This window comes from Hetaerina americana, unplaced genomic scaffold (assembly GCF_022747635.1).
Source record: "Hetaerina americana unplaced genomic scaffold, ioHetAmer1.1.p SCAF_10, whole genome shotgun sequence".
NCBI lineage: Eukaryota > Metazoa > Arthropoda > Insecta > Odonata > Calopterygidae > Hetaerina > Hetaerina americana.
In genome coordinates, this window is record NW_027286070.1 from 73,033,596 (window position 1) to 73,151,003 (window position 117,408).

General features: G+C 40.7%; 1 protein-coding gene across 1 annotated transcript; it reads right to left on the reverse strand.

Moving 5' to 3' along the window:
• Positions 1-339: 339 nt before the first annotated feature.
• On the reverse strand, positions 340-49,010 carry LOC139700241 (uncharacterized protein C6orf132 homolog). The gene is made up of 4 exons (XM_071598862.1): positions 48,534-49,010; positions 34,251-34,483; positions 19,794-20,329; positions 340-3,101 (listed from the first exon to the last, which is right to left on the reverse strand). Exons 2-4 carry the CDS (start codon positions 34,423-34,425, stop codon positions 2,535-2,537), a joined length of 1,278 nt encoding a protein of 425 aa, XP_071454963.1. The 5' UTR covers positions 34,426-34,483; positions 48,534-49,010; the 3' UTR covers positions 340-2,534.
• Positions 49,011-117,408: the final 68,398 nt, after the last annotated feature.

The following is a 117,408-nucleotide window of genomic DNA, read 5'->3' on the forward strand; positions in this document are numbered from 1 at the left end:
ATTTCTGTTTACAATTGATACCCATCTTTTGAAAAAAATAAAATTTCCATAAAAAATTTTACAAAAAACCTCCTGATGGAAAACATGTCACAATTATTCATAATCTCTGTTTTGGTACACATTCCAATGATTTTTTTCACTTTGCTAAGTTGTCAGAGATACTTCATCTTTTGGATAGAGGTACACATACATACGATTTCATATATAATGGCATGAGTTTTGAGTTTTTTCATTTGAAATTTTTGATCAATGAAAGCCTAAAAATAAAGAAACTTTGATGGAACTAACTCCCTGAGTCTCTCATGTACATTTTGGAATGGCTTAAATAAAACATGTTGGTGAAACATGACAATTCTTGAAGATTTATTTGGAAGCTCTTTTTACTCCACAACAAAGTATAGTTTTTTAACATCTCATTAAACAATGCTGTCGTGAAAAAAAACATTTATCAAGTCAAATAAAAGTCATTCACATTAAATGAGACTTGTAATCAAGAATGAACTACCATTATTAAAATATAAGGAAATTAAAAAATAAGTTTATGTATTGTGCATACAGGTATTTCAAACAGCTGATTAGTGCCATGAACATGAAAATAGATTATTTCATAAACTATAAATTTACATTTCAATTACTTTCATTTTTGCACTAAAGACATAGAGAAGTTATAATGCTCTTCTATAAATTTTCTGCACTTTGTTTTTCCAAGAAATAAGCACACTATACAAAGGTTTAACAATGCAAATGATGTTCATTTAACTTTTTCAACATAGGTACTCTAAAGAATTATTTCTAAAAATCTCAATACATACATCTCAAAAGCATGGATCAAAATTAGCCTTTGTATGCCTAAGTGCAAGAATTTACGTGAATTTGCAGGCAAAATCAGAGCCATTTCTTTTCTTTCCTAAAGCAATGAGCATTGAAAAAATTTCTGAATGCATGATGGTAGGAAACAACATGATGAAAGTTTTATCTGAATGAAAATATTTTCTAAAATTGGGAACTTACTGGATAATATCCATCCTTTTTACAAGGATTGATAAAATTCCCACAGATGTGGCTATGATTTACAAATCCAATATCTGTCTTCATGGAAAGTTCTTCTGTGCTCCTATTCACATTTCAATTCCCTTGGTCTCTCATTCATCCATGGAAGCATAAAGGCTTGAACAAATATGGAAATATATATTTGCACAAATCTTGATGCAGAGAACTTGAACTATTTTTGCTCAGGCAATGGTCAGTACACCATGTTTTTATTGTTTTAGGTTATAGGAAGCGGGATGTTCTCAGTTAAATGTCAAGGACTCCCTTGCAACCTCAGGAAGAACTACGAGGGCCAGACTCCAAAATATTCCTCGAGAATCCTGGCTCTTGATCATTAAAATGCCTCTGTTATTTGTGGTTATTTTCATATTTGTACCCCTCGTTAACATTTTCAAATCTTATTCTCGTGAAAAACTTCATGGGGAAACTTTGTCAACTGTCCCATGACCTGTCAACTAACATTCCCCAAAACCATACCAGATAAGAGAATCAATGATTTACAATGTTGAAGGGTCACAAAAGCTCTGGGAAGGTCTTTCAGTTGTGGCCATAATAATTCACAACAGTTTTGGGGACCATGGCATGGATTCACAGATGGAGTTCAACACATTTGAATGCCATGATGAAAATTAAATTCAATGAATTTACATTAATTAAATTGAATGAACTTATAAGTTGACTGCTAAATTTCAGCAGATCAGTAAGCATAGATGCACCCAACCTTTAATGCTTGCAATACTTTCTTTTAATAATGTGCTGATTTATTGCTGTGAGTTTTCCAACTACCTGAAGTCATTTCCAAACACGCATAGAAAGAGTTCATACAATGGCTGAGTGGAGACATTTTAACATCACAATAAAAATGAGTAATGAAAAATATCAAGTAGATATATCATCACAAGAGTAGTTCAAACTCCTGATGGTATGTGTCTATGTCATCAAACCTTTAACACTATTCTATTCTATCAGTAAATGAATCCGTTTTCATGTCATACATTTCAAAATGCTGTGATTGTCGTTTTTTTCCACTCCAAATGTATCAGCCCAAAAATGAGAAAACACACGACATACGAGATTTAAACGCTATCGTGCAAATATAAAAAAATCCACACAACAGAGCACAGACCGCTTTGACCCCATGTCCAATATCCAAACATCAAGCTCATTAGATGTGAAAAGATAGGGGTTGATGATGGCCCGGAATTCGTGGACCTGTGATCAAGTCTTATAAAACGTTTCCATTCCGCAGGGCGAATGTTTTCTCATTACAAATGGAATTCCAAGTTGTAGCCACTGTCAATGACACAACCATAGAAGCTCCACCGCGTCCTTACGGTTTTCTTTCCCTTCCTTCCGCGCAGAGCTCTTCATCACTCATGCCCCCTCCCACTCGTCTGTACCTTGCCCCAAATGATTACGAATCCACCGACCGTCCACTCCATCCCCCGACCCTCCCATAATTCTCTCTCCTTCCCAGCATTCCTTTACTTCTCGAAGTTGGGATTGTCGAAGCCGATATCGCTCGTCGCATTCCAAGCCGAGACGGGTGACAGATGCCTCTGGGCCGGGGGCGGGTGGCCGCAGGGCCTTCGGACTGGCCCCGGGAGCCCCTTGGCGTCCTCCCACCGCCCGTCCTTCCTCCGCCAGCCTTCGCCCGCGACCGGCCCGCCGCCCAACCTCCGGCCCACCATCGCCGGGTGGTGCACGGCGCAGCCGCCCGCGGGCATCCTCACGGTCCCCCGGCCCGCGGCACCCAGCGTCAGAGCGAACGCCCCCGTGTAGATCACCTTGGGTGGGGCGAGGGGGCGGCGCCTGGGGCGGAGCGGGGGCGGCGGTGGGGGTGGAGGCAGGGGCGGCTCCGTGGGGGGCGTCTTGGCGCCGGCACCCCCGCACCGACCGCGGCGGAAGCGAGCCGCGGCCCCAAAGGCGATCGCCACGAGGATGAGGACCGCAAGGGCGGCTCCAGAGGCCGAGAACACCCCACGCTCCAGCTGCTCGTGCTTCAGCGCCGCGGTGCTGCCCTCGGCGACCTCCTTAGGGGTCAGCAGGGACTGCGGAGCGGACCAATAAGAAGCGAGAATGATGGAGGGGAAGGGAAGAAATCGTGGCAACTTGGAACTCTGACAGTTCGTTGGAATATCTCGTTGGGGGCTGGCAAGATTAGATCAGCCTACTCTCATTGGGGGGGGGGGGGGGGGCAAGGTCTCATCAAAAGGTGAGGAGGCACAATGAATGGGTAGTCCAAATAAACAACTAGTAATTAACCTAAAGGTTGGTTTGATTGGTGAGCAGAGAGGTTACCCAATATCAAGCCATACGAATAAGGGCAGGGGAGCCAGTTCCTTTCGCTGTGCCACATCCGGTTTCTATCCGGTACCCGAAAAATTACGTGGCTCTCAGTGACATCAGCCGGAATCCAATATTTTACATATCGCAATTCAAATAAATACTAAGCAAGGCATTTTTTCAAAGAAACTGCGGGAGATGCCGCAACAGTAACTTTTAACGGAGTCATCCGCTAATGTGCATTTCAATGCAACAATTTCAGAGTGTAAAAATCATTCGCCTTGACTGGGATTCCCAGGAACCCAGATCCCTCAATATTGAGGGATCTGGGTTCGAATCCCAGTCAAGGCGAATGATTTTTACACTCTGAAATTGTTGCATTGATAGGCATTTTTTATTATCATTGCCTTTTTTCTCATTGGATGTTTAGGATGGCATCGGACCAATACTTTTTAGTATATTTTTTCTCCAAGGACACTTCTAGAAAAAATAGGAAAATATTTCAACTCTTTTCACTTTACTTCATGACATGCCAGAGTTTATGCTTAATAAAATCACGGAGATTAAAAGAAGCGTTAAACCACTTTGGATGAAGCCTACAACGACGAAGAAGATACCTTTTTCGCATTAGTTCGTTAATAAATTATTATTTCCTTCTCGTAATCCTGCTACCCCTTTATGATCGCATTCTTATTTATTTTAGTTCAAACTTGTGTTAAATTACAATGAAGAATGAAGGTTTCTTTTTACTGAACCCGTTCTTGCGAGGGAATGGCTTTTTTATAAACGCAAAACTCGAAATCGGCTAAACAGTGGGGACATTAGGAGGAGCACGTAAAAAGTCAGCTGAGAATGTTTTTGTCTTGATAACTCCTTAAAAACTGGGAAAGTAGAATGGATTTTAACTCTTACAATAGTGGATTTCCTGGCGATTCACTAGGATATCAACTAATCTTAATGGAGATACTGGAAAAAATGAACGACTAGATGTATTTTGAACCTGAAGTCTATAGCAATTGGCGATGCAATATAACGATGGTACCTGCGAATGCTTATTCATAGTGGCTTATTCACGTGCCGTAAGAAAATATTTTCTAAATTTTCCGGGAATTGAATGATCTATTGTTATTTCAGTTTGTGTATTTGCATTGAAAAGCCATTTCGGAATAATACCCCAATTAGAAAAGTACACTTAAGACAGAGCGAATAAAAAGTTTGTCCTTTTCCAGATTTTTCTGAAGAAAAGCTTTTAACTTCACTTGCCCCTTACGTCGAGTTGCAATCCTCGAACTATAAAATCAAAGTTCGCTTTTAATCATTCATTTGAACGGATGTCGTCATTTGAATGTATGTCGTCGTACGTGGCGGGTTTCAACGCGTCATCGATCACTATGGGAACTCTCTAACGATCGATTTTAGGCTTTGGTGTGGTTTTAATATTACGCAACACTTAATCAACTGTTTTATTTTATGATGAGATTTTAATGAGGTACTTTAAATTAAGAGCTTTGGCTTGGACACGCTTATTTAAGCCTTTCGTGCAGAACGACGACACCAGGTGTGAAGTTCATGTTTGGGAACGAGAGAAACACTTTAAAAAGTTGTTTAAACACCACCATAACAATTTTTGCGATGGATGAAAGTTATTATGGCATTAAAACGGACCCTTTAATATAAATTGTAAAATATAAAGTTTCATAGATTATAATCCTTAAAGGGAATAGCGCTATGTAGGAACGAAGCAGACAATGAGTGAATAGCAGATATAATTGGTATCTGATTTCAAATTCTACAAACATTTTGGAAATATTTTATTTCTTTAATTGCATAAACTGGGTTAATGTACTCAACATCATTGATAATTACTTTTAACAAAATTCAGCGAATTTTATTGAATGTGCACTCATCCAACCCGTCAATTATAATATTACAACAAACAATTCGTCGAATTCTGAAATAATAGATATATTATTGCTAATTACATATATATAGTATGGCTAATTATCAATTTTATTATATATTTATGGTCACTTACTCAAGATTTTCGTGTAGTTAACAGTTACATTACTAATGCTGATGAAATAAAACGGCTATGATTGTAGCGCATGGAGCTAGGTTTTGAGATGAATAGGACTAACTTCTGGTCGAATGCCTGGACTATGGTGAGAGGAGACCAATGGATTATGAGCATATTGAAGCCCATGAGATAGCGCTGCTCAAGTTTTCCGGGCAACGCTCAACGAAACTACCGAAAAGATAACGAAAAAGGAGTTTTAGGACTTGCACCACGTAAATGATAAAGGTTTTTTACGTCGTCGGATCCTATGGAAAAGTGTACGGTAAATGTCGTAAATCGAACCCTGAAAATTTTACACCACTTTGAGATTGTGATAAGCGTCTATCTATCGCAGACCCATGCCTCGCTTCCCGCGTTTTTCTATTTACGGCTAAATCCAACGCAGCGCCATCAAATTGCGGAAATTGTAGCCCTACATTGAAAGGGATGGATTCTTCATATTAAGCTCGAAATGAGTTTTTGACTTATCCGTGCATTTGAAAAAATTCAAACATATAGCAGCCAACCCGAAGGTCGGTTTGGTTTAACAGCTCATAAATTTTACGTAATGAGTCGCGTGAATTTACCGGACATGAACGGCAGCAAATGCGCAAAATAATGCGGCAAGGAGATTTCGAGTCAGCAAACTCAAATAAAACAATATTTTTTCTAAGGCTTAGACTAGTAAATTCCTGCCTTCATAAATATTTACACCTATTAGTCCTAATCGAAATTGGATTTTGCTAAAAAGGAACTTTTACCAGTAGAAATAACACCACTAGGAAAGGAATGCGCGATACCTTTTATCTGAAAGAAACACCTATACACCTCTGAATTTCTAATTTTTCTGCATACATTTCATAATTATAAGTGTATATATATATATATATATAAATTTGTAAATTGCAGTTTGATATAATGTAGGAAGCGATTTTCCGTTGGTGGATGAGGTTAATGACTGGACATAAATCTACATTTACACAAGCCAAAGTGACCAATGTTAAAAAGCAGTAGTCTTTTATGGGAGGCGACCGACAGCTGAGGTCATTTGCACCGTAAGGGATGGATGAGAAAGGATGAAGGGCGGAGAGAAACCCGGCGTCGGCATTAGCCTACTCTTTACGAAAGGCGCCAAGGGGTCCACAGCTTAACGTCCCCTCCGACGGACGGCGTACTAACTCAAAGCGGAGTGCTCCCCACAAAGCACCTCAAGTAGGAATATAGCGCTATATATCAAACCACTGAAAAATATCTGCCTTTACCGGGATTCGAACTCTTTCCCTCTGGGTGGGAAGCCGGTACGTTAGCACCACACCATCCCGATCCCACATGCTAACATTAAAACGATTTCATCGTAGATATATGTTTCACCATACCATCAGGGTGTTGAGGGGTTTGCGTCGAGACTGGAGTAGAAAAGTGAACGGCACCAGTGAAATGCAGTTTGCAAAATGATCGTGTCTAAGAAAGTATGGATATTTTAAGAGCAACTCATTTGCTAGATTGTCTTATATACTTTAAATCGTGGTCCAAATTTCTGATGCCAAACAAGATGATAGCTTATGTAGGAACACCTGTATAGTAGTGAATCGTTTCCAATGGGCCTTTTACACTTAAAGCCTTATTATTTATGCTATGATTATATGGAAGTGAAAATCCATCGGGAGCAAATGAAAATGAGTAACAGGCAATCTGAAGACAGAAGTGGGATTATGAGGAGAGACCGTCTGGAGCAGTGTTTCCCAAATGTTTCGATCCACCGGCCCTAGGATCCATAAACATTTGCTCAACGCCCCCTAATCGGCAGCTTTAAAATAATAATAAAAAATCATGAAACAAAATAACCAAATGAGGAACCCTGAAATAATCGAATTTAAAACAATGAATAGTAAAATGTCTATTTAGAATCCAATTAATAGAAAGTGTTCATATCACAAAAGACTTAATACACAGTGAAAGAAACTTCGGTGGGAATATACGTTTTACATAACAATAAATCATCAAAACAAATATTTGTAAAAAAGCTTTTTTTAGAAGTTTACGTCTCTTTTTTCACTTAAATTAAGTAATTATATAACATGAATATTTTCAATTTATGGAAATAGAATAATCAATTATGTTTTGTTAAAATTAGTTAGGCAATTAAGTGACGATTGATTTTAGTTTTTCATGGCCTAAAAGTCATTTAAGGAGATGCTATTGCCTGATTTAATTAAATACTTCCTTTAAATAAAATGTAATGGGATGGATGGCATTGATGACCTGATACCAGTTTTCCAGCGTCCGATCAAATGCTACGCAGCACGAGTCTTAAACCACCGCGTCCACAAACCTGAAGTCTGTTTCTCTGCTTGGAAATAAGCTGAATGACTGCCCTAAAACCACGATCCACCAAATATGAAGTCGGAAATGAATGGAGGAGTTTTTAACCACCACCCAATATGTAGGATAATGATCGGACACCTCCTTCTGTACCCAAAACTCTTGATAATTGATCAATAACTTTGGTTTCAATTGAACGCCATTTTGTGTTCAAATTAATACTTCCTCTAATACTCCAACTTCCTCAATATCGACAAAAAGATTTATCACCCGGTCTGGAATTTCAAACAAAAGAAGATTCTCAAATTGCTGCGTCATGTTTTTATGCAAGGTGGCTAAATGGTCACAAAATACTCTCAAATCATCATCAACTACACCAGCTTGCTCTTCTAGCATTAACAGGGAAGGGAATTGATAAAGCTCGCGGCGATCTATTTTGCCCTTGAATAAACTTGGAAATAAACACAGTCACGGCAGATTTTGCCTTTATAAGGTAAGTATCATTTCTCTGCAATTATAAATTCATTTCATTGGACTTTGTATGTAGTTTAGGCAAAAATTCAACCTCATTCCTAATCTCTTTAAGGTTGTCGCTGAGAAAAGCATCTTTCTCCTCAGAAAACTGCACGGCAGTGTCAAAAAGATTGTAGAAGCGCCTTATACAATTGCCTTTTGATAGCCAACGAACTTGTGTGTAGTATCAAACGTGTGTAGTAACATATATTTAAAATCTTCATCGTTCTCTTCATACAACACTCGAAATAGCATGAGGAGTATTGGCTTTAATTTTGTTAACTGCTGTCATTACAATGTTTATGCGTAATGTGAAGGCGATCACTCAGTATTTTAGCCACTAGATGTTGTCGGTGAATGACACAACGAGTAGCAAAAACATTTGATACATATTATCTCAAGTATGCAATACAACCATGGTAACGACCAGTCTAGAACGCTGCTCCGTCTATTGCAACAGCAAGTATGTTAGAAGGTGGATTTGTTTGTACCAGAAAAACTTCTCTACGATAGGAAATATTGATTCATCTTTAGTTCCAGTCTCTAATTGCCTTGCAAACAACAATTATTGTGGTAAATTTGCATCTTTAATAACGTGTACGTAAGCTAGAAGCACAGATTCATCACCTGGCATAGTTGACTCGTCCAACTGTAATGCAAATTCCAATGTCCTCAGGATGACGCACCATATATATTCCACATTTTCAGCCATTTCATCTATTCGTCGTTGAACTTAAATTTTGCCTAGGGGAACAATTTTTAGTTTATCATTTGGTGGCTTATGCCATGAACAGTACCCAGGACTTCACTCACTGCCAGTAGGATGAGTTCTTCGCCATTTGTAGGTGGCTGTCCAGATTTAGCAATTAATAGTGAAACATTTTATGAAGCACGGGAACCATCAATCATATGTTTCGAAACATTACACAACATACTTGAAAGTGTTGGACGTTTTTGCAATCTGTCACGAAGTGACTGAAAAAAATGTTGAAATCTTTTCTGTCTTGTCAGGATGGTTCTTCCTAAAATGGTCAATAAGTCTGGAAGGAAAAATTCCAAAGAAACTGCGGGAGATGCCGCAACAGTAACTTTTAACGGAGTCATCCGCTAATGTGCATTTTTAATGCAACAATTTCAGAGCGTAAAAATCATTCGCCTTGACTGGGACTCGAACCCAGATCCCTCAATATCCGGTCGAGTGCTTTAGCCACTTAAGCTACCGAGGCGTCCTCTTAAACTCTGAAATTTTGGGGCTTTTTAAAGGAACTAGATGTTATGACGAAATACCGTACATACAATGTCACATGCATTCGTAGTCGTGCGCGAGGCGCCACTGTCCACGAGGTTAAAAGCCAACTTTAAACACGTATGGTGTTTTCCCTTTGACAAATTCCAAAGAAACTGCGGGAGATGCCGCAACAGTAACTTTTAACGGAGTCATCCGCTAATGTGCATTTTTAATGCAACGATTTTTACGCTCTGAAATTGTTGCATTAAAAATGCACATTAGCGGATGACTCCGTTAAAAGTTACTGTTGCGGCATCTCCCGCAGTTTCTTTGGAATTTGTCAAAGGGAAAACACCATACGTGTTTAAAGTTGGCTTTTAACCTCGTGGACAGTGGCGCCTCGCGCACGACTACGAATGCATGTGACATTGTATGTACGGTATTTCGTCATAACATCTAGTTCCTTTAAAAAGCCCCAAAATTTCAGAGTTTAAGAGGACGCCTCGGTAGCTTAAGTGGCTAAAGCACTCGACCGGATATTGAGGGATCTGGGTTCGAGTCCCAGTCAAGGCGAATGATTTTTACGCTCTGAAATTGTTGCATTAAGTCTGGAAGGTTTTATCGCCTAATTTGAAAACACCCTTTCGCATAGTAGGCACACAGTCATGTCCCTGTCTATAGGTGACTCTTGTCCGTCCTTAAGATATTCCACATTATACTGTATTCCACATTTCCTACCAGTCTGTTTCTACAATAAAGTTTTAAATATTAAATTTTGTTAAACTAAAATTTAATACATACGAGTATTAATTAAATGGAATGCACGAATGATTTAATGTTAAGAGGTGGATGCAATCTTTAAGCGGTTGCTTTATAGAATAAAATTACTCATAATCATATGAAAAACATCAAAAAAATATTTGTGCTTGCGGCATAATTTCAAACAGATAAAATCAAAGCTGAATATATGTATTTATTTTGCATACTTGGTATAAAACAGGATTTATAGGCACGCCAATTTGCTCTTGATTGGCACTAGTTTCACTTCAGGTGAACTGTAAATATCAACGCAGTTTATTTATTTTATATAAATATTGTACATTTCATATACAAATGCAATACATTTATCACGTGAGCGCGAATTCGAGAGTGGGGCGTGTGGAATTTGTGAAGGGAGGTCTGCCCCCATTCACCTTTTCCATCTTTCATAGAGAGAAACCAAACACTCGGCTGCAAAGTAAGCTCCTCTCGAATTCGATTTATGATACTGGTCTAGTCAGTTGAAAGTGAAATAATATTTCTTTGGCTCCTATTCTGTCGTTATGAGTCGTAATAGTCCATTCAATTCCCTAAATTGTATTCATAAGAAAGGCAGTTCAAGGGACTGTTGCGGTGAAATTGTCTTTGGTTCAATTTTTGGATACTTTTATGTGCGTTGGTTCAACTTAAGTTTATTCCACAGCATGGCTACCTTTTCATTTAATGATATATTATTAAGTGGAATGTTTTGAAGAAGTATGCTTACTACTCAATTCGCTCGTGAAGGCGAAATATATCTTACATTTTCTTTTTATTCAAAGAATTATTGTGAATTTTACATATTGTATGAAAAAAGATGCAATGCAAAATGCTTCAATGAAATGCAAAATTGCAGCAACCCCGTGATTTAGATCAGTGAACCGCGAATTTATTTAATTGATATCTAGCCGCCAAAGGGAAAGTTCAATCGTATATACTATAGATAGAAAGTACGAGAGAAAAGGTCCTCATTTTGAACTATCTATTATATATTTTCATGAAATGACAATAACCATTTCAATATGAATAATATACTGGCCGTTTATTTTCGTATTATACTTCGCCATCATAAAATAATACAAAATATTTTACAATAGTACTATAGCAAGAATGATATCATGAGATGAGTGAAAAATAACTGACCAATACAGCCTTGATGATATCGTTGGAAGCGACTCTTTGGGAAAATGATGATCCAGGTAAATATTTAATGTAAAAACACCGAATCTAATTATCGGGTGAGCTGATTCCTCTCCGGATCCACAACAGATGTTTTATTCACCCTGAACCTTACTGCCGAAATACTCAGTGTCGTGAAGATGCTCCATCAATAGATCAAATGAGATTAAACCCCTTCAAAAATTTCCCTTGCGCGAGAAAGGCTTGGAAATATTTTTAAACAGTTCCTACATTAAAATGTAAGTAAACACATGGTTTAAATTACTTTCAGGTCGTGAAACAATATAAACTTTAAAAACTAAGATTTAAAACGGAGACAAAAGGAAGATGACCGAGCCTTCACAAATGTCGCATTGTGAGGACCCTCCGGCGCCCCCCTGCCGCCCCCTTCCTTCTTTTCGCCCCTTGTAGACTAGAGCATCGCCCCACGGGGGCAGGTAGCTCCCCCCTTGGGGACCACTGGTCTAGGGTAAGCACAGTTGTTTCCATTCGGAACCAGTATAATATAAGAAGCTCGGCGGACCTTAATGACTCAAGGTATTTATTTAACAAGGCCATCCTGAGGAAGAGGACATGGCCGCACTAAGAACAGATGAGGAGGCCACAAAAAAGGGAGCAGCAGCAAATGAACGATTTCGCGAGTGTGTGAGATTCTATGGAACGGAGGCATGTCCCTAGGAAAAGTAGAGGAGAGAAGAAAAGAGACTGCTAAACCAATCACTGGATATTGAAGTTGAAGTTCAAATAGAGTGATAGGAAGGAGGACGTGAACACGAGGGTAGAATTCCATTTGGGGCGCTCTGCGGAAAAGAAGAGCCAAATGGATTCATTGAGCTCTCCTTGACGCACGTTTCATATTTCTTTTTTTGGACATAATGGATGGGAAGAGGCCAGGGGGAAAACCGCGGGACATGAAGCAGAAGTTCTGATGCTTTTTATTTTGATTATCGGGGCTTAATAGAATCAATCAGGAGTGGTTAAAGGATTCAATCTTCGATTCAATTCAATCTCCTGATTCAACCACGAATGACGACGATAGCATTTACTATCTCAAGACTTCACTTAATTTCTCGATAAAGTCAACACTGGATGATCGGATGATGGTTACAAAATAATTGATATTTTTTTCGTATCATTTGTTTGTTACTTCATGACGAATTATTTCTTTTATTACAATGAATGAATCCCTTCAATAATTAAAACCATAATACACGGTTAAAAACCTCATCCTACAATTTATTATGTGCAATATAAACTTTAAAAATGTTTATATATAAATATATATATAAAGATTGTACGGAAAAACTCACACGAGCGGCACAATAATGGGCTGACACAATATAACTCAAATAGAATAGAATAGCAACATTTAAAAGGACACTCACACGGATAATTGTTCGAGCTTTCGGCCCTCTCAGAGGCCTTCTTCAAGAGAGACTCTATAATATATATATATATATATATATACTAATAGAGAGACTCTAATATATATATATATATATATATATATATATATATATATATATATATATATATATATATATGTATATATATATATATATATCAACCGTATACATATGCGTAAACTTCTTCTGGGGTTCCTTAAGAAAATATAACTATACGGTTCCACGCAACCCGATTCCGTTACTTTAAATTACCATTTCCAGAACGTGATATCTTTGATACTGGGGAGACAAAGGCGACGGATGGAATCCTATGACGCCTGAAGGGATCGTATTTAGAATTCTCTCGAGTGTAGTCATTAACGTTCGCGAAACTTTCACGCCGAGCAGCTCCGAATAACGGAGCCATTAGCAATAAATTCAACTCAAGCATAAAAACTCCTCATCTCCCAGCCTCGCCCTTCCCTTCCCACAACTCCGCAGGGCGGCCGCTAAGAGCCTCGCGTTTAGTCGCTTTAGTTCCCTTATAAATGCGACTCCACTCCTTATTGCTCCGGGTTTTAAAACTCATTACCGCGGTTTTTTAGGGCAGCTAGCGTGGAAATAAGCCAAAAGTTAAATAAATTAGTACTTATTGACGTAATTAAGTCACCTATGATCATATTAGGACGAAAGCCTAGTTATTATGAAGTTAGTCGATTGACAATGAGGTTCCTTGAACCCAGCCTATTTTCATAACATATCTGTATATTTCGGAAAACAGTGCGAAATTATTTCTACCTAACTCAACGCCGTAATTCAGTACGTACTTCCGAAATCCTACCATCTGATCTCAGGTTTGTGAAAAGTTAGACCGCTTTAGTATCACTGACAATTGTCAAATCGAAAGTTGCGAAGGTGGGATTTTAAAATGGAGACTGCTTCTGGTAATGCAATCGATAGCTCCTCCACAGTGATGTGGCAAACCCGCTAGGCTTGAGGAAGCATTCCTACATATTTCGGTGAAGGACGAAGTGCTTGAATGGCATTCAATTCAAACACCAGCAGCAAACCTCGAAAATCTACTTCCTCAAAAGTTTTAACTGGAGAGAGGATTGCAATACGCCCGCGGATAGTAAGTTAGAGCTAGATGTATTGGGAAAAATGCACCACGGGGTTTATAAAAGACTTTTCCGCCTGATGGGTGATCAAATAGCTTTGCACTATGAAACATTTATTGAAAAATCTACCTTGTAAAATCCGCCATAAGTTTTAACAACTGCAAGAATGCATATATTGCCCCAAATTATAAGAATGCCACATTAAATAGTATGGTAATGCACGAAAATTACATTACAGAACGGAACCACATTCACAATCGGAAATTTGTACACATACGCCATGCCTAGAATTGATAATAGAGAACGCAAAGCAATATTTAGTTATCTCTGCATTAAATCTAAATAATAAGTGCGTATAATGATGACGCGCGCACAAACGTATTTCAGAAGTTCACATCGAATTGCGGACATTTCTCGTCATTTTCTCTCATCGGGCGAATGATCTACCAAACTGAAGATTTTACAACTATTTTCCATGCTCAATATATTATTATTAAACAATAAAGTTGCCATTAATTATTTTTAATGAGTGTATACATGAATATCACGAGTGTAGACATCTCGTGACCACCAAAAAATAAGAGAGCATTGCATTCTTCAATGTTTTTGCGTTTCACATACAATTACGCGAGGAAATTCCAATAGTATTCTGTTCCCCTTGCCATTAATGACTAAACTGTAGGAATGGCACACACCTCAAGATTGAGGTACGAGACCCTTTCGCGTTTCTATGACAGCATTAAGACAAGTAGACTCCTGCAATGGACTTTATCTTAACCAATATGGGGATCTGGATGGTGCCTTCCCACCCAGAGGGCCCGGGTTCAAATCCCGGCGGTGTTGAATATTTTTCAGAGGTATCTCGATCCCTACTTGAGGTGCTTTGTGGAGGGTACTTTTGAGTGAGTACGCCGTCCGTCGGATGGGACGTTAAGCTGCTGACCCCTTGGCACCTTTCGTTATTAAGAGTAGGCTAATGCCGACGCCGGGTTTCTCTCCACCCTTCATCCTTTCCTGTCCATCCCTAATGTCACAAATTACCTTAGCTGTCGGCCGCCTCCCATTAAAAGCTACTACTGCCTAACCGATATCGTAAAATACGAATACATTAAATATATTCAGGAGACGGGACTTATTCGGCGGAAGCTTTATATTTTAGCAAATTCACGTTTCAACTTTTGAATCGAATCGCTGAAATGAATGAATGACACCTCTCCTTATCTTCAACAGAGATCGTCACAAAGAAACAGTTGGTGTAATGATTGGTTCCCAAAGTGTTAGAATGGCTTTACTGTTAGTATAATGTCTACTGTATTTTTCTAATTAAAATTTTTCAAATTTAAAATATGTACGATTGGTCTTATATCTATGATTGATACGCGCTGTTTTCAGATAAGCATCCAGATGCAGGTCGCAATTGTTTTACTGCGTCGTAGATCGAAGAATAGTGATCCTAATGGTAGATCGAATTTTTCTCCTGGGGAGACAACAGTGTTTTCAAAGCTTCCCTGTTATGGCCGCACCGACGTAATCGAAGCGCCTCTCAGTCCCTTCAGAAAGATCCCTCCGCCAAAATGCATTCGGAACGACGAAACCGTCTTCGCTCCAAGCGGCCTCACGCAAATAACCAGGTCTTCAGTCATCTGAATCATTAATGACGCTGCCAATTCTCCTCAGGCAATGCGATCGGCAAAACTAGGGTCAAGGGGGGATAATGACGAGAAATTTGATCGAAACTTTAGGAAGACATTTTTTTCTCGAGAAATAAATACTGGCTGATTTGAAGTTGAACTGCAACTTTGCCAGGCCATTCTCCGCGAACGGGTCCAAAAGTGCTGCCGCTTCTAACATTACGTTTTTGTAGAGTCCATGGCCGTAATGAAAGTTTTTCTAAGAGCTGGCGCTGCATTCGCAGTTGTGCGGGAGTGGGGAGGGAAAAGCTCTCTCTCTCCCTCACACACACACACGAAGGCACACATTTTGAGTGATTTTCCACGCGAGGGATTCGCGCTGCTGAATTCGGCCGTGACGGACGAGGCGATGGTAATGTAACGGCGTCACGCTTATGACCATTCTCAAAAGAAAGTTTGAAGGAGGAAGTTGCCACCTGGAAGATACCTTTTAGTTTAAACACGAAATACGCATTTGCATTGAATTTCTAATTATACGATTGACTTTTTGTCTTTCACCGAGTCATCGTTCAGTCCACAAATCCTCAAACTACCCTCAAAATACTAGATATTCTAAGCAACGTCTCCCATATCTTAGTTTTCTGCTGTTCAAATCCATGGGGAGACGATCGAAAGCCTCTCATCTTTGAGTTCATTTCTATTCGAATTGAAACAATTACATATTAAATGATTCGAACATTTCACGATAGTCGTAGAAAGGTTTCCGCGGTCTTTTTCCTCCAACGAACTGGCAGTGCTACTAGATTATATGCGCTTACCAGAATGCCCCCAATGCCTCAAATGTAAACAGCAAGGGGAATCGTACTCGGCTAGGCATGAGACTAGTGACAAGGGATGTTAGCGGCGGGAGTCGCACTCGCGCGTGGGGAACAAAACGCGTCGTCCGCTGCTACAATAAACCATCGCTGGATGGTTTGCAATGCGCGGGCGTGGAAAAGGGTGAAAGGGATTGTCCTGACTGCTGGCCGCGTGGGCTTCTGTGGCGCCACTCGCATCAGAGGCCCCCCGGGGACATGACCCGGGGTGTGTGATCCATTAATTGTACTTACGTGTCATTTGAGGCGTGAAGGGCAAACTCGGCAACTGAGATAACATTTGAACCTACTGCTACTGAAACATTTACATCCGAAACACAAAACTTCCGTGAATTAGGGACTCTCTAACACCTTCTCATGAGGGAAATGATGATGTAGGTATATCGGAGACGTTTTGCAAGAATTTCATTCCCGAAATGGGAGACAAATTTAATGAGTAATGAAGAGCAAACGTCTGGATGAATGAAAACTCAGAAAAAGGCAACAAGTAGATTCCATCAAAGGATTGCGGAAATTTTTTTTTTTTAACTTTTGACGCGAAATTAACTTCAAGAGAGTGCAAGAATTACTCTCTGAAAACACATTTCGCGCACAGATAAAAAAGAAACAGGAAAGGTAGCAGACCGCCGATGTCACGATGCTCCGAAAGTTAACCATGATCGTTTTCTTGTGACGAAATTTACGACAGTCACATTAAAAGGAGTCCTCAAGAGTTGATGATGCTCGGCACATTTACTTTGCCTATCCGGACCGTTTACTAGGAAACGACCGTCGATGTGCGCACACCGAGGCATTTCCAATTACCGGAAAGAGAAAGAGAGAGAGAGATGGTGGGATTGCTTCCGTGCTGCTCGAGATTGATCAGTGATCGGCCGAAGAAATCACCCTTCAGGTAAATGCATTCCGTCTCCTGCTATGGCGCTCAATTTACATCGCTATGATATCTGATTGTGAGAGAAACACTGATCGCGAGGTTCTGGTCTTGTAATTAGAAATTTCGCAAAGACGGCGGAGGCAATATTATAGAAGAAGAAGCCAGTGGAGCACACTATGGTTTCACAAAATTGCAGTGGCTCAAGACCAGCTGTAGTGGTAACGCATGATCCGCATTAAATCACCAAATTCCTAGCAAGGTACGATATTTTTACTGTAAATATGTTCTGGTTCATATTGAAATCGTAATTGATACGACGTTTTTAGTGGCATTCGTTTTTGAGGCGCTTATTAAGATATTCAATTGTCAAGTTTTGAAAAAGATAATTTTTTGCAAATTCAGGAGCAAAAAAAATTGGATTATTTATGAAAATTATGCGATATTATTATTATCCTCTAAATAGGATTTTCATCATAGCAGGGTGAATGATACTACACGTAGAAGGGCGAATGATATCAGGAATAAAAGACGACTGTGGAGAAAGTGAGCAATGAGCATTGCCTCATTTTGGGAATGAAATCGACGTCTTATTCTGTCCACGGTCTAAGCCGTGAATCGGAAGAGCACTGAGCAAACGAAGACATGAGCTACGAATGAAAAAGTGCGAATACTCAATAAGTCATCCGCGAAGGAAAGAATCCACGAATGGGAATGCCTCAAGGCGCCAAGGAATGAATGGCTATTATATTTATTTCGCAAGTACTGAAGCGACGCGGTTGACAATGCCAACGAAAATGCGGGATATCCCACGACAGCATCTTTAGCGCAGTGCTTGGTGATGGTTTAGCATTCCGATCCTTCTCCAGCGGGAAAAAAATCATTCCCTTCGACCGGGATCTCGGTCAAGGCGAATACTCTTTTTTCCTGCGAATTTCTCGTGATTACATTTGAGCATATGTTGAAAATGACTCGCAAACAAAAAATAGGAATCATCAAAATGATGGTTAAACCTAAACCTCACTCTATGGTTTAAGAGAAAGATGATTTCAATGCTCACATCGCCCTTAAGTTCACGGATTAAAAAAGTAATATCCCCGCAGAACTTCAGCCACCAAATTCATCCAATCTTGCCTCCGGTTATTTTTCTCTTTTTTAAGTATATAAAAAAAAGGCTGAGGGGAGAAACGTTTGGGGAGATTCCAAACCAGCCAACAGACTGCGGAATTGGAAATCGACGCCTTAAAGTTGAAGACCTCCTCGACGTTTCCAGAAGTGGCGCAAACTCGGGGACGCGTGGATTTCGTTATACGGCGAGGCGACTCTTTCAGTGAATGCTTTCAGGCTTACGTCATGAGTAAAAATGTAAGGGCGATCACAGTAAAAAAAATTCTTTTTTATTTATTTCGGAATATAATTTGGAGCATTTCCAGTCTCATTGTCTAACGACAAGGTTTATGTTTGTTTAAATTATTAATTTGGTTATCCAAAAAAATTGTGGGATATAAAAAATTATGCCACGAAAAATAAATTTTTAGTAATTTTCAAAGGACGTGTTCCTCCTCAGCATAAGTTAGCTGTGGCAAAATGTGTAGTATATGAACAGCGTATACTTTTTGGGTCCCCATTGGCTGTGAAACCTAAGTGCGAGGGTACCAGAGGAGAGATGGACTCCGAAGGAATTTGATTTACTTGTCGAAATAGATTATATTAAGCGCTAGATTTATTAAACCTTGTGATGATAAACTTAATAGCGCACCTTGATAGTTAGAGGAAATAAATTGGATTTACTTTTGAAGCAAAGTTTAGATTACGGATGAAATCTCTTCCATAAACTAAGAGGTGGTCTCTTTAGCGACAATGTTTGAAATGCATCACTAGTCTCATCGTACTGCGATAGGAGATATCATGAAGATTAAATTAGAGAAATCAAGCGTAGAAATGGACAAATTTTAGATGTCATTTCCCTCGCGCATAATAACCGCAAAAGACCGCTCTATTGAGGACAATCTTTTTAAAACTTTTAAGTAGCTTGGTATATTAGCACTATTTAACTTAATGGTTTTTTATCACTCCTGTTATTGGCAGTTCGTCTCCCTCGTGAACAATAAGTAGTTGGCACTGAGAAACCTCTGTGCATATCAATTAGTTAACCTTTTCCCATTATTTGAAATATTTTACATATTTATTGGCAAAAAACATTAAAGCAAAACTTATAGTTGACGTTTGCATGCCTTTTGTGGAATCAAACTTTGCCGCACACCTTCGCGGTGACTTGCAGACTACCGCGCAGAAGCAGAAATACTACATGCCGGAAAATGTGACGGGGGACAGTAAATATCGTTTTTCTACCTTCTATATATGACACTGTTTTGCCTCTAAAACATTTTTTCCAAACAATCGCCCGCCCTCGGGGTTCCCCTTCTTGCCCGAGCGAACGGCTGACCCCTGCCAAGGCCGGGAAAGACAAGGGGCACTCACCGTCGACGTGATCACCCTGGACACTTTGAACTCCTCGCCGGACAGCTCCAGCAGCGTCGCGTTGGACTGGGCCATCCTCATGAGGGCCCTCATGGGCCCCGCACCCGCCGGCCCCTCCGTCGCCACCGTGACGTTGACGAGAATGGATGGAGGGGCCAGGACGACGCTCTCGATCGTCACCTGGTCGTACTCGACGGAGAGGCGGGCCGCGAGGTTGACGCGGACATACTTGGCGAAGTCCCGCCGCCTTAGCCGGGCCACGGTGGAATTGCCCACGAGGACCAGGAGGAAGGATGGGGCGGCGTCGGTGGGGTCCCCGGAGGGGGGCGGCGAGAGGAGGGAGGCGTGCGGGGACGGGGGAGGGTCGCGCTGCTGGTGTCCCTGCTCGCTCTCCGCCTCCTGCTCCGCACTGGCCTCGTCCCACAGGGCGAAGGGGGATGGGGTGGAGAGGCCGCCGAGCGGAGGGGGGGAGGAGGCGGAGAGGGGATCCGGGGGCGGCGGCGGCGGGGGAGGCTGCGATGAGTCGGTGGATTCATCTGTGGGGGAAAGTGGTGGACAGAGGGTCAAAGAATGTTACGCCTCGGCGGATATAATTCAAGTTGGCTCAAGAATTCTTGCCGCCGGAATCCCGGGTTATAAGTTTTAGACCCCGAACTTTCGATGATTGAATATAGGGAGGACCGGGCGGAATTTGGCGTCAGTGGTGCAAGGGGTTTATATCGGAGAGGCATTGGTCGAGGCTATTTTTGGCTCATTCTTTTTTAGTTTTATGGTCAATCACAGCATATGAGGAAACTATGAAGGAATAAAGAGACTGGCAGGGAATGACAGAGCTTAGAAGGTTGCTGGATATGAAAAGTTTTAATAGTTATGCACTATTAATTATACACTATTAATTATACACTATTAATTATACACTATTAATTATACACTATTAATTATACACTATTAATTATATATATCACTTCGTTAAACTTTCTTCTATCTGAGCCCATTCATACAAAATATTAGTGACATATATTTAACGAGCAGATATAACAATAGAACTGAGATATAACATAACACAACTATATATAGAACGAAGGAATAGGGGATCGAGATGGTGCGGGGGCTAACGTACTGGCTTCCCACCCTGAGGGCGTGGGTTCAAATCCCGGCGGTGTTGAATATTTTTCAGAGGTATCTCGATCCCTACTTGAGGTGCTTTGTGGAGGGCACTTTGAGTGAGTACGCCGTCCGTCGGATGGGACGTTAAGCCGCGGACCCCTTGGCGCCTTTCGTAAAGAGTAGGCTAATGCCGACGCCGGGTTTCTCTCCACCCTTCATCCTTTCCTGTCCTTCCCCTATGGCGCAAATGACCTTAGCTGTCGGTCGCCTCCCATCAAAACTACTACTACGAAGGAATAACAAATTACCATAGTTACCACAAAATCTAAGGTACAACATGTTCGACAGAATATACAACGCTTCACAAAGATATTATCCATTAGTAACCAATGGTTTAATTTCTACCTCAGTTCAACATTTTTGGTACTGGGGCCATCTTTCCCCATAGTTGTAATATTTTCCTACATACCCTGCCCACACAAATAGTTTTCAACCGTGTATGGGCTTTTGGACAATAATGCAATTATGATTTTTCCACAAGAAATATCTATCCTGTGACAAATTCCAAAGAAACTGCGGGAGATGCCGCAACAGTAACTTTTAACGGAGTCATCCGCTAATGTGCATTTCGATGCAACAATTCAATTCAACAAGGCGAATGATTTTTACACTCTGAAATTGTTGCATCTATCCTGTGACTGAAAATGCAAAGCTGTAAATTAATCAGATCGCAAAATGTCAAAATGAATAATACATTTTGTTATGTTCACTAATTAATATTTATTTTTTAATATAATATGCAACGCGTTTTTCGACGTCTAGGCGTCATTATCAGGTCAACTTCTATGATTAAAACTGTTTGAGTGTCGAAACGTACGTTCCATATCGTATCAAAGAAATCATTGTGTTCAGTAAATCAGTAAAAAGCGTGTTCTTAATGTATGTATACATTGCTCTTCAATCACGTCACTTCGGGAAAGGTCCATTGAATCTGCAAAATGTCTTTTTAAATACGGAAGTACTGAATACATGAGTATATGCATATCCAATCAGCCCTGAGTGAGGAATATTTTAGCATCCGTGCGGCAGTTGTTGCAATAATTTGGCAACTGGAACAGGTTTTATAGAAACTCTTATGTGACGGTAGTAGAAATCTTCATATATTAGGTGCCTGAGGTTTGATCACTCCATACACAAAACACCGCCCTAAGGGCAAAGCGCCCCATCTAGCAAAATATAATGATGCTTGAATGTCTTGAATTTCACGACCGTGGAGCAAGCTGATTTAAATAAATAGACCGTTTGATCTTTGAAAATTATCTTCATGGTGACTAAAACAATTTAGAAATAGAAAAATGGCGCAAACATAGCCAAATTATATCTATACACAATTGGAATAAATGAAATGCAAAATTTTCCATCATTTGGAAAAATTTCACTGAAATTAAATAAACATATTGCACATTTAACATTCACAGTGGGCAAAATTGATAAGCTTTGCAGGAATTTTTGGAGGGTGGGTAAAATAATACATGGTGGCTTTTGGTCATCGTGTCCCAGCGTAAATTTTATTTGATTAGAGCTGGCATTTAGGATTCAGGGTATCGAATCTCATGTTTCGGCTCAAAAAACGGCTCTCCCATAGTTTTACAGCATTTGAGCGAGTTTACAGCATTTGATGTTCCCCGCTTAAACTGTTGAGAAATTTTCAAGTATTCAAACTTATTGAAAAAAAAAGATTATTACCAAAAAATGCGATATTTTTGTAATTTCACCAGCACAGCTGTTATCTGTTCCACAGGGAAAAATTATTTAGAAAAGACAATCATTGAGCGAAGCCTGAAACGAATATGCTTCATTGACTTGTTTGGACAGCCAATCACTTTTAATATTGGTTCCTAAATTTTGGAGGCATACGAGGTGTGTTCAAAAAGTAAGGTGCCTTGATATTTTTATGCAAAAATCGTTTTTCATTCCTCAACATCCAATTTGTCCCCCTCAAAGTAATCCCCCCCCCTATATAATACACTTGTGCCAACGCTGTTCCCCATTCCTCGAAGCAATTCTTCTAAGCACTTTTTGGTATATATATTTTAACTCTTCCAGCGACGCAGTCTATATCTCCTCAATCGTTGCGAATCTCCATCCTTTCATAGGTCTCATCAGTTTCGGGACCAGGAAAAAGTCGCAGGGGGTCAAATCCGGTGAATATGGTGGCTGAGGCATGACTGTGATGTTGTTTTTGGTCAAAAAATCTCTCACAAGCAAAGATGAGTGAGGAGGCGTATTAATCGTGATGCAAAAGCCATTAATTGCTTTCTCATGCTTACGGGCGTTTTATTCGTATTGCTTCTTGCAAACGGCGCATAACTTCAAGGTTATTCTCCTCATTGACCGTGCGACCATGTGGTAAGAACTCCTGATGCACTACGCCACGGTAATCGAAATTACCACGCACGCTATACTATCGAAACTTTAAACAAATATTTGGGTCATATGCACCAATACAACAAAACAATAAAATTGAACGTCAAATGTACATTGCCCGAGAAATTCGAGAAGTCACCTTGCTTTTTGAGCTCACCACGTATACAAATGGTACTTCCTAAACTGTCCTTCAATTACAGAAATTTCACCACCACAGCGCACACATCTAGCCCTAGATCATCTCTTTCTCTCCCTGAACATAAGAAAAAATCAAGAAAAAAGAATTTATCAAGATGATATTGAGATAAAGAAGAACTAAAAAGAAGTCTTCTAAAATCTAATCAACATAATCAACTCCAGGGGAAATTTGAAGTAATCTAATGTAAATCTCCCAAACCCTTTGCTATTGGCTTTTTGATAACGGTCCATAATTTATTACCTTGTGCTCAGTCTTCAAAGATAACCGTTTATGCATTTATAACTGCTTACATTCCATCTTGCATTAAACCAAACCAACCTCCGATACTGACCGCCCATCCCTGACAACCTTGGACCACGTGTCAAAGTAAAATCTTGATACAGGTTGATAGTTGAGGGAAACGCAACCGAAGGGAACTTTGGATTTGTTTTATTTTTTTACCAGAGGTATACCCAAAACGGAAGGTTATCGAAATCAATGTTTATGAAATCAAGTGAAAGGTGTGATAAATAAAAGGCCGATTGTCTTAACTTCCGTATGATGCAACGCAGTCCAGGAATTGTTTTCAAGGATTTTTCATAACACTGATAAAAATGCCGACAGGGTTATAAACACTTCTTCCCATCTCAAAAACATCCTAAGGGCCCTATTACTGCAGGACCATTTAACTTAGGGGCGACAGAACACTCATTGCAGTGTTTTTGGCAACGCTAAAAGAATGGGAAAGAAGAATGAAATTCTGTGGAGAAAAATGTCTTCGAAATCAATTAATTCAACATCACATTAGTTTCGCATAATTTTCAAGTAAATTATGCAGTAATCAATTTGATAATATAAGTAACCCTTTAATTCATGTATATAGGTCCAACACACTACGGGAATAAGATTGCTATAGTTAGATGTTTCACCTTCCAAAATACTCTATGCTAACTGTTCCAGTCGTCTCAGCGAAACGCCCGTGCCAGCATTTATTTCAGTATCAAATTACCGCTAGGGGAGAAGGATGTAGCAAATTATGCAAAAGAAGGACAATTTGACGAGCACACTGTGACCTAAATGAAGAGAAGGTCGAATAGTTTTAATTGCGAAAAAAAAGAGAGAGATTGCTTTATCCTGAGTAGGATGTAGCTAGTGTTACCCAGAATGTGAACACGGCTGTCTGCACAGCAGGATAGGGAGAAGAGGCTGCATAACGCACAGGATGGACCTCAAAATCTACAGCTGACCGATTGAAATACATCAGATCAATTACGCGAGGAGTTATGTAATCGAATGTACTTTTCCCATAATTTTCCATTGTGCTCCAGTTAGCAACCTTAGTTTTAGCAATCTCAATAAGTAAAGTTAAACAAAAATTCCCTCGTAACAATACCGATTGATGCATTTATTTAAAGTCACTAATTTTGCACGAAGCCAGGGTATTTTTTCTCAGTTACTCACGTAAGAGTATCATTATTTTGAGAAAAAACATTCAAAATGAAGATGTGAGCGAATAATGGCAAGAAAAGTTTGTTTTATTTGAGAAAAATCCTTAATTTGATGCGAACCGAAGGATTTATTCACGCCCAATCTACTTTCCTCTGTTACATTCACAGGTGGAAATGAAAGTACGTACATTCATAAAATATCCTAAGTCGCGTGGCTCAGAATAACTATTAGAACAATTAAATAAGAGTGAGTATGAATAAAAGTAACTCAGGGTGATAAAAAATAGGCTCTCGCAGATGTTTCTTTCATTAGCGAATTTTCATAAGTAAATATTTTCTCTCTACAAGTGAGATAATTTAGTACCAGAAATTTTCCGCCGATAACTCCATTCGTAGAATCAGTCGGGTAATGGAAAGGATACACTGATATCGCCTAAGTTAACGGTAATGCACACAAAAGATAATTAATGGCGATGAAAACAGTTTACCCATTCTACACATCTACTTCATTCAAAAATAGATACACTAAAATGATTCTGCATAACGAAAACACTTCTCTATAAATCTACTCCTATGCAGATAGAGATCATCTCAATTCCCCTTCACCTTTTCACCATTCCCGACCATCAACTTCATCTTGCTTAGAAACATACGCATGATATCTTATTTTATTTTTTATGTAGGTCTGTATATTCACGTGTGTTGTCTGTACACCATTGTATATTGTACTGTACATGTTTTACCATATTGTTTTGCATTGTACCTCACACTGTTATATGTGTTTATAGCAATTTATTTATTTTTTAATATCTTTCAGGGTTTTACAGGTTTTTCACACACCCCCTTCTTTGTGGGCATTTTCCTACTAGTGTCGTCATGTCATAAACTCCCTTTCTGGTTTTCCCCATAAAATTATATCTTTTGCTTGTTTCTTTAATTATATATATATATATATATATATATATATATATATAATATATATGCAAAATTATATATATATATAATATATATGCAAAATTATATATATATATATATATTATATATATATATATATATGCACTTTATCACCTTTTTCCTTTTTTATATCGCTTTATATTTCCCCATATTATTATTATTGCTGTGTTAATCTACTTGATGCGGGGTTAAATGGGAGAAGGGGTCGTATGGTCTCAATGTCACCCAGATAAAGATGTTTGTCTATCTATCGGTACTTGCAATATGTATTTATTTGCATCTACGAGCTTTAGAATATACCGCATGTTTGTGGTGAACTAATATCGCCGTCATAATTTATTTATTAATAATTTATTTATTTTTACAATATCACAGGTAGAAGTTTATAGTACGATAGTTAAATGTTAGAATCATATGAATACTTAAATTCTTCACGATTCAATGAATCAGAATCCGACAGCTCGGTTTCGTTCCTAGACTAGCTGCTGGCAATTAGTTTGCCGACCGAAGTGGAGAGCCTTCGAATCTCGCCGCTAACCAACTGCCAGCGTCGAATGACTGGTTTCCTAATTGGTGTGTGCAATGCAAAGGTTCGGATGACTCCGAGTACCTAAAAAAATGTACCGGTACTCGATCGCGAGTAATTAATTGGAGCATAAAATTTATTAATTTTTCATCGCCTCCACGTTAATACGAGCTATGCTTACCCTTTTAATAATGGAACGCACAGCTTATCATTTATATGTACATTTACATACATGTAGTACCCAAAAAAGCCTCCGCAAGGGCATGTAACGAGGGTGTTAGGTCATCACCCGTAAAAGAGAATAAAACCACATGCAAAATCCACAAAGTCATGCCAATCTAAACCCACGAAGTCTTATATATTCATGCAACAGCCTTGATAACTTAAACTTATGTAAATAGATACATGTACTATTAACTAATATATCTATATTAGTTTATTATTATATATATATATATATATATATGCTTTCGTAGACGTAACACGGAAGTGCCGAATAGTACAATACACAGTAACACACAATATAGAAACACAAAAAAAGAGAAGAACACTCACACGTTATTTCTTGATATTTCGACGGAAACAATCCGTCTTCCTCTGAAGATATAGAAGTAAAGACTGCTGGAGTTGTTGAGGTGAGGGGTGCGAGAGAAAGGGAAGGGGGCCAGGAGAAGGGGAGAACGGGAGGCGAAGGAGGGGTGAGGGTGGGCTTCCACAAAGTAACAATTTTAGGCCACTCCCATCAGTGAACGACATTGAGGCCCGGATGCTGATAGGCCATACAGATGTAAATGAATGCCATTTCAATTGTTTTTAATTGTATAGGGTTATCGGATGTGGGAAGGGAGGCCAGGACGGAAACATTGTAGCACAGGTTGAAAGGGGTATTATGATGGGAAGCATGTTTAGGGATGGGGAGACCCGCGGACGGGGAGGAGGGATTGCACGAGGCGCGGTGGTTATTAATCCTAATGTTAAGTGGTGTGGAACATTGGCCTATGTAAAATGACGGGCAGAGTTTACAGGTAAGAAGATAAACTACATTCTTGGAAGTGCAAGAGGAATAGGGGAAGGGCGGGAGAGAGTTAAATGGTGGGATGGAGTGGGGTGGAGTGGTGAAAATAGGGCAGGTTTTGCATCTTGCTCGATGACATGGAGTGGGTATGGCTCTGGGGGTGTGAGGGGATTTTGAGAGCGGCCTGGTGGATTTGAGGATATTTGCTAGGTTGGCGGGACGTTTGAAAGTGACAGAGGGGCATTTGGGAAGAAGGTTGGAGGAAGTGTTGTGATTTTTGAGGATGGGGAATAGGTCTTTGAGGATGAATTTGAGAGACTGAATGCCTGGGAAGTAGGTAGTACAGATTGAGAGAGGCTGGGAGTCTGTGGTTGAGGCAGGCTTGGGGGTGTAGGAATGTTTAAGTATTTTTTTATGGAGGAGGGAATCAGGGTATCCTCGTTGGAGGAGGGAGTGGTGAAGGTTGTTGAGGTATTTCTTAAGGGATTCGGGATGGTTGCAAATGCGGTGACCGCGGATAGAGAGGGAGTAAGGGAGGGAGCGCTTGGTATGGGAGGGGTGACAACTGCTGTAATGAAGGTATTGCTGCTTATTAGTGGGTTTGGTGTGAACAGAGGTAAGGAATTTGTTATTGCTGAGGGTAATATTAACATCGAGGAAGGTAATCTGAGAGGATGAAATGGTCGAGGTGAAAGACAGGGATGAGGAATCGTTGAGTTGGGAGATGAAGGAATTGAGGGAATCTATGCTGTGTGGCCATAGTAGAAAGATGTCGTCAATGTATCGGAGCCACAGGAGGGGTTGCAGAGGATAGTTTGAAAGGAAATTCTCTTCTAGGACACCAAGGTGGAGGTTTGCATATGAAGGGCTGAATCTGCTACCCATGGCACAGCCCTTTATCTGGAGGTAATGGTTATTGTTAAAAGAAAAGGAGTTGCGGGTGAGAATGAAATCGGAAAGGTCAATGAGAAAATCGGTACTGGGGATTTGAGGGGTAGGGCGTTTGGAGAGGAAGTAACGTAGGGAAGAAAGGCCTTCTTGGTGAGGAATGGAAGTGTATAGGGAGGTGACATCGATAGTAGCCATAGTAATATGGGTATCAGGAGGGAGGGAAGTTGAGTGAAGCAATCTGAGGAAGTGGTAGGTGTCTTTTATAAACGAGGGTAGGGAGTGAACTAAAGGTTGGAGATAGTAGTCCACGAAGGCGGAAATTCTTTCGGTAGGAGAGCTACGAGAGGAGACTATAGGGCGGCCTGGGTTGTTGGGTTTGTGGATCTTAGGAAGGATGTAGAAGTGAGGGGTGTGAGGTTGGGAAGGGAAAAGGAGGGAGATGTCACTGGGGGAAAGATTCTCCTTAGGGCCGTTGTCTCGGAGGAAAGCGATAATTTCTTTTTGGAATGCGGGGTTAGGGTCAGCGGGAATATTTTGATAGGATGAAGTGTCGGAGAGTAGTCTGTTGCATTCTTGAAGGTAGTCTGCCGTGTTTAGGATTACAACTGTCGAACCCTTATCGGCAGAAGTGATGACTAGGTTGGGGTTGTGTGTGAGTTTTTTTAACTCAGTTAATTCGGCCGGGGAGAGATTAGTGTTGGGGTTTAGAGATTTAAGGAAAGAAGGACTAGATATTTTGGACAGGAGAAGATTGATGAAGATTTCGACCGGGTGATTGGGAGGGAGCGGTGGAGGTTCAAGGTGGGAAGGCGGCCGGAACGTGGTGAGGGCGCTGTGTGTGTGTGCGGGGGATTGAAGAGTGGCGGGTTGCATGGCCCAGAAATGTCGCCATCTAAGATTTCTGGCGAAATTTATGACGTCTGCGAGGATGTTCACGTGATTAACCTTGGGGGTGGGGGAGAATGAGAGGCCTTTTCCCAGAAGTGAGGTTTGGTGCTCGTTCAGCGTGGTGCTAGAAAGGTTCAGCACGTGTTCGGCAGTATCTATTGTTTGGTCGACCGGCGGGGAAGGGACGGATTGAGAAGGGTTTTGTTGGTAGCAACGGCTCGGTGGAATTCCTGGTGTTGGTAGGGAAGGTGGGGGTAGGTGGAAAATAGTCGCTAAATCCGGTTTCTGTAGGTAAAGGGGTGGGGGAGGAGGGCTAGGTTTGACAAGTTGGAGAGGTAAGGCAAGGCCTTGGCGGAAGTGAGAAATGCACAGATATATATATATATATATATATATATATATATATATATATTTATGCATCAACGAATACAGCTTATGCCTACGCAACGTTTAATCTTGTTCTTACTTCTACATTAAATGTCTTTAAGACATATATATATATATATATATATATATATATATATATATATATATATATATATATATATATATATATTTATATATATCCACTTGCAATAACTAGTTTAATTTAATATTTTATTACCTAAAATGAGTAATGATTATTTCTTCGGCATTTCGTTATAAATCTTCGAACCAAATATCAACGACGGGTATCATTGAGTAAATATTCAATTCTCTTCGGTGATATTGCCAAAAGGTGATTTCTTCTACAGCCGTTGAAAAGACATCAATCTAATTGAAGGGTTAGCATGTGATAGCAAGTTGAATTCCTTCCCGCACATGCAAGGACCCATTTGCAAAACACATGCGAAAGAACAGGGGAGAGCGAGTGCTTGATTAAATGCAAGAAAGGTTTTCCGGTTCCGATGTGTAGAGAGAGGGTTGTGGCAAACCTGTTCTGTTAAACTTAGCACGATTGGATTTGCTTGAGTACCCACCCGTGTGCTCAGAGGGCTGAAAAAAGGCGGAAAATGAAACGGATTACCTTCTTCCCATCAGTTTAATCGCACGCTCCGTGAGCGCCGAAAGCCTTGCCCTAAAAGAACTCCATTTTGCAATGGCTAATTAATTAGACTACTTTGGGTCAAGCATTTGGATCATAGTTTGAATTAGAAATTCAGAAAAAGGTGAAACAAAATATTTCTGAGAAGAATAATTGCAATGACCATCGATTAAATAAACCCTGTCTGACTTTTTGATAAATTAGATGCCGAAGAAACAGGATTAAAATTTGATCTCTTCTCTGTGATCTCAGAATCAGAGGACACTCAAAATGTCAAACGTGGACCGAGCAGTCCGCATGCAAATTTAAATGGTTTAATTCGGTAATTTCCAAATATACGCTCCACTAAAGAAATGGACCTTTCACTGTCACCGGCCAGGCTCTTTGTAATGTTTATTCCTGCTCGTTCCCGCACGTCTTTTTCTTACGGGGAGAACACTCCGAAGAAAAGGTAACTAAGCCACAGTAATTTTTTCCCCACGGCTCTTTCCTCGGGTACTTCTTTCGCCCCTTTCACAACCTTGCATTACTTCATAAATGCTCCTCTGTACCCCACGATATCTAATATTTCTTTTTTTTTTTTGTCACTTCCATCGCATTTACTCATGAATTTCTCGGTCTAACCCCTTCCTCTCAACCTATCTACCCTTCTATCATTTTTAAATATAAATATTTTCTCTTATACTTAAACTAATTATAGTTAAGAATGTAGATAACGCAAGAATGTAATACAAATTAGTTATGAAGTACGTTCTGAGAAAGGAGGCCAAAAATCCTTATTCACCTTAAGTAAATCGTCATTCGCGGCAAAATGGCATACTAATTCCTCTTACTTCTGATATCCAGGACATCAAAGGCCACAGATCATAATCCCTCACAGGCTATATGTAGGTTTGGGAAATTTTTACGTTGAAGAAACAGAGATAGCGACACTTTATGAGAAGTATTGCTGGCTTACAGCATTTAATCCAAAGCGGTGCTGCTGATGCAATGTAATCGATATGCGATAAATCGCAAATCCTTTAGTACTTAAGCTATAGAGCCAAGAATAAGTTTGCGATAGTAATTAGCGACAAATGCAGGGCTGAATTGGACTACGTACATCCCATTTAGAACATAATGACATGCGGAAACGTGAAAGTTGTTGGTCAATTAACGATTAAATATGTTCCCAGCTTCAGACACGTGATAGATTGAAATATCTTAGCAGGTTTTTTCCAGACATTAAAAAAATCAAACAAAATTCTATTAGAAAACCTTTTGGATGAAAATAATCAATTTACTTGATGTTCGCAAGAAATAGAGATCTTGCCCGAATTCAATCCCGCATCTATTGGGAAATGGATGGGCAACGATACCGGGGTCAAGTAACTTCTTTTCCGGCTAAAGTTGCTTTTTTATTCTATGAAAATATTGGGTCAAAAAGTAAAAAAAAACATACAACATGGGCAGGTCTTTTCGTGCCATCCAATTATCAATGATGTAGTTTGGTTTTAAAGATTTTCTTTAAATTCGACAAGAGCCTGCAAATATTTGAACTATGTTGTGTAGTACGGGTGAATATTGACTAATTATTCTTAAAAAAAATAATCATTAGATCATTTAAATACGGGAAAAAAATCTTAGCGCATTCGTCATATGGTTTTAGGTAATGTTAAGACAGAAGACATACAGCGTCACCATTAGAACAGAAATTCGTCGATTGACCTAGAGTTTAAATTTCATCCAGAGGATGTCGTGTAAAAAATGTATTTAGAGGGAATCACCGACGCAAAATCCGCCTGAGACGGGATTAAAACCCACGGATTGGAAGCCAGCATGCAAACCCATATGCACCCATATGTCCCTAATCTTTCGCGATGTTAAGTGCAATGGCTTATGGTAGAGCCAATCCAAAATTTCGGTTTCGGGCCAAATTCACAGGCCGGAAAGTGCACCTTAATATTCATCACCGTATCTCTTGGATGGATCATTATTGGAAATCTAGCATAGAAAGATAAATCTGGAAATGTACCGGAAAACTATTATATATCCCCATGGATTTATACGCACGTCCTCCCAGACTAAGCTCCACTTGATCTTACTTTTAGTTCTCAATTTTCTGCACTTTTCATGCTATCAAAATGAAGAACTCAGTACAATGAATCTAATTGAGAAACTCGGAGCAAGTCTAGTAGTTAAATGTCACCTCCAGCCAATCAATGCACGAAAATATTGAAAAAGACATGTATCCCATTGTATAAATTTATGGGTATCCATTAATGAAACTCGGTTTCATCGGAAAATTTGCGGGGAAATGCATAATTGACTAAATCAAGGGGGAATTCCCATTTCCATTTTGTTCTAAGGTCGCCTCTGGAATGCGTGACTAGTGATTTAGTTCCTTCGAGGAAATTCTTAATTAAGGATTTACGTATAAATGTGTTGTCTCCGGTGCAACTTTATGGGATATGCATAAAAAAATATTGAAATGAAATGACTTTGTAATTCCACACACTAAATTTCAAAACACAGCCCAGGTTTCGATGTCGAATGTAATCATCAGGTGATAACGTTCAACGTCTAAACCTTGGTCGTGTTTCAAATCAAGTTTGTGGAATTACAAAGTCAATAATTTCATTTCATTTCAATATTTACGTCGAGTTCTAAGAGATTCAACTAGATTCATCAACTGATTTTATAAAATACTGTGCCGAGGTTATGATAAAACCCAGCATGGCAGTCCCTCCAAGTATAAATATAACAAGTGAGGGTTAGTAAGCTTGAAAGATACAGGACATTTTGAGTCGTATTGAGATCCCAACGTGATGTCGAAGACAGCTAGGCAGCCCGAACAAAATCAGGGAAATTGACTCTGGCTTGGGCAGATGCATACACACTTTCTTCGTGCGCACAACTCGCAATCACAGCTGAAACAACAAGTCTAAGTCCACCGAAATATGTTCAAGGACGTAACTGTAACCCAAAATTTCTACGAATGCTTTAAATTCGCCTGAATTTACAATATAAATGTATAGGATGAAATCTCGGAATATATCGCAGATGTAGATGAAATATATATATCCTCTTCCTCCCTCCACCCTGTTTGCCCACTGATAGCCCATCTATCACCGCCTTCAACTTCTAAGTGACTTTCAACAGCTCATCCATCCAGTTTGCCCGCCTTCTTCCAAAATCCGCCAACAGCTTCCTTTCTTCCCCACCGTATATTGCGCTTGATCGTTTGTCTTGCTTCATTTTCTCACTTTGCTCTCACAGAAGCCGACACCTCAAAAGCCCCCGTCAGCCGGCAGCTTCTGTCCTCTAAAGATCAAGTTTTGGAATCATGCAATCCTGCCCTCAAAAATCAGTCGTAGCTTTCGTAGTCCTTTTGTTTGCATAGTGTTTTAAGCATGCCTGACAATTATTATCTCCTCTTTTTTAAACGTTTCCATTGCTTACGTAATTCTTCTTACGTCCTCACTAATATTTCCCCCTAAGACGCCTGCCTACCAATCAAATTTAGTCTATCGAACATTTACATTACTTTTATTTAAGTTTGAATCACTTTTCTATCACATCCTTGACAAATTTAATTCCCAAAAGCTTTCCATTCATGTTCAACTCTTCCGGTTTAGATACCACCAGTTGAAATTGCAGCGGAAATAGCAAATGAAATCAGTCCAAATAAGTCCGGGGCTTTAATTAGTGCGCGGAACCCAATAAAGCTTAGATTAATGCTGAGTTGACCCTTTTACTTGCCTAAAATAATTAAAACCTACTTAAGAACTTAAACCTCGTAAATAGTTCACATTTTTTTTCTACCTTGACAGATCGTATATTTTCGAGGAAACATTAGAAAGTTGCCCAGGCCACTCAAAAGTTTTTTGAGGTGCTTTTATTTTTAGGGGGACGCTTGGCAACATCTCGGGGCGTCATTAGGGCGGATCATAATTCCCCTCTGCGAAACACGCCCTAATGTTCATTCAAATGCAGCAGAGCTGGTGCTCGCTCCCTCACCCGTCTTGTTGAGGGGGGCGCTGTCCTCTGCGGTGCCCTTCTCGTCGGCCGTGGGCAGTGCCCCCACCAGGCAGGCGGAGCAGAACACCGCGAACGCCACGGAGTCTAAAAGGAAGAGCCGACGGCGGCCGCCCCGCGACCCGGCGTCCGGTGCTCCCCGCAGCATCATCCTCATCACGGTCTCCTCCTTTGATCCGTGCACCAACGCGACTGCCCCGCTACATGCATGGAACCTTGGCGGAGGGGAGAACGGAGAGAAGAGGGTCAGACATTTGAAAGATAGCCAGGCAGTCAATCGATTAATCGTGCATCAAATGCGAATCCTCCAGAGATGCATTCGATGCGGCAACTCTGTGACCGCCGTGATTTTCGACGTCCGTTGATCAAGTTTCGTTGTGCAGACGTTATTTCTCGTATCTTCATCGCATTTCTACTTCTATCCAAGCGCGGTCAAATAATCCTTCCTCGGAAATGATTCACTCCGTCCCATCACTATTCTGGGGGTGGTGATCGTTTTGCGCTGAATGATGTTTAATGCGATTCCCCGCTATGCAAGCGCTCCCGCGGGTTCAATTTTCACTTCGATCCCAATGGAACACATTTCATTTAAATGCCGAGGTTAACACCGTACTCAATATGTGTGGAGTTAGGCCTGTGATCTTTTTTTGATAATGAAGCGCCGACAGCTAATGCGATATTTTGGGAAGAATATCTTTCCATCACGGGAGAACGCAGAGGGTGGCAAAAAAGATGTCCGCAGTGATTAAATGAGAAGCCTTTTACGGCCGACTCCAAGGATGAGGTTCAAAACTCTCGAGGCTCCCATCTCTTTGAAACGCTCTGAGGAGAAATAGTAATTAAGGTCCTCCATCGACGGAAAATGTAAAAAAATACCGCTCTGGTTCGAGAAACTTCACTAAGGAATCGATGAGGAAGGTATTATACGTATATTGATTTGAAACTATGGCAAAAGGTAACCTTTGGTCCATTTGTGAATAGTTTACAATATGAATGTTAGTTAATACATATTGACTAGTAGTTAGTAGCGCACGTTGGGGGCCACTGCCTGCATTAATCGCGGGGAAAATATCGCGAGAAGCGGAGGGGGGACCATCACAAATCCTTGGATTCGTCTTCGGCAGAAAATACTGTCGATGAGTGACTAACAACGAAGGCGTAAAAGAAAGTTGATTTCTTTATAAATAATGAGCTTCGAACATATTTGAAATGCTGACACTAATTTTACTGAGCACGTTCAGTGCTCAACATCATTAATGAAATGATATAAAGAAAAAAATATAGGAAGAATACGAAGGGGGGATTTATAATTAAGTTCATCAAGATTATGATACGTACAAATGAAGCAAATTCCTTGAAATGAATTCGCATGCTCAGTGTGGAGAGAGCGGAGTGAAGAGTTCCGGGAAACCGAAAGTCGATTCATTCGATTGCTGACGCGGCTAATGAATTCACTTCGGACCATTCAGACAATTTTTCCGTCGTTCAGTATCAAGTAAAAATTCCAAATTTCATTTAATCACGCCATTTTCAAAAAAGAAAATCCTTTTTTTCCTTTTGTTACAAAAAAAACCCCTTTTCTCGTCCTTCCTTTATCGTCGGAATTCAACGAACTCGTCTGTTACGAAAACTGAGGATCGAATACACATTTTTTTCGCTGAGGACTGGCTGACTGAAGTTTCGTTTCTCACTGTTTCAACATTCCGCTCGATTATCCTTCAAACGTGGCTGAACATTCGCCTCCGTCACACACAAACGGAAATTGGATTTATTGCGTCCACGAGGGATATGATTCGCTGCACTTTCCAGCTTCTCGCACCATTTATTTTCGCTTATCCATTCGTTTCCTTCGGATACCACGGTGACACAATCGCCGTGGAACCGGGGAATTTGAAAGTGAGTCAATGCTATGGATGAGAAACATTTTATTCACTTTGGTTTTTTTTCCTCGGGGATATACACCGTGTTGGGTGATTCCCGACGTGATGGAACCACTGCATCCCTTTATTACCCTTTATCGCGAGAAACCCGAAACAATCATTTTGAGCTGCGGAAGCCTCGATCAAGAAAAGTTTGATCAACGGGAAACATGATCAATACAATCCCGCCTATACGGGTCGAAAAAAGTTTCACATCCTCAATGCTACAACACACTCTATTGGGAGTAAGCATTCATATGGGGGACAACAATCCATGGATCGGAGAGAGAGAGAGCATTGGGGGAGCAGATCAAACGAGAATTGAATCCTTTGAGGACTCATCCTGGAAGAGGTTTCTGAATATCAAAACGAGAAATAAAATGAGAAATGAAGTGATACACGGAAGAATGGAGGAGAAAAAGAGAATATTGAGCATATTAATGAAAAGAAGAACTGGACACGCACACCTTGAGGCACACTTTATTTGATCGAACGCATATCAGAAGAAGTCCAAGGGGTGAACACGGAGGCCATGCAAAGATGCGATGCGAAACGGATCAAGTATCATCAGGGCGCAAGGGAGTTAGCATTAGAAAGTGAAGAGGGTAAGAATAAACTATTCCTCGGATTGAAACACTAATGATTGTTCTTTTGAAGATAACCTTTGGCAGTCAATAATTTTTAAACCAACATCGTCAGTTGTTTGGGATTATAATCTCAACTACCTTCATCAAGCGATTGATGCAATTAAGTCAAGGTTTTTAAATTTGTCATTGGACTATCAGTTTTTTATTGCATATTGATGAGTGATGCGTAATCTAAAACAAGATGCCTTGAAAGTAAACTTGTAGTGAATAGCAATTTTATATACATATATATAACTATATAATAAAGAAATAGATCCCGTATACCTTACTGGCTTCCCACCCTGAGGGACCGGGTTCAAATCTCGGCGGTTTTGAATACTTTTCCGTGGTATCTCGATCCCTACTTGAGATACTTTGTGGAGGGCGCTTTGAGTGAGTACGCCGTCCATCGGATGGGACGTTAAGCATATAATATTTATAAGTATATATATATAAATATATAAATATATATATATATATATATATATATATATATATATATATATATATATATATATAAATAAATATATATATAAATATATAAATATATATATATATATATATATATATATATAAATATATATATATATATATATATATAAATAAATATATATATATATATAAATATATATATATAAATATATATAAATAAATAAATATATATATATATATATATATATAAATGCATTTAAATATATAACAATATTAATAAAATCTCACGCAACTTAAGTTGTTCTTTAGATCATAAACAAAAGGATAGAGAGTAGGGCAAATGATTACTTAGAGGATGACCAGTTTGGCTTTAGGAAGAGGAGAGGTACGAGTGATGCCATTATGCCATTGCAGTAATTAGATTATTAATCGAGAGGAATATAGAACACAACCAGGAGGCATTTTCCTGCTTCGTAGATTTCGAAAAAGCGTTCGATAGAGTGAATTGGGAAAAACTAATGAGTATATTGCAGAAAATAGGAATAGACTGGAGGGAAAGGAGGTTAATCCGCAACCTGTACATGTCTCAGACTGCTCAGGTGCGGTTGGGGAACGGGGAGTCCGGATGGGCAGTGTTAGGAAGAGGTCTAAGGCAGAATTGCCCATTATCACCGTTACTGTTCAACCTGTATGCAGAGGAAATGATTAAAGAGGCATGGGAAGAACTGGAGGTAGGAATGAAAGTGGGCGGGGAATTCGTAAATTCAGTTAGGTTTGCTGATGACCAAGCTTTAGTCTATCAGTCAGCCAAGGGGTTGCAAGCATTGCTGAGTGAATTGGAAATTCAGTGCGACAGGTATGGGATGAGAATCAATATTAATAAAACAAAGGTTATGCGATTTTCTAGAAAGAAAAAGGCTAAGCTAAATATTAAAATAGGAGGGCAAAAACTAGAGCAGGTAGAACAGTTTACGTATCTCGGTAGTGTTTTGGACCAACACGGCCAAAGTAGTAGGGATGTAAGGAGAAGAATTGCGTTAGGCAAAGAGGCTTTCACAAGGAGGAGGGAGTTGATGATGGGGACGTTGAGTAAAGATGTTAAGAAAAGACTCGTAAAAACTTTGATATGGAGCGTAGCTATGTACGGCGCGGAAACGTGGTCATTGAAGCAGGAGGATAGACGTAGACTGGAGGCTTTTGAAATGTGGGTGTGGAGAAGAATGGAGAAGGTGAAATGGACAGAGAAGAAAACAAACGAGGAAGTACTTGGTATGGTGGGCGAAAAGATAGGTTTGTTGGGAGCAATCCTATGGAGGCAGGATAAGTGGCTGAAGGGGGTGTTGACCGGCAGTGGGATGTTGAAGACTGTAATTGAGGGGAGAATGTTAGGAAAAAAAGGAAAGGGAAGGAACAGGATAGGGATGTTGGATGGTATGAAGGGAGGTAGGAAGTACTCAGAGCTGAAGAGGGACCTGATATAGAGTAGGATGTTGTGTTTTGCTAGGGGCCACAAATTATTTAATTAGTAATTACGTCCATCCAAAAACCTACCTTAACCGGTAGATTACCTAATAATAATAAATACCACAGACACATTAATCAAGTTTGGTAGGTGCAGGTAGAGTTCACCCAGTGACGAAAAACGAAGTGTATACGTCCAAAAATGAATTTCCATATTTTCAGAAATATCCTGAGCTACATTATTTTGTTTATTTTTCATGCTCTGAGCATTTTGTTCATACTGTTTTTTTGTGTCAGCTCTTCAAAAGTATTCATATGCATCACTCCTTATATAAATTTATATATATATATATATATATATATATATATATATATATATACAGGGTTCGTCCGGAAAATAAGTGTACTGACTCCTGGGCTGGGCGCGCCGCTCCAGGCGCGCCCAGCACCGCTCTGACGGGCTGCGATTGGAGGGGGGTATGTAGGCAAGCGACGCTGAAAAAGGCAGTCGGCTCTGAGCTGTGGTGTGGTGAGGAGCTCTGTTAACGCGAACCTCCACGCTTCGACCCACGACACGGAACGCGATGCCGAAGTTTTTGGAGCAGCGTTATTCCATCAAATTTGCGGTAAAGCTTGGGAAATCGTCTACCGAAACTGTCGGTATGATTAACCAGGCTTACGGGGAGTCAGCCATGTCCAGAAACATGATCTTTCGGTGGCACAAGATGTTCGTGGAGGGCAGAGAAGAGGTCGGCGACGAGTCTTCGAGAGGTTCCCGATGATGCCTTCGCGGGAGCGTTCCAGGGATGGGAACGCCGCTGGAACAAGTGTATCGACTCACAAGGGTCCTATTTTGATGAATATTAGCTTAAGATATGTAACAGTGTAATAAATTTTTTTTCCTGAGCTCAGTACACTTATTTTCCGGACGAACCCTGTATATATATATATATATATATATATATATATATATATATATATATATATATATATATATAACAGATAATTTATTCAAACTTTCCTTAAAAATTTTTATTCTTCAAGATTGAAAATGTTTCGAGAGAAATATGAAATTGAGGAGCTAATCGATCATTTTGAGGCAATATATGTGCCTTTCAGATTAAACATTCCAAAAATGAGGTTCCAAAACTTTCTTGATTGACGCCTTCCTTAAAAGTTTCCCTTTACTCTCCCCAAAAGCTGTTAAGGAAAAACTTTACTTGAAATTTGATGATTGATATCGTTTTTTATTATATTTTGAAATTGTTCCGTATGACTCTGTCCGTGGTAACATCTTGTGATTGAAGAAAACATAAATTACAATGAGAAATGACTAATTAAAATACTGGTTGAAAAATAACCTCAGTATCATCTATCTAATAATTGGATTTCTGAAGCAATTAAACTCAATAAGGTTTGTTGCTATGGGCTACACCTCCACCGAACAGCTTAGATTGCACTCATTCAATCACCTCTCCACGCTCATTGACCAAAGTTCCATTATATATCTGCAACATATCATCATTAGTATTTCAATCCTAAGATTGGTTTACTGCAGCCCTGCATTCAATATCGATTCCCTCGCCCTCTGATGCGCAGCTTCTTTGCTTTACGTCCTTCTAAATTTACGCTATGTACTTGTTTGTCTCTTGGTCCTTTTACTGGCGGGACCTTCCCTTCAATTGTCTCTTCTATTTTATTCCCAACCAATGCATTGTGCCTCAAGGTGTGTCCAATCCATCGAGGCCTCCATAGAGCTCTCCATGCTGTATTTTCCTCTTCTACACATTTCGTCGTTCCTCACTTGGCCTGTCCATTTGATCTTCGGCGTTCTCCTCCTGCACCAAGTTTCAAAGGCTTATATTCTTCTTCGCTGGTCCACTTTTCCAATGTTCCACATCTATGATCCGCCGAGCTCCATCGGAGTGCTTGGACGAATTCCTTCCTTGTTTGCAACCTCAGGTTCTTTGAATATTCGTGGCAGTAGTCTCTTCATCATGAACGCCTTCTCAGCCTGCGCTATCTTTCGCTTAGTGTCGGTCGACCTTCTTCTATTCCAAGTTATACTTCTGCACATACGTATGAAGGATTTTACTTGGCAGGAATGGAAAGGAAAGAATGAAGGGTGGAGGTAAACCCGGCGTACGTTAGCCACCGAACCATACCAATCCCCTTCAATCCATTTGGTTCTTCTTTCCCGTAGAGTTCTCCAGACGGTATGTTCCTCTCCGGCTCATCTATATTCTTCCTCGTTCAGTACTTTATCTTTCCATTGTACCTTCGCTGTCTCCTCCCGCACCAGGTTTCCAAGGCTTCCATTCTTCTTCGCTGGTCCACTTTTCTCTCAGTGCTCAATGTGTCTCTGATCCGTAGAGTGCCGTATGCTCCACGCGAGAGCTTTGAGGAACTTCTTCCTTTGTTTGCAACCTTAGTAGTTTGAACGTAGTGGTTGCGTCTCCCTCATTTAATGTGGGCCGAACTTCTTACATCCCAATTAATACTGCTGCCCAGATGCTTTAAATGCACAATGAGATCTGGTTTCAGCTTCTCTCTTACCGCACAGGGATTTAACTTTTCTTCTTGTTGCTGCTACTATTATATTCCCAAAGTAATTGGTCCATAATATTCAGAGTGATTTTCAGGTCCTCTCGCGTTTTTGTGCAACTACTCCGCTGGCACCATTAAAACCAGAGCATGCTAATTTCTTCAAACTATTCACCTCGACTCCTTTGATACCAAATCCTTGTGCTGCTTCTTTCGCCTCGTCTAGGCTGAACGCTGAGCAGTGCTGGCGAGATGTTGCATTTCAGTCTGATTCTTTTGGTCATTTTGGCTTTAATTCAATTCTCATTGAATTCGTATCGACACTGGTGATTTCAAGGCCACGCCCATGCAATTGAAACGTGTCTTTAAAGCAAAACTAAGAATAATTAGTATTGAGGACACCACCTTTGCGTCTCATCACTTTGTCTATTTATTTCCACAAATTATCCAAACATCGTGTAAGTGACTGTCGTCTACTGTAAAACGTTTATGTGAAGTCTATTTTTGCAATGGTTTCCTTTAGAAGGAATTAGTTTCGATGTATTTTCTACGACTCTCTGATAATACGGCAAGCGCAAATATCAAGCATTTCAGACCAGTAACTCTCACTTAAGAAAGGAATACTATTGTTTATTTATCAGAGCAATTAATATCTTTACCGTCACGTATTGACTATGAGTTCAAAAGGGACGGTATCAGCACAGACAGCACCATATCATTGCTTTTTAAAAATTATTAATTGCATACTCCTTTAATCAGTACACGCGCGGAGTATTTTACGTTCATAAATTTTCCCAATGCAATAGAGAGGTGGTTAACGGAGAGAATTTCAACAGGAATACTATGAGGCAACAAGACCCATAAATATCATGCCACAAGCATTATATATTCTCCAATCAAATATAAAATTTGGGAATTCACCCAGTAATTATAAAAATTGGATCAGCTAAGAATGAAACTATTACACGGAAATAAGCGTAACTTTATATTCACCGTGATGCAATTCAATTCTTAACAGCGATTTGAATGCATTGAATAGTCTGCATTAAATATTAAATTGAGATCAATTTGAACTTTAATTTGGAAATCTATTAGTTTAGTATATATATATATATATTTTTATATTGTGTATTCTTATATTTTTTGTTTCTGTCCAAGTTATATATATATATATATATATATATATATATATATATATATATATATATATATGTACGAATGACTAACTTTAGTGTTTTTTGTAATCCGTTCATCTTTGACGCCACATGAAATAACTTGTGAGCAGAAAGGAATCCTTTGGAACGGGAAATGGATTCAAAGGGTTTGCAATCCACTTCATAGTTTTATTGGAACGTGTCGCTGAAACTATCGACGAACGCCGAAGAAAGCCTAGAGACAGAATATCAACATCCGGTTGAGTGATTATCTAGGAAGCATCGAAGTTGAGGAAAATCTAACGCTTCCAGAATGGGAATCGTAATCTTGCCCCCATTCTCTCGAGTCATGGACCAGATGCCCAGAAGAGACATTGCATACCTAAGTCCTCGGTGTGTTCAATCGCTGGGCGTCGTATGATTAATTGGGGCGCATATATTGTTCAGCCAAAGGGTGGAAGGCGTCCGAAACCGAAATCCTTATGAGAAATGATCCCGTTACCAAATGACAGCCTTTTCATCATATTCAGTATTTAAGATGATTAAGAAACTTCGGCTTGACAAATTGCTGGCCCCGAAACCCTGTGCGTAAGCGTGTTACTACGTCTATTTCATCTTTAAACGCATGTCGCTCAGATTTATTAATAACAGAGCGACCTCCTTCCGAAATGGAAACCCACAACATCTAGACTGATTGGAAAGCTTCACGTACACTACTCCATCAAAGGAAGCGATAATTACGCCCAGATAATATGTCAACACGTTCGCAATTCGTGGGATTATATTAGCGGGTTCCTCAATTATTAGGTAATTATTAGGTATTATAATTATACCTCAATTATTAGGTATTATGTAGGTAATTATTTCCTGGTCTTCCCCTCATGTTTTAGCACCTGTTTTTTCGCTGCAACTGCGTTTTCGAAAAATACGTGATTCTTCCTCAAACCGCTTCCAGGGAGAATATTTCACAGTCGCAAATTTCCAAATATGTCCCTTCCTCTCATATTTGTAATTTATTGATTAGTGTTTACACACAGTGAAAATAAAGATGACGATTACCATTCTAAATAAACTCAAGTTATATTTAAAACGAATATAGCGCATAATGGTTCAGTGTGTCCGTTCATCAAATATTTTATTTTCAGACGAATGTATGCCCAACCTTTCCCACGAGGCTCTATCAGTTGACTCAGTGGTCGATTCTAAAAGTATATAGTCCGACTTCCCTGATATTAACGTAATTCGTGGAAAAATTCTCCTATAACTCTCCGGAAGATATCCATTTAAGTATCTCTAGATATAGACGGAAAATAATCTGGGATCGGAACGGGGCCATATGAATACATGCTGCAGTAGAGACGTATAGCATCAGTTTTACTCATAATACGGACCTAGTAGCAACAGATTTGCACAGTGCTGCGTTAAGTTCTATACAAAAGTATCACTGATGGCTACTTCGTATTTGAGACCGTTTCCCGATTCAATTGGAAAGAAGCATGTTACTACTTATGTGCTATTACTGAAGTAATGATTGATTTTGACACATATTTCTTCAATATTTTCCTAGAAATTAATTCGTTTGCCTTCTAAAAATTTAATTTTTCTATGAATGAATTAATTCTATAGATCTAAAACTTTTTTCGTAACTAAAATTAAAGAAAAGAAAAAAATATTTTAGATTTAAAACAAATAGCTCTAAAATATACTTAAAACTTAGTTGTATGCAATCATTTAAAGTGAGTAAGCAATTGATTGCTCGTCATAAATTCATCCTGCTAATTTTAAAAAGTGCCAAAAATATATTTTACCCATGCAGTTTACCACTGCATTGGTGAAATATAATTTTTGAAGAGGCAGTAATTGGATCCATTTGTCATTTTTAAATGTTTTCCTTCGATTTATTTTTCTTTTTTGAATCTTCTAATTTTAGATTGCTTTTCAGTACTTCTTCATTCACCTCTATTCTGTGGCCAGTCTCTCCCTTTTCGAGGATCTCGCGATGTACGCGGCATTTTATATTTGCATGATGAATTTGTCGGCATCTACTCTGCGTCCCTTTCTTTATCACATGGACCAGTGTGGCATGCCTATAAAATGGCTCATTTCGATGCTTTCTCCTTATATCTATTTAAGCATTTAACTCACACATTTCCTCCTCCACTCTCAACCTATTACATTATTCAACCCCTTGACGATTGCATGAAAGAATATGTACTCATATATTAATAATATTACTGATTTCGTTTCAACAAGAGTGAAAGTGAAACTTGTGTTTCCTGGGTGTTATCAGTCAGCGTTTTACTGGACAGGGGCGTATTAACGTAATTGCATAAGTACACTTATATCTAAATTGAATCGGAGCGCAATGCGTCACGCGACTGCCGGAAATACTATTGCGGGAAATTCTATGTAGGTTTTCATAATGGACATGCATCCAATATTTCCACGAAGCCACGCCTTTGCTGTTAATTTCATAAGTTTCCATTTAATCCCGTTCATTTCCCGACCGACCCTCGCCCAATCTGAGCTCCCGTTGCTCTGTTCGAGTCCGCACGAATCCCCCGCTGCACCCCCCCCCACCCCACCGCACCCACGTGCACTCCGAAAGCACTCCATAAGCCAACCTATCCACCTTTTCCCCGCAAATCACATCCCGCGCACGCTCTCCATCCATTTTCCCTCTCTTGACGTTCTCTCGGGGGCGCGCACCCCTTCGCCAGGTGGCAATCGAAGCGTCTAGCCGGGGCAGGATATCCTTTATCCCCATCGCTCACCACGGGAGGCTTTGGCGTGGCCGAGGGCGCCCTTTTCATTAGCCTATTAAGATCTCAGCAAGTCTGGAAACAAGAGGGTTCGAACCAAAGACCTCTTGGTGTCGGGAAAGAATACTCAAGTCCACGGCACCGGAAAGGTCGGTGGTATTAATGAATCCGTCAACGTCCTTTCCCCCGGAACGCGTGAGGGCTTTCCCTTTCGACGCGCAATTTATTCCCCCGGAGCTGATCCCCATTTAATGAGATCCGGTACGGAGCGTGCCGTGCCTCAGTCGCAATCCCCACCGGTCTCCTCCAAAATTGGCGTTATTAATAGCGCCCGGTCTAGGCGCCTAATCCAACCATCCATCCCAACCAACGCCGCCACGCCCGCCCTGCTGCGTAATTCATTTCGACGCTGATCCGTTTTAATGAGAAGTGGCGGCATGGAAACTTCCCATCCCGGCAGTACCGCGGACGGAATCCCAGACGGTGACTGCCGAATCTGTATTATTAATGGAGGGCGCCATTGGGGGTGGTCGTTCGGGGCGCGGGCCGCTGGCATCGTCATCGCTCGCGACGACGGCGTTGCGCCCTCCATTCCCGCATCCACTCGAGTCGACGAGAGCGGATAAACGAACGAGGTCCATCATTGACTCGGCATTTTTTCGCGTCGACAGCAACAGAGAGAGAGAGAGAGAGAGAGAGAATGAGAGAAAGAGAATGAGAGAGGGAGAGAGAGAGAAAGGGAGTAAATGTTTTTTTTTTTTAAGAGGCGTATCCACGTGACTTGGCACTGCGTGATGAATTATAAACAAACATCCCGACCCTTCTCCTCCTGCCCCCACCGCTCCTTCCGGAACCCCTCGCCGAACCCGTGTCCTTTCGATGCAGCGTGGCCCCTCTCAACGTGCGCCCCCTCTCCCCACCCTCCCCCTCCCTCGCGACCCTTTTTCATTGTCTCATCTCCGCCCTTCTCCTTTTATGCACCTCGCCCACCCGGCGTCTCCGGCGCCGGCCGTGCCGCGGCGCCACCGCCGTACTCTCACGGCCCCGGCATCGATCGAACGCCACACTCCCCTCCGCCCCTCTCCCCCCCGCCCCCCCCCCCCACACGCACCCTTGTCTTACCTCACTCAGCCCCTCCTTCCATTTAGGACACTATATCCTATGCTTCGGTGTGTATACATATGTGTATATATATATATATAAATATATATATATATATATATATATATATATATATATATATATATATATATATATATATATATATATATATATACTTAAATAAGTACGTACATATTTTCACCCCTTGGTCCCACCCAATCTCACGCTTCCTCCACGGCCCCCTCCTACTTCCCTTCGTGCCCCTGCGTGCCTCTCACCAATTCGATACCTGTTGACCAGCTTCCCGTGCCCGATGCCTGCCACTCCTCTCCTCCCTCACCCCCCTTCCGCCCCTGACACACACGCTCCCCCCCTTCCCCGCCTCGCCCGCGGACCTGCGTTCGTATCAACCCCACCCCCTTCATCCCTCCCCCCGCCTTTGCTGCTGCCTGCACCACCCGATTGAATTCCGCCTCTTCGAACCATTCCGGAGTTCGTCCTCTCGCATCCTCCCCCCCCCCCCGATCGCCAGCACAGCCACCCCTTAATCCCGACCGCCCCTTCCGAACACCACCCCCCCTGCGCGCGTCAAAAAAAGAAAAATAGGGAGGAAATGGAAATAAATTGAAGGAGATCGGGGAGGATAAATAAAGGAATTAAAAATAAAAAAACCGAACCCCCCCAGGGATGAAGGGATGAAGGATCTCCCAGCAATAGGCACCTCATGCGCCCTCCGCCAAACGCACACACTTTATTTTCGTATCGGGTGGGAAAATGCACGGATGCACGAAGAGGGAGGGATGTAAAAAAAACGTTGGATTAAATAAATTTTGACGCCATTCGAAGACACTCGGGAGTCCACGAAATAGAATCGATTTCCGGCTCCTAAGGGGGTCGCGTAGACTACTACCGTTACACTCTCTCTCTCTCCCTCTCCCGCCACCCTTTCCCGTGTTCCTCTCGCAAAAAGGGTTCCACGGTCACCCTTTCCCCTTCCCCGAAACCCTTTCACCTCCGAAACCGTCATCGCCCACCAACGGGAGGTAACTTGGCTTAGGAAATGTCACGAGGCATGACAGGCGCGGCGCCCGGGGAAACTTTTTTTTAAGACACGCCGATGGTTTTGTGGGTAACAAAGGGAAACTGGGAAATTAATTCTTTATCTCCTTCCACGCATTGAAATAAATCCATGCATCCAAAGACACCAGAAGCACATTGTTCATTTCTGGACCCAAGGATTATTTACGTTTTTTAAGATCAATCCATTGGCGCTGCTTTTAGACTTTGATAAGGCGCATACGATTGTGTTAGCGGAGCAATCCTCCTTTGCTCCATTGCGTATATTTTGGAATATTATGGCTACTCCTTAGGAGAAGAGGGAATGCTGGGATGAAGCTAAGGGTGGAGGCGAACGAATTTCAGAGTCGAATGCCCTTTGGTGATCCTAAGGGAGGGAAGCCCTAACGAAAAGGGCAACCGAGACCGCTCTCAATGGTTTGACATTTACCCTTCGACACACATCCATATCAAACACGGCATCAAACCCTACACGCCATTAACGAAATGTCTCCGGGGGCTAACAACGACCCATTTCCCCCCTGACAACCCACCTTTCCTCATCGGTTCACACTCAACCCCAACTCGGTTAGAATCCACCCTCCCAAAACACATCTTCCGTCCAGTTGACCTCGCTGAAAAGACTATCGTCTTGAGGCGTCATCAATGGTAAGACGCAATATCGTCAACTCCCCAAGAACACTCGCGAATGACGCGAGAGCTTCATAGGAATAGTACGCAACGGAGAGATTCGGATTCGGTCCCTGCACGTCGATGATCTGTCGTGGGGAAGCGAGTCTTTCCATTCGGCGTAGACAAGTAGTTCTACCTGCGCTCATTAGCACCGAGACGCGTTTCGGATGTATCCGTCGGAGGGAGGACCACGAGTTTGCCGAGGAGAAATAAGAAATGGTAGACATCGGTCAAGGCATCAATCGCCCCAGGGTCCACCCTCTTGGAGGACTCCCCCATCTCCCCGCTTCTCACCCCTGTCGCCCAAACAAACCAAACGGCTCCACCCCCAAGATAACTCCCATTCGCATTCCTCCCTCCCTCCCGCTCGTTACGCATGGCATCCGAACCGACGACCGTGCGATGCTCCGAGGCTGACGGCGGCGTCGACCGCCGCTCCACGGGGCAGCCGCGCACGGCAAAACGAACCACCAGGAAAGAAAGGGAGAGGAGACCTCGCTCGCTCGCCGGCACTCACCACTCGATTCCTCCGCGTGGTCCTCAGCGTCAGCCGACCCCGGCCGTGGGGGCCCCCCCGCGCAGGGGGACCGCCAACGCTGCGCGTCGAACGGGCGGCGAGGGTCGAGGTGGGGGGAGGGGGGTGCCGTGGACGGTCCGCGGGCGTGCCTCCTCCTCCGGCGGGGATGCCTCTTCGACCCGGAGTCGATGTCTCCCTTCCTCGCACTGCGAAAGAAGCCTCGCTCTCCGGCGACGGGATTCAACCGCGCGCTCCGTCCGCGTCGTTGGGATACACGTCGCCGCTGTCGTAGGACACGGCGGCGCGATGGTGCGGATGAGGCGCGGGAGGGGTACGGAGGAGGAGCGGGAGGGGGCCCAGGTGCCGCTCCAGGGGCAGCTGCTCCGCCGCCCTGCTAAATCTGCGGGAGGAGGGACGGGTGGGGGGAGAGGGGGAGGAGGAGCCTGTGCGGGAGGAAGGAGGGGGGATGAGGGGAGGGCAGGGAGAGGTTAAGGTCGCGAGGGTGGGTAGGAGGGGAGAATGGCGGGTGAGGGGCGGGGGGAGGAGAGGGGAAGGGCGGGGGGGGGGGCGGATAATACGGAAATTGGGATGGAAACGGGAAAGGCGGCGGGGATTGGTAAACAGACGCCGAAACGACTGTGTAATGGGGGTGGAATTCACGCGGGAATTCACGGGGATGGAATGGACAGATGGGGAGAGAGAAGAGCCGTCGACGCGTCCATCACACTCCCATCATGCCCTTTCGCGCCCTTGCGATCGAAAACTTTTTTATAAATAATTCCAACGGAAATGACGACCGATCACGCGACAAGAGCGAGCGAAATGAAAAAAACAAAAAGGGATTGCTAATTATTTCAAGCCCATCCCGCGAGTCACGCAGAGAACGCAAAAATCTAAGCTAAATTAAATTAGATATGGGAAATAGTGAAAAATCCATCATTCTACGAAATACGTGCGAGTAAAAGAAAAAAAAGAAAGGGTGAAGCCTTGAGGGGAAGACTAAGAATCCAGGAAGAAACGAAGGACAAGAGAAAACTATCTTGCCACCCATGAAAAAGAGGCCTAGCAATGGGTTGGGTGGGGTGGGGGGGGGGGGTGGCGAGATGGTCGCGGGATGGAGGTGTGTGGTTGGGCGTGGTGGGAGATAGTGGAATGGGGGAGGAGGGAGAGGGGGGGAATGTGTGCTGCGGCGAGAAGGGGGAAGGAGGGGTACCCGGGGGGAGGGGGGTAAGGGTTCGTCTCTCCGGAACGCCCCAGTGCGCAGGAACTCGGGATCCGTAGGGGAGGGGTGTGGTCGGGGAGCGAGGCACCGGAGTGGGACCGAGCGGAGGGGAGAGGGTGGACCCGGGGGAAGGGTTTGCTCGGGTTGCGAACAACCCCCGGAGGACGCGAACGGACCGCGCTTCCCGCCCCTTGCGTCTCGCCACAATCATCATAACCACTGGATTGGACATTTACCAACAGACTAATCCACGGGACACCTCTACTTATATGCAGCCATAAACGGGGAGTTAATTTACAATTATTCTGCGGATAAACCAGTACTTAAGGAGAACGTAAAAATATCAGTACTTTTTTTGTTGTCGATCCTATTATTTTCCTATCGAAAGAAAAAAAAATTGCTTGATTGTTGATTAGAATTGCAGATTTAGAAAAATTTCCATAAATCTAAAGCTAATATTTCTTTTTCTAAAAGTATTTTGATAGCCAAAGCATCATACTCATAAGCAATTCCTAAAATTGAATAGAAACGGCTATAATAACCGAAACGTACACTTTATTAATATAAAAACGCTATGAGTAATCCATTACTTACACCTGTCTTTTGTTTTAAACTTCCGTTGCTACAGTTTGCATCCATTGTCCACATACTTCCTATGGGGAATACCCAATGCTTCTCCGTGCATAAATTATGTGAATTTTGTTCATTATTCTAGAAGAAATACTAATGTCAATACATTATTATGGAAGCATCAGTGCAAATTATTTTTCGGTGATGGTATCAATTACAACTAGCCATTTCAATGGCAACGCATATCCACGCATACGCACAGAGTGAAATGGAAAGAAATGGTGGATGTTTTTCCAGTGATTTAAGATGTATTTCTATTCATTTTAAAATATTGATTCAAGCCTCTTTTACTATGATTTCGATGTAAAGTTTAAACTTTAGATTTTTATCAACTGCCTTAATTTTTTCTCAATTGGAGAAATTCAACACCGTTCGGACGAATACTCTGACACAAATAATTTTGCTATTAAACACGTTAAATTTAATGCCGACGTGTTTAAAAAAGATAGATAAAATTGAATAGTTTGAAGCACGTTTAAAATTGGTCTTCATGGTCATCCTCAGTTTGAAGGACAAAATACATTTGCCAGACGGATGCCAAGGACAATCGATGACGAAATTTCAGCAATTGGGTTATTGGAGCGCTCTCGACTGCTGAGGTCATATCACGCACACTAAAATTCACCTCAACGTTACATGAATAATCGAGGAGGGAAACGAACCGCGGGAAATCACCTAAGATTGCGAGGGACGAACTAATAAGAAGCCTATCAACTGCCACAGCTCCCTTGCTGTTAATCCAATTGCTCGAATCGGCAATGAAGGAATCCCAAGGCTAGGCCTCGATCCAATCATCTATGGAATAAAAAGAGACATTTCAGGCGTGGTGTGGTAGAATGTTACGATTAATTAAGAATTGGCTTTTTCCACCAAATAAAATGTATTCTGACCTGTTTCAATGTAACTACATCATCATCAGGTAACAGTCATCACTCAAAGTCAAGTTGGAGAAATACACTGAAGTGATGGCTGTTACCCAATGATGATGTAGTTGCATTGAAACCGGTTGTCGTAAATATCATGTGGTTGAAAATTACCTGATTTTAATTAATTTAACGTCTATAACAAGCAATAACAAGGTCACGTGCGTGATTAAGACTAGCGAGGTACTTAGCACTAGTTTAAACATTAAACAGTGTAATAAGTGTAACAGTGTAATAAGTGTAACAGTGTAATAAGTGTAACAGTGTAATAAGTGTAACAGTGTAATAAGTGTAACAGTGTAATAAGTGTAACAGTGTAATAAGTGTAACAGTGTAATGAGTGTAACAGTGCAATAAGTGTAACAGTGTAATAAGTGTAAGAGTGTAATAAGTGTAACAGTGTAATAAGCGTAACAGTGTAATAAGTGTAACAGTGTAATAAGTGTAACAGTGTAATGAGTGTAACAGTGTAATATATGCTCAGTTTAAGGTGACATTCGACGGAAAGAGGGTATCGCGGGATGAGAAAGTGGAGATGAGAAACCCATCGCCCGGATTCAAGCGCGAGCTTTGGTTGAGGTTAGTCAGTAAACTAATTAGCATAACTATCTAAAATACCCAGGGTTTTTACTACTTAGACACTGCCGAAAGATGCCACCAAGCGTTCCGTTCTTGCTGCTCAAAATAGCACTATGTTACATCTTAATATTTAATTTAGCAATGCTTCACACGCACATTCTTCGAAAAATAAAAAAAATTGATATTCTATTAAGTGGGTTTGCTCTGATAGTGAGAGGGCTTGATGATTTGAATATTTCTTTATAATGAAGTTCATGCTGCTTTCACGAAATTGATCGGAATTATTAATTTCCTAATATGAATAATGGATATGTAATACCAATAGGCTTTGAATTTCGAAGAACCTTTATTTGCTCTTATCGGAAATTGAAACACATTATATTAATTGAGCCAAATAACAAATGACGAGCATGGAATCGCCGCGAGCTTATAAACTCGGAGGGGGCAAAGCCATGTCAGCTTTCGTTTCGCCACATTTTTATTCGGTCGGAGAGCAACCATTAGGCTGATAAAAGTGGGAAACGCCCATTCATCCACTCCGAAGGCCTATGACATTCACGCCCGGGATTCCATTTCACTAAAATCACGTAACGGCGACAAAGCCTCTACAACCTAGGATAAGAAACTAAACTCAACGATTTAGCTTATTAGTGGGCTACTCAAAGAGTTAAAAATCTATATGTGTGTGTTTTATTTCTGATGTTTATTTTGTTGAGATTAAAAAAAAAGAGGAAAGCGTACAATTGAAAATGGTGAAAATCCCTCATATATATTTATTTTAAGCATGTCGGGGAAATAAATGTGTATTTAAGATGGCGTTATGAGGGGGGATCCAGGGGATCAAATGGTTGCCGTTGGATCCCGTAGGTGACAAGACCACCCGAAAACTTAACAGCAGTAGTGGCACCCTAGTCTCCCACTCATAGCGAAGCAACAAATTTTACTTCCATATCCTCGTCGGGGTCCTTTGGGGAAATGCATAATGTACAATGAAAGTGCATTACGTGGCCAACGGAAGAAGGTGAAAGGCGAGTTTCCGGCGCTTTTAAATAACTGGAAAATTTCGGCGAAGGGCCGTGGGACACAACAGAAACGCTCCCATGTCATCCAGGTTAGGGTTTTTACAGCAAGCTGGTAACTTTCGAGTAAAATTATATACACTTAAATAAATAACACGATCAAATCAAAATTTTGTATAAACAAACTAAGTTAAAAAAAACCTCAACGGAAAACGCGAATGGGCACAATATAACCTCAAATCAGCATAAAATGGAATTGGATAGATAATTAAATGGAAGAGTTAGTGAAAAGATTTGAAAAGTACAGAATAAGGATCGCTATAATCACGAAGAAAGAAAGAAGGTTCGAAATGCGTAGGAGAGTGTACAAGGCTCTAAAAGGGACAAAAGGTCTAGTGGAGCGAAGGGAGTCTCAGTATATGTAGATTGATAAAAAAACTACAACAAAGAATACAGGAATATCGTAACAAAACGGAGAGGATGTTAGATAAAAAAAGCAAGATACGTATGCTCAAGATTGTATGTGTAATAAATACGAGAGCGAAAGCCACCATAGAAAGCAGAACAGAAGATGCAAAAGATTTTTACAACAGAATCCAGGTATTATATAAAAAAACAAAAACTACAAAATCCGTAAATCGGAAAATAGGTGATAAAAATGCTAGAGTTCGGAAAGCTCCCATCGAAAACAATAGAAATACTCGGAGAAGAGAGAATAGACAAAAAGTAAGGAAACATTCAGATAATATGCTCTATTTAACGAGGTAACAACGGCCATAATTTTCCTCAATAAATAAATAATGAACGGTCATTAATTTTTAATGAATATGAAAAACGCTTCGAACTAAATTTTCCCAAAATTATAGCTATTTCATTTAAACATTCCTTGTTAACTTAAGGCACCTCTTGGAATATTCTGCCACCAGAATTACGGGTAAAAAGTTCCAGCTAATAATTTTAGAAAGGTTTTGAGGCATTAGGTAATTAAAAACTCTTTGACCTCACATATGCACTCCTTGATTTACTTAATTACGAATTCCTAATTAGTTATTTGCTCAACGATGAATGAATAACTTGTTTCATTTATCTCTTTAAAGTATAACTGCGCTTATTTTCATTCAAAATAAAATACTTCACTGAAATAGCTGCGGGGGGATTGCAACGTTGCGAATTCATTGAAAAAACTGAATTAAAAATGTTTCTAACTTTTGTAATCTGCTCTACGGTTTTAATGTATATAATTATGTTGTCTGGCGTAAATGCGGAATACAGGCGTGAGCATAAAATAATTTATAGCGGAGTGAATAAGTGATATAAAATACGATTACGTGGTCATTGATTTTCTTCAAATGAAGAGTGCAACAAAGAGTATATTCTGTCTGCGATAATGTTGCGAAACTACTGCTCGGATACATTTGATTTCAATGGAATGCATTGAATATCCAACCGCGGAAAACGCGTGACACGTCGGAAATTATGAAATGACGCTGGAATTGGCGACAGAAAAATATTCTTCAATAAAATGGTGCAGATAGCTACTATAAACGGAATTAATAATTATTTGCACGTGTATGACCGAAGCCTGAAAAAAACGCAAGATCTCGCATCGATAGTGAGTGGAATTCTTCTTTGCTGAGTTAAAAAACAGATATAATTTATGGCAATAATATATTCGGTGATCACCATGCTTCATTCTGATGCTTGGCAAGTGAGATGTTTATCGAAACTGTGCCAGCTAAACATATCCAAGTCCAGTTCATAATATAGTATAACGATACCACCTTTAAACAGTGCATTAATAAACTGAGGAAATAACAAGTAAAAGATTTTACAAGAGCTGCAAAACCATTCTAAATCTACATATACTTAATACACCGCAAGCCGCCGCAAGGGCGTGTGGCGGGGGGTATTAGGGCACAACCCATAATTAAGAAAGAAAAAAAACCGCAAAAGCCACAAATTTATATCATCCACAAACAAAACATGGCATACATTCATGCAAGAACGCTTACACCCCACACACATGCAAACACACGAAATACCAACTAACATACACATGCACCTGAAAGTATACCTGATGTCTTTATGATGGTTAATTTTGTTCCGACTTGTAAATTAAATGTTTTTCATATTTCTAAAAGGACTTCGGCTTCTTATTATTATGATTTCTGATTGTTCGGGGAAAGAACGAGTATTTGTATCTATCTGTACTGTAAATCAATCTCCTTCTTCGAGGTCTGATCTATCCAATTAGTGCGGGGCCATTATAATTCCATTAGTGTCATTATTAAATTCGTTTCTTCTTAACCTTGCTAAAAGCCTAAGTTTCGCTTGCTCTCTTCGTATCTCAACTGGCCCACGGCATAAATCCACTAAGAGACTCGTGCTCACTCACACTTGTGCTCTTATTATAACAATTTTTAACGAATCTGGCAGATTTTCTCTCAACTTTATGTAATTCTTTTTGCCAAATTTTCTGCCAAGGATCCCAAATACTTGCGGCATGTTCCAAATGAAATCTAACCAGAGCAAAATAACACCTCTCTATAACTTCATACCATTCTGGGAATGTTTATTAGAAAATTTCGTGAAGAGATTCTATATTAAGGAAAATATAGTCACAACGTAAATGGTCACATACACGATCAGACAGAGGGTCTTTGGATTTGACAATAAAGACGCTACATTTATGGACCTATCCAAGCTTCATCCGGAGAATGAATATAATGAATACAAGAAGTTCTCTCGGGTTTCCCACCGGGTCAGGGGTCACCTGACCCGGTGGGAAACCCGAGAGAACTTCTTGAATACCATACGCCGGGAAAACCTGAGATCCTTCATTATGAATACAATTATCGAAATCTAGCAAGTGATATTAGGTAACAGAAAATGTCCCATGGGGGAATACTTCCCTACGGCTTAACTTCAATCTTTAATCTCGGAAGGCTCATCTATTCCTGCAATTCCTACATTGGCACTGTTAGTGTACACTGCTACATAGTAAACTATTTACTTATTTATTTATTTACACAGTTACGTTGCAATTAGGCAAATTTCCTGGTGGCAACGGTCAGGTTAGGTCAAAGATAACTACTAACAACGAAAATTACATACGAACACATAAAAACAGATAAGAGACAAAATATTTTTACATAATGACACTTCCACATCACATACAAAATGCCGTCCACATCACATACAAACAATATTTTCAAAACTACAATGAAGTTTATTACCCAGTGTCTAATTTACATTTCAACTTAAAACTTCTAAAATTGGATGGAAAGGGCTCAAACAAACCTCCAGGCAGCTAGTTCCAATCAATAATAGTTCTATTTAAAAAAGAGTATTTTTTCTTATTGGTTTTTTGAGGCCTTATTTTTATTTTGAAATAATGGTCGTTTTTTCCCTTAAAGTTAGGCTTTTCTATCCCTTGCCATAAATCTTCCCACGCTTCGTCCTTTTTAACAATTCTATGCATCGCGCCTAACCTACTCCTTTTTCTTCTATTTTTCAAACTCTCCCATTTCAGTACATTTAACATATCCGTGACACTATCTGTTCTTTTGTACCTTCCGAGTACATATCTTGCTGCCTTTCTTCGAACTTTTTCTATCTTTTTAATATGTCCCACCTCATATGGATCCCACACTATGGAGGAGTATTCTAGGATAGGGATAACCAGTGCCTTATATGCTTTTTCTTTTGCGGCCACTCTTCTTTGTCCTCCCCAAATATTGGAAAATTAAGAGTACCCTCCTGTTGGTCTTTAGCATCTTAAGGACTTAGGTACAGATGTTTCGTCTTAAAGTTCCGTGATCATTGCCAATATACTCGTACTATGTATCTCATGAAATGTCTTATATTATTAAATCAAATCTCTGTTGCGAGAAATGACGCTTAAAAAGTATATATTTGGAGTTCATGTATTCTGGAGAAGGTAATGACCTTCTTACCCTTACTTGAATGGTGCCGTGTAGATAACTAGACGAGAAAGTTGAAGACTTTGAAGACGCATTGGACGATAGTGAACAGTGGCTGTGGATGAAACCGCCGGAAGATCAATCACTAATACCACGATTCAAACCAAAATACCTTCGTGATCTTCATAGTGGTGGCACGTTGGAAAATTTCGGGATAATGCCCATAAAATAATTGCATTTCCGCTGAATAGTAATTGTTTTCACAACCGCACAAGGTGACAGGAACAGCAATTAAGGATTTTCTCGCCTGCTCTGCACGCTCAGGTCGGTAAACCATATGAATGTGGGTGACAATTATCTGTCGAATTATTGTCTCATTATCAAGGGGTGTACCCAAATTCCTTATAAAAATCTATAAGGATTGTACATTTGAAGTGGTAGAGTAAGTTCATCTCAGTAAAATCTCATTTATTTTCGTTTGAGCACCTAGAATCAGTCGGCGTTGAGACTCGTAATTTTATTTTACGTATTAAAATGGCTCTGAGTGTGTCAATTTCAAATTGAGCCTTTGGAAAACTTCATCCGAGTTACTTCAGCCTCTGCTCTAGGGTGGAGCCGAGTACATTTCATTACAGTAGTCAGAGTCTCGAGGAAGGAGCGTCTGTATATTAAAAATCCAAGTCGTACTTTTGAGGAGGCTATTGAACTTCAATCTACCTTATCTCCGAGAAATTATTGCTCAGGATTTTTTATCATGGCATGTGTAATAGGGGCGCTCCTATGAGGATTACATGAGGCTGAAACTGCTGTGTTTCATGTCTAAGCTCTATTGTTTTGGCCTTGGATCAATAATATTTCATGTGGGCACAAATTATTATCAACATGCTACGAGTGAGATAACTTGGGCAAAACCAATCAACATTGATTATTTTCATATTTTTAACCGAATATTTCGAGTTACAATCCGTGCACAGGTGACATAAAAAGTCAAGCATCGGGACCCCTTTTTCGATCGGTACTTCGGGAAATGGTAGACATGGTTTCATTCGACGTACAGGTTTGTACCCAAAGGTGGTAGGACAGATTTTCTCTGGCGCGAACGGAGCGGTTGAGGGGTGGTCTGCCTGGCAGGGTAAGGTGGAGGGGGCTCTTAGCAACAGACCGACACCAACCTCAGTCGCCTGCGGGGTGTCGTTGAGTGAGGACACCGTTTTTAGTGAAGCAAGTTTTTTTCCGCGTCGAAAAGCAAAATGAACCTGAATTTAGAGAAACGTTATTCCGTGAAGTTTTGTGCGAAACTCGGGAAGACGGCAACTGAGACTCTCGATATGATCAAGCAGGCTTATGGGGACACTGCCTTAAGCCGTTCCACAGTATTTGAGTGGCACAAGTTGTTTAAAGAGGGTAGGGAGCTCGTTGAAGACGACCATCGCTCCGGACGGCCGTCGACGGCAAGAACCGACACGAATGTGGACAGAGTGAGGACACTGCTGAACGCAGACCGACGCTTAACCAGTGAAGAAATTGCAGACCAGTTGGGTCTGTCTGCATCCAACGTCCAACGCATTATTTCACAGGATTTGGCCATGCGCAAGGTGTGCGGAAGATGGTGCCGAAAATTCTGCCATGGCGCGCTCGTCGTCAGACAGCTCCTGGCCAAATACGGCGTTGCCACGTTGCCGCACCCGCCCTATTCTCCCGATCTGGCACCACCTTCTTCTTCTTCTTCCCCCTGATGAAAAGACAGCTCAAGGGACGACGTTTTGACTCGATAAAGGCCGTTCAAGAGGCTTCGACGAGGGTCATCAACGGCATCCCCAAAGAAAATTTCCAGCTGGCGTACGGGGAATGGGAGCAACGTTATACTAAGCGTGTAGCAGCTCAAGGAGCATACTTTGAAGATTATTAAGTCGATGTAAGTATATTGTCAATAAAATTCTTGTAACAAAATCAGTCCTACCACTTTTGGGTGCGACCCTGTATTATAAGGACTATGCTATTTTGAATCATAAGAAAGGAGCATTTGCTATTCGTGCCTTAAAAGACGCATAGTCAAGAAACGGATCACATAAGAAAAGTTAAAACCAAATTACCCCTGCCTTTTAATAAAGAAGGGAGCAAAAATGATTTTATGAAATACTGTGCACCCTCCCGATTGATTATATGTTTACACAAGTCATTTTCGTGGTGCGTGGTGCGCGTAGTGGTAGAAATTAAAGTTGGAGGGCCAATCTCAAGTACTTCTTCCACTGATTTTCAAAATCAGAAACCTTATAACTACTCAGTTATTCTTCTATTATGTAATCTACGGCTGCGAGCCGGAAATTAAAATCATATTGGGTAGCATACATGTTACAACACCATGAGAGAAAATGAAAACCAATGAACTAGAAAATTTCAAATGATACACGTATCTAGAGCACATAATAAGTTCACGAGTTTCTGAGAAGCATCCGGTTTGCTAAAGAATGTAAAGACCTTAGCACAGCTAAAAAAAAAGAAGGTGGAACATTTGAAGTTCGTCTACATCTACATGATACCCCGCAATCCGCCATAAGGGCGTGTGGCGGGGGGTGTTATGTCACCACCTGTAAGAGGGATCGAAACCACATGCAAAATCAACGCATCTATGCAAACCTGCGCCCATTGTGGCGCATACATTCACGTAGAAATCACTTCAACCTAAACGCATGAAAGTACATAAACCATCAACCGACAAACAACTGCACCCTAGGATACAGCGAAAAACCCATCCAACAACGCGCAAGCCGGAATTTGACAAGTAAGAAGAGGAATTCTGCTACCACATGAACATGCAATATACAACGGTCTCCTCCCCAAGGATAAAGGTATGGAATGTGACCCAACGCTGCAGGTAGCAGGAGGGTCCCCCTAACAGGGAGAAAGACGAAGGATGGAATGGGAAACTTAAAGAGAGACAAAGCAGAGCGAGAATACTGTTAAGAGCACTACATTATTCAATGGCATTCTAATGCGGTGATGCAAAAAGGGTTTTCACAGCAAAACACACGAGGTCAGTGAAAGTACATTCAATTGAGAAGAACTAATTATTCCCTAGACACTGAGGGGGGGCGAGTGGAATTTTTGCCATCTGTAACCCTACATTCGCTATCCCGTATTGTCCGTGGGAAGAAAGAGTCCTTGCGTCTGCTAGTTCTGGCATCTATTTCCCGAGTTTTATATGTATGATCCAAGCGACCAATGTATGTAGGAGTACGAGTAATTTGCGTGACCTCGGTGCTGAAACATGCGGATCTGAATTTATTCAATAATTTCAATCTTACATTGAATCGTCTCTCTTCTAATGATTCCCACCCCAACTCCATAAGCATTTCGGTGACGCTTTGCGTTTTATCGTAACATTTTTTAACGAATCGAGCTGCCCGGCGTTGAACCTTCTCAATTTCCCGAATGAGTTCTTTTTCACTCGGATCCCATACGCTACATACATATTCTAAATGAGGCCTTACAAGAGCGTGATGACAACGGTCCTTGACCTTGGAGTCATTTTTGCCTACAATGCGTCTAATAAATCCCACTTTTTTATATGCTTGACCGCAGACTTTACGTATGTGAGTCCCCCAAGTTAAGTCTTTAGTGAATGTAACACCTAGGTATTTTACCGTATCAACTACTTCTAGGTCAACTCAAGAGAATTTGTAAACAAATCCCGTTGATCTTTTAAAGACATTTACCACCAAACATTTATTAAGGTTTAATGACAATCCCCATTTAGAACACCATTTAGTAATGCAATCTAGATCCTGTGCAAGAATTAAACGATCCTCATCCCCAGATATCTCCCGATAGATCACCGTGTCATCCGCGAACATCCTAATTTTACTTTTCGCCTCGCGGGTCGAATCGCGAACAAAAATCAAGAAAATTAACGGCCCGATTACACTTCCCTGAGGTACCCCTGACGTGACTCGTACGCTGTCGGAACTAGCGCCGCTAAGGACTACCCTCCGTTCCCGCTCTGAAAGAAAGTTTCCAACCCAATTTATTGCGCTCTTGTATATACCTGCGCCATTGAATTTATGAATGAGTTTACTCGGTGGAATCTTATCGAATACCTTTTGAAAATCTAAAAAGATCGCATGAACTTGCATGCCAGTAATTAGGCGCATTTTTTTCACATACATAAGTTTAATGGCGACAACAGCGATGTGATTTCATTTTTGTGTGATCCGTTCGTAGGATTTGAATGAGAACTGCACAAAGTTACTAGACCGTAATTTAAGCGAATCCATTACGCGGGATTACGCCTTTGACTTCAATAGTTACTTTTTAGTATGTTGAAGTACCAGTGTTCTCTCCGGATATATTCAACAGATTCAGGCAAGATGTAGCGGAAGTTTGTTATGAAAAGAACACAATTTGCACTTTGCCACAGATTTATTTGTAAAGTACAAATGAATCTGTAGCGTGCAAAAAAAAACTGACTCCCAAGCATGTGAACTTTACCACCAAGTCCTCATCAAAAGCAACTCATCATGCTGTCATCTCCGCCTTTATGAGAAAAACAAAATTTGCACTTTTCCACAGATTAATTTGTAACTTACCACGCGTTTCAGTTCATCGGACCATCTTCAGGTACGTTACAAATAAGTCCGTGGAAAAGTGCAAAATTTGTTTTTCTCATAACCACTCTTCTAATTGGATGTCGGTACTGATATCCTTCTTGTTTGACAATCATGAGCACTATGTATCTCGTGAATATTATTTTGAGATAATAAATTAATCAGTTTCGCGAGAAATTTACAGTGCACAAATAAGAATGAACGCAATATTTTAGACCACGAATCAAAAACAATTAACACCAAGTGTTGCATGGAATCCGATGGCGACAAGGAAGCAAAGAGCTCCTCAATCCTGTCTCTCCTCGGTGAGTGGCGCTAACGCCATGGCGATCGACTCGACTCGTCCGAAAATGACGGAGAGCGCTCCGAGAAAAGAAAACAGCCCCTGTCAACTTTCCACCCACGCCCTCGTTCGCTTTCCGCTTGACGGCGAGGGATTGGGGTGGGAAGGGGGGAGAAGTGTGGGGGGGGTGATCTAGGGGGCGTCGGCGTCACCATGGAGGTCCGGAAGAGACGGGGGAGAAAGTATGACGGGCCGTGAGAGAGGGAGACAGCTCTGAAATAGGGCAATTTGAGAGTTTCCTTTTTCGAGAGGCGGAGGAGGTCCGATCTTTGGTCTTTTCCACGCGGGTCTTTTGGTGGCGTCCCGCCGTCGGGGGGCCATTTCGAGGCTCTTCGTCATAGAGATGATGCGGACGGAAATGTGACAGCCCGTTCCATCCAACCCCAGTAGTTGGCGCGGCTGAATCCGAGGGCGCTCCTCACTCATCTTCCCGATGCAATCGAATCACTTCGGGCACCAAAGTATCGTAAGACAGTACAGATGCAAAAAGCGAAGCTTTGCCATGAAAAAACACAACAGTTTATCGAATAAAATGTACACGATTCGGATGAAAGGGCATTAAAAATTAAAATTTGAATGGGAGCGATGTACATTTAATTATTTCAGTGTCTTTCCTTTCACTATCTGATGACTCTCGAGACATATTTTTAATGAATTCAAAATATCAATATCTATTAAAACACAATTAAATGTTAAGATCAAGTCTCTACTCACTCATGTTTCTTCTTTTCTAAACGCAAGTTATACATTAATTGCGCAAATAATAAAGATATAATCTTTACTTTTATGCTTTGTCACATTACGTTTTTTTAAGTGCTAAAAGCACTCGGAAATTCCAGGATTCATGTGAACATCAATATGCGCGCGTACGTATTTTGCGCGATCACAATATTTTATACGTGGGCGCTTTAACTATTTCTTTGATAATTCAAGAGATGGCGCTCTTGGCATCGGAAAGCGTTTGCTTTTAGTGTGCCTCATCTCTCACCTACACCATGCAAACGTTTCAGCTATATCCATCCCGTGGTTTCATTTTTATATTCGATTGAAGCAACAAACATCGGTTTATTTAGAGAAATGGAAAAAAATGAGTTTCGTTAGTTGATTAAACACTTCTTTTGTGAAAGCCCTAACAAAGGAAGAGGCGAGTTGGATGAAGTTCACGACACATCTGATCCTGTGTTTGCAGCTGTTTACAATTGGGTAAATAGAGAAACACTGCGTCGTGCATCCACGAATGATGAGCACCGTCCATCGGAAGGGACTTCCCCCGAAATGACCGATAAATCCCACGATACGGTTTTCAGCCATCGACGAATTAAAGTTCGCGAAGGTTTCCATTTTTTAACGAAAAATCGGGCGTGAAAAAAAAAACTCGGGAAGATGGGTGCTGCGTTTGCTCTCGAGAGGAGAGAATGAGCGCATTCGTGTGGTCCATTCGGAGGCTGGGTTGGCGCTTTTCCGTCGCATCCTCACCCGTTCCTCCGTTGATATACATGTATAACTGTGGACGAAACACGGGTACACTACGAACTACACTACAGAGAAAAAGGGAGAGTCGACAAAGTGGATTTCTAAAGGCGATGCGGCCCCGAAGAAGGCGAAGACGGTGAAATCGACCGACAAGGTGATGACCACCGTTTTTTGGGATGCACGCGGAATTATCTCTGTTAATTACTTGCACAAAGAATTTTGTGCCTTTATTGCACCGGTCGAGCAAAGAAAAAATGGCCTCATTTGGGCAAAGGAAATACATTCTCTTCCATCGAGACAATGCACGCGTGCACATCTGCGCAGTTGCGATAGCGAGCATCAATGGCGGAATTGAAGTTCGCATCACTGAAACGTCCATTTTATTCATCAGATTTGGCCCGCAGTGTTTTTTTTTTAAATTCCATACTTGAAAAAAATGGTTCACTCAAAAAGAGGTGACTATTTTGAGGGCCTTCCATAAATCCTAGTTTATGGACGGCTTAAAAAAGTTGGATAAACACGGTGAAAAGTGTGTCGAACAAAAAGGATGTTATGTAGAAAAGAAACTGCCCTACATAATTTGTTTTTTCTATTTTTTCCTTAGGGTCTGTTGAGCGACCAAACTTTACCGGAGATATTAATCATGTTTCATGTGACGGTATGAAAATTTAATAATTCAATCACGTCCTCGCAGCGCTATGAGTTCGGAAATTTAGACAGTTAATTGCGGTTCAAAATGTATTTGTTTCACTTCAATGTGCCTATTGTCTTGTCTTTGCCATGTTGCTCGCTTCGACTATCGCCTACCACTGACACTTCATTGACCTTTCCTCCCTCATCACGAGCGAAATAAACCCACGAAAACACACACCACTCGCAAATGAGCAGCCGCGTAGACGGCTTTGGCCTCGTAAAAATCTACGCCGAAACGCCATTTCGTCGCGAGCTTAAACGCACCAATCGAGGCGCCTACTTAATCACGGGAATGGGGTTTCATCCTTAGGAATTGGATTGTAAAACTTTCGGACCCGACCAGGTGGACGGGTGGGAGGGCAGAGGTAATGAAAACGCCCGCCCGCCATATGCCGCGGAGAAGACGGCTTTTAGGTGGGATAGCCGAGTGGCGAAGGGAGAAGACGGGAGCTGAGCTCTCGCAAACTCCGCTTCCCGCGAGTCGCGGGGTTTCCGCATCTCTCGCTCGCGTCCATAGCAAACCAACCGACCTCGTGAGCTTTAATGGACACTGGAGAAACCCGAGCAGGCAAATACGGCGAGGGGGAGAGGGAGGGGTTGCAAGTGGCGGGGGTGGAGTCGCGCCTCCCACCACCCCCCTTCTTAAAGGCTCTCTCCTTCGCGATTCATGTCAATACGCCAGACTGGGACGACACCGCAAAATTCTGTTTGCTGACGCGATCTTGTCCTCAAGACGACAAATTATGTCACTTCTCCTTCGCGCGGTGCAACTAATGTTGACTGGAGGAATCCATCAAGCGACGTGGACACGTTTCTCTAGGCTTTCTTACTAGGCTTGACCGAGCCGCCCTCTTGGGGGAGCGGTCTGCCCAAAGATACCTAAAGGGCTTATAGGGCATGGTTTTCTCATGGGAATTCATCGATTAAATGCGATTTTTGCAAATCCAATCGGCCATCATTAATCCGAATATTGGACTGTAACGCTCAAAGCTATCCCGTGACTGGCAACCTCTTCGAACTTTCAAAAATTCTTTACGTTGAAGATATGCACAATGAATACACGTTGAATGAATGTACAACAAAATGAATATGCAACGAATACACGTAGAATAAATGCACAATGTCATCGATTTAAAAATACGATATTATGATCACAGCTGCCGGGGTGAACTTGCCCATGCTTTTCGCAACACGAGTCAATGGAGGTTTGGCAAACACTCTCTACACGTTTCGTTGCATTTGAGTTCTTTCCCAAATTCCTGGATTGGATCCTCACACACTTTGCTACTTCACAGACACCCTGAGGAGGAGAAACTGGAGCCAGAATGGCAATCTCCTGCCGATAAAACGCTATGGAGGCGGAGCGTTTTACAGGAATTGGTTCACCGATTGTACTTCTAAGATGCTCTTACGTGCTGTGAACCCCTCCGAAGAAAATCGACCGTAAGTCATAAAGAAATGAATGACGACGTAACTCTTTGAATCCGCGTCCTTGGGTCAGCCACTAAACTCTTTGGAGAAGTCACGCTCGGAGCAAGGATAGCGCATTCAGAAATTTCGTATGCGAATCTAGAAAGAATTAAAGTGGAGCAAAGCAAGGCAGTTGTCCTGAAGAATAACCGAACACATTTAAATGAGTAAAAATGAGATTTAAAGCGAGAATCCGTGTATTACACTCGATCCTCGGTATTTTCTTCATGCGATACAGGATTGTTACTTTATTTTAATTTAAAATTTCCCTGACCTTTCCATATTTACCAATCCAAAAGTATTTTTTCAACACCCTATCCCAAAATACGAAAGAAGCATCATGGAACATATTCCAATTATTTCAGCCTTAAATTATTCGTATGTGCATACGATGTAATTTTTAAGAATTGGTGCTTTGTGAAAATAAAATGATTTATATGACCGAAAATTGAAATTAATTTTGGTAAAAAGTATTTGATAAGTGGACGTTTACTCCACGGAAAAAGCAATGGGAATCATTTTTTGATTTGGAAGAGTGAACGACATTTCTTCTTTGGATTCATAAATAAAAGCTTACATTGATCAACCTAACTCCGATCAGTAGAATATTCATTAGAAGATATGCACGGGAAGCTTGGGATGGTGGGAAACTAACAGTCAAGAATCAAACTCTTTGCTTGTTTTGCTTTTATAATTAAAGAGACGAGTTCGGAAATATAAACTAAAATCTGCACACGTACGCACGCAAAACTAGCTTAATGTGTAACGAGCACCTTTCGATAGCAGGGAACAATAATCATCACTTCGTGCTTCATCGCATCCGATCGCATTATCAAAATGGGATAGATTATATGGCAGTACAACATTTCGACCAGACCAGGACGAAATCCACTATTCTTGGGAGTTGTACATCTATACAACATGTTCCTGAATTTCCCACCACCCGCTGACTGGCATTGACTTAATGCATTGGCATAATGTCATTGAATTTCCCGTTTTTATCAGTCATTCAGGTAAATCAACAGCACGAATAGACGTCAATTGCACCGAGGAAGGATGTCCCTGGAATCGCAAGCGGATCCCTTCAATAAGCATTTATAATAACGATGTATGCAAAGGAGAAAATGAATAAGTTTTTCCGTCTTGCCTTAGCGTCGCGAGGAATCTTATCAGAAAAGCAAGCACGTAAGGGCAGCGCGAGAAGGGAATGGAAACAGAGGAGCATCGCCGTCCGACGACTGCTGTTTTTCGTTGCTTCCAGCCGGACTTCGATCCTCGTGCCCTCTCGTCAGTCATTCCCTCTGCAATCCAAGGAGTTCCATCGCGGAGATTTTAGAAACGCACATCTCAAGCATAAATGCCTGCATTGTTCGAAACTTTCGTTCTCCGTGTTCTTTTTTTTTCGAGGAGTCCGTCTGCGGAGTACTGCGACAACACTCGAAGTCGATTCGCTCGATATGAATCGAATCCAGATTTCCTCATCGGACGTTCTGGAGTCGATACCATTATAATTAAGTAAAAACAAAGCGGAAATAAAGCACGAGCAAATCCAGGTATCTGGAAGTACATATTCCCTCCCTCCCCTGCCCATCCCACCCGCAGAAGCCCCCATCCGTCGTAAATGAGCCATTATTTGTTACGGTCGCCCACCGGAGGGGAAAATGTAATGGACGTTCCCCCATTCATGCATCATTCAGATGCATCAAGCTTGGCCCGGCACACCAAGGAAGCATACGAAAGGCATATTATGGCCACTTGGGAGCATGCCATCCTTTTTGCCCGCAGCATCGTACACTTCGAGCGAGGGATAGACCTTAAAGAATTGAAAAAGCTCAACGCGTTCATCTCGGAGCGCATGAATCTGAATTACATTCAAGTCAATGGTTATGCAGCACTCTGGAGATTACGGCTAGTTTCCAATTAGACTTGCATCTCGGCTGTTCTGGTTGGTGTTCGTCCTGCCCCTAGCTTCCTTCCCATTTTCTGCTTAAGTCGTGATATCAATTAAAGTATGCACCATGCCTACAAAACTCAAAGAAAAGAAGCCTAGATTCGTCTTAATTTGTCAGTAGCAGTTAGGTATAGCGACCGACGGATAATGGCATCTCAATCAACAAAAAGGGATAAGAATAGCTTGTGAGGGGGATTTCGAGGCACCTTTTTTTAAAAAAGTTAACGCCACAAGGGAGGACCACTTCATCAAATTTGTTTATATAACTCCGAGTCCATTTTGTTGACACGATCTTTATTTTAGAGTCATTTTATTTTTTACGTGCCCAGTTGTCCGACGATTTATCACCTTTTAGGAGCGCTTGAAATTGGAATTTTTACAATGCAAAAAATTCTTTCCGATGAACATCGAGGTGATCATTAAACAAGAGTTGAAATATTACAATGGAGATGGTTGAGTTATAAATATCACGTGGTGTTCCGGTAGAGGAAGGGGGACGAGAGGGCATTCCAGCAATGGCAATCGATTATGACGATTCAACTGAAACGCGCATTTCCTCGCGGCTATTGTCATCTGCACAACCGCGAGTCACTCATTCCTTCGACATAGGAAATGTAATTATTTTCCGGTCGCGGCATACTCATTGGAAAAAGAGCTATCGCAATTAAATGAAAAGAATTTATTCGTAAAACAGATTAAAATTCGACCAACTTTGATTGTTGCCATCCCCAACGTCTCCATCACTTTCACCGACCTTCATTCGGCCAGTTCAAATTCACACTCTCCCCTTCCTTGACATCAGAGTCGGACTCAAACTTCAAATCACCACTGAATCAATTAAATGGTCACTTAGATTTAAACGGTCGCTTAGACGCCATGTCTTCATGACGTTCTGCATCCGAAATATGAGTTGAAAAATGCATATTTCAGGATATCTTTCACAAAGTCTGTCCTTTTAACCCTTTGAGAGAATCGAATTAAGCCAAATTGAGCTTTAATTATTCTAAATAACCTGATGACCGTCCAAATTGAATCTTTTTTTTACAACAAAGTTATTTGAAATAAAAAAAAAATAAATATCAACTTAGATTTTGATTTCGCATCCCGTAAAATTTTGTCAGGAGGGTGTGAAATTAAACCACACATATTACTCATTTTCTAGTGTTCAGAAAACATTTGCGATTTCTTAACTCATGTGTGAATTCTCAAACCCATAGGAATGTGCTCGGTGGGAAGATTTAGTTACACCCTAATGGCAAAATCTTAGAAACCAAACTCAATCCAACTTACAAATTGAAAATCGACGGGAATCGGCCGAAGGGAATATTCCCTTTTATCACGTGCATGCGAAATTATTCCGGAGCTGGATCCAGGACTCCCCGAATGGCGGGACTCTCGTAGTGTGTGGCCAAGTGCAGATAATATCATACAAATAATAGTGCACATATTCCAAAGAAACTGCGGGAGATGCCGCAACAGTAACTTTTTAACGGAGTCATCCGCTAATGTGCATTTCAATGCAACAATTTCAGAGTGTAAAAATCATTCGCCTTGAATGACCTTTCGCACGACTACGAATGCCTGTGACATTGTATATACGGTATTTCGTCACAACATCTAGTTCCTTTAAAAGCCCCAAAATTTCAGATTCATTTCCATTCTACAAGTCGATCATAGTCATACTCCTAGTTTTCTTAGACGTCGAAGGTGTTGTCCATAATGAATTTCTTCCTGAAGGACGAACAGCAAATGCTGAGTTCTACCTTACAGTTATAGAGTGTTTGGGAGATCGCGTGCGTTGTGTGAGGCCAAATTTGACTCAAGGCGATGGATGGATGGATCCTTCACCACCACAATGCACCTGCGCATTCAGCATTGATTGTTCGCCTGTCTCTGGCGAAGAATTCAATCACCTTGATCCTAGATCATCCTCATTATTCGCCAGATCTTTCCCCCGGCGACTTTTTCCTATTCCCAACAAAACATTTCCCCTAATCACATTTTACAAAAATGTGGTGAGGGGACATATCACTGGGAAGATGTGGAAGACACAACGAAGCAAGAAACGACGATAAAACTAAAAAGCCTAACTGTCAAGAGGACTTCCAAGGGTGCTTTAATAAACAGTGGAAAAGAAGATGGAATAAGTGCATAGCAACGATTGGAGAGTACGTTGAACAGGGGACAAAATCGGTGTAGATTAAATTTATCAAATAAAGTTTTAATGGCCTCTGTTCGCGTATTTATTGGACAGACATGGTTTCACGACCTTCAGTAACGTAATGAAACTCAGCATATCCTCCAACTTAATTGGCTTGCCTTGACTTCACCTAGTTGCTTCCTCTTTTCCAAAAAAATGTGCCTAAGTAGATAGCTTGCCTTATTCTCACCACCGACATAACGAGCCAATGTTCCTTCCCTTGCCTCTAAGACGTCGCCTCCGAGCCATACGGCGCCACGCCCCAAGTCCTCAACAACATTTCCTCAGCTCATCTGTCGTCGATTCCCTCCTCTATTCAAACAAGTCTTTAGCTTAAGTATTTCTTCTTGTAATTTTTCCCAGGCACACTGTGCTCATTTTCTTCCCAAAAACTCCCAATGCGTGACAATTTTCTGCAGGGCCAATTTCCCAAACCTACAATTTAATTTACGGATCCTCGAAATTTCCTCATACGGAGTCTACAGATGTTAATGAAAGGTCCACCAGCACTTGCCGCTAATCAAAGTTACACGCGTGAGAATCGGAAAGTGCTTTGTATTTTACTTGAGACTTTTTTGGAGAGGATTAATAAATCGAATCATGGCTTTAAGAATCGAGGCATTGATTGAATGCATGTATAACTCAAGCTACGTACTTGTAGACAATCTCTATACTTTCATTTTAGAATTCATAAACCATAAACACAGTAATCAACCCGAAGGTCAATTTGGTAGTTGATGGTAGAGTTCACCCAGTACTAAGCCCTAGTATACGGCGTGTGAAATTCCCAAATTAGCATGGTAATAAGGGGGGGGGCAGCTCCTTTCCCTGTGCCGGTTATGGTTTCCCAGAAAGATCAGGTCCCCGAAAATCAAATAGCTTGGGTGGAGCTGCAGGTGACCTACTCGCCCGGGAATGGAACCCGGGCCCGCCGAATAGTATTCCAATGCTGTAACCCTGGACTACCGCGACCATAGAATTCGTTAAATCATGCAAAATTATCTCTGAAATTAAATCAAAGATAAACTACATTTAAAGGATTTACACGACTAACTAAACTTGAGTGGATATACTTCCCGAATTGTTCATTTTCTTTGGTTTCACTTCAATGGCGACAAAAACTTGGCACACAGTTTACATATAAAAAACAGAATCCGTTGGACTATACGATTGCGCGTCCATTTAGAACAAAGCGCCGGGTCTTGGACAACACGAGAGTGCATAGGTCGAGTGTAGTGGGCGACCGCAGCGGCCGATGGGAATCAAAGCCGTGAGTGCGCTGGAGGCTTACCCAAACCGCAATGGGCGGTTGGTTGCACACCAGGAGCCGACTGCCCCGCAGCGGCCGGGGCAATGCTAACATCAGCTACATGTGCCTGCTTTCATTGAGAGACTAATTGTGCGCTCTCGCTGTCAGCGTTCCTTTGATGGCGCTGTTTTTTTTTTCGCGGCCGCTTCGACCTGCCTCTCTCTCGCTTCAATCTAATTCAGGTAGCCTGTGACGTCACGCTGGATTTTTTTCTCCGAACTATCGTATTTCATAGACCTCTCTCTTCCGTTTTCTCTCGCTCATCCTCGGGGCATTCGGATTCCCGGAAAAGTTTGACATCAATGTCCTTCTCAGGGGTCTCTCTCGTTGGTCTAAAAGCATGATCTCATCCTAAAATGCATATTGACTTCTCTGTCAACAGATCACAAGAGCGAACTGAGTTGTTCGCGTGAGCCTGAAGGTATACGCCAAACATTTACGGAACCGCGTAGCGTGGATTTTAGTTAACTTGGTAATCTACCATTTGAGTTAGGTTTTGGATTGGCGCAGATTAAACACCGCTACAACATTTCGAAGCCACGCCCAACGAGACACAGCCTGACACTCCACATGAGAATAAACCCTTCTTCAATCCCGCACCATACCCCTCTCTGTTCCTTCCAATATGCCAAACCTTTTCCTTCCCATGCCTCGCTGGCCAAATGTTCTCCTCCCCTTTATCACTCTCTCCGACATTACATGGCCAATCAAAATTCTCTGCATCCACCTTTCCATCTCCTTTGGATTTCTCCCAAAAACCCTCTCTCCACCAGGACTAGAACTTCTTCGCTTTTCTTTCGGCACGTTTTTTATTCCCGTCCTGCTCCACTCCCATTTCTTAGTGCTTGAAAAAAGTCTACACTTTTCTTAACATCCTTTCTCCACGTCAACGTCCCTGCCATCAATTCCCGTCTCCTCATAAAAGCTTCTGTGCCCAACGTATTATTCTTCTTGTATCACTGCTACACTGACCATCTTCGCCCAAAATACTTCTACAATAGGTATTAGTTGTCTTCTTTCTCGAAAATCTCATAGCATTGATTTTCTTTTGATTGATTCTCATTCCATACCCTTTTGCGATGCGCTCTTGAATGATTGTAACGCGGATATGGACAGCTAAAAGATTAAAATAGGATCAAGTTCAAATGTATGTTGATACTACTCGTAATTAGAGTCGTCCTCTTGTAGCAGTACATTGACCGACTTCACATTTGCATTGTGAAAATTCATGAAATTACGCGTATTTATGCTCCTTCGCACTTGTCAATGCACCTCGTCCGCTAAAAAGGAGTTATCGTCATCTGATCGTAATAAACTCGCGGAAACAGTGATCAAGATTTTTGGAAATTATTCCTCAAAATCGTAAGCCTTGCTAGACCAGATGATTTCATTATTCGTCGTCGGGTAAAGTTAGAGAGCACGTCCAAACAAAACTTGCCACGCGTAATTTTTCAGTCACATTACAATGTGATACATTCTTAAATCAAAATCACATGCATTTTACATGCATGTTCTGAGACCGTAAAAAAATTTGCTTCCCAGCTTTCCCAGGGGTGGTGAAGACGAAGAGACGGAAGCATAATCGCGCGATAATTAAGAAGAAAAAAGAACCGTGAAGTCTCTCCTCCTAATGATGCCTTCCAGTTTCTTTTTTCCTTTTCAATTAAGTAGAAGGGCAATTTGTATGTGTCAGGAATCTTCCATGTGCATAAGTACGTCCGAAATCAATTTAAGCGAAGGGGCAAGTCATTACAAAATGTCACTCATCTTTTTCTGCCCTCAGAATTTTAATCTTCTGAGCCGAGAATGTTTAGAATCAACAAGAAAGAAGGGGCAAGTCTTGAGTCCACTGCTGAAGGAGAGCGGGAAGGGGTCTGGGGGAGGGAAGGCCCTGGCAATATATTCCATTTCCAATAAAGACCCCAGATTAAAAAGAGTTGATGAGGATGCAGATGGGACATGCCACGAAATTTTTATCCTGCAAATAACTTTGTAGCTAGTAAAATAATTATGCCCTTTTGAAGTTGAGTAGTTGGGTTTATTGCTGTAGTAACTGGCGTCACCGTGGGAAAATCATTATTGGCTTAGTGATTATTAATGTTTCCAAGGTAGCTAGCGCATTCAAAAATGCTGAGACTATCGGAATGTAACCTTTTTATACGCCACTGATCAGTAAAATTAAAGTTACCAGTTTATAATTTCTTTTTTAAAAGCATAACCACATTAGTTTTATTAAATTTTGGATTTGTATATTTTCAAGTTGAAATCTGCAAGCTCTTTTCAATAATAGTCGCGGGCGATTTAGTAAATATCACAAAAACAGTCAGCGGAAAAAATAATTATTGCCCTTTCAGGTTTCAGTCCTGAGATTTCAGCAATAAAATTCAACTAATTATATTCTTAGACGTGGAATTTGGTGACACGGCGAAGCGCAAAAGCAAGCATCAAACGAGTTTTGAGCTCGTACGGATAAGACCGCTTCACACCGAGGTTCCCTAAAGGAGATAGTATCACCGTTCGCTCCAAAACAGAAGCGTTTTCCGGGCACACTATTCAGGTGATGTATCGGTAGGGATGGCAGCTATAGCCAAATCTTCGCTGATGACAAACAGGACGAAATTGGATCAGGTGCCTATCAAAAAATATCTTTTCCATAGAGTTGCGCACAATGCTAAACACATCTCATGACTAATTTAGGTTTTTAGGTGGGAAAGTGATTGATTTTCTAATCACGTTTCATGTGGGGTCATAAATTAATTTAGATTATATTTTACAGCGAATAAGCAAATTATTCTAATTATTCATTGATCCATAATAACGCCATGGCCTAGCCAAAGTTTACGCGCGGAAAGCTATTTTAGGGTGAGTGATCCTGTGAGATATTTCGATTTTTTCCCTCCAACTCAACTGAATTAATGCTAAAATAAACTAAATAATAAAAGCTGTCTCTCTTTACATTCCAATTTCATGTATTTAAATGTAATATATATTGTAATGAGACAAAATCGCAACTTGAAGACAGTTTTGTGATATGATTTCTTACCCCCCTCCAAGTCTCTTCCTGCTCGATTTTGCACATAAGCTATCAACATCGAAATATATGCCATCTCCTTCCTAATCAATGGAGCATTTTTTAATCACCAGGATCGATATCAGAAATGGAATATCGCACAACCAGAGGACACATCGTAACATCAAATTAAAATCACAAATCGTAATCGGCACATGGAAACAGAGAACAGCCACCATAACTTAGAACGGCAGTGTGCTCGACTCGGAAGCTATCACCAGCCAACGATCGCACTTTCAGAACAAAGGAAGGATAAGAAAGAAAGGAATGAGATAATACTAGGGAAATATTTCAAAATGATAAAATGCAGATAAAAGGTACAACAGTTTGGGATTATGAGAATACACCTGAACAACAGGGAAAGATAAAACGAAATTATGAGGGAGAAGCATGAAATTACAGGAGACTAAGATAACGCAAAAAGCCGCTAAATTTAATCCAGGCATCTTTTTTTTGAGACAAGAAAACTTAAAAGAAGAAAACGTTAGAGGGAAAGAAAGAGAGATTCGTAATTTAAAGCAAAATTCGATGCACAAATTACGAATATTTGTCACGAAAGGCAAACTATAAAAATGAGGAACAGGAATAGATGACATTCGTTTGTACCTGATGAAATACGCTACAAGAAAGGTTTCACAAAAGGAGAACGCACATTGCTTCACCATGAGAGAAGGAACTTATGACTGGGGTTAAGAGACGCTCAGTTTTTCCTCAACGCGTCTACTTTTTAAGTGAGACCGACGTCATCCAGGAGTGATTTTCCGGAATTTTCCATACAACAAAAAATGTGTATCAAAGCGAAAGCGCGTACATTCACGCACATTTACTTCGGTTTAAATTAAGATACCTCTCTCATTGAAAAATTTCCTAAATTTTTATTGCACGCCGTAACGATTATCGACCTATAACCTAAATAGATCGGGTAACACTAGCTCTTAAAATTAAACTGCGAAATGATTTCGGTGCACATGAGCGGACTCCGTCGAAATAATTGTCGCAGGCTCTTCCACAGTTCTTTGCATTTGCGAAATGATTGATGGACGAGTAAGAAAAGTTGAATCTCCAACAAGGTACGTACAGATCAGATTAAGCAAGCATTTCAGAACACTGCGCCTACATGTATACTATGCCATGTATACGATGCTATATTAACTCAGGACCTATCAATGGAAGCGATCAGGAACAGGGCGAGATTGACTTTTCTGTATTTCTTCAGCTAGTCCTTGTATTCACACGGATGCATGAATGACCATTTAACTTTGTGACTCAGAATTCGTCTGCTACCCTATTATTGCTAATTGAAGTATCCCAAAATGTGAGTAAATGAAGGCTATTTTGTATGTACCTAAGCCATATGACTTTGAGTTAACCTTAACCTTATTGACTATTACGATTGATTTTTCAAAAAGTGACTCCCATGGCAGTGGACAGAGCAACGTGATTTATGCTCCAAAAGAGGAAGTACCTTAACCTGTGTTTGTAACACTTCAACCTGCAGTTCCCAATCACTATTTCTCCTCATGCCGCCTTTGATAGATTAGGTGGTTATAATGTTCCATAGAATACCTATGGTACTAAGAGGCTAACTGTATTTGCATCTCATGCCTTCAAAATTCAGTGTAGAACTTTTCCCATGTAAAGATGTAAGCTCTCACCATAAATTGTGAGGTGTTGAAAAAAAATTCCTGGGAGAGAAATTTCACTATATTTGTAGACAGTAAGCAAGTTGCCATGGTTTTCAATGCTTATAGGAAATAAAATCCTGATCTGTTGCACTCAATTTTAGTTTTATGCTACTCATACCTAACCAATTTTGAATTTTTTTAGCACTCTACTGGTTAAGGTAGGTTTTGGATGGATACAACTACCAAATAAATATTTTGTGGCTCCTAAAAACAACACAAAAGCCAGCAACCTACTCTAAATCAGTTCCCTCTCCATCTCCGAGGACTTCCTTCATCCCTTCATCCCATCAAACATCCCTATCCTGTTCCTTCCCTTTCCTCGTTTGCCTAAGACTCTCCCCTCTATTACAGTCTTCAACATCCCAGTGCCTATCAATACGCCCCTCAGCCATTTTTCCTGCCTCCATAGGATTTCTCCCACCAAACCCCTCTCTTCGCCCACCATGCCAAGTACTTCCTCGTTTGTTCCAATTTTGATAATAAGTTGCAATATAAACCAGGCACAAACCATGGATATCTGCATTCTCATGAGGCTGCCATTCAAGGATGCTTAAGCTTAATGTGCACCCTCTCCTGATACAGATCATGTCAGAGGTGATGTCCTTTCAACATCAAACCTTACTGCCAATTCAATTGCAGTAGCGGAAACAAAGGATAGAGTTCTCTCAAAGAGTCTTTAATGAGTTCTGTATTCCTGCAAGTTTTCCAAGGTTGCACAATTCCCAGTTCATCTCCTTAGAGTGTTTGTTTGTCATGAAGTGAAACGTGGCCCATATTTGGAGGCCAAAAGATTTGGAGCTTTTGCATCAACTCATAGTTTCATGCAAAGCTCATTAACTCACCCACACTTAGGCCTTAGCTCATAGCTACGCATGGTTGCTTGATTCTGATATCAAGGTCAGGATTAAAACTTGTGAATAACTCACCCTCACGTAAGACGCAAAGGTCCCACTTATAGCATCGATCACGTTTACATATGTTACAGATGTTAACAGAAGATTTGATCAAGGCTTTGTCTGCATTTTTCAAGTCCTATCAAAAGGGTAACCACAGGAAATTCTCTTTTTTGCATCCCATAATGTTGGAAATGATGTTTAAAAAAAGGGTCCTTTTCTTCTACCCCATGCAAGTAAGTTTATGCAAATATTTTCTATTCATCTTATTAGGTGTTAATGGAAAATTGTCGGGCTCTTCAGTCCCATAAATTTGAAAAAATACTTAGATTTAAATAGCGCATCCAACTTATTCAACTCCTTCCTATCGCCATGTATCCAAAGACCACACTTAACAGACTGCTAGAACCATAATATGTATTTGAGGTAATATATCTCCAGAGGAAGACCTGAACAGCTTTGTCAATATCCCGTATTCAGGAGCAACTCTGATTGGAGAAATACCATGGATCCCAGGTTACCAACAAGGAATTAGCCGACCAAAAATAATGCTCCGTTTGAAGGATTCTCCTATAATTAAAGAGAGGTATTTGCCATATATTTACTTATATTTGGTGTTAATGTTCGTCACTGGCTCTCATTTTTTTCATATGCATACCAGTTGAGTTAATTTTTGGACACGCACACTTGGCAAGCAGGAAAAGCTTCCCTCTCTTCTCTAAAGCCTGAAATGATGACTAGATGTATTTTCATGCAAAGAGTGAGTTTTAATGCAACAATTTCAGAGCGTAAAAATCATTCGCCTTGACTGGGACTCGAACCCAGATCCCTCAATATCCGGTCGAGTGCTTTAGCCACTTAAGCTACCGAGGCGTCCTCTTAAACTCTGAAATTTTGGGGCTTTTAAAGGAACTAGATGTTATGACGAAATACCGTACATACAATGTCACATGCATTCGTAGTCGTGCGCGAGGCGCCACTGTCCACGAGGTTAAAGCCAACTTTAAACACGTATGGTGTTTTCCCTTTGACAAATTCCAAAGAAACTGCGGGAGATGCCGCAACAGTAACTTTTAACGGAGTCATCCGCTAATGTGCATTTTAATGCAACAATTTCAGAGCGTAAAAATCATTCGCCTTGACTGGGACTCGAACCCAGATCCCTCAATATCCGGTCGAGTGCTTTAGCCACTTAAGCTACCGAGGCGTCCTCTTAAACTCTGAAATTTTGGGGCTTTTAAAGGAACTAGATGTTATGACGAAATACCGTACATACAATGTCACATGCATTCGTAGTCGTGCGCGAGGCGCCACTGTCCACGAGGTTAAAGCCAACTTTAAACACGTATGGTGTTTTCCCTTTGACAAATTCCAAAGAAACTGCGGGAGATGCCGCAACAGTAACTTTTAACGGAGTCATCCGCTAATGTGCATTTTAATGCAACAATTTCAGAGCGTAAAAATCATTCGCCTTGACTGGGACTCGAACCCAGATCCCTCAATATCCGGTCGAGTGCTTTAGCCACTTAAGCTACCGAGGCGTCCTCTTAAACTCTGAAATTTTGGGGCTTTTAAAGGAACTAGATGTTATGACGAAATACCGTACATACAATGTCACATGCATTCGTAGTCGTGCGCGAGGCGCCACTGTCCACGAGGTTAAAGCCAACTTTAAACACGTATGGTGTTTTCCCTTTGACAAATTCCAAAGAAACTGCGGGAGATGCCGCAACAGTAACTTTTAACGGAGTCATCCGCTAATGTGCATTTTAATGCAACAATTTCAGAGCGTAAAAATCATTCGCCTTGACTGGGACTCGAACCCAGATCCCTCAATATCCGGTCGAGTGCTTTAAGCACCATAACACCATACGTGTTTAAAGTTGGCTTTAACCTCGTGGACAGTGGCGCCTCGCGCACGACTACGAATGCATGTGACATTGTATGTACGGTATTTCGTCATAACATCTAGTTCCTTTAAAAGCCCCAAAATTTCAGAGTTTAAGAGGACGCCTCGGTAGCTTAAGTGGCTAAAGCACTCGACCGGATATTGAGGGATCTGGGTTCGAGTCCCAGTCAAGGCGAATGATTTTTACGCTCTGAAATTGTTGCATTAAAATGCACATTAGCGGATGACTCCGTTAAAAGTTACTGTTGCGGCATCTCCCGCAGTTTCTTTGGAATTTGTCAAAGGGAAAACACCATACGTGTTTAAAGTTGGCTTTAACCTCGTGGACAGTGGCGCCTCGCGCACGACTACGAATGCATGTGACATTGTATGTACGGTATTTCGTCATAACATCTAGTTCCTTTAAAAGCCCCAAAATTTCAGAGTTTAAGAGGACGCCTCGGTAGCTTAAGTGGCTAAAGCACTCGACCGGATATTGAGGGATCTGGGTTCGAGTCCCAGTCAAGGCGAATGATTTTTACGCTCTGAAATTGTTGCATTAAAATGCACATTAGCGGATGACTCCGTTAAAAGTTACTGTTGCGGCATCTCCCGCAGTTTCTTTGGAATTTGTCAAAGGGAAAACACCATACGTGTTTAAAGTTGGCTTTAACCTCGTGGACAGTGGCGCCTCGCGCACGACTACGAATGCATGTGACATTGTATGTACGGTATTTCGTCATAACATCTAGTTCCTTTAAAAGCCCCAAAATTTCAGAGTTTAAGAGGACGCCTCGGTAGCTTAAGTGGCTAAAGCACTCGACCGGATATTGAGGGATCTGGGTTCGAGTCCCAGTCAAGGCGAATGATTTTTACGCTCTGAAATTGTTGCATTAAAATGCACATTAGCGGATGACTCCGTTAAAAGTTACTGTTGCGGCATCTCCCGCAGTTTCTTTGGAATTTGTCAAAGAGTGAGTATTAATTTCATGAAACCCTATTATTAAACTATGGTGTCTCATTTGCTCCGACTTCAACTGTGGGACTAACAAGGCATTTCGTAAAATATTACAAAAACATCGTTTGAAGCTAAATGGAAGATAATGGTGCAGATTAATGGAACAAGCCCTGAGCACGTTATCTGACTGGCTCCCTCCTTAATGAGTGAGATTTTGCTCTCTCCCCTAGTTCGTCATCGAATGAACACATTAAAGATAAATAATTGTTAAATGGGGTAGATAATTTTCTTCAACCCATTTTCAATGTTACCAATATTGTTAACAAACTAAAAGATAACAAAAACGACATTAAAAGTATCCCTATATTATCAGGTTTCCTATATATTGACTGATATTTTTGAAGACTTGGTGGTGGATAATTTATGTCTTCATGAATAGTGTGGGCAGCTGTCTCTCAAATCTACAAACTTGAAATTTTGTCATGGATCCATTATTGGAACTAAAATTTCTTTATGGGATCCCATTTTCAGGGTCAAGGGATCCAGTGTCAATAGTCTCTGGTTGGCCGACTGCATGTATGTGGAAGATTGAAGCTAGTAAATATTTTATTGGAATCAAATGTACTCAGCTTTTGAGCATCTGGTTATTTTACACAATTTATTGGAACCAAATAAAAGAAATATTATATTATGCCTGGTGTCTTGGAGGAAAGAGAGAAGATTTCAAAAAAACCAGATATACTGCATGGAATGAAGAATTAAAACATCTGTACTCTATTATTTTGAAGCGCATTTCATCATTGCGGCATTATAATTTTTAAAAAGTAATATAAGTCAATAAATGGGCCTATTATGATTAGAAAATGAAGTGTTGTTATCAAGAAAGTATCTTGAAAGAAAGTGCATTGTGTATTATTAAGATTCATATGCACACATTTAATTTAAGCCTGATCCTAAGTTGACGGTGGAGCAAAACCAGTGACTGGAGATAATATGTGACTTTTCATTTTATACTGTCAATATCAAGTCTGAGGTATGTGCCATGTATAGATTTCTTTTTAAATAACAGTTTTTGCACAGTAAGATAATAGTAACAATTGCACTAAAATGCCCTTCTGTATTGGCACAATAAGAAAGTCCTAAGGGACATACTTATTCATCCAATTGACTAGAATTCATTTTATTTTTTCATCAGAAGGTTGAATCTGCTGACCAACATACTGGTGCCAATGAAAGTAAAAAAATATTGTGCTACCTCGAATTTGTCATTGTGCTGCCAAAATAACCCCAACTCTTCCCAAAATACTAAAGAACGTGGTGCCAGAATGATATGATCACTTTGAATATACATTTGGTGGCATGGTAGCCTACCAAGAAGAATTACCAGAAGATTCCTGGGAGGTTTGTTTGTTTATAAATCTATGCAGTTATCAGTCATAAATCTGTGCAGTGCATTTCTAGGAGCCCATTTCTCTTGGATAAAAGTTGATTTACAAGTCTTGTGAGCACAACCTTACATGGAATGCTAAAATTTTAAATTTGCATATTGTATAATTTAAGCAAGTAATGAGCACTGCATCATTTTTATTACTAACCAGAGACTCATTGAGCAAATTATAAGAACTTAGAAACTGACTTGAAGCTTTGTGAAATGGGGCCTAACTTTTTCTGTAAGTTCTGAAGCCACACAGTAAAGAACTCCTTCTGACCCTTAGGATTGAAGTACAGTTAATTGTTTCATTAATACAGTCGAAGTCACATAAAACAAAATATCAAATCAAATTTTAAGATTATTAAAAATCTTACAAGAAAGTATTTACTGCCTTTAGGATTGGATGAGGTTCACTAAAATGCTAGAAAATATTTAAAAAATCAGTGCATTAAGAAATCCTAAGTATAAAAGCAGTACAATCATATTTTTTGATTAAATAATCAGATATTATCAGATATATTTAAGTTATTTATATCTTAATAAATGACTGTTTTCCTCTTTTGCTTCAAAGTATTAAAGAACATGTGTAAAATTGACAATTTTTTAATAGGCATCACCAGTAACATTATTTTATACAAAATAAGTTGGATAATGCCAACAACAAAAAAGAGGAACTAACAATAAGCCATGGCAATAGATGATAAGGTTGGTTTACTTTAAATGAAGACTTAGTATCCCATGGTTGGCGGCCGCGACATCATTGGTTGGAGTTTAGCACAGAATGAGAGAGTCGTATTCAGTTTATGAGTCTTGTATTCAACCCTTTACAAGCAATGGGGTTCAGGCACTGGGGAGTAAGGACGAGCTAGTACTTACGGGTGTAGGGCATCTCAGGCGTGGTCATACGCTAGGCCAACGGACTCGGCAGTGGCACATGACGTCGGGAGAGGTGCAGGGAAAGGCTGGGCATCCCTGGCGTGCTCAACTGATGGCCTCAGAGGCAGGGTATCGGGTGAGGAATGAGGAAGGGAATGTGCCCCTGCTCCAGGATTGTCTCGCTTTATAAGGCATCTCGCCTTCAGGGGGAGGGATGACTTCAAAGTAGCTACACAGTAGCGACAAGGGATTTGGGTAGCTGACATTGTCTTGTCTTGGTTTCTGAGAAACCTGCACTACATCACCATACATTGTCTAGTATGCTGGGGGGTACTCCTTGGGAGAGTTAACCGATAGTGGGGGTTTCCGAGAAACTCACAATACACTGGAAGAGCTTTTATTAAGCTCATCGTGAATTTCAGTAGGCAGGAAATAATATTGTGGCTCAATGTTTACAATGCCTAATGTAATCAACCATAGTAATACTCATACAAAAAAGAAAAGAAACATACACTGTTGAATTTTTGATGGCACAAGCCACCTTTCTCAAGGAAGGAACTTAGGAAAAGGTTATAACAGAAGGGGCTGGAGAAGCTGAATGGAATGGGAAGGTGCGGAAAGTTTTGTATGGGGAAGAGTTGGGAGGGGAATTTTTAGGAGGGTGGGGGAAATATGGAAGGCGATGGAGTTGGAGGGGGGAAGAAAATATGTGAAGATCAGGGTAATTAATGTCTAATATTAATACCTGGGCAAATCCAGGAATTCAGGGGCCAGATATAGGTCTGCTCTATTGTTTTGAGTTTCAGTGGAGGGTCAGAAGGTGGGAGGGATGCTAAAATGGATACACTATAGCATTTATCAAAGGTAGTGTTGTGTTCTGAGGAGTGTTTTCGGATTGGGAGCCTCCCAATCAGGGAAGAATTCTTGCATGAGCCCCGGTGGTTATTGATTCTAATCTGATCTATGTCTATCATCCTGTTTTAATGACCATGTTTCCATGCCATGCAAAACCATGCTCCGTTTCAACGTTTTCACCAGCCTTTTCATGACATACTTACTTGATGTACCTGTGATAGCCTGACATTTTCAAGTTAGCCTGAAAACTTTGCCATTTCATGAGTTCTACTATTTAGAGATTCCTGGTGATGGTAATGCAGTGTGATGAATGTTACTGGGCTCCATACTTTCTTCAGTTGCACAATTAAAGGAAATTACTTCCTTAGCGCAAAAAACTAAAATTACTGAGCACATGCAAAACGGAGCAGATTTATTGTTCAAGGGGTGTAAACATTATTAAATTTAAGGCAGCATTTAAAGATGTCCTGGATAGGAATGTTTGAGATTCAAATTCCATGCAGATGGTAATGGGGGTAGCTAGAAATTTGGACTAAATATTTATATTTTTCCATACTGCTCAATAAATATTCACGTGAATTAAAATTTGTTACATTACTTGTTTGAAGATATTTTGAAATTTTTTCATTAAAATATCATAGCGATTCACAAGTCATTTTAGTCAAACAAATAAGCATTTGTAGGTTTGTTGACTTGAGGAAATACGCATAACCCTGGAGCAAAAATTAATTCAGTTTAAATACTTGGCAGAGAGAATTTACTGCCGACACTATGCTTTCAGAGACAGAAATTCTGCCCTGATCAGGGAGTGGAGGGATAAGCAGTCCAAGTGATTTGGGGAGTTATTAACACCTTACGGTAACCATAAATCCTTTCAACATGCAGATGCACTATGAGTAAAATACAGTCTCCTCTAATTATGCATGCAAACTCTATTAACGTTTCTAAAAAATATATGAAATTAAATTTTTACATAACCTGACACTTCCTATTTTTATTCAACCTTCATAGCATAGAATTTCACTGAGCTCTTGTAGCAGTTTTAACTTTACTTCCTTTCTGCATAATAATTATTTTATAGTTGTAAATATTTAACGTTCCTCAAAAATCTCAAAAATGACAATATTATTCACTCAAGGTTAATTACTCATCTCTTCCCTCCCCAAATTCCATTCTAAGAGGCCAAATCGCCCTCAATTTTGTCCATTTAGGGGTATGGGGAGCACCTCTCTTTGCACCACTGCGCACCAATATCATCAGAGGTACCTTATCGCACCAACACGAGGCATATTTCATACATGTCCTTCTGGTTGGTCTCCTATATAACAAATGAACGTAATGAGCATTAATTACAGACCCCTTCATTAACGTTTACACTACAAAGGTTGCCCCTGCTACAGTTCCATACCACTTGCAGCTTATTGCTGCCCACAAAGATCACTGTTCTCAAAATGGAAGCAGCAACATTCAAGCATCAAATTCGGCTCATAGCAAAAGAGCATCCATATCAACAAAATATATTTTATTAAAATATAAAATGCATACATATGAAGTTACTCCAATGGATTTCCAAGAATATATGCACACAAAATCCCTGATTTAATTTTCTTAAAAGATTTTAAAATTCTGGACAATACAAGTGTGTGTATTCAGAAGGAATGAATGATAGTTGATGAGCTGAAACTTCATATCATTTGAAATGCCCATTAATGCTAGAGTAAATTTTCTTGTCTTAAAATTTTGTGATTGAGCTTGAGTTTTTACCAAGGTCATTTTATTTGAGTGGGATTGGATAAATGTATTAAATAGTGAGTTATCTTAGAATAAAAACAGTTCACAAACATGAGAAAAGCCTTATAATTTGATAATAATGTAAATTATTCCAAACAGTTCAATCTAACATAGACCAGGAGAACTTCAAAATTTTGGAAATATGTTTCGGAAGCAATTCATAGGTATTCATGGACAAAATAAATCTCATACAAAAATGCTACAAATTTGTGATTCTACAAAATTACTGAAGAGAGTATGGAAAAACTGATTTCAATTAGACAGTCTAAAAGAGTAAAATCCTATATAAGGAAGATAAGCAGCCAACTGAAAAAAAGGCTTTAACTTTGAAGACTCAATTGGCTGAACAAATCAAAGTTTAGCATAATGAGTAGAAAACTCTTTACAATTTGTAACCAAACAGTTGCTAACAAGCAGCTTATGGATTATGCAAACCTTTTATGATTATACACTAAGGACATTGCTACTGTGGACAATACATATTTTCTTCCAATATACCATATTCTGATAATGTTGATTTTAGAATGGAGCACTCAAAGAAATGGTTACCATTTAAATGTTCATCTAAGACCTTTTGCTTCTAGGCATTGCAAATGATACAACTTCCTGATATAAATTTTCCAGTGGTTTCTTTTTTTATTTTTCAAATCTATATTGTGACAAAGGGGACTTTGTTAGATATAATCATGATATATACCTACTTGAGTCAAGTAAATGTTGCAGAAGAGTACATATGTGATAATCTTACAGAGGAAGTGGAGAGTTAAACAGTTTGACAAGAACCAAATTTATAGACACTTGAGTTAAGATGAATGAATTAAGGAGTAAGATGATAATTTTCACTTTCATTCATCAAGTTCAAAGTAAGAAAGTAATAAATTTAGCCAAAGATCTCTGTAATAACTTGTACATGAATATATAAAATTGGAAATCAATGCTGAAAGAAGTGTTCAACAGCTGTTGTTCAGCAAGCAGTTGTAGGAGCTATGGAAAAAGTAAGGGGAACTAATGGCAGAAGAAAAAAGAAGCCTAATTACCAGAAGAAAAATCTTCTACTGGCACGACAGATATATGGAAAAATGAGAAGTCACAATTAATAAATGCAGGTTGTGAGATATGAAAAGGGAGGACAAATAAATAGTGTTCACTATTAGCGCATGAAACATTTTTTTAGGTCATTGGCAAAGTGTAAATTGAAGGGAAAATATTTTATAGAGCAATATTGGTAATACTAATTTAGAATTTTGCATCTTTGAAATTAACATGGATGTAACACCACCTATGATATCGATGCTTAATCAATTAATGCTCGGCAGTTTCCATATTTGTTTTTATTTGAGAAAAAAATATTTTAATCATGTTAGAAAAATATATCTAATACCTAAAAAATCCAATAACATTCATGGCAAATAATGTAAGCTGATGTGCTTTGATAATCTGGAGAAAAAAAAAGCCACCAAATTACTATTTTCATATCTCTAGAAATGTTACTAATACAAATGGGAATTTAATTAGCGGAGTACAGTCAATATTGAGGCATTGGATACCAAGTAAAATCTGCCATTGTCAAGGGTAACATTTTGGGCCATTAAAGACAAGCAACTTCATGCCTCCAGCAACATAACTCTGATTTATGAGGCCATTGAAAAAAGAATGAGTATGACCAGGACCCATTTCCTCACTCTCATTCCTTTACCCAATATTCTTCAACATTCATAGGATGGATTGAAGGGATACAGAAAGTATGCAAATTTATGTAAGAGTTCACTGTAGTATAAGATGAAACATATATTGTGTTAAGCCAGGCTTAGAAATGTGGTGGTTTCCATACTGTCTCCATTAAAATCTACTCCAAGCAGTAGACAGTTCAATGATTACCAATGCGCCATGGTCAAATTAGAGGTTCCTGTCCTCATTCTATGGAGGCATGGATTGAAATAAATCAATAGTATTTTTCCAATTACATTTCATCACAAGCAACTGCAGCTTCAATGAAAGTGCATAGTTTTCAAGGAACTATTAGTCATAGTACCCTACCATAGCTTACAGATCCTTAAAAATGATTCAATTCACTTAATTTTAAAGTTATCCTATTTATTCAAAGCCCTCAATTGCAGAGATTAAACAGATATATCTTATGCCTTAAAACTTTTTCTGAAAATCATTCCAAAATCAACAATAGCACTATGACATTCACCCAAGTATCATTTAAGTTGAAGAAACTAAATGAACAAAGGGCAAAAAAATTACATGGGCATGGGTGAGGGAGCATTTTACTATAAGGCCCATGTGAATGCAACTATTAGCTCGTTTTTATCTACGGATCGTCCATAAGCCACGGCGGGAAACCATCACATTTCTCATTTTGTTTAGAAGTTGCAAATCTATGTGTAATGGTTTCAACTGAATGTTATGCTACTTATTCTTTTGCTACTCCACCACTCTGTCCAGCTTAGGCAAAGAGAATCTAATGATTGTTATATTTTACAGCTTTAAAAAAAAAAATGATTTGGTACTTTTAAAAATGTCGGAAAAATAGCCTGCAAGTAGTTTCTCATGATGAAAATCAAAGTTTCGTTAAAGGGAAGTGCAATAAAATGTTCGCCGCTGATTCTTAGAGGATTGTTGGTAATTCCTAAATATTCTCACAAGATTTATAATGACCAAGAGCCTGGATATGATGAATTCTGAATAGAGCAACAAATTTATGAGCATCACTTGAAAAAGGACATGGGGTTAGCAGATGAATCAGAACTAGCATCGCCTAAGGTGTCAGTTAGGAAAGGTACCAAAAATGGACAAATTTCGACTTGCATTGCACCACTGGCTGGCGCTGCACGGGCCACGCATGATACCCTCACGGCTGGAGTAATATGCTCAGTGCCCAGGAGGGGTGTGCTGTAGTTTCCCCATCCCTCATAAGTGAGCAGAGCATTCATCTGCTGACACAAGAGGTACTTGGGTTAAAATCAAAGGAATGCAAATTTTCCATGCGTACATTTCCTGTGATATGTAAAACACTCAGTTGAAAATTCTCCAGCTTTAAAAGTGATGGAGTTGACATGTTAAATGGCTTAATGTCTGTATGGCGAGCCTATAAAGACCAGGTCAAGTGGTCGGGGAACCAATGATCAGAGTTTATGGACTGGATGACTTGGGTACAGAGAATAACATAACTCACCTCACCTCACACTGTCGACCCCTTTAACCTATCATGCAAAAACTTCACCACCCAAGCTTTATCCCACCTTTCAGTAAATTAAAATTTTCCCCTGTCCATGCTTGGTTCTCGTTGTTATTGTTATACTGTTATTGTCTTTTGTCCTCTTTTATGTTTGTTATATTTTTCACCGTAAATTGGCGCCACTGCTCTATGTGAACAATGTTTTAAAATAAAAATAAAATAAATAAATAAAAATAAAGTCTGATGCAATTTCACTCAATTACCAACAGGTAAAAACTTCAATGATTACATAGATGCCCAGACTATCCCAAATGCCCCAACTATCCCAAAGCAATCCTGGATTTCAGAATTTGGAGGAGTTGACAGCAGAGGAAAAACTTAACTACCATTAAACAGATCTTTTTAAGCCTTCCTAAGACGGTAATCACCACCATGGTTATCAATCCATAGGTTAGTTTGATGGATGAGAATAGGGCTCACTCAAGACTAATCAGGGGGTGAATTCACACATTAGGGTAAGGGTGGCAGTATCATTTATTGTTTACCCAGAAAGATGTGGTGCCCAAACAATAACAGCTTCGGTGAAGCTGAGGGTGCCCCCGAAGGCATCTAATCTAGGCCCTGTGGTCAGTATTCAAGCACCTCCCCTCTGGAATGTCATGTCCCCCCTAAGAGGGAAATTCCTCCCTAGATATCACCTTTCCAAGATATTGTTAATTGCATCTGTTCATGGATAAGCATCTGCAGAATACTACAGTGTATCCCTATCTTTACATTGGATCAACATTAAATCGAGGATTTAATGTTGATCCAATATCCTTACCTAGTTCGTTTATATAATTGCTATGGTGCCTTTCATTCGGGATATATTATTGTAGTGATTTTTTCAATAATATATCAACCTAAAAGCCATTTAAGAACAAACTGATGCACTCAATCAGGGAATTTACTCACATGATAATGGGAGTAAATGATGCCATTTTGAATATTGAATCCCCAAAGTGCGATAATGAAATAAATGTGATCGTCGTGCTAAAGGTTGTTTGCTATGCATGTGAGTGACCTTGGAGACTACTGCGATCATAACCACCAAGCATTACACGGTGGCCACGGACAAATTATGTCAGCTGATAATAGACAAATCAGATGTTTCGCCTCCTTTGACCTAATTGGAATTTCATTTTTTTATTTGCTTATTGCCAATGAAAATGTTTTACTACAGGCAATGATATTCTTACGAAAAACAAATTTGCACTTTTCCACAGATATATATTGCAACGTACAACGCGTTTCAGCTCATTTTCAGCTACAAGACTGAAGATGGTTCGATGAACTGAAACGCGATGCACGTTACAAATAAATCTGTGGAAAAGTGCAAATTTGTTTTTCTGATAACGACGAACTTCCACTACATCTCGCCGGAATCTGTTGAATGATATTCCTCTTTGAATTGTTTCATCCCTCCAAACGAGATGGTTAACTCTAATTGAGTTTTTTATACATAAAGCCCTCATTATTATATTTTGTGAAAGGAAGTAGACATTAATATAACATATCCAAATAGATCGCATCATCGTCCCGATGACTTGGCGAAGCGTAATAGCATCGTTATTAGAGTGATAACGCGTCGGAAGAGTGCACATTACATTGATGTAAATCTCATCATCATGTAGTCCACATAAAACATGTACATTTACAGAAACAGAATATCCTACCCCTTTATCATGAATCTCTTAACTTGAAGTTTTCAATGCAATGCTCTTTCACTCATATCATGAAGTACCGATTATCAAGTAGACGTGCGTAACGTTTCTTTCTTAGCCGTATGATGATATCATGGCATCCAGTGTTTTATTGACCATTAAACAATGTTTTCGCAGCAGCATGATGTTGATGAATTTCAAATTACTCGTAGAAAGTGTTTATGGGTGCGTTTGTTTACTGTCCTCTAGCCTGACACGTGAATGTCACCCACCAGTTTGGACCTACTATGATGTGCGACCTACTTTCGCCAATCAAACCAACTCTCCGGTTGACAGCTGTGGTTTGCTTCTTTGAAGCTCCTTGCAGTAATTTTCTCTCATTGGCATGCAGACTTTATAGCATGCCTTTTATTATCTCACAAAACCAATGCCGTTAATGCAATTTATGAATGAATAAACCCCGGAACATTTTCTCGTATATTTTCATCGATAAAATTGTCATTCGCAATTCCAAATCGGTTTCATGGAAATGCTTCATTACGCAAAAGTATCTTGTTCCATATTAATGTCACATTTTTCTTGCTAACCTTCTCAACCATTTTGAGTACGGAGCTGAGGATTTGAATATAAAAGGGATCACCTTCGCTGATAGCAGGAGGGTCAAGCGGCAGCGGTCAAGGAGTTCAATCAATCAATGCGATATCAGAAAGTTCAAATGAAGAAAGAGAATGCCATCCGTAGACATTTTCTCCGATGGACATTTTCCAATAGCAAAAACAAGGGGTATTCTTATAATGAGGAGGGTCTTAGCCTTGATCTTGGCTCGTCAACGCGGCATCAGGATTTCATTCCGAGAGTGGCCTTATCGCTGCAATTGAAGGTGTTCTATTCTTGGCGATTTCTTCATTCCTCCTTATTTTCCGTCGCCCATGTCTTCCGTCACTTGCTTCTTATAAACATTGCTTGGCCTTCTTCGGCAGTTTCCTTCTACCATTCCTTCTATTGTGGCATTTCACTGAATTTTCATGGCGCACAACCTCCCAATTAATTTTCCTTTTCATGGACACATTGTCTTCCAGAATCTTCTCTCTTCGTTCACTCTAGGAAGAAATTCGTCATAATTCACTCGGTCAAAACATTTTACTTTCAGCATTATTCTCTGGTGAAAAAAATACATTGTCCGTGATTTTTTCCTACCGCTACTACTGTCCACGTCTCATGGCCGTAAAAAAGTAAACTCAACAGATTTGTATGTTGGTTTTTATTAATCCCTGTCTGTTTTCCCGATCAGAGTTAATTGTAATTTTTTTCTCTGTTTCAACCTTCACTTTCTAGAATCATTCTGCTTACGAACTCCTTTTGCTGCAACAGATGTGATCCTGAATAGGTAACAGGAATTGAACGCTCACTGAAAAATATTAAGCCCAAGAAATCCTCCGGGACAGATCGATTGCCCGCTCGTATATTTAAGGAGCTTGTGTCGGAATTGTACCGCATCTTGAAATCATATTTAAGAAGTCACTAGCATATCACAAATTTCCCAGAGATTGGAAAACGACTAACGTAACACCAATATTAAAAAAAAACGGAGACAGGGAGGTACCGAACAGTCAGCACGATTTCCGTGAAGGTAGATCCTGCGAGACACACTTGCGCTTTTTGATCATGACATTCTTATTTCAGGGGAGAGCAATGTTCCAGTGGACGCGATTTTTCTAGATTTTAAGGAAGCCTTCGACAAGGTATATCATAGTAAACTACTTGCAAAGCTAGAAGCATATGGTATAGGTAAAAATTCTGGGTTGAATTATTAACTTTTTCAATGGTCGGGTACAAAAAGTAGTCATAGATGGAATAACCTCTATTCAGTATACTTATAGTATTCAGTATACTTCAGATATTCTAATTCAGTAAACTTCAGATATTCCCCAGGAAAGTGTAATCGGACCTCTTTTATTTCTACCTAACGTTCGCGACATTGACCCCGTGGTCTTTTGTCAGTAAGGCTCAGTAAGATATGTTTATTTGCCGACGATGCAGGGGTTTGCCGTGATATCCGCGATCCTGAGGACACAGTAGGTTTGTCAGATGACTTTAATGCTATACAACGCTGGTGCGACAATTAAAATTAAACTTCAAAAAGTGCGTAGTGATAAATTTTAGGAAAAAGAGCAATTCCCACCCGAAAACCTACTACATTGGGAACACCGAAATGGAATGTGTAGACTCGATTAAATAGCCAGGCGTTACCCTTACTCACGATCTCTCCTGGGTGTAATCCATACGGGGAATATGTGGACAACAAAACAAAAAATTAGGATTTATTAGAAGAGTACTTGATAAATGTGATGAAAAGATCAATGAGAAATGTTATCTTTCGCCGGTTAGGCCTCTTTTGGAATATTCTGCAAGTATATGGGATCCTCACGAAGTTGGATTAATTGCCGAATTGGATCGCGTGCAGCGTAGAGGAGCTAGATTTGTAAAACGTTGTTATGATAAACACAGTAGCGTATCCAAAATATTAGAACAGCTTGGCTGGGAATCACTCAATGGAGCGAAGGTTAAATTACAGATTAAATCACTTGCATAAATCGGAAGGGCGTCTCTGTAGCAGTGATGTTGAAAATGTAATATTTAACCCCATCGTATCATGGTAGGCGATATCATGTCAATTAAATTCGAGAGGTCAAGTGTAGAACAGATATATTTATGATGTCATTTTGTCCACGAGCGATAAGGAATGGATAAGAATATAGTTCTCCGACCGCGGTAGGGGTCGTGTTGGCGCTAAAAATATTCTGGTGTGTGTTCTCTCCCTGCCACTCACCCCAGCGTGTGCTTGGAGGGTACCAAAATATCTATATCTGAAAACAAATGCTGCCATTTCTTCAATGTATCAAGTGATACATAATTCCTGTTATAGGAAATTCAAAATATTGCAACACAAGGAATAGATTAACCCACTTGTGACCTTCAGTCATCACTTCATGAGTATTTTCCACTTTCCCATTGGCTTTGTGACCAAAGTTATAATCGACGTAAAAGTTACTACAATAGTTGAGAGAGTGATCAATGAAATATACTCTAAAAAGTACCAAGTCCAAAATTCTCGAAAACAGGACGTAAATGAAAGTAAAAACTTTCGTAGCGGGTCTGAAAAAAATAACACCTCTGTGAAAATGATGAATTACGGGTACAATTCATCGTACATTGCGCAAGAAAACCTTTTGCCATTTCACTTAAGTTATCTGTATTCAATAGCTACGGATATGGAACACCCGTTTTTCGAATTTCGCGTCTTTGGATCTCTTTCCCAAACGAGAGTACAGCTAAAGTTGCTTTTTTTCACTGATGTGAACGTATGAAGTGATGGTCAGTCACTTGAGTGTCGCTCAGACAAGGACGACCGAACTGCCGCCACTTCGACGAACCATGGAAGCCAGGCGACTTAAATTGCTCCATTAAAGATGATGTCAATTGAAGTATTACTTCCCTTTCAATCCACATCACTTTCGTTTTTTAATGTATAGCTGGCGCAGTAATATTCAACAAGTTTTCAACTTCAAACTTGATTGAAATCAAACACAACTTCATCAAAATCAACTTTACGTCGCATATTTTTGAAACTTTGCTCCTTCTTTCAGGGGTCTTTCAATCTGTCAAACTTTTGCCCTCGTTGGCCCATCTGGAATTTAAAACTGCAACTGCCAAAAAATAATCTCATTTGAAGTAACTCTCGCTACTTGAAGTAAAGAATGTCTGGAAATCTTAGAATAGGCATGATATATATTAAGAGTAAGTCAGTAAGTTCAACCAGTCAAATGTCAAGTTGAAATTCGTCGTCTTACTACATCTACATCTACATAATACCCGGCAAGCCGCCGCAAGGGCGTGTGGCGGGGGGTGTTAGGTCACCAACCGTAAAAAGGAAAAATACCACATGCATAAAAAACAACACGGAAAATTACACCCACAGCAGCGCACACACTCATGCAAAAATCCCTTCATCCAATACTCATGCAAACACATATACCGCAAAACAACTAAAAAACTGCACCCCATGATGCAGCACGAAAGCCATCCTACAACACGGAAGCCAGGACACAACAAGCAAGAAATTGAAACACCACATGAAAATGCACCACGAAACACTCTACCCCCAAAGAGTATGTAAATGGCAGGGAATGCGACCCAACGTTGCAGGTAGCAGGAATTTCCCCCCGCGGAGAGGGACGAGGGATTGAAAGGGAAACTTAAAAACAGATGAACAGAACACGAATGAGGTCATTCGGAAAGAATGGGTTATTATAACAAAACGCATAAGGTTAGTGGAAGAGCATGCATTTAAATACAACTAATTATTTTTTAGACGCTGAGGGTGGCAAGTGGAATTTTTGCTATCTATAACCCTACATTCGCTATCCCGTGTTGTCCGTGGGAAGAAGGAGTCCTTGAGTCGGCTAGTTCTGGCATCTATTTCCCGAATTTTATATGCATGATCCAAGTATATCCAATGTATGTAGGAGTGCGAATAATTTGCGAGACCTCGGTGCTGAAACATGCGGATCTGAATTTATTTAATAAATTCAATCTTGCATTGAATCGTCTCTCAGCCAATGATTCCCACCCCAAATCCATGAGCATTTCGGTGACGCTTTGCGTTTTATCGTAGGAATTTTTTACAAAACGGGCTGCCCGGCGTTCTATGCGCAATACCACATGCAAGCAGACTATCACTACCTTTCAGTGACCTTTCTCTTGTTTTGAGGGTAGTAAAGCATAATAGCAAACAAAACAGGGAGCCATCATTGACTAAAAAATGCAGTAATTATATCAAAGCTAATTTTTAGGATCTTGAAGATACTGTCTTGCACGCGACGATATCGGAGCGCTCGTCTTCTCTTAAAAATGTTATGAATGGGGTAAGTGGAATGAGGGGAAATATGAGGAGCAGTAAGAAATAGGTAAACAAATAATCTTGCATTTTATGACACCACGATTGTGATAAATGACACGGAGAGGGAGAGAATCGAATGTAGAAGGAAGGAGGAGGGATGAGATGGCAGTGTTCCAGTTTTCAACGGAGCTGATCTTTCAAAAATGAGTGCGGCAGCATGGGAAAAAATCTGGATGAGATACGATATTCACTCCGTCAGTCTGGAAGAAAGGCCTCGAGAGTGAAAGTGCAGTTGGGCTATCGGAGAGGTGGAAGAGAGCATTATTCGCATGGAGAATTCATGACTTTCTCCGCACGGTCGCCCATGTGCTCCACATTTCTATATTTAGAGGGGCCTTTAATTTCTTGTCCCTTCAAAGCCATCCGAAAGGCGAGCGAGGACTTCTACAAGAAACGGGATACATGCTCCAATTAATTCAATATCATATGTCTCGGTGTCTGCAAGCGTTGGCCACGATGATTCATTTTTTTGCATCAGTCCGAAAACAGCAATTTGACCTTTACATCGTGATTTGAATATTGATAAAACAATTTGACATTTACATACACCCAAACCCTGGGTGGAGGAGAAATGACTTAGACGGGAATCGAGCCCACGACCTCTGGACTAACAGACGAGGACGCTCCTCGCCACCACCACCGGGGCCTGCAAATTTCGGGTGGATCAGGACTTCCAGGGCGAAAGAAGAGAAAAAGTGACTCCGTATAAGGCATTCTCAGCTGTCAAATTCCACACAAGTTTAATTTATAAGAGGTCTGTCTAATGAATACGAGAAATAGGGCAATAAAAACTCCAGTTTGCAAAAATTATTCTACATCGATGTTGTCCCCTTCTTCAAAGTACTCTCCATTCGTTGCTATGCACTTATTCCATCTTTTACTTTCCACTGTTCAGGGCACCCTTGGAAGTCCTTCGCAGTTAGGCTTTTTAGTTTTCTCGTCGTTTCTTGCTTTATTGTGACTTCCACATCTTGTGCCCAGCGGTATGTCCCCTCATTTAATTGTTGCATTTTGGGAATGGGAAAAAGTCGCAGGGGGGGCGAGAGATCTGGCGAATAAGGAGGATGATCAAGGATCGAGGTGATTGAATTCTTCGCCAGAGACAGGCGAACAATCAATGCTGAATGCGCAGGTGCATTGTGGTGGTGAAGGATCCATCCATCCATCGCCTTGAGTCAAATTTGGCCTCACACAACGCACGCGATCTCTCAAACGCTCGAGAACTGTAAGCTAGAACTCAGCATTTCCTGTTCGTCCTTCAGGAAGAAATTCATTATGGACAACACCTTCGACGTCTAAGATAACCAGGAGCACGACTTTGATTTCCGATCGGCTTTTTCTTGATTTTTTAGTTTGATTTAATCCACTTGGAAACGGATGTTTTCTACATAGCGTTATCACCGTAAACAGCAGTCAACATTTCAGTAATTTCTAGATAACTTTAACGGCACTTCAATAAAATACTTGATGTTGATTCGTAGCTCTGTAATTTCGTCAATTTCCATTTTCGACAAACAATAAAAACAAGGACGACGGCAATTAACATAACTGGCACCATGCGCACAGCTCCACGATCCGCCAAGCACAGGTGGCTCAATGGCTCTCAGGCAACTAGCGCCACTATAGTCCGCGTCATGGCCGCCAGATTGCACCAGTTCGCGCATTTATTGCACTGACCACGTAAGTATGGTCAGGAATCTCCCACGTTATTTACTCGGCTTTTGTGGTCAGGTGTCGTGGATAAATTAACTGACATAACACCTTCTTAGTTCTAAGTGTTTCCCAAGACTCGTTGGACAGGCGGAAACACCTAATTGTGATTCTTGAGGTCATCGCGTGGCGACTGAATATTTTATCGCAATAGTAATCAAAGTATTCAAACAAAGTGAGAACATACAAAACCGCGAAGGTTCCCAGTTCTTCTCCTATAGGGGAACACGACGGGCGAACAAACTTCATATAATAGAACGGGGTTAGATAAGACCCCAGCGGTAAAGGTATTTTCATCGACGGTGGACGCCAATCGAAACTTGGGTCAGAGCGAATGGTGCGGCATTGAGCATTCGGTGCAGACCGATAATCGCGATAAAATGCCTTGTAGACGTTCAAAATGGCAATGTTTAAAGATTATTAGGTAATCTACCGGTTAAGGTAAGTTTTTAGATGGACACAGCTCCTAAATAAATATTTTGTGATTCCTAACAAAATACAAAATCCAGTATCCTACACTATATCAGGTCCCTCTTTATCTCTGAGTACTTCCTTCCTCCCTTCATCCCGTCCAACATCCAAACCCTGTTCCTTCCCTTCCCTCTTTTGCCTAACATTCTCCCCTCTACTACAGTCTTCAACATACCGCTGCCGGTCAATGCCCCCTTCAGCCACTTTTCCTGCCTCCATAGGATTTCTCCCAACAAACCCCTCTCTTCGCCCACCATACCAAGTACTTCCTCATTTGTTTTCTTTCACCTTTTCCATTCTTCTCCACACCCACATTTCAAAAGCCTCCAGTCTACGTCTATCCTCCTGCTTCAATGACCACGTTTCCGCTCCGTACATAGCTACGCTCCATATCAAAGTTTTTACGAGTCTTTTCATAACATCCTTACACACCGCCCTGTCATCAACTCCCTATTCCTTGTGAAAGCCTCTTTGCCTGGCGCAATTCTTCTCTTTACGTCCCTTCCACTTTGACCGTGTTGGTCCAAAACACTGCCGAGATACTGGTTGTATTCTAGATTCCTCTCGATTAATTATCTCATTACTGCAATGGCATCGCGTGTACCTCTCCCCTTCCTAAATCCAAACTGATCATCCCCTAAGTAATCATTTGCCCTACTCTCTACCCTTTTATTTATGATCCTGAGAACAACTTTAGCTGCGTGGGATATCACACTTATTGTCCTGAAGTCCTCCCATGATGTAGCCTTTACCTGTTTCGGAATAGGAACGAAAACTGATCTCACAAAGTCTTCCGGCCAGATACCTTCGTCATAAATACTACGAATCAGCCCATATAGCCTCTTCCTCCCACATTTTCCTAAACATTTCAATAGTTCCACGGGAAAGTTATCCACCCCCACGGCCTTATTTAGTTTCATCTCCCTTAATGCCCTTTCTATGTCATTGTCTAGTATGCCTGGACCTTAGCTATCTTCCTCGACGTCATATTCTTTTTCGATTTCTAACTTTGTTGGTCGAAGTTCTTTACAGTTCTTCTATATATTCCTTCCATCTCTCTTGGATCTTTCCTGCGTCAACTATTATCTTACCCGCCTTATCTCTAACTGTTAGCATAGATCTCCCTTTCTTACTTCCCGATAAAGATTTAACTTTGCTATACAGCGCACCAATTTCACCCTTCCTCTGCAAACTTTCCATATCCTCGCACTGCGTCTTCCACCATGCTTCCTTTGCTTGATTTATTGCCCGCCTAAATTTATTGTTCAATTCTTTGTACTTCATTTTGCCTAATTCTGTATTTACATTCTTCCGTTTTCTCCGTTCATCCATCTTTGTAATCATTTCATCCGTGATCCATGGTTTCCTAGTCCTTTTCGCGTTAACGGTTCCAATAGTGCCTTTTGCGGCTTTCGATAACCCTTTCTTGATACATTCCCATTTTTCTTCGATAGTACTTAGCTCTTTACCATCTTCCATGATTTCCTCTACAGCCTGTTGGTACTCCTTCCTTTTCAATCCATTTAATGCTTCTACATTCCATTTTCTAACTCGCCGCCCCTGCCTTATCTTTTTGAAACGGACGCTACATTTCATAACTACTAAATTGTGGTCAGAGTCCGCATCCGCTCCCGGGAAGTTGTGGGATTTTATCACACTGTTCCTAAACCTGTGTCTAACCAGAATATAATCTAGCTGATGCCTTTCTGAGTCACCTGGCATTTTCCATGTATACCTGCGTCTTTTGTGGTGTCTAAACCAAGTGTTGGTGATGACTAACCCCTGTCTCCTGCAGAACTCAACTGCTTTCTCCCCGCGGTCATTCCTCGTGCCTAAACCGTGGTCCCCCACCTCATCACCATCTCTCCCTTCGCCTCACGTCGCTTTCCAATCCCCCATCACTACCAAATGTTTCCCTGCAGGAACACAAGCGATTATGTCCTCTAACTGATCGTATATCCTATCGACCTCTTCTTCCTTATGGTTGCTCGGTGGCATGTATACCTGAATAATAACCAAGTTCGTCGGTTTATTTTTCTCGGTTCGTCGGTTTATTGTTCGTCGGTTAATTTATCTCTACTAGTAATATCTGTCCGTTACCTGCTCTATGTTGCTATTCTATCATTGCCCTAACATTCCACGTTCCTAGTCTAACTAATTTGGTCTCCTTCTCCGTCGTCGTCTGTCCTGCTGCTGCTGGTTTTCCCTTGCAAGGGTTTCGTGGGATGACGACCGCGGAAGCCTTGCCTCCCCCGCTCCCGGGCACGACACACGGCCGATTGGGCCGAGCCCCGTAGTTGCCAGGACTCAAAATCTCTGTATTGTCCATCATGTTAACCTTGGACATGATAATTGAGGTGGTTACCCGTTGCCTTCTTCAATAGTGATTTTAACGTGACACCATCACTCAATGGCCGCCCCACTGGGGTCAGACGCCATTGCAGCCGCCTCACTGAGGAACAGACGCTTCGTGGACTACCTTTCGTCTGGCTCCTAACCTTCGACCTATCTGGGATGGGTGACCCCAACCAGGAGCAATAATTATTACTCCCGCCAGCACAGCTCTAGGAGTCATCGGAACGCACAAGCCCTTCCACCACGTCAAGGTTGTAGTCCGGGGAGAATGTTTGAAGATAAAGAACAAAAAACAAGTGATTGGTGGTTCCGTGTCGGTAAAATGTGTTTATCTCAATGTTACTTCAAAGTGAAGCAAAGGTATATAATCAGCAAAGCCGTGTTTTCAAAGTCAGTTGGGAATGTTAAAAAAAATCCTAACTCAAATAACAGTAGAAGATACAGACTTTCTAATCGAAGTTTATTTGGATATTAATTATTATTGATTAACAAACGAATATACATTTAACAGAAGCCATGCTGATTCCGTAATATGGTAAACATTCAAATGTCGTTAAATGGGCGTGCCTTCCAGAGCAACATGTGAGAATGGGCTCCAGGGGAATGCAGTAGATGGCCCACGGAATGGAAAATCTACAGTCCAGTGGGCATTAAAACGCAATAAACACCACGGGTTATCTTACAAAATGTTCAAAAGTCAAGAATTGTTTTAAAGCCGTCAGGAGCGATTTTTTACGCGTATTTAAATGTCCACCTGACTGAAATGTGCGTACGATTTAAACGATTGCCCTTATCGAACAGGTAATGCTCGTTATCGACTCCACCATTTAATAATGGTGAGAAATATATATGGCGTGCCTTAAAATTTGCGAATTCCTAATCTACAAGCGTATGTATTTAAGAGATAAAAATGGTCGTCATTTCGGCCGAATTTCTATATCGTGTTTTGAGATAAACATAAGTGCGGCGGTAACTTTCTATTACTGTTCTTAGTAATGAAATCGAATTTCTGGAAATGAACCTTCCAAAACTGGTATTTCTGGTAAGAAGGTCGACTGGTATGCCCTGGTGTCCATTTTATTACGTGAATAGCCTTATTTTACGTATAGCGTCGACGGAATATGTATCTGCGAGTGCTTTTTTTAGTCATTTTACCGTCTCTTTTTAGGGGCGAGTTTTCAAAGTCGCTCCCAAGACAAGCTTGACTTAGCGGCGGAGGAAAGATGCGAGGGCACTGGAAACTGGATTATTGGCGGGTCACGCGCAGGCCAAAACTTACAGTCTCAATGGAATGGTGACCATTTGAACTGTTAATTAGGCAGCAATTAAATTAAATTTATTTTCCTTGGCTTTTCAAGGATGAAAAATATATATTTCTTTTTAAAAGTTTTGGCGCTGCAGATTTAACTACTCCGTTTCCCCGATGTTGTGCAAACAGCTGAATTCACGTGTGCAAAATGCTTCAGCATTTCACCTTGAAGCATCGGTAGTCACGGTTAGGTAATGAAAAAAATAAAAGCAGTTTTAAAAAACGGACGGATCACATGATTAGAAACGTCGCTCACGGCAGAGTGATTTACTCTCTCGGAATTTTGGTGCCCTACATTTAAATTGTTGAAAATTCTTCAAATCTATTTGAATATCAATAATTCCATGAGGCCCTTAAAACTTTATCGATTAGAATTCAGGAAGTACGAATACATAAAACAATTGATCATTTCAGCTTTGAATAGGAAGCCAGTGTGACACGGCCAGGAACTGATGTTTTCTTGATGATTGACTGTTTGAAAATGGAGCGTTGCAAGAGTTTGAAATGCTTCTTAGTCATACGTAAATATTCATCACTTACTTGATTATTAAGATGGCCACACTGCTCGCGAAAAATAATTCCTAATGAGTATACGTGTAAATCTACCGTGGCGTTTTCACCCAAATTAACCCTAACGACGCAAATGAATTTAGCCGTCGCTCACCTCCCCTTACAACTACTACAACCACTAACTATGAGTACTTATGAGTTGTAGTGGATCCCCTCCCCCCTGCCACACACCTCAGCGGCGGCTTGCAGGGCACCATGTAAAAAATTGCTTCGCAGCTTTCCCTCGGCGTGACACACGGCTAGTCCGATTACTTACGAGAATGCGGCTTCGATGCACGTATACACACATGAGACGAGAAAGTCTTTACCTTCTTCCAGAATACATAACATTGATAGCCGCTAGTTTCTCTTCAGCATGCATGCGCTACTGTGGGAATGGGTTCGCATGTATGTGTTGGTTTTATAGTTTTGTTCCCTTTTTACGGGTACTGACCTAACACCCCCCGCCACACGCCCTTTGCGGCGGCTAGCGGGGTATCACGTAGATGTATTTTAAAAAAACACTAGATTAATTTGTATTAAGCTACATTGACGAACATAAACAAGTACTTTTTCCTTCCACCATATATGTTCCGGGAACGTATTGAATGAATTCCCCGGAATTCCAGGCGCCTGCAGCTCAACTGCGGGCTTTTCCCCGGCATTTTCTCAAAGCATTCCCGGTTTCCAGGGATTCTGGGATCTCTGCCATTCTTCTGCAGAACGACGAGTTCGATCAAGTGTGCGACCGTGGGGGCAAGGGGCGTGGACCAGCGGGGGACGGGAGGGGTGCATTACGTTTTCTTGGCGAGAGCACGAAAAAAACGGGCTGAAGCACTTGCGGAATATTGAAAGAGGATGAGTAAATAAACAGTTTCAACCCTCGCCAACTTGTCGCAGGTCAGTAAGTCGGAGGCGCCATCAAGGTCCAAGGAAGAAGATTCATCGCCAAGCCAGAGAAGGGGACTCGGTCGCTTTTCCGTAAAACTAGAGCGATCGCTCTTCGATGGAAGGAGCGCTCGGGAGAACACTTGTCATGCAATACGTTCTTCTCCACTCCTCTTCTTAGGGCCACACTTCCAATTCTTTACATGAATTCCTACAGAAACTCTGCTCAAAAATTTGTAAAAATCGTCGGAATAGCGATTGTTTAAAAATAGTACGCCATATTACAATGGTTTTTGTATATTTCACAGTCTGCGTATAATTTCATATCTGGACATCACTGTGTCAATTTCTCAAGTATCATAAATAATAAACTATCATAAATGTTAAACTGTTTGATCTTAATTCGATGTTTTTTACGAATGCCCATCAATAGGAGGTATATCTTATTATAAACGCTTCAACGGCGAAATCTAAAGTTGCCGCAGATTTCTTTTTTTTAATACTAATTTTTCTTTTGTCTTTTTGAGAGAACAAAAAAATCGATTATTTTGAATTTCAACAGGGCATGAGGATACTGTGAAAATTGAATTTTGACTGTAGCCACTTCATGACCATTGCCTACAGGAGGAGCAGATGCCGCGTATTTTCGAATGCTTTCATCGCGGGTGTCTCTGTGGTTCCTCGGATTCGAATCCATCCTTCCCAATCCTTCCCTTAGTGGATGCATACACTAATCAATGGAAATGGGGCTTGATCCAATGTTTCCCGAACTGGTAAAGCTTTTACACAAGCCGCCAAGCATTTATGTTGACTCCTGCACGCGTTTTTCCAGATTTTAATTTTATCAGCAATTCAGGATTACAGCATCAATAACTGAGTTTTTTATTAATAAATAGGCGATGATGCGACGAAAGCAACATCATTTTCTAATTTTCCACCTATCGGGAGTTGATACCACGCTGAAAAGCAATGGTTTAATCTCATACCTTCACACCAGAGCGTATTATGAGTGTAGCTAATTACGAGGGATTAAGTGACCATAAATCCATTAATGTCAACTTCGACGTAGAAATAAAAAAGAGAGTATTAAAACCAAAAGGAAAATTTATAATGAACATTAAGCAGACTTTGAAAATTTTGCCAATCAATTAAAATCTTCACTACCCGAGTTCAAAACTCGTATAAGCCATACCAGAGTTTGAAGAATCTTGGATACAACTTGTAAACATTTTGCAAGGAGACATCAAAGACTTCATCCCTACAAAACCCTTTAAAATAAATCGCGAGCCCAGGTGGCACAATGATGGCGTCAGGAAAGCCCTTCGAAAGCAGAAAATTTTACACTCTATAGAGTAAAGAAATCAGGTCTTCCCCGGTGAATTAACATTTATTGGACAAGTATAGATCCTCTAGAATCGAAACCAAAACACAATTACGCAGCGCCTTACTGGACTTTAAACGTCACGTACTTTGCGAGTATTTGGACAGTGACTCTAAAAGCGCTCTGGTCATATGTCAGGGAAGTAAAAGGGGGTGAGCAAACCGTGGCTTGCCTAAGGGATATAATATATACAACTTTATAGGTGTAGATTGGCATGAATTTGAGGGCTTTGAATGCGATTTAATTCTCTTTTACGTGTGGTGGCGTAACACCCCCCGCCACACGCTCTTACGGCGGCTTACAGGCGACAATGTAGATGAGATGTAGATACATCTAAACATTGACGAGAGTCATGATGAGTGGTGAACGATTTTTGAGGCATTAACAGTCGGTGGTATTTTAAGGAATTGGGGTAGGGTGGTGAAAAACCCGGCGTTTGACGGGTTTTTCTCCACCCTACCCCAAATCTACACCGCAGCGATTCACGAAAGAAAACACGTGTTCCTCAAAAGTATTCTCAAATGACGTATTCGCGTGCAAATATAAAACACGCACAAACGCACAGGACGTGGGGGTGGGAGCTGTGGGGGCCACGCCCCCTCCTTGAGGCTCTAATTAAATGCAGCATAAATATTTATAATGCGGGCGAAACTAATTAGAATACCACCGGTCCCCTGAGCATTTAATTATCTGCTGTTGGCCAAGTCTGAGGTTTCTAAATTAGTGCGCTTAATTTCGGATTTAATATTATTATTTTGTTGAACGTCCTTTGTAGGAAAGGAAGTTAAAAAGCCATTTTTGTTCAAAAAATGAAAATGCTCGTCCTCTCAGTTGTTTTATAGGCACCCTACTGAACTCACACATACCATTTTAGTTTCAATTAATATAGCCAAAGAGGAAAGTGAAAACTTTAAAATATGGAATGGAAATAAGGAAGCACTTCATTCATTAACCTTGAAAATATGTATCTCTGTCACTTAATTTGGTCGTGAAAGGCTCCTAGACGAGCAACAGGTAGGCAGGCATTTGAATGGCACTTTTGATAAATTTTAGGGATTTTTCGATACTTTCAGCTGGAGGAAATCCGATTGGGCGTTCGGCATATCTAAAAAATAAACAAGGATGTAAAAATAAACTTGGGGGCAGTGTTTAAGTTTATGTGAGATGGTTGGACATGTTGCACATGCAATGACAGGCGGTAAGGGAATTACTGAAAATAACGCAACTGCCCCTTCATTAATTATCAGTGAGTAACAAGACACCTATTCCCATTTGATGCCCTATTCCCATTTGATGCCCCATTCCCATTTAATGTATACACTTTTCTCTGATTGCATATTAATCCGCTGGCGTTAGCGATCGTCGATGAATTGCGTCATCCAGCAACTTCCCACTTTTCCGTTAGAATAACATTTTACACCCTGCCGACTCAGAAGCTGTCCATTGTTTTTCATTTATTTCCTTTCATTTCTCTTAAAATACTTCAAGTGTATCCTCATCCCTTCTTTCTCTTCCCTTCTCTTTGCTTTTTCTACTCTTCTCACATATACAGGTATTTCCTTTATTTTTCCGTCCCCTTCTCTCTCGGTATTCTAAAATATTCGTTACAATCCTGATGACCGCAGAAGCCATGCTGATGAGTTCTTTCGTGGGAAGGAAAGGGTCAAGTTGTTTATTGTTAAGTGCCTCTTCGACGTCACCATCATTGAACTCGACGTCCCCGTCATTGAACTCGGGCGCCACTCTGACGTCCTGACGCGGTCAAAGGTGCTAACCAACTCTTCATGAAGCGGAATACTCTCATGTCAGGGACCTTGCGACAGATTTTCTTATGTCATTTCCATCTGGGTGGATTGACATCCGTTGCTAACGGAAAATGTCTCGTCGCCATCGGAGGTAAAAGGGCTGCAAAACGGGCTGCAAGCTTTCTCAGGCATTTTTAAGATGGATCCATTTGCATCCGTCGCCGTTAACTCATGAATATACGGAAATCCACCTCCTCCTGGGTAATTTTTAATGTGAACGGAGCATTTAAGTGAGGAAAAATTAAGTAGGCACATTAAAATTATAATGAGGAAAAAATACGAGTAAATAACTCGCCCTTAAAACAATAGAGCAAACAACTTAGACATACTTACTACGTGCTAATTACGCTGCGGAAATAAACAAATATAGTTTTCATTCTCGCAGGATTACTTTACATTATTTTTGTTTTTTTTTAATATTAGTAGCCTCCATTTTATATTTTTACATTGGATTAAATTTGCACGTAGGGAAGGTCGGCCGGGGTTTACAGCTCTCGCGGAGAAGACGAACGGGAAACGAAAGAGGTGTTTCTCGATTCAATAGCACGCTGTAAGATAAACACTAGTAAGTCAATTTACAGCAAAATCCAAGTCTCCGAATAAACACCACGCGTGTGTTTGCTGTGAGCCACACTGAGATCTATGTATTCCTCCTAATATTATGCCGCTGTCTCATATTTTGTAGAACGAACCTGCGAAACGTAAAGCACTTTTATTACATGTCTGATTTCATGCATAATATTAATTTCCTGTCTGATTTCAAGTATAATATTACCTCGAAACTCTACGGCTCAACGGCGTCCCATTCGACGGAAGCGAGGGGAAAAGGGATACATTTGGTGGTGAGTATTCAAACGTGATCAAAGAAACACGACGAAGATCGTTCCGAAGCAAGCGTGTACAATAGCTGGAGGAAACGTGGCGCCGGTTGAATACAATAGAAAATTAAATATTCACATGTTTTTTTTGGTGCGCCGTTTGATCCGATCAAAGAGCACTTCGGGTGCAGAGAGGGCAGACTGTTTATCATTGATAAAAAAATGGTGAATCTACCGCTTTGTTTTTTGCATTCACTGCATTGCAGAGATAGATTAAAGATTTTAATCACAAAATTGTGAACAGATAACTACATAATTATTGCATTCAATACATTAATCGTTACGTAATTATATACAGATAATTATAGATCATTTAATTAGAAATTAAATCTCTTGCGTAAATTGGTAGGATCTCTGTTGAGCAATGATGTTGAAAATTTATTATTGCTCCCATTACACTAGGGTAGTCGAGGTCATGTCAGTAAAACGAGAGAGATTAAGTGCAGAACAGATGGGATAGAACATTTTTTTCCACGAAGGATAAGGGATCAATCAGAATAACGTTATCAGACCGCGGTAGAGGGGCGAAGTATTTTATGTCAAAATTAGTCTTGTGTGAATTCAATCCCTGCCACACACTCTAGCGATGGCTAACAGGGTAGAATGTGTTCATATGTATAAAGCACAGAGCACATACAAAAAAGTCACTTCGAACTTACAGACTCATACAAACAGATATGAAAAATAATTACACCTCCGACTGTAAGTGATGCTTCTTATTTTGCTGAAAAACTTCCTCGTCCCAAACGCATGAAATGCGAAACACGGCGACCAATTTGGCCGTAATACTTCATCTGCCAAGATGGCATATGAATGTACATGACGCGGTCACCACGTCGCGCTAACACGGAGACCCATGCCCTGACACGCAGACGAGACCACCAAATCGATTCCTCGAGGAGAATTTTCCGAAATGGCTGGGTACATTCTCAACGATATTTTTTCATTGTTACATTTTAGGTTTCCCACGAAAATCTGAAGAGATTGGCACAAATGCAGCAACGGAAGGGTCAATGGCCACCTGGCGTTGATTGTAGGACCACTGCATTCAAAGAATAAAGAATAAACCATTAAAAGATTAGATGAGTACACTGAAGTGCAGCCTTGTTTTATAAGTTTGGAAATTTCGAATGCCCTCGAATCAAAACGGCCATTCGTCGAGTCTTCGCGATGATGTGATCGCGGGCGCTTGACACTATCCTTCCGTGATCGTGAACGACGTGGGCTGGGGGTTATGCCGCTTCTCGTGAGGATTCAGCCCGGAATTAATGATCATTCGTGTGTTTAAATTACTCGGGATTAATTACCGAATTAAAGCATTAACAACCAAAAAACTAACCAGGAGAAAAATACTATATTATGAATAAAGAAAACAGTTCCACATAAAATATGTGGAAAAGCGAAGTGTTTTAAATTTAATTTCAATTTAAATTCACTATATTATGAGATATAAAGTGTATATTTATTGATATGAAATACTATCTGAAATAATAAATTAAAGCGAAATTTGAAAAAAAACAGGTAATCTGTATAGAGTAAATATATCCCGATAAAATAAAATAAATACGAAACAAGTACATAAACATTACATGAGGTACTAAACTAAAAGAAAGAAATAGAAAAATTAAAGTAAAATGTACCGAAAGAGTTGTTTAGTAGACAAAAAATTCGCAAATATTACTTTTGCAGAAGTGACCGCAGTCACTATATTTATATTTATTTTATTTATTTACTTATTCAATATTTGTCCGAAAACAGCACATTTTGGCCTTTACATCGAACTATTAACAACGATAACAATGGTCATATTTACAAACACCCAAGCCCTAGAAGAAGGGGACCCAGGCGGGAATCGAACCCGCGACCCTTGGCAGACGAGGGCGTTACCCCGCCGCCACCGGGGTCGGCTATGTGATGGCATCATCCGTTAATTCTAGTTCTTAGCTACATAGATGGCAGTAGTAGTAGTACGTGAGGTGTCCAAACTCAAGCTTCCTTTACATTAGAAAGAAGTGTTACATTTGGGCAAAGTTATAGGTAGGCTAAAGGTATGCACCCTAATGCCCAACCAGTTGGAATCTTTAAACGGGCCTCAAATCCACCCAAGAGCAGCAACGTTCCGTTCTGAAAATAAAGGAACGACAAATCTCCATGTTTTTGTCAAGTTCTTTCACAGTCAAAATTTTCATATACATTGGCTAGTTTAGTTAAATTTTTTCTATTTAATTTTTTATGCATGCTCACTATTTGAATTGTATATTTTGCTAGCTAAATGCATATTTTTATCAATATTAGGTAATCTACCGGTTAAGGTAGGTTTTTGGATGGACACAGCTCCTAAATAAATATTTTGTGACTCCTAGCAAAACACAACATCCTACTCTACATCAGGTCCCTCTTCATCTCTGAGTATTTTCTTCCTCCCTTCATCCCGTCCAACATCCCTATCCTGTTCCTTCCCTTTCCTCGTTTGCCTAACATTCTACCCTCTATCACAGTCTTCAACATCCCACTGCCGGTCAATACCCCCTTCATCCACTTTTCCTACCTCCATAGGATATCTCCCAACAAACCCCTCTCTTCGCCCACCATACCATGTATTTCCTCATTTGTTTTCTTCTCTGTCAATTTCACCTTCTCCATTCTTCTCCACACCCACAATTCAAAATCCTCCAATCTACGTCTATCCTCCTACTTCAATGACCACTTTTCCGCGCCGTACATAGCTACGCTCCATATCAAAGTTCGCTAATCCCCGCTATCCTTCCATCTCACCTCGCATAGGTCTAAAATATCTATGCTTCCCCTTTCCATCTCTCGCTTAACATTCTCCAATTTCCCTGTCCTCATCATTGTCCATTCCACGTTCCTATTCTAACTAATTTGGTCTTCTTCTCCTGCGTCTTCTGTCCTGCTGCTCCTGGTTTTCCCCCGCAAGGGTTTCGTGGGATGACGACCGCGGAAGCCTTGCCTCCCCCGCTCTCGGGCACGACACACGGCCGATTGGGCCGAGCCCCGTAGTTGCCAGGACTCAAAATCTCAGTATTGTCCATCTTTTTAAATCTTGGGAATGATAATTGAGGTGGTTTTCCATTGGCTTCCGCAATAGTGTTTTTAACGTGACACCATCACTTACTGGCCGCCCCACTGGGGTCAGACGCCATTGCAGCCGCCTCACCGAGGAACAGACGCTGCGTGGACTACCTTTCGTCTGGCTCCTAACCTTCGACCTATCTGGCATGGGTGACCCTACCATGAACAATTATTATTACTCCCGCCAGCACAGCTCTAGGGGTCATCGGAACGCACCAGCCCTTCCACCACCTCAAGGTTGTAGTCCGGGGAGGGATAAATGCATATATACTATTTGTTTTCGAACCAAATTTTGTGTGTGTATAATATGATAACAGCTTATTAAATTTTCATTTATCTTTGAAGTATATTCAACAAGTTCAGGCGAGATGCATTGGAAGTTCGTCATTATGAGAAAAACAAAATATGCACTTTTCCAAAGATTTTTTTGTAACGCACAACGCGTTTCAATTCATCGAACTATGTCTAGTACCTGAAGATGGCCCGATGAACTGAAACGCGTTGTACGTAACAAATAAATCTGTGGAAAAGGGCAAATTTTGTTTTTCTCATATGTTTTAAGTGTTAGGTTTACTTCTTTCAAACTAATTTTCATTGGGGGGAGTAATAATCGAATGTTTACCATTTCTTGCCTGCGCATAAGATTTTCCACGTGATTCCCATGCTTCAAGACAGCTCCAAGTGGTACGAGCAGATCGTGCATCGCTCGCACCATGGAGCGTTAAGAATTTCGTATATTTCATGGCTCGCACATTTCGATCTGGAGTGTCCTTCGCTCGAGCCATTAACCTTTGGTACGTACACCCTTCGTATGATATCTCTGAAGGACACTCCAAGGACGCAGAGATGACGTGAAGGACACATCATCCGCTATGTCTTAGCCCTTGGCATGAAGGTTCAGCCTCTGGTCGCTCACTTGGCTTCGAGCTTCGCCGGTTATAAAACATGAAAATGATCGGTCTAACTGTGATGCGTAGTTCATGAAAAGCACCTTCCTCCTCTCCATTCACTCCTCGCAATACCCGGGGGGGAGGCGCATGTAGAAACCTTGTGCTGAGGCATGTTTGCATTCGGTAATGCAAAGTGGAATCGCCCAGCCGTTGCATAGTGGTTCAGGCTCTCAATAAATAAATACTGTCTTTATTTGTGACGATATTTGGGCCATACGACATTCTCTTACATTTAGACACTTAACGAACATTATACACTTTTAGGAGAATCAAAATCACCCAAGACCTATGGTGAGGAGGAATAGCCACCTATGCGGGAATCGAAACCACTTACCGAATATACATATGTATATATATATATATATATATATATATATATATATACGTAGTTTTGACTCACATATGTAGTTTTGACGTTTTCATCAGATATATATATATATATATATATATATATATATATATATATATATATATATATATATATATATATATATATATATATATATCTGATGAAAACGCCAAAACTACATATGTGAGTATATTTATATATATATATATATACATATGTGAGTATATATTTATATATATATACACACATATATCTGATGAAAACGTCAAAACTACATATGTGAGTGTACTTTCTTGGGGTTTCTATGTTTTCAACATCTACATCTGTATTTTGATATATTTGTGCGTCGCCGAAGAGCGTTTCATTTGGAAGATATATATATATATATATATATATATATATATATATATATATATATATAACGATTATATGGAAAAACTCACACGAGCGGCACAATAATGGGACGGCACAGTAGAACACAAATAGAAAGCAACATTTAAAAGGACACTCAAACGGTCAATTGTTCGAGCTTTCGGCCCTCTATATAATATTGTAATTTCCTCTTGTTTATTAAAAAAACTAAAAGCTCAAATTGATCTCACTGCACATTTTTTATCTTCTCGATGAACATAAGCTAAAAACTAATTCTCTCGTTTTTCCCAGCAAAACATAACCCAACATCCTACTCTACAACAAGTCCCTCTTCACCTCTGACTATGCACTACCTTCCTCCATTCATCCCGTCCAACATTCCCATCCTTTTCCTGCCACGTCATCACCTGCCTAGCGTGCCCTTTGCAGTCCCTTTTGTCTGTAAGCAGATTTTTTTTTGGAATCAGAGGAATTTTTGTGAGGACGATTTTAGTCAGTTCGATGAGGAAATCTGTGGACGGGGTGTGTGGTGTGGCTCGTTGGGAGATGTAATATTTGAGGGATTCTGGGACCTCTTTGTGGGGAATGGAGGTGTAGAGAGAGGTGGCGTCTATTGTGGCCATGAGAATTCTCGTGTTTTGAGGAATTGGAATAGCGTGGAAAACGTTCCAGAAATATGGTGCGGATCTTTGATATAAGAAGGGAGGGTGGTGATTATGGGTTGAAGGTAGCAGTCCACTATGCGGAGATTCTTTCAGAGAATGAATTGATTCTGGACACAATGGGGCCCCGGGGTTATCAGTTTTGAGTAGTAAATAGAATTGGGGGGGGGTCTTCGGATTAGGTGGAGAAAGAATAAATATATCTTTGGATGAGAGACCTACTTTTGGTCCAATATTGGATACGAAAGAGAGAATTTCCTTCTGATATGAAGAGATAAGATTGTAGGGCAGGGTGGCATAGCAAGAGAGGTCGTTTAATTGGCGCAAGGCCTCAACGTCGTAGTCTTTTTTATTTAGCCCGACGACAGATGACCCTTTGTCCGCCGTCGTGATATTTTTGTTTGACGCTAAACGTCATAGAGCTTGTCTCTTGGAGGGGAAAATATTTTCTGGTCGGTTGAAGGGATCTATACGTTTTTTATGGACAAGTTTGTTAGAAGGAGGTTGATAAAAATGTGTAATGGTAGTCGGATTCGAATGGTTTGGGTTAATTTTCTGAGGTTGGATGGAATGGGGTAAATGCTTGGTTACATGTGGAAGAGTTCGAAGGACAAGCCTGGGATTTCCAATGAGCGTGCCAGCGTAGATTCCGACAGAGGTTCGAGGCGTCGGTGACAATGCTGACGTCGTTGGCCCTAGGGGCGGGGCAGAAGGAGAGGCCTTTAATTAATTAGTAGTGAAGGCTCACTATTTTCGAGGGGCACGGACAAAAGGGTCTCTACTTTGTCTCCGGCCTCGGGTGTGGGGTCGGTGGCACTTTTCGTCAGCGTTTGGGAGAAACGGGTGTTTTGCGCGGAGGATAGGGTAGGTTGTAAAGGGTGACGATGTCCGTTTTCGAAAGAAAGAGGGATGGAGGGTCGGATGGGGGTTGTTTTAGAGGTAAGGAAAGAAAGACTGGGTGAGAGGTGAGAGTTTTTTTAAGGAGGTCCTCACCTCCTAAGGGATGGGAATACATGTAAAAGACAAACATAGTTATATATGAACCATAAAAAAACCATAAACACAGTAATCAACCCGGAAAGTCGGTTAAGTAGGTGATGGTAGAGATCACCCAGTACGAAGCCCTATACGGCGTGTGGAAATTCACACATTAGCAGGGTAGGGGGGCCAGTTCCTTTCCCTGTGCCGGTTATGGTTCCCCAGGAAGACCTGGTACCCGAAAAATCACATAGCTTGGGTGGAGCTGCAGGTGCCCAGTCAGCAGTCCAATGCTCTACCCACTGGACTACCGCAACCCATAATATTTATATATATATATATATATATATATATATATATATATATATATATATATATATATATATACTTCGAAAAAAATGCTCTTCGGCAACGCAAAAATATATGCCAACAGAGATTTAGATTTTTAAAATACAGAAATACAAAGACAAAACACTCAAAATGTAGTTTCGACGGCTCGACCGTCATCATCAGAATTTGAATACACACACACACACACACACACACATATATATATATATATATATATATATATATATATATATATATATATATATATAAAATATCTTCGAAATGGAACGCTCTTCGGCGACGCACAAATATTTAAAAAACAGATTTAGATTTTTAGAATATAGAAACACAAAGAAAGGACACTCACAATTTGTTATTTTACGTTTCGACAGCACGGCTGTCGTCTTCAGAATATATATATATATATATATATATATATATATATATATATATATATATATAATTTTTAAGTCACTACATACTCCTAAAGTGTACTTTTTGTAATCAGCTTTATCAATATATTTTTTATTTTCTAAGTTGTTTTCTCCAAATAGTCCTTATTAAGAAAGGATTTCATCCTCATTTCCAAAACAGTCATTCCAAACCTTCACAGTTGGATGAGTCACCAGAAGAAACAAAAGATATCAACGCGACGATGTCGGGACCGAGAGTTATTTCGATAACGGCGATTCCTCAAGATCAGGATATTTACACTCCACCTTGAGTCCAATGCCTCAGCCTTAATTGCACGACTCCTATCTGCTTGGACCATTACTGCCAATGCATTCATTCCCAAATACTTGTGCTTCTGGAGGCCAAGGTATCAGCATACGTATCTTCAAAATGTGGCACTGGTCTCATCGCTGGATGTGTTATCAGATACTGAATAGCACGTTTAACTTCCTACGACATCCGAGATAATTTCATCAAATAGAGTTAGCGGTCGGTGACACGGGCTCTCAGTTATCGCAACGTAACTACACTCTGCACCAACCGACGAAGATCTTCCATCGTCTCCTTAGACACACTGATCAGCTGGCACTGGTGATATGAATATGCCTATCGTTTGTCACTGCCTTCTATTTTAGAACCAAAATTCATCCCATGTTTTCTCGGTTGCTTTTTCATTTATATGTACGCGGTATTTTGATTATTATTATTATTAATCCTTCGGGCACGTCCGAAATCACATTTTACTGAATCTGGCGGATAATGCTACCACGGAACTTACTGAAGCTTTAACGGATGTTTCAGGTCTCAATTTTCTCTCCTAAAAGCTTATGAATCTTTATCTACCGCACCGCAGGGTGATGACAAAGTTGAACAAACCTATAATGGAACGTAAGCCTATAATGCAACGTAAATTAGTTTTACGTGGCATTATAGGCTTACGTAGGGTACTTTTTACCCGCGAATAAACCCGTAATGGTTGTCCCGAGGTCACCGTGTTTGCGCGTCTCTTCTGTTCGGGTTTTCCCAGCGTTGCCCCACCCATAAGAATGAATGTAAGAGCGTTCATCTCCGGTAGTCGCCCGCAGAAATATGCGTTTCAGCGACCTTGTGACCGTGCCGTGTGAAATTGAATCATTTAATTTGACAATCCATTGAATTTCTCAAAGGAAAGATGTTTTCGAACGTAAATCTTCCCACATGATATGATAAATTCACGTAATTATCGATTAAATCAGGAAATCATAACCTATGAGGAGAACATCGTGACGGAATTGGGAGCTAATTAAACGGAATATGAGGAAGAGGAGTGTTCTAGGATTTAAATTGTAAATTCATTCCAAATTTTCGGTAAACGGAGGCCCACTAACAAATCGTTGTCATTCCGAAAACGCATTTAGCAGTCGTCCTTCGTCGCTCGCATTCACGGCTACAATGAGGTGCCTCCGTCTTCATCGGAAGAAATAGAAGTAATGACTGCTGGAATAGGAGAGGTGAGGGGTGCGAGAGAAAGGGAATGGGGCTAGGGGAAGGGGAGAACGGGAGGCGGCAGAGGGGTGAGAGGAATGGTTGGGGGAGAGGAAAGGTAGAGGAGGGGCTAGAGGGGAGTGGAGATAGGGAAGGAGTGAGAGGGAGGAGGTGGAATTGGCACAACATCGGAAAAGAAAACAATCTGCTCACCACAACTATTGCAACATCCGAGACCCAGGTTTCAACTTACAAAGTCGTGATCAAGACCCTTCAAGTCGAAACAAAGGCCACAAACACCAAAACTTATGCGGAAGAACAAAGTATTCACCACTCCGATATGCATCGCTTCCACAAAGTGACAATTCAGACCATTCTCATCAGTGAACGACATTGAGGCCCGGATGCTGATAGGCTATACAGAGCCAAACGAATGCCATTTCAAGAGTTTTTAATTCTATAGGGTTATCGGATGTGGGAAGGGAAGCTAGGACGGAAACATTGTAGCACTACATATATATATATATATATATATATATATATATATATATATATATATATATATATATATATATACACACACACATTTAATCCGTGACCTCCTCCCAATTATTAATGACACTCAGTCCATATCACTTTTATTCCCTTATTGTCCCTCTGTTTCGTTTAAACGCCCGTCAAACTAGGGAAGCAATCTTCAAGTCAACAAAACTAACTGCGAGCACCCCCATCTCTCCCCCGCCCCTATCCGCACCATGCAACCGCACACGCTGCAAATGTTGCCATCTTCTAAGACCCTCCCCCTCACTTAGTACCAACTTCCAACCGGTCGCCACCTGCACCTCAAAAAATATAATATACCGCCTCTCCTGTAACTTCTGCCCTGCCTTCTACGTGGGCGAATGCACGACCACACTTTCCCTCCGCATGAATAACCACCGATATTCCACCAAATCTCCCTCCTTCCTTAATTATCCCATCCCTACCCACACTGCTTCCCAATATCAATCTTTTGATGACTGTTCTCCGTTTCGGAGATTGAAACCCTTCCCAAATCTGCCAGTATAATAGAAGTGAGAACCCGCGAGATGGCGCATATCTGGGTGACCCAGTCATTTAAACCGCCCGGGCTGAACCAAGCCCACTGAATGCATCATATGGTCGCCTACATATCCCCTCCCACCCCCTTGTTCATTTCCTATTGGTCCCTTACCTCTCCCCCGCACATGTCCTCTCCACTCTTCCCCGAGAACGCCATTCTGAAGACGACGACCTTGCCGTCGAAACGTCAAAATAACATATTATGAGTGTCCTTTCTTTGTGTCTCTATGGTTTAAAAATCTACCTCAATGTTTTTATATATTTGTGTGTCGCCGAAGAGCGTTCCATTTCGAATATATATATATATATATCCGACCTTCGGGTTGATTACTGTGTTTATGGTTTATATATATATATATATATATATATATATATATATATATATATACAACGTACACCTATATTATTATGTCACCGAAATTGAAATAAAGAAATTAATTACATCAGAAACACATGAAGACTAATGAGAACCAAAAAATTAACTAAAAATAATTATGCAAAATCCTACTGCTTGAGATGAGAAAAGAAAAACGGTGATCTGTATAGCAGCTGATTTAAATGAGGGAAGGTATAGTTTATGTTTTGTACCTCAGGAATATTAACTTGTCAAGCGTTCTCTTACATTTTGTTGTGGATGGAAAGTTTTTCATGCCATCTGACCAGTGATATTGCAAATCAAAGAGCAAAACTCTCCCACACGTTCCACTGAAGGTCATCATGTTAAGTTTTTTCTTTGCATCATGGCATTATAATGTTTAGTCTCCTTCCCACAATGGTAGGCGCGGATGATATTATTAGATTTTTCCAAAAAATATCGCCTTGCCGATTTATCGTCGACGCCTCGATATTAATTTTGTATTAATTTTCGATTTGGTAAAATTAATATCGAGGACCTACTTGCATGATGTCGTAGCTTTTCACCTTGGTCAATATTTTTACTCTTTCTTCTCCTGGCATTTAAGGATTAGGCTTCAAAGCCTGTTCCGACTCCATCATCGAGTCTCCCCATGTTTCTCCTTCCTATCGGTAGATGGTGCTTAAGGGCTATACTGGTCAATATTATTGTTGGCACTCTAAATTCAAAGATTTCCCATCTTTCCCTAAAATGCTCTCCTTCGTTGCTGGATGATTGTAATCTTCATTATTTATGCATGTCAATCAAGCAAAACCTTTCACCCTTCCCTAGACCTTCAGTCCAGATGTTGCTCCTTTTGTATCTCGCAGACTGTTGTAATCCACCATTTTGGATTCATCATTACGTTTTGCGAATTTATATTCGTCGCCGTTCTACTGGTGATTCACGCGCACGCGTAGGAAAGGCGAGAGCCGAATTATTTTGTTTATTTATATATTTCATTTATTTTAGTACACTGCAAGCCACCGCTAGGGTGTGTGACAGGGGATTAATCCAGAATTAATTAAGAATACACCGGGCTAATTTTGACCTGAATATGATTTCTACCACGGTCGGGCAATGTTATTCTGATCCCTTATCGTTCGTGGAAAAAAATATACCCTAAATCTATCTGTTCTACACTTAATATCTGTAATTTTATAAACATATCTCTCCTACCGTAGTACGATGGGGGTAATAATACATTTTCAACATCATTGCTAAAGAGACGTCCTTCCAATTAATGCAAGAGATTAAAGCAAGATTTAACCTTCGCTCCGTGAGTTGATGGTGCTTTCTTTACTGTTGCTTGTGAGGAAAATAATACTGCTGATCCTCCCCTCCAACAGACTGGCTAATTGTTCCGAACACCGCCACGCCACTGCTCCTCATCCGAGAGTGGCTTATTATATTCAACGGCATTTCACCGATGCCGGCAGTTGAACTGCTGACCTGGGATCACAATGGTAAGGAAGTACGATTAGGCAACCTCGGGCAGAACAGGGCAAAAATGACTCGTGAGCATAATTTCCCGCCCAATCGGAGTAAAATACAAGGAGGAGGCACTTCGAAGAGCCAGTGAAGAGAGAGAAGGTTATGGAAACAGACGGGAGAACAAACAAAGACCAAGGGCAAAGAATGCCGATCACACTGACGTGTGTGAAAGTTGTAAATCTCCTCCAGCACCGAGAAACGTTTCGTCTTTTTTCTTCGTTGCTTCGAGTGATTACTTCAACTTCCCCATAATGT

What these genes read in the sequence shown, in the direction of transcription:
- LOC139700241 (XM_071598862.1), bottom strand. Translation starts at nt 34,425, where the DNA reads ATGAGGATGATGCTGCGGGGAGCACCGGACGCCGGGTCGCGGGGCGGC. An exon ending in CGCCCCCCTCAACAAGACGG is followed by an intron (nt 20,330 to 34,250) that starts GTGAGGGAGCGA and finishes TTTCCCCCACAG; the next exon opens with ATGAATCCACCGACTCATCG. An exon ending in CCAGGGTGATCACGTCGACG is followed by an intron (nt 3,102 to 19,793) that starts GTGAGTGCCCCT and finishes TCCGCTCCGCAG; the next exon opens with TCCCTGCTGACCCCTAAGGA.